The sequence below is a fragment of the Argiope bruennichi genome, chromosome 4, assembly GCF_947563725.1.
Source record: "Argiope bruennichi chromosome 4, qqArgBrue1.1, whole genome shotgun sequence".
Classification (NCBI taxonomy): domain Eukaryota; kingdom Metazoa; phylum Arthropoda; class Arachnida; order Araneae; family Araneidae; genus Argiope; species Argiope bruennichi.
The window spans coordinates 68,891,126-69,035,304 of NC_079154.1; the positions used below are offsets into that span (position 1 = coordinate 68,891,126).

The 144,179-nt window shown below is 27.8% G+C and overlaps 4 protein-coding genes across 5 annotated transcripts in view; 2 read left to right on the forward strand and 2 right to left on the reverse strand.

Annotated features, from left to right (window-relative positions):
- LOC129966520 (C-factor-like) overlaps positions 1–333 on the forward strand; it is a 5,175-nt gene extending 4,842 nt beyond the window's left edge. Inside the window, exon 5 of the mRNA XM_056080955.1 lies at positions 1–333. This exon is cut by the window's left edge and continues 25 nt beyond it. Coding sequence (XP_055936930.1) covers positions 1–200 — 200 coding nt within the window. The 3' untranslated portion in view covers positions 201–333.
- A 4,813-nt stretch (positions 334–5,146) lies between these two features.
- LOC129966175 (cell adhesion molecule-related/down-regulated by oncogenes-like) lies at positions 5,147–88,070 on the reverse strand. Of its 2 annotated transcripts, none has more exons than XR_008784263.1 (18): positions 87,737–88,070; positions 40,624–40,728; positions 27,602–27,910; positions 26,174–26,323; positions 25,342–25,485; positions 24,666–24,839; positions 24,398–24,505; positions 24,167–24,310; positions 23,203–23,349; positions 21,894–22,055; positions 20,583–20,792; positions 19,804–19,979; positions 17,951–18,170; positions 16,156–16,374; positions 14,989–15,134; positions 9,999–10,036; positions 8,904–8,963; positions 5,147–6,338 (listed from the first exon to the last, which is right to left on the reverse strand). XR_008784263.1 is itself a non-coding variant. In XM_056080575.1 (18 exons), exons 2-18 carry the CDS (start codon positions 40,688–40,690, stop codon positions 6,298–6,300), a joined length of 2,568 nt encoding a protein of 855 aa, XP_055936550.1. In that variant the 5' UTR covers positions 40,691–40,728; positions 87,737–88,070; the 3' UTR covers positions 5,148–6,297. The 2 variants fall into 2 exon arrangements, 1 of the variants encoding a protein (XP_055936550.1); XM_056080575.1 differs by having other exon boundaries at positions 5,148–6,338; positions 9,999–10,089.
- A 20,965-nt stretch (positions 88,071–109,035) lies between these two features.
- Positions 109,036–123,306, reverse strand: LOC129965962 (BUD13 homolog). Its single transcript, XM_056080272.1, has 7 exons — positions 123,109–123,306; positions 118,321–118,499; positions 116,989–117,549; positions 115,776–115,894; positions 115,336–115,490; positions 111,093–111,271; positions 109,036–109,251 (listed from the first exon to the last, which is right to left on the reverse strand). Exons 1-7 carry the CDS (start codon positions 123,213–123,215, stop codon positions 109,076–109,078), a joined length of 1,476 nt encoding a protein of 491 aa, XP_055936247.1. The 5' UTR covers positions 123,216–123,306; the 3' UTR covers positions 109,036–109,075.
- A 253-nt stretch (positions 123,307–123,559) lies between these two features.
- On the forward strand, positions 123,560–139,454 carry LOC129965820 (zygotic DNA replication licensing factor mcm3-like). Its single transcript, XM_056080028.1, has 18 exons — positions 123,560–123,726; positions 123,916–124,028; positions 125,173–125,295; positions 125,565–125,650; positions 126,422–126,552; positions 127,016–127,254; positions 127,520–127,622; positions 127,747–127,877; positions 128,391–128,545; positions 128,658–128,866; positions 129,602–129,691; positions 129,775–129,859; positions 130,921–131,047; positions 131,449–131,599; positions 134,100–134,320; positions 135,407–135,483; positions 138,318–138,414; positions 139,172–139,454. Exons 1-18 carry the CDS (start codon positions 123,655–123,657, stop codon positions 139,371–139,373), a joined length of 2,412 nt encoding a protein of 803 aa, XP_055936003.1. The 5' UTR covers positions 123,560–123,654; the 3' UTR covers positions 139,374–139,454.
- Positions 139,455–144,179: the final 4,725 nt, after the last annotated feature.

A 144,179-nucleotide genomic window follows, 5' to 3' on the forward strand; every position in this document is an offset into this window, starting at 1 on the left:
CAGCTGCAATGGAATTGAAAGCTTCAAACATATTTGTAATGGCACTACATCCTGGATGGGTGAAAACTGATATGGGTGGTGAGCAAGCTCCTCTTACTGCAGAAGCTAGTGTTAATGGAATGCTAACAGTTCTTTCCAAAGCGGATGAAAGCTACAGGGGGTGTTTGTTTACAAACAAAGGAAGAAAAATTCCCTGGTAGGAAGCCAATATTTAAAAAAATATGTATATGCTTTTTAACTTAATCATTTAATTTGTATATTCATTTTTTTTTAATAATAATGTTTTGTAAATGAATTACTTGCTGCTTTAATAAAATTCAAGTTGTCAGTGTTCTTTCTGCAAGTAAATTATTTGTGTGAATATTTTAGGAAGATTTGCCAACAGCAGTTTATTCTTTTTATGTCTTCGAATGTTTGTAAATTGTGTGAATTTTTATTCAACATATTAGATATATAAAAATTAGATTTCTTTGTAGAATTTAACGTCCTTGTTTATCTTTTGATCAAAAAAGGCTTTTTTAAGGTTTCAAAAAGAATTTTTTATTTTAGATTTGATATTTTTATATTCAGTATATTATATATAAAAAAGATAAATTTTTAACTAATTTTTTGCATTTTTAAAAAAATTATTCTTCCACAATTAATTTGGTTTATTCATGAAAGGATCAAAAATAAACATTACAGCATTAATTCAAAACTTCTAACCATAAAACTATTATTGTGGTTAAGTGTTTTTAACTAATATTTATTATTAAAATTATTTATCATTAAGTATATAATTATTTTTATATCATTAACCTATTTGTTCATTACTCATGAATATTACACAAGTCAGAGTTGAATTCTGATGCAATGGAAATAAAAGTTTTATTTACATTTGGGAAAACAAAATGGAGCATCTACCAAAGATAACATGTAATGTGTATACACTAAGGTATACAGTGAAAATTCTTTCTTAATTCAAATTTTGAATTCAATAAAAAATTTTCAGTATGGTCACATATCTATATAAATTTTTTTTAGTAAAATTGGAAAAATGTATAAATTTTCCAGAATGGATCTGAAGTTTGAATCTTTTTGTTAAAAATGTAGATTTTCAATTTAAAAAAAAATATTAATGGAAAGCAAAATTTTGTTTCCCAAGTACAGAAATGTAAAGTTAAGAATGTTAATTTACAGTAAAAAAAAAAATTTATATCTGTGCAATGAAAAATTTAGATAACCACGTTACCAGGAAAAGTATTGATTTTTTTTTAAAGATCTATTGTAGACAGTTTCATTTGCTCCTAGTCTACTTTCTTGCTACTATGCAAATAAAAATTATTTCAATATCAAAATATTCAGTAGACTCTTTTTTTTTTTTTTTTATGGAAGTAAACTTTTTTTTGGAATAAGAAAACTAAAACAAAATAAAATTTTTAATTAAAAATTATTTTGCTATAAAAATAGATTACAAATATTATTCAATGTTCAAGAATATTATAAATTTATCTTTATAGACTGCAAAATGTTTTCCTGCTTTAATTCCCAGACTATTCTAATTACAGATGTGAAATTATATTCTGTATTAAATATTAGGTTGATTTTCTATCCAGAAATCTTGATAGGGGAAAAAAAACCCATCTCATTATTTGAAATCTGAAATGTGTTAAGAAATAATTGTAAAATAAATCTTAAAAGTTTCTGTAATTTATTTTACAATTATTTTTACAACTTGTTGATGTGAATGATTTTTTTTTTCTTTTATATTGCTAAGATCTATTTCATCGAATAGTTCTTTTTGTTACTTTTACTCTTTTTTCATCACTATTGTAGATTGCCAATTAACAAGTTTTATATAGTTCCTGACCTAAAAATTAACTTATGGTAGTTTGAAGACACTTTCTTGCTTTTAAACTTTTTTGTTAAATTAAAAAATATGCACAAAAAGAAAATTTTGGAGTATATTATAAAAGCTTTTCTCTGTTGAGCTGATTGACAATATCTTAAGTTCATCTTCTAAGTACTTGAAACATTGTATTGTTTTATGAAACTGCTGTGAAACCTAAATATTCTTTGATAACATCTTATGGTAAGTTATTAGAGAGCATAAACTTTCATAAAAAAATTCACTTAGTTTTTCAATTGTGGGTTTGAATCCAATAGCAGAATGTATAAACATAAAATTTGATTTACCATTGTGAACCATTTCACATGAAAGATGTTTCCAAGATTTCTGCTTCCAAGCTCTTGGGGATATTCACCTATTAGTACAACATGGCATATAATTTATAGATATATTTGGTCAGCGCTCAACTAATCTATTTATTGCTGAACTACAATCTATTTGATTGTATTCAACAACTAAGAAACCTTCTAAAACATTTTTCTATTGTACCACTAAAGAAAGTAAGTCCGAAATCAGACAATCAAGGATAACCGTAACTTTCCTAAAAGAAAATTTGATTAATAAATCTCTGCTTGTTTTAGGATTTAAAGCATTTTCAAACAATGAAATTAGAGGCTTCAGTATTTGTTGTGGTACCAAACTAAAGGCTTTCCTCAGTACCTTTACTGTTCATAAATTTTAGTATTGATGATATTGTCTTTTTGGAGTTACATGTTCAAAATATATTGAACACTCAGAATAATGTGTGCTTTATCCAAAGATATGTGTTCTTCTAAATTAGGAATCGTGACCATTCATAATTTCTTTATTTTTTTGTTTCATATTTTTAACTAACAAAATTGAATGCAATTATTCTTGAGGTAGGATTGATTTAATATTTCATACTTTCATGATAAAATTTATCTATTCCCACTAACTGATTCTGGCATTATAAAATTTAAATCCTGTAAAAGAGCATACTGGTTATGGCTGTGTGGTAATATGCTCAATTAAAAGAAGAGATTTTTTGGCACCTGTCTCCAAGGTCACAGAGAAGTGACATGGCATACTTGAGTGTAATTATTAGTCATCTCACAAAATAAATTTTAAAGTTTAATTAAGGTTTTTATGCAGATTCTGAGATATCTAAATTTTACAAGTCAAATATACTATATATTTTTTTGTCAGTTAACATCCCAAAATTTATATTTTTGAACATTATGTATTTTTTTAATTTCATCTTGTAATCTTCAATATGCATTATATTTTGTTATGAATGATCCATTTATGTAATTTTTTTTCATAAGATTCTTTTTATTTTTTCCAATTTATTTAATTTTATTTCTCTTATTTTTATAAAAATAAGAAATTATGGGTCTAGTGAACACATTTTAATTTTCTTAGTTACAAGAAATTTTTAAATGCACTAAACTAGAAGAAAATGAAATAATCAACAACAAACCTTTATTTTGTGAAAATTTTAAATTTTCCATGACGCAGGTATAATTTTTTTTAACGCAGGTATAATATTAACATTCTAAATTTTATACTTCTGTATTTAAAAACAAAAATATGCTTTCAATTAATATTTTAAATCTACATTTTTGATAATAAATTAAAACTTAATGCTAGTTCTGGCAGGACTCATTTTTTTTTAACACTTTTCAATTGTTTATGACTGCCATATGAAACTAAGTGTCAGATGTATGTTTAGAAGTGAAATTATCACAGTTTTTTCATGAAAACACTCTGTGGCTGTAACCATCATTTGCTATTCACATTATTTTTTTTCTCTTCCCAGAGCAAATGACAGCTATAGCCATCATTTGCTTACACATCACCAAAAATCGGTTAGCTATAGCCGTCATTTGCGGCAACAATTTGCAACTCTGACTACAACATTTGTTGGTAAATATTTTACAGCAAAGATTAACATTCTACAGAATTTAAATACAATCAAATATAAATTATTTCAGCTAATCTATACGCCATATCTTGTTATTGTGATGAAAAATAACAGAGTGTATCAAAAATATTGAATTTCAAATGTTATAAGCTCACAACCTGCTAAATTACCTTATATAATTGGAAAGAAGGTAACGATAAATTTTATTAACTTGAAGAAGTCAGTTATTAATTTAAACATATTGGCAGCAAATGATTTATCATTTCATTTCTCTTAATTTGTTTAAGATCATGGTTGTACAATAGTTTTACCACCAAACGATCTGCCGAAGATCAAAACACATCCACATAAATGAAATAACACTAGATAAGTTCCAGTACACAAGGAAGGGGTTATTATTCTGTATAGCAATGCAAAATAATTCCTTGTGTGTCCTTTATTTCCTCCATAATTTAATGAAATAATGCTTTCAACATCCTGCTATATTTTGTTATCAGGGATGGGGGTGATAGATAAATGGATTTTCAATATAGGGGATGTTTAAATTGCATATAAATAGGCTGAACAGGGTTCATTTAATAGGAGGATTTAAGTATAGTTACTTGCATTTTTTTATATAAAAAAAACCTTCCCATTCTTAGAATTGCAAAAGTCCCATGAATCATTGTACTTTGTTTTTGGCTTCCTAATTTTTATGCAGAATTCATATGTTAATTTTAAAATCGGTTTATGATAAAAAGAATACAAAGAATGTATATGACAAGAAAATGTAGAGAAGACTAAAAGTGTGATTAACATTCTTGTATTTTAACCTTGAATTATTTTACATAAAATCCAACAAAAAGAATTCAGAATTTCAAATACAAAAATTTATTTACAAAAATAAGATGCAACATTTATATACAACAAAACAGAGATTTCTAATTGTTTTTAAAAGAAAAACAAATGCCACCAATAATAAAAAATCAACAAAGGATAAAGAAAATGAGTTTTAAGTGTTTATAAATATAGATAAACACATTTGCATTTTTCTCCTATTACTACTGCCACAGCACAATGACATTTTTATAATGACCTTGGCAACTTTGAACACATTAAATGAGATAGTTATTTTAAAATAGGAAGTGTAAAAATATTTTTGTAAACAGTGCTAAGTATAAAATATGAAGCATGGACGTATTTTTAATTGGAAAAGTTTCTTGCAGTATAAAGCCAAATGTAAAATCAAATTTCATAATAATCCAAACAATGATAATTTTACAGAAAACATAATATTTTTTAAAAAGTGATTTTAAATTATTCAGAAGAATTAAACTTTTTAAATGGTAAATTTTAATAATACTATTTGTAATATATATATATATATATATATATATATATATATATCATACTAACTTAAAATAACAACAACAATAATTTGCTTTCTCTTGCTTTTTTCAATTAAGATATTTTGAAATAGTGAAAAAATTAATGTTGATTAGATGCCAGTTGTATTTTTTAATGAAGTTGAATATGGCTGCTAAGCTGATGAGTAATATTTGGCACAATGCTAGAATAAATGAAATCAAAAGAGTAAAAGCTAAACATCTGAAAAATAGTTAAGAAAACAGAAAATGGAATATAATAAAATTCTTGATAGGATTAGAGTTCTCAGAGTTCCAGTTCAGATTGCTAGTAATAAAATAGAAAACAAATTTACTAGCAAAAGCACATAATTATATTATATCTCACTTTGTTTTCAAATGGACGGGTTTCACTTTACCTGCCATGTCTTATAATGATGACCATAAAAAATATTATATAGTAGCTAATATGTTTTATAAAAGGCTACATTAAAAAAATATCAAAATTAATATATGTTCATTACACTTACATTCATTTAGATTTTCTTGAAAAAAAAATTAATAATAACGAAATTTAAAAATTAAACTGATTCAAATACATATTAAAATTCTAAACATTATGCTTAGAAATTTTTTTTGGGAAGTCTATGTCGATTTCATAGAGAAATTGCAACATCAGAAAATAACATTCCGAAAAATGTTTAAGAGAATGATTTATCTCAAAACAAACTTGAGTCTAGAAAAATCAATTTTATGATTATTTTCCTCACAACTTTAAATTTCACTTGAAGTCAAAACCATAACCTTTAAAATGTACAACAAAATATTTTAATTTGGTATAATACCAAAAAATAGATATAATTGACGAAAAAAATTTTTGCTAATCTAAAACAACAGTGAATGAAAAAAAAAATACATGTAAGTTCTATTTACATATAGATGAATGAGTATAAAATATTCATACAAAAACATATATACAATGACATACATACAAACATTTGAGCTGCCAACTTTTATATGGTAATTGACACAAAGCTCCTAACAAACACATATCACTTTTTTTATGTACATATGAATTGTTCATCAAGGCAAGTCACTATCTATAAACAAATGCAACATTTCAATTCTTGTTCACTACTAGTAGATCAGTTTTGTATTTAAAGTGGCTAGATTCAAAATAATCATAGTTCTGTTGGCATATTAGCAGAGGATTCAGGATTGCCTACAAAGAAAGATATAAAATGTAAAAGGATTAAAATAATTTTTTAGCAATAAAAAAATAGTGTTTGTGTATATTATATATAAATTTTAAAGCCATAAAAGATTCTTACAGACATTTTAATCAAAATTACAGAGATAAATGCTTTAATATTAAAAGACAAACAACAACACTTTAGAAATTCTAAAAAATTCAAGTTTCCCAATGAAAAGAAATTGAAATTGAATGTCATCTATGTACAATAAATTTGTAAAATAGCTAAACTATCCATAAAGTCCAATTATTTATCAACAGAAATTAGTTACTTTGAGTTTTACTATAATTGTAATATTTCCACTTAATTATTATGTTATGTATTGGGATGTGACGAGCATCTATGAGATACATCTGCTAAAAATGCTGACTCTAATTATGAATTTTGTCAATTAAAAAATAAAATCTTTTTAAAGTGTCTGATGTGTATAAGCTTTCTACTATGGTGTTTCACATTCAAACAGAAACCATATTCTTATTTTTCATTTAAAAATTCCTTATTTTCTTATTATATTACAAGATTTACTGATAATTTATGTTAGCATTATATATATAGTAAAGTAACTTAATAAAGTTACTTAATACTTAAATTTCAAAAAGTGAAATAGTTAATTGTTGTTTTGATTGAATATATCATGCAACTGTTAAGTTCTTAAGCAAATTTATATTGGGTAAATTGATAATTATTTTATTATATACATATCTCTTTTGATATTTCTTATATATGTAGTTTGACAAATTCCATTCTAAGAAAGTTTTTAAAAATTATGCATTCCAATTTTTTTACAGTTGAAAAACATTAGAATAATTCATAAATATGCGCTTGCTTATAAAAATATATAAGGAATAAGAAAAAATGCCTAACGATAAATTGTTAATTAAAACTATCCTTTCAGTTGTTTGTTATTACTACATAATTTTTATACTAAATTATTGCAATTTTTTTAAATCCAAAGATATAAAGAAAACAAAGAATTGAAGATTTCTATTTAAATCATTTGAAAAAGAAATAGGAAAGGCATTAGCTTAATATAACAACATTCTTCAATGAAAATAAAATCACATTTCTATCATTTTACAATCTCTGTGATTGAATTTCAGAAACTGGGGGTCTTTAAGTCAAAAATTGTCAATAACTTGTGAGAGTCAAAAGCTGTTGAAGTTATGTTGCTTTATACTTTCTTGTGTACAAAATATACAAAGAGAAAAATATAATATTTTTTTAAAAAATTAGACCTTGGAAGTTTTGATTAATTTTCCTCTTAAATGCATTTTTGGAATTGTGTTTATTTGTTAATCAGTCTGTGAAATGGTAATTCAAAAGCGCTTTGAGTTAGATTACTAATATTGGACGAGTAACCAAAATTGCACATTGCAATTAAATTTTTGATGAATTAAAGGAAATCTGCATGTTTGGAAGAACAAATTATTAAATAAACATAAAAAGGAAGCTAGGTAAATAAAATTTGGTACACAATTTTATTATATGTAGATATATATCAAATTTTAAACTAAATCTATGAATGGTTGAGTGTCTGTTGATCTTTATATTCAAATGTATTTTTGAATTATAGTTCTTACATACTACTACTTAGATAAAAAGAAATTTAGTGTGTAAACATGTTACTAAAATTGCAGAGCTGCATCAAATTTTGTTTTCAATCAGGCAAGAAGAATATGTCAAAAATGTATGTCTATTTTCTTTAATTATACTGTATCATTGTCTAGGAAGATCAGAAAGGATAAGATGCTTGTGTTGTTATTCTTCTAATTTGTCAGATTTTATATTCAAAAGGAAATAAAAATTCAAACACCATGGGACTTACGGTGTGGCTCATGGTCTACAATTTTTATGTGGGAGGACGAGGGAGAGGGTAGTTTTTTTAGATAGTTTTATAGAAAAAAGTTTGCAGATTTTTTTTTTTTTTTTGAAACAAAAACACCTAGGTTAAAATGCAAATCCCTGAGGGAAGGGGGAAACTCAAAAATTCCTGAAAAACCTTTTAACCCCCTCCCTTAAGCCCCTGGTTATGTATGCTCAGCATATTCAAAACTAAGTAGCATTGTAGTATTTTATTCTCCATATAAAAATACTTTTTGGAGAAAATCATGAACCTCAAGTTACATAAGAGATTTAATTCAAATTAAATCCAGTCAATATTTACAATGAACAAGCAGGCTGCGAAAAGTGCCTAGTATTAAATAAAATTACTAAAATTAAGCCATAATTTTACGACATATTTAGAAATGATATTTTTTTATTGTGCAATATAAAATGCTGCTTTCTTTTATTTCGTGGTATTTTAAAAAATGAATCCAAGTCACAAAATAATATTTTATAGTAGATATAGGCAACACATACGCTTATGTTTAATATGGAAACCTATAAAAAAATCATTAATCATGATTCTTACTTTTGTAAACAAATAAATTATGTTTGCTTCATTCATTTTGCAAATAATACTCAAATAATTCATTTTGAAAATAATAATTAATGAAATGGATAAATTTTTCTAATTGAATTTCATCACTTACAAGGAGATATCACAGCAATAGCTTTGTTATTTTCATTCAAAGTAGATTCCCTTTCGGTATCTGAAAAATAAAATAAAGCAATGTATTTTGATAAATACAAATTCTGAAATGTGACTATCTTTTATTTCAGTAAATTAATACCATATAGTGCAGTTCAGTTCAAAAAATCTTTTTAATTGTCATTCTATTACTATTTTTACAGAAATGTAAGAAGCATAAAAAGTAACAAAATGAAGTAATGCACTAGTACATAATAAATACTATACTATTTTTAAGACCTTTTATGTTTAAAAGTATTTCGGATGTGCAGAGAAATTAAAAAGATTTATTAGAATACATTCATTACAAAAATAACAGAATGAGTGAATTGAATTATACGAGTTAAAGAGAAATAATTCATTATTGTAATGATATACAGACTGTCATTTTACTCCTGTCATCTTATTTATTTTGAAAATCTGCTTTTTTTTTAATCTAATTTAATTATTTGAGTTCTGTTCTATTAGAATCCTTTCTCTCTGCTTCTGGTGCATCTTTTCCATTTGGACTAGATTTTTCTATTTATATTGAATTTTGACAATTTTAAAGATGTTATTATACAAAGTTCTTTATTTAAGATCATACACTTATATGATGCCACTTCTAAGTTAATGCTGATTCTATAGTTTGAGGGGGGGGGGGGGGATCAGCCCGAAAGCACATATAGAATCTCAGTATAATCTTAAATGTCAAAAAAGGTTCAACATTAAATAACAATTTAAAAATAGTACTCTTAATTAATGATCATAAAAGTTTTAATCAATTATATAACAGCTTGTGGGTTTAGCAACATCTTTACAAATATATAGCAATAATAATTAAAATGTTCTTGCTATAATATGAAATGGAGTTAGAACACATATTTACAACTACTGAGTAAGCATATTTTGGCAAAATTTATGCTGTACTCTACAAAAAGTAACTAAAAACAATTTAAAGAATAATGAATACAATACACATATGAATATAAACAATGAAAACAATTAAAAACTGACAACTATTTACAGAAAGAATTTCTGATAACACATTTTAGCAGATTAAAAATTTTCTACTTACCAGTTAGTAATGGCTCCTCCTGAGGAGACTGATTGGCACTAAAAGTTTGAAGACGAATTATTTCATTATTGTTGGAAACAATATCTTGCAACTACAGAAGGAGCAAATCAAATTAGACTATTAAAATTTAAATGCATAATGTTAGTAAATATTCAAAATAAAAATTTAATGCCTTTAATTTTAATAAATAAAGAACAATAATATTAATCAACATAATAGTTTTTACTTATTTTGATCAAACAGACATTAAAAATATTTTATGTAATTTTGTTTTAGTTCAACACATTTACGTCAGTTTAAAAGAAGCTAACATCCTGCCATCATCTTCCTTTTTTTCTTGGCATCACTAATTTTTTAAAAATTTAAATATTGTCACACATTTTTCTTTCTTGCACAGTTAGCTTCACTGCAAAAAAAAAAAAAAAAGTTTTATTCAAAGGATAATGGCTGCCGAGTGAATAGCACCCCTATCCCATCTTGGAAGGTGATAAAAATGAAGATTCTCAAAAATATGAGAGCTATTAAGATTCAAGATTCGGCATTTATTTTAACAATATTTGATGCTTTATCACGAGAGCTGTAAAAAAGGGACAACAGGGGTGTTTGTGGGACCCCAAAAAATCCCCTGAAACTTTTACGGTCTTACTACCTACATTTTGGAGTTTCGAGAAGGGGGGGGGGGGAGAAATAAAAAATTACAATTATGAAGTATTGAATGACCTAATTATAAAAGTTCAATGAATTACTTTTTTTGCAAAATTAATAACCATAAATTTTCAAACATATAAACTACTACATTTTATGCAAATATTTTAAATTACCTAAATTAATTCTTTAAAAAAAAAATTATCTAATTTCTGCTGCTTTTTTTAATTTTCTGATGTTTGTGGGCTTGTCTTTTTTTTGTGGTGAACTTCATAATTGCAGGAAGGTTGACTTTTATTTTCCTCATTTACAGTTGAAGAAATTTCCTCGAGAACAGCACATGCAGAGGTAGAAGCAGTTTGCTTTTCTGCTAATGTAGAAGGTTTTTTCAGAGACTTTTATAGGTGACTCATCTGAAATACATGTTTTTAAGTCCTCTTGATATGTTTTCCAACTTCTGTTCATATTGAGTAAGAGATCTTTGTGAATTGGATCAGTCATTGGATTTTTTGAGCCATATTTTTCACATGAGGTTTCTTTAGAAGCCATTAAATCATATTTAATAGTCTGCACTGCATCTAGGGAATCAATCTTAAGAGAGGTTCTATAGTCAGTGACAAGTGTATCCATTAAGTTGAATGCACTTTCCACTAATGGGCCATGGAAGCAGCTAAGGCAGGCTTTGACCAATTTAGCCAATGTAGGATACTTATAATCATTTGTGAAATCATCTTTTAAATTAAAAACTTTAGACCAATATTTATCAATTGTACACTTGACTTGATTTCCACTTTCATCAGATGTGTAGAGCATTTCTTTGGTGATATCAATATCATTCTGGTATAACTTTATTTCAGCCTCTACTTTTGACTTTTCATAATCACTAAAAATATGGGACATAAAAGGAGATAATTTTTTAAAAGCTAATATTGTACTGGTTTTACCTCTTATCTCTGGATCTAATGCTGTAAAACTAATTAGATATGAATTTTTAAGGGGTAATTTCTGTTTCATATGCTGTGCTGTATTAGTATAAGCTTTCATCAGAGGAATTTGGAATTCTTTTGCTATTGGATGATTTTTTGATAATTTCTTCAGGAGAGTGGAAGCTTCTGCACCAGTAAATATTACTTTGCTAGGTAGATGGAATTCTGGATTTGTGACATCAACCTTTAATAAATCATCATAAGATGTGAACTCTATATTTTCTGGCTTCATAAAAAAAAGAGAAAAATTTTGCCATCAATTTATAAATACTGGAATGTATTAAATGAAGCATTGTTTTTTTTTTGTTTCAAATAATTTAATATATGTGTTGAACTCTGGTAATACTGCTGAATATAATGCCATATGCAATAAAGTTTTGTTTTGCATAACAAATAACCCATTTAGTATTCTTTTTATCCGAGCTAAAGCATCCTTTGTGAGTTGTTGGGAATGCAAGCAAGAATACACCCCTTCAACAATTTTTTTCTGAGCTGCAGAAATATTTCTTTTATTGTATACAGTTTCAACATAAGAAAAATAATCCCCTTTATCAGTTTTATCCAAGTAGTGAAAATAAAATGCAATAAGAGCATCCCACAGATCTTTGATTCTTTCTAAAACACATAAAATGTACACCCACCTATGGTCTGGTCTCTTCAAGGGCTTAAGTTTTTTAATGGCAAGGGATTCACAGATTTTGAAAAAATTCTCTTTTACTGCAGCTTTTCATATCAAAATAGATGTCATCAAACAAATCTTCTAAGTATCTATCAAAACATGAAGCAAATTTTTTTGCACAGTTATTAGCTGTGTGACATGTGTCACCATCAATATCTAATAAGTGGGGTGCTTTGTTTGATCGTAGTCTGGTTTCAACACCCTTTTTCTTTCCACGCATGGTGTTACATGAGTCCATTAATACACTAATTAAGTTTGCCCATGGAATATTAGTATCTTCAACAGTATTAACAACTGCTTTAAAAACAGCTTCTGAATTGCAAGATTCCATTTTTAGAGATGCAAAATGATGAACTACAACTTCATTTTGATTGATGTCATAAAACTGCACCAATATTGCCAGTATACTTTCTTGAGCATTGCTAGTACTTTCATCCAAATTTAGAGAAAATGGAGTCTCCTTTAAAGTTTTAATGATATTTTCCTTAATAGTTTTTGCGAGCCCATATTTCATCTTATAACATGCAGTAGTCCTGGACATTTAAAACGAGTTTAGTGCCGTCTGATTGCGCCTCAACTGTTTGCAGGGTTCAATTAAATTGGGAGCTACATTGACAGAAAGAGAATTCTCGGCGATAAAAGAAGTTATTAATACCTCTTGGCATGTTTTTCTTGTCACTATATCCAATGGCCGAGCATCAGTCTCCAGTAAGTCATCAGTATTTTTTGAATTAGCGTAATTACTTAAAGTCATTGAATGTCTAATGCGCTTTGAATATTTTATGTGCGTCACAGTTTTAGAATGATTTGTGAAAGCCTTGAATCCTTACCTACCATACTTCAGCAGTGAGTTACAAAAAACACAATATGCTTGTCCAGCAACATTTATTTTCTTGCACCATGTGCCAATGGTATCCCCATTACCATCTCTCCGTTCAATCCAATTCCACCTAAATGCATTCCGGACACCTTCTTCTAATTGTATAATATCACTTTTTATATCGAGAAATTTCACAGTGAAATTCTCTTGCGTACATAAATAAAAAAATATTTCAATAAACGAAACGAAAAATTTACACGTGCATCAATAAATGAAACGAAAATAATACACAGCGGAGAAAAAAAAGTTGCGAAGCGATCAATGACAAATAGCTAATACGGCGAAAAATCCCCCTTCTCTACTTATTGGCGCCACGCCAGGAGAGATAAGACCTTTGAACCCCCTTGCCGAAAAGAATCCAGAAGAGAATGTCCGAGAACCGGGGGAATGAGTCATAACTCGCAATAAGGAAAGAACAAAAAAGAAGTTTTTTCCCCCTTTTCACTGCCTTTGGAAAAAGAAAGGAAAAGTTTTCACCACACACACTGACCTTGCGTTTTCTGCTTTCAAAGCAAACAAAATTACCCAGATCAAAATAAATAATTCATTATTATTCCTACTTCCTTTTGAACGACGATCCCCGGAATTTCCGGGTATCGAAGTTCAAAATCCCCGGAATTCCGGGGTTTCCCCGGAGCACAAACACCCCTGGGACAAAGAGATGAATGCAGTCAGTCAAGTCAAGAAAATAGTTGAATGAAGCTTCTTTTTGGACTAATGATTTCTAATGAGTTCTCTCTAAACATTTTGTGTTGTTGCAGTTGTTTAATGGCAATTTGCTGCTTGTATGCTGCTGTTCTGTGAGCACTTTTGTTGTGTTTGCTACTGTTTATTTACACAAAATAAAGCATCATTATCTTTTATTTAGCTTGTTAGCCTTTTTCTTGGGACAGATTTTTCTATAACAATAAGTTTTATAATTTTATCTGTTTCATTCTCTCTTTTCAGCACACTGCAATGTGTTAAGATCTTGTACAAAATAGATTCCAAAAGTACAATAAACAGTTCCAGATGCAACATTTCTGTCCCATCCAAATTCAAATAAATTCAATTTAGAGTAATATAAGTTCCAATAATAAATCAACACTTATAAAAAAAATTGGATCATTTTATTGATTTTACATAAATTAGATTTTATGGATTAAGATTAACAGATTCATTTTGTACAATAAAAAAAAAGGGAAAAAAAAAACACATTATGTTGTTGTTTTTCAGATTTAATTGGGTAAGTAAAAGTAAAATTTGGATTTAAAAAGTTTTAGAACAATTTTTTCCCCCTTCCATATTTCAGATTTTTTTTTTAAAGGAAAGTTTTTAAAAGTGTGGAATATTAATTTTCAAACACTGGAAACATTTCTTTGGGACTATGACTTCGATTAATTTTTTTTAATTAATTGTAAAAAGATAAAAATCAATAAAAAGTTCATTTGATTAGTTACCAATTTTAAAAACAGGTAAATAAGTATGTGAAAAAAGATTCCTAATTTCCCTTGTATTTCACTCATTTTGATATTTTACACGTAAATTAACACATTTTAAACCTGATAGCTTTATTGAAGCAAGAAAATAAATAATTACATAAAATATCTTTGTATAAAAATAGAATTAAGGGGGAATTGTTACAATGTCACTAAATAATAATATCAATGTTGTCGGTTTTGTATTTTAAAAAAATAATTTAAATATTTTATTTGTTTATCAGTTTGAAAAATTGTATATTAATGAGCCAATGTTCTAACATTCTTTATTAAAACAATTTTAAAGAGATCTGGTTATTTTCAAAATAATAAAATGTCTTACTTCCTCCAACTTTTCAGCACTGTCTAAGTTCAAGTGAGAAAGAGGATTCACATTAATAGTGATTTTATTGTTAACAGGTATGTAACCATTTGCAGAAACATGTCCATTTCCCATTTTTAATTGATTTTCACATTCAGGGCTTTCATCTGTGAAAATAGAGAAAAAAATTAATGCATTTTAGATCAAAATTTTATATTGATTTATGTTAAATACAGATTAAAAACCAACTTAAGGATAAAAATTTTTAAATGAAATAAATGTGACAAAAAATTAATAAAAGGAGCATTTTACATAATTTTGATATTATTTTTACATTTCAATACATGGAAACAATAATGTCTTAAAATGATGCATTTAGCACAATATATGGAGTGCCCACTTCAATTGCTGGCCAATAGCCAACTTCCAAACCATTAGTGATCAAGTTTCATTTGGTAAAATGTATTAAATTAGAAAGAATTATATTTTATACTGTATTAGTCAATAAATAAACAACTGAAAATAATTCAACTTTAAAATTTTTAAATCTTTCTCCAGATCCTATTGGTCATATTAAGTAAGATGTCCATGGCATGCAAACATTTGAAGCAAAATAGTTCTGACTCTTCTGCAACCAAAGCTGACCAAGTTATGAAGCTTTAAATTTCATTTTTTTCATCAATTAATGATTGCCATCAGAAAATGGAATCTGTTGATTTGGACAATTTTCCTCAAAGAAGTTGATTAAAAAAAGTTTTAAACCAACTAAATTACTGGCATTCAAATCTGATTCAATTGTCAGTTTTGATTGCAGCAGAGTGGAATTCTTTAATGCACCAAAAGTATTTTTACTAAATTTGACAAATGGTATTAGAAATAGTTAAGATTTCATAATTTTACCAGCAGTACTTTATTAACAGAAAAACATAAAATACAATTTTTTATTTCATTTAAAGCCTAATTACATTTGGAATTGCATGTCTATTTTTAACAATTATCTATTGGATCACAATTAGTGGGCACTATAAATGATTTCATCAAAACAAAATTAGCACTCTATTAAGTAAATTATTGCTACATTCTTTTACAGTGTTTACATGAAAGTAAATGTTAAAAAGATATAAAAGAATAAACTGCATAAATATATATGTGATTCAAAAGCTAACAAAAAAAATATTAAATTCTCACCATGTTCTTCATTTCTACTATGTCTCTGACGAATGAATACAAATGCAATGCCTATAACTATCAATAATAAAATTCCAAGAACACATCCTAGAATTATAAACAATGTAGTATCTTCAATAGAATTTTTAGATGACACTGGTTCTGTTATTGACATATTAATGTCATCATCATGATGTGATTTGCTGTTGCGATTCCGAGTTCCGATTAAGCTTTCAGAAGCTGAAACAAAACAAAAGAAAGTATATATTACAAATTATAAAGGAATTAAACATGTATTGCATAATTTTTCTCGAATATCTACAAAAAGGATTTTATCTTTAAAGTATAATTTGTTTTAAAAATTAATTTTTGAATTGTTTTTCTTCTAAAATTTTCAAATATAATCAACAAAAACATCCTTTGTATTTTTAAAAGCATGGAGTTACAAGGACGTAAGAAACTGTAAAGCTGCACAAATTTTAAAAATTAAACATAATTAGCACTTTCTTATAGATAAAATTAAAATATATATAAACATAATAATGAAGTTGTTTGAAATAAATTATTTGAAATGATGAATGAAAATATGAATGTTACCAAATTTGAATACTAAAACAATATAATTTATATCTTCACTATGTAGAATAACATGCATTATTTGAACATTTGAAACATTATAGAAAACATATCATGTATGAACTAAACCAAAGCATCAAAAGCAATTTTATTAAAATAAATTCTTCTACAATAGATTCACCACTACAATCTAGATAGGTGATAGTATAAATGTATAAGATAAAGCAATTCCATAAAGAAAGTTGTTAAATAAATAATGGATTTCAAAGAAAAAAAAGTTTTTAACACCCAAGAGCTCTTAAAGTTTTCAATAAGAAGTCTCATAACTGAATATTTGAATTTTTCAAAGTTACCAAAAGTAAATTGGAAATAGCTATTCAAGTACATTAATAATCCTTACTGTCTTCTTTTCCTCTTTTATCTTCACTAATTACTACTTTTAAGTCTTGGTTTTAGACTTTTTATTGAGAAAGAAGAAAATAATTATTGTAGCTGAGTTTTATACTAGGATTTTACAGACTAAGACTTTTTTTTTCAGAACTAGATAAATAAAAATTGAAAACTAAAAAAGGAGAAGCTAAATCAGCTCATATTTAAAAAACAGAAAAAATATACGAAATTCTTCAATAATTCTTACATTATAAGCAAAGTAAAGGCTGTGACATAAAAAAAAAATCTAAAATTCTATTGCAGCTATTTTTTAATAAAAGTCACTTTTTCATTTTCTGCCTTTTCAGTTCTAGTATTTTAATAATAAAACGTTAATGCAAGCATATGCTATAAATAATAAACAAATGATGAAGATATATAGGTTCAAAAAATAAGAATTTGAAGCAATAAAAGTATCTCAATTTTTGTGTGATCATGATTTAAAGTTTTGTATGAAAAAAATACTTAAGGACTATTCCAAAATGTTTGATTTTTTAAAACCAATATTTAATACAAAAGTTCATTAACTAGGTCATCAGAAGAAGCAAAGGAAACTACCCTAGGATGAGAAAAGAATTGCCAGAAAAGAAAAATAGAAGTTCCATTAATTAGCATAGCAGAAAATACTTTTAAAGCTTCAAATAAAACAGTAGGGAAAGAAATCACCAAAACTATTTTTAAAAGCCACCAATAGTACATTCTCAAGAATTTTTAAATAAATTCAAATAAATATTATCTGAGTAACAACAAGTAATCTCACCTAAAAAAGTTTCGAATTACTGCAAAGTAGATTAAAAAATTTCAATCTTACCTTTCGTTTTGGTGGTATAAATGTTAGAGAATTCAGAAGTTCCCGCAATATTGAAACACTGCATTTTGATGTCGTATCCAGTATCAGGTAAAAGATGGGAAATTATATGAGATCTTGTATTAGCTCCCAGTACAGTAACCTTCAAATATTTGCCAGCAGTATGAGTTGCTCGATAATGAATGAAAAATCCCTCTACAGTGATTGAATCTATCTCCTTGTACTAAAGAAAGATATAAAATGCATAAGGAAAATGCACAACTTATAAGAAAAATATTTAAAAGTAGAATACAATAAAATTCCACAAAATATAATTTAAAAAATTATTTCAATAAAACTATACGATAGTTTTTTAATAAATCTATTTATCTATTATGAAGATCATGCCTTTAAAAGATAACAGCAAACAATAAAAACTTTTAGATATTAGTCTCAATAATTCAAAAATTAGATCAAAAGATGAAAAGAAAATAAGTTGATATTCTATTCTTCAAACTTTTATATTAAAACAATGAACATATATATGATCAGATTTAATATCATCCATTCTATTATTAGAGTTGTGACTGAAACTAGTGATGTTCCAACTGCTTCAGTATAGACTAACATCATCCTTCAGAGAATGCAAAATTGAATTTCACTTTTGACTTCAAAATAGTAATGGCATTTAAAAGGAAAACAGAACCGAATAATTACTGTGATACAAAATGAAATTTTTCAATATATTTTATCGTATCTAAAAGAGCTATTTATTATATGAAACAAAGTTATTTTTTATATGATAATGTTGAACATAACACAGGCGCTTTCAAAAATTAATAATGCCATTTAATCTTGTGAGAGAAAACATTATTAATATGAATTCAAAAGAGCAAACATATGAATTATTTAAAATAAACCTTTTAAAAACCATTTCATTAATTAAAAATTTAACTTAAAGTTGTAGAACATCTGAATTTCACAACGCAAAATAGTCAAATTACTATTTTATTTCAAATTTAAAATATATTCATGCTTTTCTTTTTTATTTTAACTAATTATATACAAGGAAAAATTTAGCATACAGTTTTTAAATATTGTTTTAAAATCCAGAAAAAATTTTAAGAAATGACATTTTTTTTACAATCAAATGTTTTTCAAGAAAGAACAAAGAAATGAAAAATTCAAAAATATATATTGGATTTGTAAAAAAAATTATAAAACTAGGAGTAATAATATATCGCAAAAATATTCTCTAATCTGCTAATTTAAAATATAATCTACAAATAACTCAAAAAAATTGTCAAGAATACTAATTGGGAAAAAAAAAAAAAAAAAAAAAAAAGACAGATCAAACATTTAAAACATATAAAGTATACTATAAATTTTGTAAAATTACAGAATTTTACAATTCTAACTATTTGAATTACTATTCAGCTTGTAATGGATTTTTATATCAAATTTACCATTGGACTGTGATCCGCTTATAAAGTTTTTAATTACATAATATTAAGTAGTTTATACAAATAATAAATATTTATTTGCTTTCAGAAATAATCTCAATCATAATTTTCACATTACAACTTGATTGGCAATATCATAGAAAAAAGGCCATTCTTTCAATTATTTTCTTTCGTCCAATCATTGCCATATTTATAAGTAATTTGAAAAAGATACAATTTTATTGCTGGAGTTTTCAGATGAATTATTGACAGTAAGAAAAGTTCCATACAACTGCAAAAACCATCTTAAGATAAACATTTAGAGATAATTTTATAAAATTTGTACAATCTACTTCAATTAAAGAATTTGCAGGTATCTGAAATGAATTAATTACTTACACCCCAATGAAGAACTATTTCAGATGTGTTACTTACATCCCAATGTAGGGCAATGGCAGAAGGGCTAACTGCTTCTGCAAATGTAATGATTGGTCCAATGGATGGCTTTTCAATAGGTGGATCTTTATGAAGGACAAACTTGACTGAAATAGGACCAGCTTTATTGTCATGATTAGAATACACAGCTGCTATTCGAAAGCGATATGCTCCACCTGTATATAGACATGGAAAAAAAATTTTCTAAATATCACATTCATACATTTAAAGAATACATATTAAATAAAATTAAAACACAGTTTTGTTGTGCTATTGTTATATGATCCAATGAAGAAATTTACAAAAATAAATATCTTAAGCAAAATGAATGTCATTATAGCATAGTTAACATATCTGTCAAATTTCTACAAGGCAAGAATAGTACAAATATTTTTTTTTTTTTTAATTATATATTCTGACAAAATTTTTACAATTTTTATTTACTACATTAAGAAAATGAAAGTAAGGATATTAATTTTAAAAGTATAAAAATTATGGTAAATACATGGTTAAGGAGCATATTTGTTGAACAGCCAAATACGGAAGAAGAAAAAAATGATAAACTATAGTATTATCAAGAGAATCCGAGTTCTCTGAGCCTGATACAGAAAAAATTTCTTATTAAAATTCATACTTTCGATTTTTTTAAACTAAGATAATAACAGATTATTGAAAAAAATGAAATGATTTTTTTAGAAAATCAATAGTAAAAAGAGTATTACTGCTCATACAGTACAAAAGTATTGAATTTCCACATTTATAGCAGTGTTTTTAATTACCTGTTCTTAAGTTAATAACAGCATAAGAATGAATATGTGCAGCTATATCTTCATCAATTGTCATCCAATCAGTCTTACGCTTACCAACTTCTTTGTATTGAACTTTAAAAAAATTGATAGGAAGACCTCCATGTCCAACACTCCATCTCACCATCACCGATGTATTTGACAAACGACTGATTTCAGGTTTAGATGGAGGAATCAATTTTACTGAAAAGAGAAAAACTAATTCATTCTTGCAGTTAATAAATGTAACAAACAAGTTAATGTTAAAATGATAAGGTTTGTTGACTGATTTGTTACATATTTGAGAAAATAATATGTTGCAATTTCAACAAAAATTTCCGAGTCAATATATTATTAAAGCATAGAGACATTATTATTTGACAAGTTTGTGAATCAAAATGGTACATTCTTTCATCAAAATAGTAAGATTTTTTCTATATTCTTTTATTAGAAATCATAACTATTTTTGTTTATCTAAATTAAAAATAAATTCATCTATATAATTTTATATTTATGCCATTGTTATTTTATAAAAAATATTGTTCAGAGGCCCAAAATAAATTCAATTCAATTGAAATGAAAGTAACAAAATGATTTTTTAATCTTTAACTCTATATATTTTCAACAGAGCAATATAAAAAGTTTATTTCATGGAACATTTCTGATATTGCTTAGTTGCCACATGCTAAATATTATCTCAAAATATATTTAAATTTAACTGATCATTCATTTAGTTTTATACAAGTCATGGCAATATTAATTAACAAGGAGGAAGAAAGGTTCCCACTTTTCCAAGGATTAATGGCACAAAATCAGGTTTTTAAATATGGTTACATGAAATCAGGAAAAGCTATTATGTTTTTAAAACATCTAAGATTGGAAAATAGAATAACAAGTGACAAGTAATAGAGCATATTACAAGTTTTCAAACAAATTTTCTACATTTTTAAATATTACTAATAAGGATTCTATGTTTTAACATTATAACACATATAAATAATCAATAAACAAATTGAAAATCAGTACTGCACACTACAGATATTGTAAATGAATGCACGACTGATTTTTATGAAGTATGCAGATTTAAATTTTAAAAATAAAAAAATAAATAAATAAAATGTCATAAAAAATTATTTTAAAAAATGCATTTAACACAGATATATTTTTAGTTATCAATAACAATTTTTAATAAGTTCAACATATTCAGCAATAAAAATAATTAAAAATTATCAATTGTTATAAATAACTGCACAAAAATGCATTACCAATATTCATTTAACTATTTAAAATAATAAATTTACATACCTCCTTTTGAATGTTTCTTCTTCTTAGAGCGTTTTTTGCCATGAAGCTTGGGAATAGATGTAGATTTCTCCTTACCATTTTCGAGCATATCACTCTCTTCTACATCTTGATCATGTGATGTAAATACTTCATCATGATTTGGAGCAAGAGTCGAGTCATAATCTAAAAGTAAAAGACATCAACATTAGTTTATAAATAAATAAAGCTCAAAGAATTAAATTTGAATAAATATAGACGAAAACATATTAATGCACAGTTTTAAAAAAAAAAGAGATAAAGGAAAATGAATACAAAATTTTTCACTAGTGTGAGATATAGAGTTGACTTTAGTGGATAATACTGGTAAAAGATCAGGGTTCAGACTCAGAAATGATTCCAAATTTCTAAACAGATAAACTTTTTAAATGCTTACAATAATTGCTTTTTAATCTTTAGATCTTCAATAACTATTGAAATGAAATAGATTTTTAATGCTATTTATTACCTTACATTTCATGAATTTTCCAGAAATTCTGTATAAGATATGCAAAAATAATAATAATAATAATAATAATCTAAAGATAATATTTGAAGAAAACATTGGAAAAAATTAAGAGTTTTGCTACATTTATTCTCAAACCTGAAACTATTATATTTTAATAGGCACAACAAAATACTTATAATATTCTGCCATTTTTAAAGTCATATTTAACTAAAAAAAATTTGTTTATAAAAATTATTAATTATTTATAATTGCATATATTTGAATTGGTGAAATCAAGCTTAAAAATCTAACATATATGCACTTAATTGTTAATTCAACAAAATTACATGATTTGTATTTCTGTTTGGATCAATTATTCAGGAAAGCATTGAAATGGTAAGTATAATTTTCAATTGAGAAAGTAGAAAGAATATGAATATACATAGTTTCATATTAATAAAATTATAAAAATTGTTTTATATATAATGGAAGCAATATGCCTTATGCCCAAATAAAATTTATTATGATCAATAATGAAGAATCACCAAGCTTGCAAAGAAAAATAAGCCCATTAAAATTGTCTTTTGGCATACACTTCAAGTTCAAAACATGCCTTAAAAAGTGTTAATTTTGTGAAAGATATGTTAAGTATATTGGATAATTAAACAAGGTGTATAGTGAGAAATTGCAGCAAAATTAATTTTTTAAGCACCTTAGTCAAAAGAAATTAAGAATATTTGTATATGCATGCAATCTTAAATATGCATATTATTAATTACACAAATAAATATTGTGTAAATATATTAATTATAAATAATGTGTAATATGTAATATTACTAATCTTACCTTCATAATCATTTTCATCATCAGAACTATTTCCAGAGGTCACTGTCACAACTGCTGAATCATAAGCTGTTCCCAGTGCATTAGTTGCAAAACACTGATACACGCCAGCATGCTTGACTCCAATATTGGGTACAATCAAATGGGATTCTAAAATTATGTAAATTAATTTTATGAAAAAAGTAACATTCTACAGACACATATAATACTAATGGATTCTCAATTTAAGATTTCTACCAGTGGTTAAGCTGAGAACATGGTTAAAGTTGTCATATTTTTAGAAAACAAATTTAAAATCAACAAAAATAACAACTGGTTCCATGAATATATACTTAAAGTTATAAAAATAAAGAAAATGTTTTGCCAACAATTTCAAATATACTGAAAAATGATTATTTAAATAGATTTTGCTTAGTTCTTAAAATACCACTGGTATAAAATATATTTTCTATTAAATATTAATAAATATAAAATTTAATTTGAGCCCTTTAAGACAGACCTGAAATAAATATATAAAAGTATATCTATGTCTTAATAGGCACAAAAAGAATTATTCTCCAATTATGTAGCACTTATTAGATAGTATGTATATAGCACTTTGTAATTAATAAATTCCCTAGATTAAAAATAACATCTAGCTGAAAATTCTTTACTTTCCAGTCATATTATATTCAGATTTTACTTCTAAAATAGAAAAAAAAACCTCTTTATACTTAACTGCACACTTAAAAGTCAAAAGGCAGGACAGAATAAATATCTGAATTTATTTGACAAAACATATTTTGTATTAATTTCCGATTAATTAATTAATTTTATTTTTTATATTAAAAATGCAATATTTATCCATATTATTTGCTTATTATAATATAATATATAATTTATTTTCCCATTCATCACAGTTCAAAATTAATCCCATTTTAGAAATTTTACTCATATCTTTATCAACAAAACTATCTATCCTACTTACTTTTTGCATCACTAATAATTTCTTTTCCATTATGCAGCCATTTCAAAATTGGCTTCGGATTTCCACGGACAGGGCAATTCAATGTTAAGTTATTTCCAGCTTCAAGATTAACATGCTTTAATGGTTTCAATATCTTAGGGGTTTCTGAAATTAAATGACATAATAAAATTAATAATTCAAATCAATTACTTAAACAGATAATTAAAAAGTATTCATTATGGCATTATGTACCTTGTATTTCTAAATCCAAACTCCTCACTTCTTTCCCACCGGAATTTTCTGCTTCACAATGGTAAGTGCCCTCATCCCCTTGCATCACACCAATTAAATGAAGATTTCCTACAGAAGAGAAGATTTAATAGTTTTCAAGATCTGTTATGTATTCAACCAAGACATGGATAGAGTACCTCAAAAACAGAACCAATCATATAAGTAGTAAAGTTATCATTATGAAAGTAAAGTATTTCATATTTCTCAATAATTAAATAAATGTCCTTACCACCAAACTGCTGAAAACGATCTTGGGGAAGATTTCCATGAAGTTTCTTCCAAGTAATAGTAGGAGTAGGATGGCCAACAGCAGCACATTCTAAAGTAATGTTTCTGCCCAAAGAAACTGAGACTTTATTACGAGGAGATTTGATGATTACAACAGGCTTAGGTTCACGAGGGTCTGTAAAAATAAACTATGTCACAACACTGGAAATCATTTAATTTCAGTATTATTACATTGATTACAATGATAATTCTTTTAATAGACGTGTCTCTGCTATTTTTGTTATTCTTGTAAAACATATAATTTTGTTTGTACAAGTTTAACCATGCATATTTACCATTAAAACCATGCATGTTAATTTTACATAGACTAAAGTTAGAATCAATAAATTAAGAGAAAGTAATTCTAATAATGGAGATTTTCTTTTCATCTAAAATCTATTTTTAAAATTACCAAAGTTTAGAACATGCATTAGAAAAGCCTTATTATTAGAAAAATTTAGAACAAGGCATTGAATAAAAACAATGCTGAATATAAGATGAAAAAGAATAAAACCCAAGCCAGTATAAAAATCTGACTTAGACAGAAGCAAACACTTATTATGTTTATTTAGCCATGTGATAATAATATATGACTTTAGATAAATTAAATCCATAGATATGATTATATAAACAATTACCTTTAACATGCAAAAATATTTTCTTTTCTGAGGTAACTTTTTCAGCTAAGAAAGGATTATAAGCTACACAAACATATTCACCAGCATCTTCATGAGTCACATTAAAAATCTGTAAATCTCCAGATAACATTATATGTTTTCGATCTGAAAAATAAAGCAAATAATTAGAATTAATCCTATTGAAAAAAAAAAAAAAAATGCACATTGTACTAAAATAAATACTTAGAAAATTTATACGATAAATTCAGTGCATCTTTTTAATATTAAAAGAAACATCAATGTTTACATATTGTATTACATGGTGGCTATAGTCATTTAATATACCAAAGAAAAATATATGTAAGAAATAAAATCGAGCAACAATAGATTAACTTTGTTAGTTTGATTAATTTCAATAATCATTCACACATTCACTCTTAAAAATTTCTAGTATGCCTAGTCAAATATTAAATAACTTCTCTTATAAAAAATTCAGGCATTACGAAACTAATATTTTTATATATCACAAATTTATTTAAAATATTAAAAAAATTAATAATATAACAAATCTGGATAACAAGTTTTCTCTCATATTCATAATAAATCATTATTTGCACAAAAAAAAAAAAAAACCTGTTTAAATTTGCCACATATTTTGAAACTGAACTTTGAAAAGTTACAAACTTTTGTTCATGAGTTTAGAATATATAGGATTTAAAATTACTTTGTAAAAATTATTATTTATATTAAAGAAACATATTATGAAATACCTAAAAATTATTTATACTAAAGAAACATATTATGAAATACCTAAAAATTATTTTTTATACTAAAGAAACATATTATGAAATACCTGTTGATCTGGCAATCACTGATGAATTGAATAGAAATTCAGTGATAACAGTAGGGATGCTATCAGGTGGATCACATGGAATCACAGCTGTATTGCCAGTGATGGCAGAAATATGGATATCAAGAGGAGATAGTGGAAATGGTCTTAAGGCTAAAAAGGATAAAATAACATAAATAGCTGTTACGTTTGAAGAAAAATCTAAAAAATGTACTAAACCATCAATACTTTTCATAAATTACATTTCTTATTATTCAATACTTATGACTTAAATTGTTGTCGAACATAAGTTTTAGGGTGAAATGATACTAGTTTACTAAAATGGCAGCTACTATATAGTGTAATAGTAACATAGGCAATCATATAGAAATTTTAGAAAAGATGATGAAGATGGAAGAAGAAGGTATGTTTAACTTAGTTACTAAAGAATTAGAAGGTTAGTTACTAAAGAATTCTATATGCATGTTAAGTGAAATGGCAATAAGGGAAAAGAATTAAATTATTTTGATTTTTAACAATTGAATTAGATCTCTACATTCAAAGCTACATAAATCCTGCAAGAAATAAAAAATATGTAAAATGACAACAATATTATATATAAAGGTAAAATCATGAAAATGACTACAGCATTTAAATATTTGTTAAAAATATGTTAAAATCAAAATTTAAAAAAATATATGGTATCTAAAAATGCTTTAAAATATGATGCAAGCATAAAATTAATATTTTATATAAAGCTTTATAAAATTAGTATGCAACATGGAACTAACAAAGGCAATTTATGCATATGGAGTAGAAAAGAATTTAATTAGTATTAACATACTGAATACAATTGAAGAGTTTTCCCATCAATAAATCTCTTCTAATATAATGTCAATGCCTCACTAATTTCAATGTTATCAGCTGATATCAATGCTATACAATGATGTATTTAAAGTTTTACTTGAACGAAAAATTGTAGTATATAGCCAATTTTATGCATTTATTTTGTACCCTTTTATTTTTATTGATATAACATTACTTGAAAAAGAGAATTTTAAGGTGAAATTTTCAAAAAAGTCTTTGCAATTATGTAAAGGTTATGGTTATAAGTTCTGTGTCCAGACTTATAAATCTAATTTTTCCTATTTCGAAACTGAAAGAACTAAGATCTGATAGTAAAAAGTACTGTGAAAGTGTAAAACATTGAACTTTCAAAATCGCCAACATGGCGCGCTCTTGCATCTGGAGTTGCTATCTCTTCTGAAAATGTTAGACAAACAGCTTATGACTATCGAAAAAATAAGTAGGTGATTCTGCACTTTATCCAAATTTTTATTTAAATCAAAGATAATCAGAAAAAAGAAAACTCTGTTATCGTTATTAGCTCAATAATAAAAATTAATTAATTAGTGAAATTTAAAATAGAACAACAGAAATCCATTTACTTACTTGCTAAAATCAATTTAGCAGGGGCACTGACTAGAACCTTTCCTTTATATCGAATTTCACATTGAAAGTACAGATCATTATGCAAATCAAAATGACTTGTTTCTCTGGAAATATTCTCCATCTTCCCCAAGAGAATTGTAAGCTTTTTACCAGAGACTTTTATCCATTTGTTTTGACTGACCGGATGTCCATTTTGCAGCCATCGGATTTCTGTTCCTGGAGGAGATGCTTCGCACCTGAACACAGCTCTTCCTTCACTCACTTTCACAAGTCGAGAAGTAGGTTCATTTATAAACTGTGGGTGGATATCTGCAAAAGAAATTTATAATCACTTGTTGTATTTGGAATTTCATGAAGTTCACATTTTTCAAGTCAGAAAAATTCTTCTGAGATAAAAATTACCTATTCTTTCACAACACGAATCGAAAATAAGCTTATAGAGATTAAAAAGTTGAAAATTTTATTAAGGTTTAATAAAGTGTATTAAAAACATGAAAAAAGAAAATAAATGGGCAAGACTTAAGAATAATAGTCGAATTTTCGCCAAACATGGCAAAAGCACGCCAACTTATAAAAATCTCACCAAAAGTCCACTATTTTGGACGGTTACAAGAAATGCAACAGCTTCTAGGATTTCAATAAAAATTTTTTAAAGGGACAGTAGCAAATGGTTGTCTCATCTGGATAACTATTTGCCTTTGCCCCATTGTGGTCACGTGATTTTCCTGAAGTAGGCGTTTCCTCCTATTGCGCGCAATAGTCGGCCTCGTGTGAACCCTACTATAGAATTGCATTTGGTAAAAAAGTCTCTCCAAAAAAAATTCAATTTTGGCGAACAAAAATTCAACTTTGTAATCTTAGGTCGGGCCAAGAAAACGCGCAACAAATGTTCATTTAATGTAGGCTTTTTTTTTTTTTTAAATCTCTGCAGAATTTTAAAAGTTAATAAAACTTCAGATTAAAAGAGAAGCTTTAATCAACACAAATTCAAAATGAAATCCACAGATCCGTGAATAGTCAATTATTCTAATGTACAATATAAGAAAATATACACTAATTTGTATAATGCAGCCACATCAAACTAATTTATAACGCAGAAAGCATTTTTTTAATAGCTAATTCATAACGCAGAATAATGCATCCTGTAGTGAAATCAACTAACAGAAATCAAGTTTCAGTTTATGCTATATGTTGAGAAAGTTCTCAGCAAAATGTAAGACATCGGGTCAATCAACAATGATAGTGTTAAGCCTAATCTATTTTTATCATAATAACAAAATACAATTAAACAACAAACTAAATTAAGAAATCGAAAACACAAGCGACAAAATAAACAAATAAAGTGTATTCATTACATCAACATGATGTTAATCCAACAAATGAATTGTAAAATTGTTACAACACATAATTTTTAAACAGTCCCCAAAAAGAAAGGAAGGGGGGAAAAAACCCCAGGGCTGGCCGAAATCCGAAACAAGACTCCATTAAATCAGTGAAATCTTGCACATATACTTACACGCGCAGACGAAACACAACAAGAACGTAACACTTTGGAGAAAGAAAAGAGGGAGGGCCGAGAGAGAGGGGGCTAATAGGAAACTTCGTTCAAACAAGCATTCTAATTTCCAATCGTAATCACAGCCCTGGTGGGGAGGCAGAAGTCGTTAGGGGCTCTACTGTAACCAGACAAACTAGACAATTCTGTCCGCATCATTTTCGATGGGTGCCATTTACAGGCCATTACAGAACCGAGATAATTTTAGACGACAATACACCAATATATTAATGGATGTTTCACGGAACAAGGGGACACTGCACTGATGTACATTAGTGAACAAATGAGAATAACGTCGATTTTTACTGATGGTTAATTTACAGAAGTGTCGTTACCATTTCAAACAGTGCAATACTATAAAATCCCTTTTATTTGATATGAGATGATGATCCAGGATCCAATAAAAATTAAAGCAGCATTAACAGCATCATTTGGAGTTTTAATGGACCTCTATTTTGACTAGGGTTAAGCTTATGGTTAATAATGCTTACGAACTAAATAAAATTGTGAATAATAGAAGCTCAACACACACGCATTGTACAAGCATTTGTAATTTAAATAAGTCCATGGCATGGAAATATTATATTGGAGGAATTCATGCTAATGTGATATGCTGTTTTACCAGGAACAGTTCAAACAGAGAAAATAGAAAAATAATGTTTTTATAATTTATCATGTCTTTAGCTTCTTATCATAATATGCCTACTACAGTTCGTTTCAGCAGACGACCACTTTTCGATGATTCTATCCCGCTAAGGAGTGAGACTTGGAATGATGAGCGCATATCCGGAATTCTACGTCACTCTTTGCCCTTGATTTCATTAAATACTTCTGGTTGTTATCCCCTCCCCTCATGTGTATGCGACAGCTGTGTCGTTTCAGACTGTACTATTTTAACTCAACATTGCGTATTGAATAATTATATGGCAAGTTTAAGTGGCAAGAAAGTTTTCAGAGTGTAACGCTAGAATATTTTTCATATGATATCAATAAATGTGACCGAAATTATCTACCATTTTTAATCTCAAACTGACATTAAAAAATTCAATAACAAATAAAAAAAATTGTTTTAAGAGACAAAATCATTATTATTTTAAAAGAAAAACTAATGAAAAAATTTTAAGTACAGAAATCTTCTAATTTTTTTTATCCCCATTTAATCTTTAGACTCATTAAAGTAAATAAAAATTGCTCTAAAGTATTTTATTGTGAAATATCTCTTTTTTTCGACAATATTTAGAGTCATCCGAAATATTATCCGCATAATACGAGTTCATCTTATTGTTAAATATAAACATCCTTCATTTTTTCTCTCGCCTAACATTTTAACTAAATAAACGCATCTTTAAGCATGCGCAAATGACGCGGCGGGTTTTAGAATCCCAAAATTAACAGTATGTCTTTCTTTTCCATAAATATATAAAAATCTCTTAAATATTTTCTACATTTCAGAGAAATTTTATTTTACTTTCATTACCATTATGTCCCATACAAAATGGTTTACCTTTCATTACAACATCATATAATTCATCATTTTCCTAAACTACAGATTCTTCAAAACTAAATTTGAATTGTGTGAAACTCATTCTTTCAATGATAAATTTGAAGAAACTCGGATAATTATTTTATGTTAATAAATTAAAGGATACAAGATTAAAAGAAAGATAGAGTAGAATTATCATGTAATACACAGTCACATAATAAAAATAGCTATCCATACCATCTGTACATATAACTTAAATGATGCACTGTACAACAATGCATATGCATCTAATATCACATATCATATGTTAGAATTTTGTTGTTTATATTTCTATCTTCTGCTTGAAAATGCTGCATTATATTTGCAAGATGAAAAGATCTATTAAAAGAAAATATTCATAGATCCTGGGTTATTAATTAAATGTATGGATTGTGAAAATTCGAAGGCAATGGTATTCTTTTTAAGCATAAAGTTTTAAGCACACTAATACACATATTTATTAAGAAGCAAATTATTTATTAGATGACTTTTTATTATAAACAAATTAACTACATATATTACCTATTCAAAATAGGACAATATAATTTAACATTATCCGTTCTCATATAGTGTTCAAACATAAATGATTCTATAGAAAATAACAAAAACATTAAACAAATTCGAATACGAACTAAGTTTATAACTAAATTTATAAGAACTAGAATTTTATTACCAAGGAGATAAATTATTCCCAATAACAAAGAATTTTTTTTACGGTTACAGATAATAATAGTAGGATGTGGAGCAGATTTAAAATTTGAATATGTACCGGTCATTAAATATTCATAACGTGATTTTTATGATTGTCCCTAGTTTTTAATGCTAAATTATCTCTCTTATTTCTTACCCTTCTCACACACATACGCATATTCCTTTTTCAAAAGTCTCGAAAGAAAATTAATATAAATTCCAGAAGAAACCAGAAATAGGGTTACTTGTGGTGCTATTTATTAATCACATGTTTATGTTAAAGAATTTCATGATAAAATTTTGAAATGCTACATGAATCTCATAATATTCAATTAAGTCAAAAGAGACTGGAAAAATTAATAAAAAAATAAAAAGAAAACTACAAAAGAAAATTATGGCATAGTTCGTAAGCTACGAATTAAGCAAAGAATGATAAAAATATTGAAAAACTATAAAACTTTCACAATTTCCTTTCCACTTAGCATAATACAACCTAATTAAAAGTCGGAATACGGACACGTTTGTGATAGTGTATGACAAGAGAAGAGAAACGAGATCATAATTAAAATCAAGCTTGCAAATTCAGAATAAATGTAAGTAAAATAGACACTTGTGAGGGATTATGAACATATTGCGATTGAGGTACAACTAATTAATTCATATATAAATAAAGGAGAGAATTAGACTAGATGCAAACCTCCACGTTGAAAAGAGGTTCCGAAAGGCAGTTTAAAGAACTTCGCGACAGCTTCAACTATCAAATTCATTTTCAGTTAACTAAATAAAAAAATATCCTTTCGGCAAGCTGGAAAGAAAATGCAAATTCCTTTACATCTAAATTATCTGGCAACATAAATTGTTGATGTTAGAAACAATCAAAATGAGGGCTTGAAAACCACATTTTACCCCTAACTTCCAAGATAATAGTTATCGAAAAATTTTATAAACAAAAAGTATTCGCTTTAATGAGGGGCTGATTTAGTTATTCGGATTTGTTTTTCTGTCTTCAATATTAAGAAAGTTACAGCGAAATGAAAATTAACACCTCCCCCACCATTTCCATCCCCTTGAGCAAGATGAGCCATTTACAAACTCGTCCGAGATTTGTACATTTCTAATAACAAATTCCAAGCCAGTTAAAATCTAAACAAAACTACTCTAGTTATCTTCTTTACAAGATAATATGGGCAAAACGCTAAACGCATATTATATTATACATAAACTTTTGAACGAAAGGTGGTTTGGGTTTCTAGGGATCATGATCGTAAAAGAATTGAAGAAATTTTCCCAACGTCTTTTAAAGAGAGCCATTGCAATAGGTAGTCTTCCTATAGGAATCTACCCAAAAGTTTAGGTCAGAAGGACTGGTATCGAGGCATTTATTTAGTCAGAGTCATTGAATCAATACCAGTGCATCTGAAATTCTTCAAGGCTAGAAGCAGAAATTTAACTATTATGAAGAACTATTTTATATTTAACTATTATTAATTATTATGAAAGAAATATCTTTGGAACCTGATCTTTCAATAAAGAGCATGGTAAGTTTAATTGTCAATGATTATTCACGTATTTCAGTAACTATTAATGTTATGTTAATGGACTTATTCAGGAGATAATACTATTTTCTATTCTGGGACAACTTCAAATGATTGCTATGCCAGTGATGGGAAATCACTCCTGAATTCCAACTACTTTCTTCTTACCCACTTTAGAAAACATATTAAGTATAAACTAAGAAGCTACTTTTATGTGTTTTCTTTTAATTCTTGACGATTTCTAAGCATAAGAAAAACGCCAAGACGCCAACTGTAAAAACTCTTTACTCAAATTGTACAAACCAATTTACTAAAAAAACTCTTTAAAAAGCAATTGCTTTCTAAATTAAACTTGGGATGACACTTCCCAAATTCTTTGGGTTAGTAAATTTTGTGCTTTATACAATAGTTGGAAAATGAATTCTTTATTGAGGATGATAGATCTCACAAACTGGCTCATTCAGAGTTTTTATAACATGGAAGGAGAATTTTCTTTCCATTTATAAATGTGTGAAACTAATCCCCCCCCCCAAAAAAAAATCACCAAATAACTTCAACATTATATAAAGTGAGCTCTGGAAAAAGAAACGAAATTTTATAAATTTCATAAAAATTCGAACTAGCTTTAAAACACCTTACAAATTATAGGAATTTTCATATACTAAAATTTTAACGCTATTTTCAACAGATTTATTAAATAGAATGCAGCACTCCAATCATGATTTCTTCTTTTAATTCAAACATAATAATTTTGAGTTGTTAAAAACTGAATTTCTTTGAACTCATGTTCAACTTTAAAAAAATGGGGGAAGGCATATTTCTCATTTATCATTTTTGAAAAGATTTTGACCCTTGATAGTTAAATTATATCTTTTGATTTAATTCTATAAAAATAAAGAGATATCGAATTATTAAGAGTCTTCTCTTTTATACGAACGTATCTGAAGCATTGCTGTGAAATATGCCCCAGTTAATGTCGTCAATACAATGTAAAAAAAAAAAAAAAAAAAGAATTAAAAATAAATCATAACATTAAATATTACTATCCACAAACGACTACAATTTGATGAAATTATAATGTGAAATATAGCGCCGTTAATTCAACTCAGCTTATATTTAGTTCAAATAATTAAGCACTTGAATTACCAATACAATAATACTGAACATTTCTGCCATTTTATTTATTTTTTGTTTGTTTGTGCATTTTTTAATTATTGTTGTAAACTTATTCATTTGTGTAAAGCAACAATAATAAATCAATGTTGTACTAGAATCGACACGTTAATGTCCCCCTACAAAAATATTTATCGCTTAACAGATAAACCTCGTATTCGATTTCTATATTATTCAGTTCCTGATATTTTTATTCTTAAAACTAAACTGGAAAAACAGCAATTTTGTATCTTTAAAAAAAAGTCTGTTACAGAAGTTCGTTATCAAAACATAGATTAAATAACTTGGCAAAATTATAAATGAAGCAAGAAAAATTAGACAATCATACAATTTAAATGCCTTCTTCCAAAACAACGTGAAAGAATTTTGTATAATTTTATCAATCTACATCACTAGGAGAATTAATACATTAATTTATTACCATGTTAGTAAATATCGAACATTTGAAAGTTAATTTATTTGCCCAAGTTTCCATTTTATGATTTTCTTAAAGTTTGATGATATTTAAGAGCATATAAAAATAGTAATTTCCACTTATGAATGACGGATGAAAGTTAATTTATATATATTTTTATGATTCTGCTGGTCATTTTCAAATGACCTGTAGAATTGCACCAATGACACAATTAATTAATGTACCAATATTCAGTTTAAAAATAAATTGTGAAATAATTTTCCAGAATATTATATAAATATATATATATATATATATATATATATAATATCAGCGGAATATTATATATTTCCGCTTCAAATGCTTTTTTTAAAAAATAATTTAGAAAATGGAGTGAAAATACGGTTAATAACAAACAATGGTTCTTTAAGTGAAAACGGAATTTTTTTTTTTAATGAAAATCTTCATCGATTATATCAACATTTAAAGTATTCATTTTTTTTTTTTTTTGGCCAATCCTTGTTTTATAAAGTTTTAGTAATAATATTTAATTAATTTTCTTTTTGAGTTTTGTTTCATTGAATGCAACGAAGAAAATAACATATATTCAATAAATAGGATGTTTTTTTTTTGTTTTTTTTTTTTTGCGAAAATCATTAGTTACATTTTTTTATACAACGAATCTTTAAAATCTAAAGACAATTAAAACATACATAGGCGCATTTTAGAAATAAAATTAAAATTATTGAATGCAAAAAATATTAATTATTACAATAGATTCATAACAGAAATTATGCAATATATAATAACAAAAAGCCATCAACAATTATATATAGCTATAGCGATAAAAAAAATGCCAAATTGCACTAATTTAATAAAGATATATCACATATCCAACAGCACAACTGTATATATATCAAACAGCACAAATATATAGTTTCCAGATCAGCAGAATGTGAGAGGGGGCAAAACCTCAGGGGCCAGAGATAAGGTGAGGGAGGCATTATTAGGGAAGTGTTGGTGTTTAGCGACTCACATGCCACAGGGTGCGGCTAGGTTCTAGGTAGCCCTGAATGTTCCATCCTTCTAGAGTGCCCCTAAGAAATACCACTCTAACAAGATTAAACTAGGTAGATAAAACAATCAATTCCACCCAAGGTTTTCTACAATTTTTTGAAATGAACGCATCTTTCAGATCTAGAAGACTAAATAAACAGAATGTATTGGCGCGTATGGCAAATGCAATTAATAAATAATTTTAAACACAACATAATTACTTCTTAGCGATGTTCCTTTTATTCAATTCACGAATATCAATGGAATTATTTATGAGCAATGAATCATTCTAATGCATTTAAAAGCAATTGCAATGAAGATTAATTAATTAAAATGTAACTTTATATTACAATAATAATGATCCATGCATGCGCATTATAATTAACATGGCCATATTTTCCCCCTTAAAACAGGACATGCATTAACTTTTAGATAATAACCTATCATTAAAAAAAAGCATATATCTTTTAGTAGTATTAGTACTATATATAGTATTCATTAAATAAAGAAGGGAGGGGGGAAACCCCCAGAAAGAACATATAAAATATTTGGTCTGAAATTTTTTTGAAGAACAAATTTGCTGAAATATATTTGGTGCTGGTTTCAAATAGCACTGAAATCCTCGCCAAGATTTATTTTGGTAAGATCAAGATTTATTATATTAAGATCTAAATTTTGACTGTGACTTTTCGTTTCGTATTCATAAAAGGAATGACCTTTCTTAAGTACATTAACGCTGGACAGATCGAATGTATTCAATAACGAGACGAAATCTCTTACGATTCAAATTATATGAATAATTCTATTCACAAATTTCGATTGAAACATTCCTGCGTAACCATTCTGTTCATGCGCTGTGATGTATTTAGAAATAAGTGAATAAGCAAATATTTCTGTATCTTGGTAACGAATTTTTTTTTTTTTAAATCCTGTAGTTTTTATATATTTTTCGAAATTACCTAAAGTTGTTTTCTTTCTGAAAAGAACACATTTTAGTGTCCCTCAACTGCACTTGGGTACAACAGAATGGACAAGAAAGAACGAGACGTTAGGAATAATCAAGAGAAGACTGTAGATCTATAAAGACTTATCAATCAGCAAGCTGATAATGATTTCCAAAAATTAATTCATCCTCACATACTACTTTAATCGATAAAACTTTCAAGTCATGTTCTTCTCCCTTCAGAATTAATTTTGGGCTCTTCTAGAATTGTTTTAAAAAGACTCATTTTAAAAGATCTGCATCTGAAATAAAGTTAACATGATATAATATGTTTCAAATATAAATAATCAGACAAAAAATGAAAATCTAGGCCATTTTAAGATTTAAGAATAAATTTGTTCTAAAAACAACAAAATAAATATTATCATTAAGGACATCCGACATTTTCTAGCTATTCTCATTTAAGAAATGCCTCTCATTTGCATCTTAAGTAAAGATAATGTCTGAATAAAAGCAAGAAAAAGGCCACTTTCATGGAAATTGTTCAGAAAATTATAATAAGATCTACTTTTTTTACCAATGTCAATAAAAATTCTACCTTTTTTTGAAGAGAAATTTAAATACGAAAGAAACTGCCGCCTGTTGCCTTAAACAGAAAAATTTTGAAAACAATCTTAATCATCCTTTTCACTTAAAAACCATCTCCCGCCCAACAGTTACTGATAATCTTAATGCACTATTGCGCTTAAGTTCTTTTTCACTCTCTTGTCAACTGGCAGTTAAAATAAAAAAAATAAAATAAAACTGTGATACCAGTCGTTATCTGCTGTTCCATAACTGACAGTCCCATAAATTCAATTATATGCTATGGAGGTTTTGTTTTGTTTTTCTTTTCTTTTTATAAGGCGCGCGAGAGAGATAGGGACGTAGGGGGGAAAAAAACACATATCGGGGGATATCGAATTCCATTTATATTTTTTTCCCTCCTGTTTGGGTGGATTGCAATATGACCTTGGTTTTTGAACTCAATCAGCGCCATATTTGAGACGGCGTTGAGAGCGAGATTATTAAGACGCTTTTTTTCCCTCTTGACAGTTGAACAAAAACAGAAAAAACAAACTCCGGTTGCTCGGCCTCTCATTTTTGAGTACATTCACGAACGCAAGGAGGAGGATTCTTTTTTTGTTTATTTTAACGCTAAGACGGAAAAAGCAGGAACTTTTACCTGGGAAATAAGTTATGAAGTGTTGAGATTACTTTTTCATCTCGGAACAAAGAAGTTGCTTGTTCCAGGATGTAACCTAAAACAACGTTCCTTTTAAAACTAATTTTACCGCAGGATATTCAATATATTTCACCGAAATGTAACTTCGAATAGTGCAAATACAATCCAACCACACTGATTTTTTTTTAATCACCAGAAATACTTTAAATAATCTTAAAAATCTTTTTTAAAGTATATTTAAGCAATTTTGAAAAGTTGTCTAAAAATAATTACATAAATAAATATGTAAAATAAATAAATATGTAACGTTCCACCATATCAATGCCATAATATTAGCTTATCAATCAAATAATATAATTTTTATAACAGATTTTTTTAAACCGGTCTTTATTTCAAAAAAAGAAAAAGAAAAAAAGAATTGGCTTAGAATAAGCAAATATCGAGTTTTTGCTTATTCTCAATACAAAATAAAATAGGAGCACAAATCTAAAGATAAGCAAAAATATTTATTATTTAAAAATAAACTGCATTTCATGCTACATAATCTTTTTCAAACAAAAATGTCTAAAACACCTTTAAAAAAAAAAAAGTTTGCCATTAACTATGTGCCATAAAAATCTATAAATTTTATAAATTAATAAATTACGTCCATTTTTTAAAATTATGTATGCGTTAGTTTATATTGTGATTGAGCATACTTTAATGATCTCTGCACATTAAACACAGTTTCTTTTGCAATCATGTATAAATCCTTTGATAAATAATATCAAACTTCCTTTATCAAAAACATCCCACTGCTTATTGACAACGCGCCACTCGATGATATGCAGAATAAATTTAAAAGCATTTACACTCTGTGTATGATAAAAATCCGTTTTATTGATATTTAAAATCTTACTCTTATCTTACCGTCGAGTCGTTTCGCAATTTCGGTATTCATTCATTACTGACAGTTAATTAAAAGCGTTGCAATTTCGATTATCGCTTGCAGAGACACATGGACGGATTTCCGATCATAGAGACTATGTAACGTATTTGTTTAGAGTCGCTGCGCTGGGACGCAGGCGGGTTAATTAAAAAATAGGCTAGTTGAGAAATAAATAAATTTATAAAAATTGCAAATTCTAAGATTTATAAAATATTAGGATGATACCAACACTTTTTCAAGTATAATTGGTCAGATCCCTATCTGTTACATTATGCTATTAAAAGTATTTAATGACATTGTGTATCTACTTCAGAAATCTATACTTATATATAAAGCTCAATGTGTGTGTATGTGTGTTGGCGCTCTACAGAAAAGACCATTTGACCTACAGCTACCAAATTTGGTACAAGTATACCTTGGAGGCCCAGAATGTGTACCTGGGGTCCCTTTTTTTGAATATTTAATTAGAATTTTAATTATTAATTAAAAACTAACTTTCCCACCAAAAATATCTTTTCATTTTCCCCACCGCCAAATGAGTAAGAGTTGAGTTTTTTTCCCCAACAGTAATGAAGCTAGGCTAAAGATTTTTCGGCTGATTATTTCAAACGATTCTGTTTATTTTCTTAATGTTTGGTGCATTTAAAATTAAACATTGTTAATTAATCGATCTTTCAGATTCATTCTGAAGTACTTTTGAATTAAAATAAAACAGAATAAAGGATATTAAAAATTTCTAATCTGCATAGCGTTACCCCAACTGGCGTAGAAAAACTCACGCATTTGCGTTAAAGAAACTGGCGTTGAAAATTCACGCATGCGCATTGTGTTCTGATTGTTGACATGTCAACCATTATCAACGGATGATTTAAATTATTTTTAGATTAGTTGCTTGCTTTTGTAATTAAAGTGTATTTATGTTAGTTATATATTTTTTGTATATGCTTATAGTTTTAAGTCCATCGTTTTTAAAGTAGTTTTTTTAACCTGTTTTCAACCGATTATTTTAAACGATTCGTTTTATTTTCTTAGTATTTGATGCATTTAAAATTAAACATTGTTAATTAATCGATCTGGTCATGATGAATCTGAGAAAATTTTGTTGACAAATTCTTGAAATATTATATAAATTAAGAAAGATTAGTGCCCATAAAGTTTAAACGCTCAGTGACTGTTTTCAGTAATCATATTGCAAAAAAATACTATGTTTCAGTAAAAAATATTATTATATTAATTGCAGATTAATCCTTTCCACTTTAAATTAAAGTATAAATTCTACGGGAGCTAACAGAAAATTAGAGAGATACAAATTACGTTATGACTGAAGGCGTTTATAATATTATGAGTGAATTATATGACTATCAAAATTTGAAGTTTTAAAATATTTTGATGAAGAAGCTATTAAAGTATGAAATGCATAAAATATTTAATTATTAAAATTTTAACGAACATTAAGATTGGCGAACCGGCTGGTCACAAAAGGCGGCTAGTATTGAATAAAACGTTGGTTCCGTACAGTCATTAGTCATAAAAAAAATATGAATAATAAATTAAAAAAAACACATGCATTTCCATAAAGTTACTAAAATAAGAATTTTAAAATGTTCAATCCATAAATATATGTTTAAAATGTTCTGAAATGAGAAATCAAATGAGATAAAAACTTTTTTTTAATGATAAAGCTCATAATGTGCACTGCCAAGAGCCACAGACAATCTAGTAAATTCTATGCATTCGTACTGTAATGCATAGAAATCTTGCAATTAATATAGCAATTTGGTTTATAAATACTTACACGCTAAACGACTCTTCATACTCTTATACTTCCATTTTTTTAAAGATTTTTAAAAATATTTAGTTATTCAATCGGCATATGAACATTATATTTTTAAAATCAATTTTATTTCCCCCAAAAGTGAAATAAAAACGAACTGCCGGCACAATAATATCTTAATTTGCAAACTTGGAATGTGACCAGAATTTTTATAAAAATGAACTTACTTGCATATGCTACATAAAAAATTGACAGCAGCACTGTCGTAGCAAACGATAAGCGCTTTATCCTCATTGCAAATTCTTATAAATTATCCATTAACAGCACAAAATCTGAAAAAGAAGGGAGGAAAATTAGAAAACAAATACTTAAAGACAAAAATACCTTCAAAAATTCAATTATTTGATTTTAAATGGATAATTCAAATTCACACACAAAAAAAAATTGAAAAATATGGTTTAGATCTAGTTTTTCTCTCTAGTGAATTAAAAAAAAAATTAAGGTAAAAATTTGCAATAAAATAGGAAAATCATTTTTGAGCTTTCTCTGTCCATGAAAGTTTTTTGAGCAATAATAACAATAATTTGTTAATTTTATTTTATTAATGTTAACCATACATACGAAAAACATGAATTTTAAAAAGAAAATAATCAAGGCAGCTCAGTTTAAAAAATACTGAAGAAACAAGAATCGCTTACCTCCCAAAACATGCAAAAAATAACTTCTTCTATAACTGTTTATTATACAAACACTGCTTTTACACCAAAAGAACACAAGACAGCTGTGCTACACTTTTGCAAAGAAAAAAGATCCAAAGTATTCTTTACGTTGAAAGGTAAAGGGTGAAAAAAGGGTTGTTAAAAAGAAAAGAAAAAAAAAAAATCACCCCCTTCCTTTCCTTTGGTTAAGACGGAAAGATGAAAGCATACTTTTCAACCCAAGTACAGTCACTTTCGCGCTATTCGCGGTAACAATCAAGAAAGGGGAGGATAAAGCGAACATTCTCAGAACAATAGATCTGACAGAGCACGACTGTCGCAATGATATACTTAAGCTGTGCAAAATCTTTTTTTTATTTTGAAGTGGGGTGGGGGGTTACTAAGTAGCTTATAAATCCCTCAAATCTTTCTTTCTTTCTTTATCCTATCTTGTTTTTCTAAATTGTACCATAGAAAATCTAGAAAAAATGGGATTGGGGACGTTTTATTAGTGATGATCTAGACTGAATGATACAAAAATTCCGAAGGCCGTAACTAATTTGATATGTAACGCTTTACAAATTAATTTGTCTATAACCAATCATATAGCAAATAATTTTGCGCCTCAAAATATTTTACCCGTTCAAGTTAATTTTTTAGGTATAAAATTTTCAATATTAATGAGATTAATGGATCAATGATACTTGGCAAAATGGAATACAACTCAATCCCGGATCTTGATTCTAACCAGAGCAAAGAAGCAAATCACAAAAAATGATAAGCAAATTAAACTAAGCAGTTGTAATAAAAATATTTGATATCTTGATAATAAATTTATAACTATCCCTAACTTCATGAAATTTTCATTGTTTGCGTTTATGCTTTATTACTAATGCAATCAATCTTTGATTTGTCTTTCTGCATTGATTTTAAAATTCCATATGTAGATTCCTATTATAAATGGGCATGAACTTGAGTTTTCTGAGATGCATTAGTATTAAACAATGAATGGCGGATTCAGGCATTTCGTGGCTTTTAGGCAGTGAGCATCAAGGCCCAATTTTTAATAAGCTGATCAATTTGGTTTCACATTAACTTTATTAAAATGTTAATGATTATTTTAGGCTAAACTTTTTGTAATTTCATGAAAATGTATGTATTTTTACTTATTAATTTACAATGGCTCATGAATGCGATGTTTCTAGCTTTGAACACATTTATATTTAAGCAGATATTTCGTGTTTATAAATGCTAAAATAAGTAAGTGAGTATAAATGGAACAGAACCTTGATCAATTATACTTAACAGAATTAATATCATTCTAAAGTTCAAAGAATTTGTATATTTTATAAATGCATGTAGAGGGACGAGACAATTTATAACTTCATTATGAGGTAAATGAAAATAATAAAAGAGTTTTAGGAACAGTTATTTAATTATTTTCTAAGTTCCACATCTCTACAAGACAAAACAAACACGAACACGAAAAATACACTCTCAAAATACAATCGAATAATGATCCCCAAGGAGGATCATGGGGAATAAACCTTGATGTCAATAAGGTAACGCCATCTGTTGCATCAAAAGAGAAGGTAGTAGAGTTATGTATAGTTATTTATTTGGCAATTGATATATTTTTTAAATAATTTACCTACGGGTCCCCTTAGCTCAGCAGCATTAAGCAGCTGCCTAGTCAGAAATCCGAAACTGTTGTTGTGATCTCTAGAAATATTTTTAAAAGTTTTCTAGTGTCTCCATAATTAAACCTTGATCAAAACTCTTTTTATTCAAATCAACCTTCTCAACATTAACCAATTCTTTGTTAATTAAATAAAAAAACAAAATTGCAATTTAAATTCCACATAGGTCTGATAAAAAGCTGTAAGACCATGAGATCAAATGCGATGCCAAAGGAGATATAAAGAGTCAAAATTCAAATTAAATTGAAATAAACGAATATATTTCGGATATTAAAATAATTAAGACAGTTCACATGGTATTAAAAATATATTACAAAAGATTTACGATATTACAACTAAACACTGTAATAAAAAATATCCCTAAATTTACAGATTAATAAATACTGATTAAAATTTTTAGGACTTTTGATACACGAATAGCAAGTGATCAAATTTTTTAACACCAAAACTTCTGCAATGCTATCTAATATTGAGCCTTTTATAAGTTACTAAATCAAGAGTCGGCAGCAATTAATAATAACCAACAAAGCTAAAAACATTCAAATAATGTTTAATCCTCCAAGTATTAATGTGGCAATTTCTGCGGGTTGAAAATCAATCTATTATCTGCAGCATTCCACGCTTTTCACCATCTAATACATTAATCTTTCAGTATTTAGAGCGTTTAATTGTATTATTCTGTTAATCTTTCAATTTAAAAGTATTTGAATTCTTTGCTAAATTTTGCATCTAAATAGTAATTTTTAAAAATCCATACTTACAAGGTTAAAAAAGAAATAAAAAAAAATATATTGAAATAATAATAGACCGATATTGAAACAAATGCAAAACTGGATTCGAAGGACATTTTTTTTTAATTAAATACAATTTCACATGCATGAAGCAAAAGAAAATCTTACAGTTGAAACTGTTTGAAAGACTATATAAAATATTTCAAATAGATAACATTATACTTTTAAAAGAAACACTTCAGTCTGACGCCAAGATGTCTGGTGCGCATAACTTGCAACCTGTACCCTGCAGAACTTTTCACAAATGCCATGACAGCGCCAAAAAGGTGCCACGTCGACTGACCATTATGTGTGTTCGCGAAATCCATGTGGTTTCAAACAAGTCATTTTGTAAGTAACACTATCATAGCAATTAGGAATGGTAAAATGTTACTTAGTACCTACAAAATATCCCACTAATTCGATTAAGGCGAGGAACATAAATATATATTGAATAAACTGTTGTTAGTTTTCACAAATATTAAAATATTTTTTCAAGGAATTAAAATGTATCTGAATGTAATCCATGGGAATGTTTAATCTCTAATTGATTTAATACAATAAATTTTCAGCGCTCTTCAACATGTTCAAAAAACTCATTTCCAAAGACTCAAAAACTATTTTTAAAAAAACTTTTTTTTTTACATAGCATTATTACGATGTTAGCTACTCCATGAAAAATTAAAAAGTTAAAACTAAAATTAGTTTAATAGAGAGAGAGAGAGAGTACAAGTTATTTTATAAAAATTAAAATTTCAATACTTAGCAAGCAATTTTCCATGTACATTGTCAAATAGGCCGTATTTTATTAAATTCGATAAAATGTAGCAACTCTTAAAAATAAAAAAGCGAACAAACTGTGGTTTGCCACTGTTAGTACCATAAAACTTGAATAATCTAAAAACTAACAAATAAATAACAGATTGAACACTTAACGAGAAGGCTACAGTATTTCAAATCTCCAGTATTATTAAATTTAAAAATGGCTTAAATTTGTTAAACACTAAAATAAAATGAAATATACAGCACTGAGTTTTATATTTCAATTAAAAAAATGGCTTTATATGTTGAGGAATAAAATTGCCAATCTTTAAATTGAGACACATCATGCGCACGTGATACGCATAAATTACGTCAATTTGATTTTAGAATTTATTGAATATTTCATAATGTGAATGCAACAAGGCGCCACAGCTCAAGTGTAAGGCAACATATGCAGTTAGATGTCAGACTGTAAGCGAAGTTATTTTTTATCATGAGAATAAATCGAATTCATTCAGCAAAAAATATCGATTCCAATCTAAAATTTCCATCTTAACATTCAGATTCGTTTGAAATCACTGGGAAAATGCCAACAATCAGAAAGATACAACAATGTCATATTATATTAAACTGTCGCCGGTCAAAGACCGCACAGCAAAATTACGCGAAACTTTGATGCAACGATTAGAACCACCAAATTCATACATCTTCCTGTGACGCATACAATTTTGAGCATATATTTAACCATTTATAGGACATAATTCCGGGGCATTGACAAACACAATTTTTTAGAGTTATATCATAATAAACTGATGATGCAAATACTAAAACATCAAAAGTTCATTGATTTGACTTCTTTAATTTATGAAATAAGGGGTGGTAAATATACTTACCAGAGATCGTTCAAAATGGTAAGCATATTTACCACAGAGCATTAAGGACAAAAAATATCATCGAATGTTCATTGGTAAGCATATTTACCAATGAATTGTAGGTAATTTAAAACAACTTTCTACAGTTTTTTTAGTTAGAAATCATAGAATTTAAATTCAGTAATGTCTTACAATAACGTTTGAAGCTCATTTTGCATTCATTAGGCAGGCTCATTTTGTATTTATTATGCAGCGGAATACTACATTGCATAAAAATAAAATTGTTGCAATCTGATGCAGTTTTATTAATAATATCTTAGCCACATTTTTCCTTAAAAAATAAATTAAAATTTGGTAAATAATAGTATTTAAATAACCAATACATCAAAATTGAAGCCAAAATATGCATAAAATCATTAGAAGGAAGATTCTGAATTTTAAGAAATTCCAACTGCATCAACAGTTTTTGTTCCTTTTTAAAACTGAATGTTGAATTTAAATTAAATAAACTCAATAACAAATAATGATAATTAAATATAAGAATATTTTAGACATAAGGAGCACAACACAGTAGTGTTTCATGTCTGAAAACTTTTTCAGGAGTAAAAATTTGATGACAAGGGCTGGAACTTACTGTCGCTACGAAAATCCTTACATCGTGATCGGGCAGTGGTAAGCATATTTACCATTTTTGAATTTAAATGATATTTAACTATAGACATAATGTATTGCAGAGCTATTAAGGTAGCTCAATTGAATTTTAAGCATCTGATTACCCCGTTCATCATTTTAGAATACTTATTTGAGCCTTCATAAAAAAAAATCTTTTACAGGTGGTAAGAATATATACCTAACTATAATGGGTTAAGTAACATATACAAGTGCTTTGTATCAACAAAATGTTTTTAAAACATGAACCTATGGAATAGCGAAGATGTGATGTAGCAACACAAAATTCCAAATATAAATCCCCCCCCCCCCTTCCCTCAAAAAAAAAAAAATAAATACAAAAAAATGCAAATCCGTGAACGCCAAGATTCGCCAAAGCCTCAGCACGGGCGCAGCAACTTCTCGTCTTTTAACTTGTTGAATTCCAAAGACGTCGAACGCGAACCCCATGATTTAAAAAGTGCAACGGCGTGGAATAAAAGACTCGACCCCTATACTTTTGGAAAGTTGACAGTTTCTCCTGCTCCCCCCTCCCTCCCCCCTTACATTTTTCTTTTTGAATTCGAAGCTTCCTTTATGCGTCGGGAAGCCTTTTTCACCAAACACTGCAGCAAACTTTCAACCCCCCTCCATCCCTCGACCAACAAATACCATCTGCAAGACGTTCAAAACATGCCATTAGATAAATGAAATATAGTTCCAAGGCTAAAGCTGGTTTTAAGGATCCATTGTGGAGAGATATAGAGAAGCATAATTTGCGCAAAGGAGTTCTCCAGCAGTAGCTATATTTGGAACGAACGCGCAATAATATTCGAGGATGCTTCAATAGAAAGATTATGAGGTGCATAACATTCCTATGGTTTGTGAACGAAATGAAGAATAGGAAAGGGGAGGGAAGGAGAAAATAGAATGAGGTTCCAAAATAATTCGTAAAAAAAAGAAAGAAAGAAAGAATTCGTGACTAAATTTATCTCTCGTCTGATCAAAGACGATAAAAGCTAGTGTAATTCCATTTGAAATGGAAAAGGAAAATTGGCCAGAAGGGGTACAAAAATAATTTCGCTGAAAAGAAATACAGGTAAAAGAAAATAAATAAATAATAATACCAAAAAAAAAAAACACCACCTGTAGGAAAAAGAAAGAAAGAAAAAAAAACATCGGATTCGTTTCTAAGCAATTCAACTATTGTTTGTCAATGGATTCTAAAACTCTCCGCGATTTGGGTTTAATTCGGCAATAAGGGTGAGAGGAAAGGAGGAGATGTTTACATTTAACAATAAAGTCATTTCCGGATATGGTGCACATTCTTCAGTGTGTCACCCCTTAGTGAGATAGAACCGTTGAAAAGTGGTCGCCGCAGAATATTGAATAACAATTACTGATATCAAGAAGAATGCCCAGAAAAATAAGTCATTACTAATCCCACTTCACTAACGTTTTTGTGTGACCTTTGTTCTTAATTATCTATTATTCCAGTTTTGATACTTTTAAAAAGAGGTACAAAGATTTATTGCTTCCAATTAAAAATTAAAAATGACAGTTCATTAAAATGAGCTGCTAAATAAACCTGGAATATTTATCCATAAACTGAAAATGAAATCTTCAAAGCTCATTCTAATATTTTACACCTCTATATTAATTCACGGCGCCTCATTCGGAAAAGACAATCATAAGTAGAACCTTATAAGTTAATATCTTCTTTTAAGGGATCAAAGAAAATATGAATGAATGCCGGATATTATTCTTCGAAATTAAGAAATAAATTATTAATATAGGATAAGATTATTCATTTTGTGTTATGAAAACAAATTTATATATAAATATAATTCTACCTTGCATATATTATGCAACAAATATTTTTAAAAGGAGAAAAAAAAAAAAACCGTATATAAATGAACACAGCTTCAATCTTTTTATAAATACAAATGTACTTAAAAAATGTGTATAATAATAATAAAAAAAAATCAATCACACAATTGTGTTTTACCCCAACATTCGCAACTAAATATTTGATAGTAAAATAAGTTACAATAATAATCAGAGTCGAATTTTCTACTAAGCAGCTATTTAGGACGTCGATTCGAGATAAGCCACAGACAGTTCGATTAAAAAATATTAGCTTAGAAGCCAAATAAATAGATTTGTAATAAAGAATACAAATTCCATGATTCTACTAATTATAAAATGGGAGGGAAGTAGGTTACATTAGATTTCGGATAAATCGCAGATTTATTCTGCAAATTGTCAGGCTAAGTTATTTTAAATGTCATAAATTCTGTTGATTGCATGTAGAAACTTTTCTTATGGAGGCAATTCCATAAATCATCGTACAATTAAAAATGTAGACATCAGGGGTCATCTAATTTCCAAATTTCGCGATATTGTAACTTTACTTTTTTATTCATCTAGTAAACTACACAATTTTCTTCTTTAGCTTTCAACAATCGAAGAAAATCACGTGATTACATATTTGATGAAAACTATAGGATAACAATGTCATGCTATTGTTGAAAATGAGCAAAATAGTCACAAAATCAGGAAAATTTTGCAAGATATTTAAATTTCTATTATTAAAAAAGATAATTTTTTAAATTTTGAAACGATGAAAAATATATTTTTATGCAACTATGTTTTCATAAATTATCGCAGAAAAACGCCAAAATGCTGCTTAATTTTTAATTAATTAAAAAATTTTAAAAACCACTCCGAGTTGCATATTGCCACCCTCCAAAATATATATGTGCGAAAATATATAGCTGTAGGTAAAGCGGTTTGATGTGTACAGCACTAACACACATACAGAAAGAGAGAGATAGTGAGAAATTCGTGTTTATTATTAGTACAGATCATAAAAAGAAACAAACGCATACATGGTTCCCCCCCCCCTTCAGTAAAAAAAATTTTTAAAAAAATCAGGCGATGAATTCTTTCAATAAGATCGTATATTTTTCCTCACAATTATTATAGATAAGATTTCGATTTTCAGCAAATATTAATATTTATTTGTTTAGATCCATGGTCAGGCAAAAATAAAAAATAAAAAAGTAATCAGAAGGCAGGAAAAAGTAACCGTGGGAAAACATTCAGAACTTATGTAGCAGCAGATGTGAAATTAGCAGAGACAGTTCTTATTTAAGGCGAATGTAGACACAAGCATGGGAAAAGAAAAACCCAGGGAAATCAGAAGTTTAAATACAAGTGAGCAGAAAATTAATTTAAGAACATAAATAAATTGAAATACTACATATATTTTCATAAAATTACAAAAAAAGGTGAAATAAATCATTAACATGTTGATAAAATAAAAAAAATTTTGATAAAAGATAATGCCTCATAATGTGTGCTGCTTAGAATTAAGAAAATATTTAAATTCAAAAATTGATAAAAATTTAAATTAGAATGATAACTGTGGAAAAATGAACATTTTAAAGTTAATATATTTATTTAAAAAACATGCCAACACAAATAACAATAAATAAATGAATTTTGTTCCATTATAACAAAACTTGTAAAATATAAAAGAATAGAATTAATTTTTTATCACTTATCTAAATATAACACAAGTTCGGAACAAAACAGAATGCATTTCATAAAATATTGAATTGTGTCTAACACAAAATACCAAGAAGTAAAATACAAATGATAAATTTAACAATAAAATAAATATTTTTTTAAAAAATGTTTTTGAAATATTAACAATATTGTCGAATTATAACATGGAAAAAATTATTCAATCTCAATTATGATAAAATTCGATTCCGAAAAAAAAAAAAAAAACCGCTAAAAGAAGCATTTCTGCGGAAATGTATCATGCCTGCATAACAATTTACATAGAAAAAGAACTCTAATTACACACTATCAATACAATAACAAAGCAGCAAAACTAATTGATCATTACTTTAGAAAACAGTCTATTTACAATCAAATTCATAATAATACATAAAGCATATTAAATTTAAAATCATGCTAAATAAACTTTTCTTAAAATATTACTGCATAAAAAACAATCTTTAACTTTATCCGTATCAATAACATCCCAGCAGATTAGAAATCAAATTTTGCTTCCTAGTAACGGACTTTTTATAACTGTATAAACGATTTCTGAACAATTTCAAATTGAGTCTAATGCTAATATGTATAATAATTACTTACAATTTGATTATTAGTAATAAACAACCTAATTTAAGCGAGAAATCCTCTCGGCGAAGTCACAAGTCGTATAGTCACCTGCGTCTACAATTACACAAAATCATCTGTTTCTTGCCATGATGTCTTTTTTTTTTTTTTTTTTCCCACTTGAAGAAATTCCAGGTGTGTGTGTGTGTATGTCTTTTTCATTGTCCCATCCTCTTGTATTCTTTCGCGGAAAGCGGGGTGGAAGGTGGTTCCCTTATCAGGGCATTTGCTTCAACACTTGCTATGGGGAGTCCCATGAAAATCACAAAAGGACATAACTCGCCCTCAAAAGTAAAAGCTGTCACTATTTTCTCTTCAAAGGAAAAACTAAGGACCCTTTTAGCAAAAGGGGACAATTCTTCCCATGACCAAGGAAACCATTGTTTGGTCCTGACGTATTCCCAGGGCTGTCGAAACTTTAAGGGCGAACAGGACTGTGTCACAATGAGAGCGGAAAAGAATTTTCAGAAGTTGGGTGGCGATTTTTCCTACGTCTTCAGCAAGACATCGAATTTACACCCATTAGTAGTAAAACGTCTCTTTGTCAATGAAAGCTCAAGAATATTTTTACAAAGCAGATTACGAGGTAAAAAAGTAATTACCTTTAGAATTTCTTCAAACTGCATTGACCACATAAATAGTGATTGGATATAGTTAAATGTCTCTGAAGTCAACAAGTTATAATGAATTTTTGGAAAGAAAATTTCAGACAAAGACCGAATTTTCTGACCGGCAATAAAACAAGAAAATAAGCAAAAGCAAGTATTGCTTCTATTACCACAATTTATCAACTGAATATATTTGATAGAAAAAAAATGCATATCTCATTTCTTTCAATACAAATAATGAAACAGAGCATTTTTTTAATGATCAATTTTGTTTCAAGGGAAAGATAAGACTTTAACATTTTATTTTATATTTCACCATATTCTTAACATTCTTTTTTTGATGTGGAAAAAAATGAGCAACTAATTGAGCCTGTTTAGATCCGAAATGTTCTTGGCATTTTGCCATGAGAAGAAGCATAACGAAACGCTATAATTACCTTGATTTGTTGATAAAAATCAAGAGTACCATTGACCGCTGGCGCATGTTTTACTATACGTAACAACCTCATTAATTTCTTTATCGTAGTGTTTACGTGCATTTATTTGCGTAGTGTGTTTCCTCTTGAAAACAGCGAAAAATAGGAGCAAAATTTCTTTACTGCTTCTAATAATCTAGAGCTTTTGGAGAATTAAAAAAAAATTATAAGAAACCGACCTGTAATGCTAAATAATTGGAAATTAGGTTCTAACAAGAGGAGATTAAAAATATTTCTACGGTTAATTTTTGCAAGAAAAAATAATTTTTTAATCTTAATTAAAATTAATTAAAAATAAGTAGTATTTTAACTTAAAAACCATTAAAAATAGCTTTCAAGTCCAAAATTTAATAATTTTTATTAACTAATTACTAAATTACTGGAAATTAATTTAAAAGGACTCAATATAAGTTATACTGAAATTATCATTACACAGTGGGACAACAGATAATGCAAGAGTAACTAAGGAATTTCGTATTCTTCATCATAAATTGTGGAGAGAAAAAAAAATCCAGTCCGCTCCATAACAAAATATTTTAGTGGGAATCGAAAGAGCTCTTCAACCCTAGTAATAGCTCTTAAGCAATGCCATTTCTCTCTCAACTTCCAAAACTAGACTTTTTTAAATCGATTTTACGAGTAATTCAAACTCTACATCAACAGCTTTAGAGTTACAAATATTACGCCAAATGAATATAACAAAACATTTAACAGAGGACCAGCTGATCTTCAAGAAAGGTGTTTTCGGTAAAGGCATATAAAACAATTCAAAATTTAAATTTAAAAGTAACTTAAGATGAAGTAAAAATAATTTTGAAAACTAATGCTATCCAAATACTCTAATGTGAAGTTTTCCAGTACTAATTGGATAACAAAGTTATCTAGTAACACTCTAATGCAAAGTTACTTAGTTCAAGTACACGGCCCTAATAAATCTGACGAAGAAAAACATAAAATTGTCCGTGAAATTCTTTGGGGGGGGGGGGACAGACTTCCAAGTCTCCGAAGCAGTCAAGCCCAAAAACAACTGCCAACCTGGCCTATTTTATATTCTGACTTCACTTCCAATGCTGTCATTAAATTTAGATCAATATAGTACTAGAATTTTTTTTAGTAGCATTTTCAAAAAATATTGAGAGTATGCATTTGGAGTTGATTTCCTATTGCATACATGCATCGAATTATTTGTATCAAAACTAAATTTGAAAAACTAATGCTGTCCAAATACTCTAATATAAAGTTACCCGATACTAACTGAATAACAAAGTTATCCGGTAATACTCTAATGCAATGTTACTTAGTTCAAATACTCGGCTCTTTACATCTTATGAAGAAAAACATAAAATTGTCCGTGAAATTCTGGTAAAAAAAAAAAAAAAAAAGAGAGAGAGAGAGAGAGAGAGAGAGACTTCCGAGTCTCCGAAGTAGTCAAATCCGAAAACAACTGCCTACCTCGCCTATTTGAAATTCTGACTTTGCTTTTAATGCTGTGGCAAACATTCCATCACCTTTCTTACTTGGTAAGACATCACATGCTCAAATTTTTGTATTTTTAAAAGTCTATCAAATTTCATACACTCATTTAAAATTGTTTGTTTTTAAGTACTCTTGTACACTATCCTTTTTATTATTATTATTATTGTATATTGATATGATTTAAACCCTAGTTTGGCGCAGCATAGTCAAAACCATGGCTCTTGCGCCAGAAAAATCCAAATCTAATGCTGTCATTAAATTTAGATCAATGCAGCACTAGAATTTTTTCTGTAGCATTTTCAAAAAGTATTGGACGTATGTATTTGGAGTCGATTTTCTATCGCATACCAGTGTCGAATTATTGCCTTTAATAATCACTGGTTGTCAATAAAGCTGATAAAATAATTATAATGACTATACATTCATGGTAAACTTGAAAAATTTTAGCCAATATCTGGCTGCATTGCACCGCACCAGACAAAACTAACGCGTCCTCTAAAAAAAGGAAGGGAAAGGGGGTGGGGGATCTCCTTCCAAGCACTGTAATTTTAAGAATTTCCTCTTCCAATGAGGTAAAGAAACCGCAAAATTTATCGACTGAAAAGAAGAAAAAAATATATCCTCAAATTATTCATTTCCCCCACTCCCAAAAAAAAACTTTTTTCAAAGAAGTAAATTTTTTTGTAAGTAGGGGGAGGACGAAAGATGAAGACGAATCCAATAAATAACACAAGGGGGAAAAAAAAACTCGACTGTTGTGGAAAGAAGGAATGTTCAACAGAGGGAACAGGTCTATTGAGTCACGGCTAGCTGTGTCTGTGTATTGCGTGCGAGCTCCCTCACTGAAACCGGATCTCTACAATACCGCCAGCACCCATCTGTCTCATTTTTTTCTCATTTAGCAAGAAGCTGGCCACTCCTATGATATAATCCACGGCCCTATTCCTCTTATTATTATTTTATTTTATTTTTAATCTTTCGTACTTATCTCTTTTTCTTCTAAAAACACCTGGTATTTGGTTGATGGCTATATTCGCCAGTGTTGAGAGGGGAAATGCGACGGAATAATATTTCACGTTCGAAAAAATTGGAAGCGCTTTTTCTCTTTCGGGTTGTCTAAATAAGAGATGAAGGACCACGTTCTTGAAAAATGACTCGGAATATTTGCGCTGACTGAAATCAAACACGTGCAAGGATCGGAAACTTTCATCGGGTTTCGGTGGGTCAGATAATTATACCGATGCTTATACTATGATAGTTTTTTTTAATTTTAGATTCAGCCTTCGATTATTTTTTTAAACAAGACAAAATAATGAAAGTATAGGTATTTAAAAGTGTTCAAGATTATCATATAATGTGAGTGCTTAAAGTATCATGTGCGTGCTAAATGCTATTGATTTAAAGCAATGACTTTTAGCATCACAATATTTATATCATAAGGTACCAATTTATGTAGAAAAATATAGAACAAATTTATTATTTTTGCCACCAGGTGTGAAAATGATGCTGCAAACTGAATTTGGGCAATAAAAACACGCACAGAAACGGTTTTATTTTAAAGACTAATGTTTGGTGCACAATTTCGCACAAAATATTTTTTAACAGTTACGTTTATTTATTTATTTATTTTTTTGCAAAACAAAAATTGTTGAATAAGAATTATATTATTTCCCACCCAACCCATCTATCTTAATCCTTGTTGTTTTTGGTTGCGAAATTATTTAATTCCTTAATCTTATCTAGATACCTTGTGTCAACTTATTGCTTCTCAAATTTATAATCTAACATTAAATCATTCGAAGATGCCATAATTCGGGACACTCAAAATCTACACTTATTTCAAACGTTTCAAGTATTCTATGGATTCTTAATCGAATCAATAAGACAGCACATGAGCCAATGTGGACAGCACATATGGTGTTATCTAATTAGACAATAAAGAAAATAAAATCGTTAAAGGAGTAAAATCGACTTGCAACAGGGTTAGTTTAACGGTGTTAAGTAGTCGTACAATACTACAAATAAAACAGATCGATAGAGGTGTTTCATGTGAGTCCAATTTCAGAACAACCATCGTAGAATAAGTTTAAATAAAACACATTTTATAAAGTAAATCGAGAAATAAATAAAATTATTAAGAAAAAGGTCTATATTACCACCAACAAGTGAACGGCAAATTCAGCACAATATTAAAAAAATGAATTAAAACAGCTTATAATTTGTTTATGGATTAAAATGCGCATTAAATTTTAGGAAATTGCGATTTTATCTTAGTTTTTACACCAATTTTAATGCCCAAAATTAGTATTTCAGTCTTAGGTGACGAAAACGAGCACTATCCATCTCTTTTATAAATCGATTCCCCCATTATTTAAATAGAATGTATATGAAATGATACGATGGAACCTCATTGAATGAGAATAATTCATTCACGAATTTTAATCGTTAAGTGAAACAATTTTTCTTATAAAATTAAACAATGCGTTAAATTCGGGGCAAAAATACTCAAACAAATTTGTAATAATAAATTATTATTTATAATGTATGCTTTTTTATACAAGAAAATTACCTGAAGCCGTTTGTCTTCGGCTACGTTTGATATTTGATGAAAATGAGACACCATTATCGTTATATGAATTTGTAGCGCTCATAGTTACTCCTTAATCAGGATGATGCTTCTCAATATAAGATACAATAACTTCCCATGCTCTTTCCATCTCCCTTATTTCAATGAAAGCCTGTTACTCTGTTGCGCTTTTTATTTGTTCCACTTCTAAGCAAATCTCCACAGTAACTTATTGCTACGGCACAGAATGCAGCTCCATAATCTCTTCGGTAATTCTGCCTATGTTCTTCCATTAATTTATGAATATAGTAGCTATCCACCTCTAGCTCCATAATCTTACTTAAGAGACAAATTCTCGTCGATTAAGGCTCCACGGGCACATACTAAAATTCTTTGGAGTCGCATTCTACAACGCTGTCAGCCCAAAATTTCTACCATACAGAAATAAGGGTTTTCTTCAAACAAGCATTAAACACAAATTGATACAAACAAATCCTGCAAGTAGCATCCGGCGAAACATTACTTTATCTCACTTACATTAATACTACACACTTTTTTATTGTTTGACAACGGATTATAAAACCCTCCGCGCTTTTGCGCATGCGTTAGGATGGGTTTAATTTGTCAAAATAGGGATGAGAGGGAAGAAGGGGGAGATGTTGGCATTTAACAATAAAATAAAATCGGATTATTCGCGGACTGAATTAAAATAATACTGTCAAAAACGACACGATACTCACATATACGTGAACAAAAAAGTATCTAATAGAGCGAAAATCAAGGTCAAAGAATGAAGCAGAATTCCGGAAATGCACTCATCCTTTCGCGTCTCTCCCCTTGGTGAGATAGAATCGTCGAAAAGTGATCGTCTCAGAATATTGAAACGAACAGTACATCTTATTTTGCTTGCTATGCGAGAATCGTTCGTTAAGCGAGGTCTGGCTGTACTTGCTTTTTAATTCAGCTCTAAATGCATGTATTTTTATCATAATCATCTTAGAATTTATTTCACTCGCTTCTATTTTTTATTATGTTATGCCTAGTAATAACCAATCTTTTCAAGTTAATAATAATATGATTAAGATTTGTCTGATATAATTAAGAAACTATCAGACAGAATTTCTTTCTGAAATAAATAAAAATAAAAAAAAAGAGTGCCCCCCCCCCTCTAATTTCTCGCATATTTAGACAATCTGGTACCTTCTTTTCTGATTTCTTATCCTCTTCTGCATCTTTTGAACATGACAAAAGATGCAGAAGTCCTCTAAAGTCACGGCAGTTCGCAAAAATGAGTACCCCCATCCCGTAGTAATATGTGTATGGAGCGATCTGTACTTCGCCTGAATAGGCATTTTAAAGAGTATGCCTGCATGTACATTTTAAACACCTTCCTAACCACAGAAAGGATCCAAATCTTGATACGGATCTTCAGTTCTGGATACAAGACCGACCCCTGACTGTCCTAAACCCAGTGGCATTTTAACTTTAACCCTTCCTCACTTACCGCCAGATAAACCAGGTGAATTCACTAGAATTGGCCAATGGAACTACTAGGTAAAAATGTAAATCAAAAGTCCGGTAAGAGTATTTTTTCCCCTTGCTGTTTTACTATAGAAAAATCATTATATCTTAAAAATTTTATGCTTATCTTGTATGCTATATCTTAATAGTTATGTTCAACATATTGTTTTGCTATTAACCATATATTTCAATTGAACGGAAAATGAAAGACTTTAGAGTCTAAGAGCTACTAAAGACTCCACCCTCACCAAACCAATTCACTCGCCCACACGATTGGTATTGCGTACAAGACTGCATTTTAAATTTGATTTCATTAAATCGGTTCGTTTTTGAGTTACATACAAGAGAATACAGATCAACAAATGGTCTCCTTATCCTTGACAGATATAAATCAAAATTTAGTTATGATACAGCCATATATAGAATTTCAATATTCTTCCCTTTTTTTTTTTTTTTTTGAATTACGGCATTTGCATGCATACGTACAAATAGGCAGACTTCAATTTGACGGATTTCTGAATTTCAATAAAAATTTACAAACTTGGTGTTAAAAAAACATTTTATCGTTCAACTCATTTTCGAGTTTTCATATTCACGAACGAACCTGACTAAATCCCAAAATGGCGTCTTTCAGACTCCGGAAGATCTGCAACGTGGAAAGCCGTTGAAATCTTTGTAGTCATTTTTTTTTTTTTTATTTCACGATTGTAACATTTCCTTTTAGCATATTTCACGTATGTAAAAGTAGAAATGTTTCAATTGAAAAATACCTGCATTTAAAATAGATATTAAAATTCAAAGCAAGTATGTTCAGTTCTCCTTCACATTCAAATTAGTAGTCATAAAACGAAATTAACTGAGATAATTCCTTGACAACGGAGAGAAAGTTATGTGGCAATAAATTGTAAAGAACAAAAAATGTTGATAAAACTATCAAAGAGGGGCTTATTAAGCTGTATTTACTACTCTACATATAAAGGTTAAGATAATAAACAAAGTTGTGACAGGTGGTATAAATTGTATCTATCACAAATGATATAAAAACAGAAACTTTTACTAACTACTAGCGCCACCTAGGTCAGGTTAAGAGTTCAACTATAACGTGTTCCCAAGAAATTTTTTGTACTGAATGCAAATTGTTTTGTCTGCGTCTGTGTCTGCATTACCTCACTATGGTCATACAAAAAGTGTAGCTAGCAGAAAGAAGTGGATGTCTGTAACGACTCTTAATATCATGACTGGTTCTACAAAGTATGAATGGAATAAAAAAATACAACTATATCTTTGAAGAGAGAGAAGATCCTGATTTTCACTTTTTTCACAAAATGTAAATAATATAATCGTTATTTTTTTTTTTTTTTTTTTTTTTTTTTTGCGTTTTTCACATTTTAGGCTTTTCCGAATCCGAAAAAGACAGATCTACTGGTGGGTGGGTGGAGTTCTTGGAACTTCGAACATGGAGGGAAAAAGAATGGTTTAACATGGACATTACTTAGCAATATGGTTGTGATTTATTAAATTTAGGAATTCATAGAAAGCATTGAAACTCAGTTAAAAAATGAAAAACAAAAGAAAAAGAAATGAATTTTACTTGATGGAATTAATTGACAAGGAGCAGGTCACAAAGTCATGTTGGTATGGAAAAAAGTGCAAGTTGGCGGTGGTCTATTCGCACAAGAATTGTCGGTATGTCCTAATATTCTTGAGATGCTTGCGATCGTATTTTGAAAAACAGATTTTTGGAATTATGTCTGTCTTCTGGGAACATGCTTGCACAAAGATGGATAGAGCTAGAGTAATGAAATTTGGTTCATAGTCTTAACGCCAAACTCATAAATTTTTATCAAAAATGTCGAAATTTTGGGAAGAGAAGTCTGTCTAGCTGACCGTATGCATGTGATAATTCGGAAATGCAAAGAGCCTATAGGGATGAAATTTGCAACAGACTTTTGAAAACTGTTGACGCCTATTAAATTTTGACTTTAATTTATCAAAAGAGTGCCTATTGGTTTATATAGTTATGTGCAGGGGAAACTCAATGTATGAAGTTTGATTTTCGAAACTACAAATCTGTGTCAAATTTTAAATTATCCAATCGGTTATAAGGAACGCGGTTAAAATGCATACTCAGTTTTCTTCATTATATTATGAAGCATAAAACGCGCTATATTGCGTCACTATTCAAGAAAGTCGGGAGAGGGAGACGTTTACATTTGTGGACTACCATGACCTTCGAGGATTTGCCGCTTCTCTCTTTACACCGCCTACACTATGATATACCTTCAAAGGATGCAGATGAGGATAGAAGGAAAATCGTAAAGAACGCACAAAATTGTCTAATATACAAGAAAATCGAAAGGAGCACATTTGCGCACTTTATTTTAACAGGTGTATTAACAGAATGAATCTTTTCTTATAAAAATTATATAGTGTTATAATGTATAAGCTATAAAAGATATACTTTAGAATCCTCTTTTCCAACCCCCAACCCCGAACTTAATTCTACAAAGGACCACTTTTTTCTAGTAATGGATCATTAAAATATTTTCGGAATTGAGATTAATTTAAAAAATGACTCAAACTCATTGATATAATTAATTTGATTTGCTAATGACCTGATTAATTAATAAATTAAGACATTTCATTATGCTATTACACATGAAAATCAATCATTCAGAGTTTTGTTCAATTTAAAACTTTGATGAGAAGACAACCTACATAATTACAAACAAAAACTGATAAATTTAATGGTGTCTTACTTTAACGGTCTCAAAAAAAGCTGAACAGACTTATAAAGGGCCCTAAATAACATCTCAAATAGTATAGGAATTGATTAAGTCTAAATCTGGCACTGCTGATTTGACGATTGTTACTCTAATTTCTCTTTGGAATGAACGTTCTACAGAAATAATGGCAAAATTTTTCACTTTAATAACTTATACATGATACCTTACAATAATTTAAATATGCTCCATGATATTTTTACAAGTACCATTTAAAATCAGAATACATATACTTATATATATATATATATATATATATATATATATATATATATATATATATATATATATATATATATATATATATATATATATATATATATATATATATATATATATATATATATATATATATATATATATATATATAGTTAATAATTATTAATAAAAAATCATGTCAATAATAAAGCAACAATATTTTAGACAAGCTCATAATGTATCTACACAGTTTGAAAATTCAAATCACAGAAAGAGGAAAATCAAAAAGGAGGATTTAATATCTACTTATATTATATTTCATTATACATTTTAGAGAATAAATTTAAGAAAACTGGAACTGAACGTAACTCTAGTTTTTATAGAAGATAAATGAAAGCAAAGTTTAAAAAGAAAAACTGAAGAAAAGGGCAGAATAATCGATGTAACTTTTCAAAACATTCTATAAATATAGAAGTACCAAGTTTCCGTTAAATATAAACTACATTACATGGATCAAAAGAAGCAGATATAAAAAAAAAAAAAAGGAAAGGGGAGAAAAAACCGAGTAAGGAACAAAAGGCTTTTCTTTAAAAAATCAATTAAACAATATATAAATATAATAATCAAGCATTTTGTTTTGTTCCCCTTTGGCTTTACACAACTTTGCTACATTAATGTAACAAACAAAATTGGTGTATAAATCCAATTATTTGGATTTAAAAAATTAAACACCCATAACAAACTGGCAAAATAATATAAACTCGTTTCACATTCAACTGTGAGAACTTGATAAAAAAAAAGGGGGTAAACCACACCAGCCAGTTTTTTTTTTTTTTTTTCATTTTTTAACAAAAAGTAAACAATATATCAAAATACCAAAAAGAAAATAATACTTCGAAATTCTTTCGTAATACAAAAAAAATATTACAAAAAGAGCATTTATCAACGTTATTAAATTAAAAAGGCCATAGAATAAAATTCTACTGAGACTAAATAAATAAAACCTACTAAAATTTCCTTTAGACTGAAGTAGCTTTTCAATTATTTTATTTTCAGACAACTTGTTTTGTCTTTCGGCCATAAATTCACTGAAAACCTCTTAAGACTGAAAAAAAAAAATCTGAACGTAATTTTTCAATATACAGAAACAAAATTTAAATCGGACAACTTTCAAAACTGCTCTTAATCAACATATCATGATGGATTTTTACACCTACCCTTAAAAAAATTCGGATCTTTAGAAACAGTTTCAGAAACTATAAAAATTCGAAATAAAATTCAACAAAATCAAGACGTTCACACACGCAGAAACAACACACAACAAAATCAAAACGGTTAAATTTGAAGTTTGCCAGCTAGAAACCTGTGCAACTAATACTGTGCTGTATAAACCAAACTGCGCAAAACAGCAAAGGTGGTGACCCGCACATTAAAGCTACAGAAAAAGTTGAAATGATTTTTAAAATTTGTCATACTGAGAACTCAATGATCAACGAATCATTGGAGGATTATCTACATAAATCAGCAAATAGGAGATACTGATCATTTCAGTATCCTGAGATGTCCATTTTCCGACGATTCTCTCGCTAATGGGTGAGACGCGGAAAAATGTGCTTTTACTTTGTAGTTAAATACAAACATTTTCACCTTTCATCTTTCCTCACACTCCTATTTTATCGAATTAACAATAAAGCGAGGAGGGTTTTAGAATCAGTTGTTAAACAATACACAGGTTGGGGCTACAAACTGAGCTGTTCTAAAAAGCATCAAAATTTGTTCTGCGCATAGCTTAATACATACGCTTTTCCTTTTTGAAAAAAGAGCATGACTGCATTTTGAATAGTCCTGGTTTCGAGTTGGTAAAAGTCATGCTCCTCGCGCACTTTCACTAAAGCCTTCGGATTCCCCCCGCCCCTCTGCGTTTTTTTCGGTCGCTATTTTCCATAATACATAGGCAGACATACTTCTGATTTCATAAACGTTTTTTTTTTAATAATAAGAAGCCACTTACCTAAAAAAAAAAAAAAAAAAAAGCCGATAATTTTCTAAAATGCGAAGCAAGTAAGTGTAATTAAAAATTTTGGATTATTTAGAAATAGAACTGTTTTTTAATAATATTTCAGTCATATTTTTTGCTTTGATTTTTTTTTTTTAGAAACTTTTTTCTGAACTAACAAACCATTCTTTCTTAAAACTTTAGTTTAGTCAGATAAGCTTCGCGTTTTGAAGGCAAACCGAAGGCTATTTCGGGAGGAATCTCGGTATGTTGATCCGCGGCCAGATGACGATATAGCTTGCCTCAAACACAAAATGAAATGTAACTAAAGACATGTCAAAGTAAATAAGCATGGATAATTACTAACCATATTAATTACTAGCCACCTTTGAAAGCAGATGATCCGCCAGAATAAAATTATATGTAATTTCAAATTAATATCTTGTGCATAAATTGATGTTCGATTCTTTTAACAAATTGTTTTTAACATTCAAACTGAAATAGAACATAAATCCTTCTTTGCAGTATTTGGAGGAGGATGGAAATTTCCAACATTACATTTAGTGAACCAAAAATTGTACTCAAAACAGGTGTACTGTAAATCGGTTGTTGCTGGCAACTATTTTCACGATTACTGCGTAATATAAAACGCAGCTATAAAAAAAAAAAAAAAAAAAAAAAAAATTAAATTAAATTAAATTAAATTTTATAATTATTACAGCAGGTTTGAACTTGTCATTCCGCTGTTTGTTGTGGTAGGAAGAAACGTGCGATTTCTTGAATATTTTATTATAACTAATCTGAGATTTTTTTAGCTAACAAAAGCGATAATGAGCGGTGAAATTGAGAAGAGAGGGACATTGAAAATTATGTACTGAGCTTAACATGTAAATTTGCATGATGATGAATACTTATTTCCATCACACTGTTTTTTAATTATTTTATATTATATATTTATACTAGGATTTTTTGAAACATTTTCCCTTTAATCTAGAGCATGAATTATATCACCCTGATTTATTTAACACACATACACACAAAATCACGCAAGGAAGGGTGTTAAAACTAAGTTATTTTAAAAGCCTGACATTTGTTCTGCTTATTGTTCACATAAATCATCTTTATAGAATCACATCCCATGATATCCTAGGGTCATTAAAAACGTAATTACCCGGGTAAGTAATGTACCTTCTAACAACGCACTATCGACTGCGATATGGTAACTTCACTTTCTTATTCATCATATAAGCTAGCCAGATAATAACCAGGATAAATTGGTATAATGTAAGTGAAAATTTATTGAATTTTGTAACTGCGTAAAAGTCATCTTTGAGTAATTATATTTTCAGAAGTCATTGCAGAAAACATCACCCCCCCCCCACAATTGTTTTATATACATAGAATTTGGTGCTCCAGGAGGGTCTACGAAGTAAAGCATCAACACAAATAAACACAATCCTTTCTAAATAATACAAATTAATAATGAAACTTTTGGCTTAAATAAGATAAAATGTCAGAAGGGATAAAAATAATAAATATTGTAAATAAATTCAGCAATATAAAAAATAAATATAGAGAGTTGAATAAACAGTCTAAAAAATGATAGCCAAGAAAACAAAAACCGAATTAGTGATCATGAAGTATTGGCTTTCCATTTTTGAAATACTTTAATAACAGAGAAGCACTTTAAATAAATGCTGTGCTCATTTTTAAACAGAATAAATGAATAGTAAAATGCTAATTCAATAGCACAAACTCCAATAATTGTAAGGGAAAAAACAAACAAACATTGTTACGTTGTAACAATGTTTAAGTAATCATTACAAATTCCAATTCTTCCACAAAAAAAATGTTTTGTTAGATAAGCCTTTAAAAAAGCTGGTCATATTCAACTCACAAATCGAGTGTTAAAAAAAAATAAAAATGTCAGGTTACATTTCAGTCACCTTAAAAATACGAATCGGTAATTTCATATACCTGATACTTAGCAGAATTATAAAAAACAAATCTTTGAAGCAGAAACAACAAATAAATCTAAGAAAGAAAAAAAAAATCACAAAACAACTTGATATTTTGATCCAACTAGTATTTCGTTCACAGAAATTTTATTTTCCCATGAGACCAGTTATTCGAAAATACGCGCATAAATAATGGAACAAAGAAAACTTGATCAAAGGTATAAAAAAAAAAAAAAAAACGTGATTGCTACACAATCTCCTTTTGTGCGAGAAGGAAAATTCCCAATATCCGAAAACTTGATTACAAACACCAATCTCCGCCTAATAACAGGCCGCAGAAATTCTTCCGCCACACACCAGAGACCAGCTTTGGTTCCGATCATTACCGATTCTTCTTTTCATTTGGCCTGGAATTTAAATATATCTCTCTCGCGACAAAAATTAGTTATTCTGTTGGATTCGAAGAATAGGGGCGGCCTGTGTCAAACGGCAAGGCCAAAATGGTTTTTTTCCTCGGTCACCTTTTGTCATTCCCTAGAGAATTGATAACGCGTGAACTCAACAAACAATACATCTTTTTAAAAAGTGTTGGTAATTCGTATGTAATGAAGGTGGATGTGGTTACACATTAAAATGTAATAAACAAGGAAATTAATATCCTGCCTCATACACTGAAGGATATCAAGATATATTCCTTGGCTGTATTTTTTTATCATATTCAAAAAACACTCTATCTCTGTTTTCAGGAGAATCCAATCTTCTTCAAAACAGAAACCGACGTAAAACTGGAGATTTGACTCTTAAGTCGTGTAAAGGACATTACTAGAATGGGTATGAATGGACAGTAAATAAGACTTGCAAACTCCCGGCCCAATATAAATTTTATAGAAAATTCTGTTTGATTTAAAAATGAAATATATACAGGTAATTTTATATAGAGAAATATATAAGAAAATTTCTAAATTACTATATATATAATATGAAAATCGGATACTTCTGAGAGGGACAGCTTTGCATGTTCTCATCAGCAAGATTATCGACAGAGCATTAAAAACTCATTGATACACAATGAAGTTTCATAGCAGCATATGCAAACACAAATTAAAATCGCCCAGTTCGATTTTAAATTTGTCAAAAGTCTATAAGTCTTTCTGCGCTTTCTTCTACATAACCTTGATCTGTGTATGAACTTAAATCGTCATCTTTTCTCTGTAGAAGTTGCATTATTCATCGACTGAAAGCGAGTTACATGGCGGGGAACAGAAAATATATTAATCAAATCTGCTCCATTACATATTATATAGTATATAATGTAATACAGCTAAATTTCGAATTGTCAACATTCCGTTATTTTGATATTGCCGGTTTAGAGAGACTTTTCGGTACCAATCATCGACTAGGACATACACCGTATGAGGAAGTTATTTTTCTTTATTTATCATAAGAATTTCTGTCTGTGACCTTAAATTTAACCATTATTATGAGATCTTTAAAAGAATTATTATTTTTTTTAAAAATCTATACAAGTAATTGCTCTGTTTTAACAGTGCCTGCATGAATTGAGAACACAAAAATGAAACACAAAATAATAATCCAATCTTATTTTAATGACCCAACAGGCCGTCTCCAACGTGTGAAACTAAGTTCTTAAAACAAATAAATCATATAAATATAAAAGTCTCGTAACGTAAATACAATAAAACTGATTTCTAGGGGGAGGACTAATGACAGCTGCTATTAATGCTGTTATTTACATAAACAACACAACATGTACATAAGCAATAATAACGCCAATCTTTTACATAATTGGGGTGAAACAAATACAAGCTAATTTTGAAATCAGTTTTAACTAATGAAGTCAATTACTAAAGTATATGATTAATTCTACTACAAACAAATTAGGAACGATACACAAAAATTAAAGACCTCATTAACTTTTAACCTACGTAGATTTTCCAGAATTTTGTCTTTTCGTTACTAGTATTCTCATATTTCAGTGCAGATGTTCTCAAAACAAAACAAAGTCTCAGAACGCTGTAAAAACCAAAATTTCAACAGATTTGCTTCTTCCTCAGCCGTTACAAAAAACATCGCCCCAACATCAAAAGAACTCAAGTCATTAATAAAATAAACACAAAGTATATATCCTGCATTTTCTGTACCAGCAAGACATGGGCGGGATCATTGAGAAGGTGTCAATCAAGTGCATCCTACGTACGGTTCACCCCTTTCTATAAGGTCTGGAGCAAAAAGAAAGCAATAAAAAGGTCTAATTACACTCATGTCTGTTCAGCCCCGTCCGACACCCGTGGGCGTGCGAAACGCGTACCTGCAAATTTCACGACATTCATTCTTCAAGGCCTTCTCGAAAAACTAGTCACGCGTATTGGGGACAAGATGGCAAGTCGCTTGCTTGGACAAGATTTGGACTAAGTCTCAAATCGAGACGAAAGATATAAAGTAGTGTATGAAAAAGTGATACAAACCCAAATGAATTATAAATCATCTTAGCTTTTAAAGCCGGGATGAGCAAATTCAGGTCCATTTAGTTACATTTTAACCGACCTGCTAAAGATTTTCAATTCACAGCATAATAATTTAAATTAATAAATGCATATAATAAAGGATTTATACAAATTCATCGAATAAGTGCTATTCAATTTTTAAAAATTATATTTCTGAGTCCTTACTGATTTTAATAATAAATTAATATATTGAGCGTTGATTGGGATGAACAAACTATTGAAACTTTAACTAATAAATTAACTATCGAAAACCTTCCAGAAAACTTTTCTTCAGTATCCAAGAGAATGAAGCAATAGGCAACGTAACGAATAGTTATAGCAAAAATTAATTTTAGTACATATCGAATCAGTTGGTTAAAAGTTATGTGGTATAAACATCTTAACGCAGAATAGTAAAAATATATTAAATATTACAGCTCGACAAAATCATCCTCCCCCCCCCCCTCTCCTTAAAAAATATCTATCGCTTGCTAACTTTTTTAATTTACCTGTTAACAGTTTCGACCTCTTTGGAAAATGTGTATCTAAATTATATTTACTCCTACTAATTACTCTAAAACTCTAATTTATTCTAAATTATTTAGTACTCCTGACGAATAAACTCGTCATAACGCAAAATGTTGTATGAAGAGTATACTCGTCAAAAACAGTTAAATGGTTAAAAACTTCTCCGTGCCAAAAAAAAACAGACTGCCCCAAAATATTTGTAATAAGCACAGAAAGTTAATTATTTCATATTACAAATAATTTTTGAAACACGACAAAAAATATAAACATTAAGAAAGGCAATTAAAATGAGCGTTTACAGAACAGTACAGGAATTTAATTTCCCATTTAAAACGAGAGCATTTCACAAAGCATTAAAAAGAAGCAGTCAAATTCTAAATAACAGAAAAATCTCACAGTTTTTCAAGTTAAGGAAACATTTTTCAAGACCAAAAAGATAGATTACATTTTATAAATGTCTTTTCCATTCTTTGACTATTTGAAATAAATTTACAAAACAAATCTTGGCCGCTTTCATGTTGTTTGTTACCGGAATATTGTGCATGCGCATTGTAAACAGATTTCAGTTAATAAAAAAAATCATTAATGTCATGAAATCTTCATAAAACGATTTATTTTGCTTCATAGCATTTGTAAGCAAAATTAGAAGAAAATCTATTCAATAGTTTGGGTTCCTATAAAGAGTACCAAAAAAATTAGTGTTTCAATTTTATTAATATAAATAATATTGGTTCAACATCCGCTCCTCATCGCTTCTAAAAATGTATAATTCTGTTTTACAGCATGCGAAAATAAGAAACTCTCAAGCTCAGGAAATTCAAAAATAACTCACGTCCTTCCTGTGTAAGTTCGAAACTAACGATTAAACAAAAGTACCATTTACAATTTAACTTAATTCTAAATAAATGAAAAACATCATCTTAAAAAATTAATCTAAATGAAAAATAAAAATTTAGCTTCACATAAAACATGAAATGGCTACTAATTACATAATTTATCCTTAAAAGTACCAAAGCATTAGCTCATATATTCTCAATGGAAGAATTGAAGAACCAGATCCACGAAAGTCAAAAATCCTTCAATTGTTTGAGGCAATTATTTGATGCAATTAATTGATATGAGTAATGGCAGGGAATTGCTCGCTGTGATAGGCTGATTGTTTAGGGTTTTCTTTCAAGCCCGGAAAATCTACCAGGAAGTTAATCTGTTCACATATGCAATAGCTAAATCAGACTTTTACTTCAGGTGACTTAGACACTTCTTTATCATGAGTTTTTAACTCTTAGACTCGGCTATTAACGCTATATCAAATAGAATTAAACAGAGTCGGATTAAACTCTATAGGGGCCCACAGACAAACCGGGGTTAGGTTCTCCTGCTCCTACCCTTATTCCAACTACCAAAACCAGATGCTCTTTATCACTTTCATTTTATCTCTATAATATCAGCTTTTAAATAAATACTAAGACAAACAGAAATAACGATGACAAAATGGTAAAAATATTATAGCTCCTCCCCCCAAAAATGCAATCCAAGCACTTTAATACAAAATTATTCTAGAGCTTGACTTTAATTTAATTGACTAATTAGCAAAAAAAGGGGGGAAAGGGCATGCTAATTTACAAGCTTTAAAAATTAAAACAAAAATTCTAAGAATAATATTCTGAAGTTTAAATGATACTTGATTTTAATTTGAATAAGTTTGACTTGACGGACAAATTTAATGAAAGCATAAAATGGAATTACCTTAAAAATACAGCAAACCATTTCAAAGTCTCAGGTTACGTTGCTTGGTAACTTTATGTTAGTTGATAACCAAGCTTTGGGATTTGTCAAAAATAACTTAAAAGTAAAAAATGAGCAAATATGAGATTTTATTCAAGCTGATATTAAGAGTTAAAAAAAAAAAAAAAAAAAAAAAAAAACGGTCTTAGGATTAAACCAGGACGTTTGATCACTTTAAATATATCTTCTTAAATATTAAGAGAAAAAAAAATACAAAATCGCCAACTTTTTTTTTTTAACAATTCCACTCAGTTTAAAAATTTACACAAATTGCGATAAGATTCCTAAACATTAAAAAAAATCACAAAATTAATTAAATACGAACTTATGCTCACCACAAAAAATTAATAACCCAACAGAAACCTACTTCTTTATTAACAAACATAACGAAAAATGTCTCTTTCCTTTTAACCAAACTGACAAGGTTTCACGCACACAGAAACTCCACTACATCAATTTCAGACGTCTTTCTTCCGCCAAAACAATGCCAACAAGAAAAAGACACCAAAGCAAAATCTCCGAGTGGACAAGAGATATAATAGACTCTTAATACAACGGCCTAAACTTCATTAACTGCCGATCATTACTCAAGATAAAAGAAAGAGAAGAGCAAAGAGACATCTTTGCAAGTTAATTACATCAGTTGTGACGGGCACTCTCTCCAATTAAATGCCCTTATCACATTCGTCACGTGGATGCACGGCCAATTACAGCAGCAACTGCCACTGTCGGACGCAGAAGGGGTCAGAAGAGGCGACTCTGCAACTAATTGCACACGTTACCAAACATCGTGCTTGAAAACGATCAAGAACAATTTAACATCGATCTGTGATTTATTAACAATGGTTAAAACTGGTCTGGCCAGTTTCAACAAACGTTTTCTCACGAAGATGTGGATGAAGAGATTTGAGCCCTTTGGGATCGTGCCAGAAGAAATATTACAATCTTTTATTTCGGCAGTGAGATGCAAGAATCACAAATTTTATTCATTTATAATCAGACATAATTAGCAGTTACATTAAAGAGCGTTTTAAATCAAATTTTATAGCAATTTCTGATCCTTTTCTTTAGATATTCTAGTTGCCAAATATTGGAGAGTCATCACCAAGAACTATTTTTCTTGCTAAATGGACTAAAATTCGATTGCTTTAAAGAAGAAATTTTACTCTGTCTTCTCAGAAAACACCGATCAAAGGATAGGCTGGATATGAAGTGATGACAGTTAACTGCATATCATCGATTAATACGAAAATATTCAATATAAATATCTCCTTGCCAATGGAATTTGGACAATTCATCAACATATTTTGCATCCATTTTTGTTTAAATTATAAATACCGCCACTTTTGCTCGTAAAAAACAAAATATTTATAGGAAATTTGATAGAAACGAAAATATTCACCGGGAAATTCAAATTCTGTTTTTTTAACCCTTTCTTGATTTATTTTTTTTCAGAGATAAGCTTATAAAGAATAAAAAGTCCTACGCCAAAAAGTTCCTTTCTTTTAACAGGAAAATAAATTTTTCAATAAACATTTGTTTTACTAATACTAATCACACCTGTAATATAATTAAATAAATTAAGCATTAAGTGAAATTAAACTACAGTACACTCCCGATTATCCGCGGAATTGGGTGGCGCGGCCGCCGCGGATAACAAAAATCGCGGATAATCCGAAAAAAGCTAAAAACGGGTATAGCAAAAAAGAAAGCAGCCATTCCAACTTTGAAAAATCGTTTTATGTACAATAAAACGTAAAATAAACAGCAGGAAATGTTTAACTAACGCTTAATATTTTAGTATATCACTCAAAACTAACCTAAATTGCATTTTGTTAATGAAAACAGAAAAGTGCTTTGTATTTACGAGAGCCGTCAAGGATACACAGAAAAATTAATACATATGTACTGTTTTAATACTGTAATGTATTATGTAATTACAAAAGCATAACTGTAAAACTGCACCTTTTTGAAAAAATCAGTCAAAAAAAAAAAAAAAACCTTTGTGTGGCAGGCGCGGATAACCCGCCCGCGGATAATCGGGAGTCTACTGTATGTTATATAAACTAATAAATATTTTCTCGTATTAAGGCATAAAAGAAAGGTGTTTCAAATACAAATAAAAAAATTAATATATATCCAAATGTTATAAAAAATAAGACTGCTCTACAACAAAAACAAATTTCTGAAACCAATCTTACAACTTTGTGAAACTTGCGACAATTTACTGCATTTGGAAGAACAATTCAAAGATTTTGCTCGCACCAAAGCTATGGTATGACATGGGACTCTGAAACGAAGGTTTTTTTCATAGAGAAAAATTCAATTATTCTTGAGCTCATTAATTCTCCACCTTCATTTTCCAGATATAAAAACTTAGTTCAGATAATCCAAACAAATTAAGAATTCATTTTCCTAGTTTGGGAGAGAAAAAAAAATTCTCACGGAACCATCGAGTTTTAATTTTTAATGAATATCACATATTCAGGAATTACTAATCAGTTAAGTAGGTAAAACAAACCGTTTTGTTTATTTCCAGGGAATTATTTACATTTAATAAGCAAAGAGATATCAAATACTCCTGCAAAGCCAATCAAATGCCATCTAAGATCATTCTGTTCCCGAATTTTTCTTCATTTAAATTATAATCAAGTTAGCAAGGTACATTCTTGAATATATGAGATTCCATTAAAGGAAAAACGATCTTAATGTTTCAGAATTATATTATAAAAATTTACTGAAAACTACATTGTTGTTCGAATTCCGTAACGTGGTACGTCAAAGAAGTAAACTTTGCGTAATTCTTGATTTATGTTCATAAAAATCTTCTGAACTTTAAATTGTGTAAGGAAAATCAATTCTTTATTAGGGAACAGATTCAGCTCCGTCTAAATAAATATATCAGTTTTAAAATGTTAGTCATCAATAATATTTTTATTGTTTAGAGTTAATATTGCATTCTTACTTTTCTAATTTCGTGAAAGAATCAGATTAATTACAAATAAAAATAGTTAACCTTTTCTAAAAAAAAACTATCCTCTTATATTTTGGCGATATTTAAAAGGCGTAAAAAAAATCCAATTTATCATGAATGGCTTTAAAGTAACAATTACTGTATTTATGAAATAATCTGAAAAATTTCAGTACGACTCAGATTTGGGGCAATCACCAGCTTAGAAGCTATTAACAAAATAATTCTTTCCTTTATATCAAATTCACTTCTCTAAAAAAATTAAATAATTAAAATAAAGATTAGATAAGAGAATTTATAATAGACTAAAATTCCTATAGAAGGTTAAAAAAATGACAAAATGCACCAATTATTGTTATTAAACATTATCATGTTTCTTACTTTTATTTCTTTATAATATTAAATATTTTAATTAATTAATATTAATTAAATATATATTATTTTAATATTAAATATATTAAATATTTTAATATTTAATATTAAAATAATTCTATTTTAATTTTATGCATCAATAAACATCGTATAGAAAATAAATTAATATCAAAATTACATTTAAAAAAAACAATTAAAAACAGCTACAATTTCTTTTACCCAAAGAATCCTCAACCTTCTTTGATATTAAGCATATATTTATATAAGAAAACATCGGGTATAAATTAAAATTTATTGAATTAAAATTAGCTTATTTATAAACAATGATTAGTTTGTTTAATTACAAACAAGTAATAATAAAATGGAAAATATTAGCATATAAAATATATTTATAATGATTACAAGTACATGATCTTACATTATTTTAAGACATATAAAATTATTTACATTATTTAAGACATATAAAATATATTTAACCGGCCGAAATATACAAGTACACATATCTGTGATATTTTTTTGAGGGTTCCAAAAACATTTCAACACCATGTGATCTCAAAAGAATCAATTCGTCTGTATGTCTAAAAGAACTAAAGATCAATTATTTTTGTTATCTTTCTGAATGGTATCACCGAAATTAAATTGGAATTTATTGTTCAATTATCTTCTTCTAATCAACAGGAAAAATTATCCAGCAAATAGGCTTAATTAAAAGATTTCATATATTATCAACAAATATCTAAAGCAATGCAATTAAATTTAAATTTTAAATCACTGAAAAGCAAATTTAGTTTAGTATCTTATAATAAATCTCGGTAATTATAAAAAAATAATAATAACTGGTCATTTAATATCAGATAACATCTGAAGCAATCTAAAAATGAAAAAATTAATTTTCTCTTAACTAATTCATTTTTCTTTTGAAATTTCAATTATTGCACCCTTTTAAAAATATTATATTTATTAGCAGAGATGCCTTTTCTTTTACGGCATAAAACAATTAAGATTTTCTTAGTCACAGAACTGATAACAGCTAAAATCACGGACTACATAAATTTCCATGATTAGAGCAAAAACATTATCATTGAAATTTTCAAAGTTTGTTTTTTATTGGCAGAAAACTTTAGTAAAGGCAGGAAAATACCTTCTTCAAATGAATTTATATAAAACAAAAAGTATTTTTAAAAAATGATCTAGGGGGCATGAAAAATATCTCCTTGTCTCTTCCTCTCATATAAATAATACGTGGATTACGCAAATCTGACAAATGAATAAAATCAATTTATGGTCATAAACAATAAAAAACTTCACATTCCTTATTCGATATCTATATTAAATAGAGAAATGCACATTTTTCCATGTTCTAATTAACTACAATTGAATTTAATATTTCAATATTCCGTAATAAAATAAGATTAGCATTAAGTATTGCATTCATAAATTTTCATTGAGATTATATTTCCATTAAAAGAACTGTTCCATAATACAAAAGCAATTACAAAAATTTCGTAAGAACAAAGCCGAAATCGTTTTTATAGATTACTTTCATATCGTTTCAGTTAATTAAAACAATATTAAAATAGTTGCAAAATTTTTTTTCTTTCAAGACATAATTAGCATAAGAAAACCACAATAAAATTTTTAGCTCGATAGAAAAAAAAAATAATAATAATCGCAAGTTTTAGTAAAAGGAAAAGCGGGTTCCAGCAAGGGGAAAAAATTGCATAACTTGGAAGGGATCCCAAAGAATAAAATCTTGACATCATCATCTTCAGACTGGCAGCTGCAAAATCTTTTATACCTCCAGACAAGGTTGTCTACTAATAATTAAATATAAAGCAAAAAAAAAAAATTCGAGGAAATGATTCGACCTTTTAAACCTGCCACGATGCTCAGAAAGAAAAAGTTTCAAAATATTTGAACGACTTATTCAGTACAGAGACAAATAACTTAGGACTTCAATCCTCTAGAATCAATATTAATTTGGAATATTTTTTGTTTGTTATTTATGGACATTAGCGTCCTGAATCCAATAGCATGGAATGACTTCATAAGAATTTAGGTCATCGGCCAGTCTTTTTCGATCACTAAAAACAAAATGGGTTTAGTTGTCATAAAAATATTATTTCGTAAAGCAAACACTTCGAAGTTAAATGAATCTGTACATCTCAATAGCATCAATTCATCCTTTTTTTAAAAAAAAATATTTTATTTTAAATAAAAACATTTCTCAACAATCTTCTAACAGAACAGTTTCTAGGTAAAGTTTGAAAAGCAATTAAGCCAACTCTTCCATGCTTTTTTATATTTGATACTGCATCTTATTCGCTTCTTAAGAATAAATTGTTTTTTCGGACATGAAATTTCACTCTATGAGATATTTTTAGGATGTGGCATTTCATTCAATGAGAGATTTTTAGGATGCATCAATTCACTCAGTGATACAATATTTTCGAACATAGACAGTTTTAATATTTCCTGATTTCGAACATTTAATCAGCACAACAAACTTATTCATACAACTCTATTACATAAAAATATAGAAAAAAAAATGGGCAGTTTCATTATGTATTTGGAATCTCTGAACAAACAAATTATTATCTTCTATATGTTACATATTTTCATTTAAAGACTGCTAAAATGAATCTGCATAGCCTTGCCAACTGACAGGTATGGCAGAACGGTTGCATATTTGTATCAGATGTGCACAAACATGGGGATTTTTATTTGTATTAGTACGTTTATTAAAAAAATAAAAGCGCATGAATACATGGTATCAACATCTTCATCTACAGAATACAATGTAATAATCCAACTATTCTACAAGTCTTGTTCAACAAGACTTGTAAAAACCAGAGAATCTGTCCTACGAGCAAGTCATCTTGCGGTTTCACCTTCCACTGACTCATCTACACAGGAAAGCTCTTCCGCGGTGAATGTTGGTTACACTTCAATAGACAGAAGCTCAACCAAAATTCAACAACCCTTGCTTCTTCAAAATTATATAAATGGTTTAATGCTTAGGGAACATTGCGGCAAAATCTCATAGAGGGTTGTTTCACCACTGCATAAAAAAAGATCGCTTCATCGAATGATAATTATTATTTTTTTAAAAACTGCTTTTGCCATTTTCTACAACGATAATTACAAACCAAATGTCAAAATATTACTGAATTTTCAATTAAAGATCTGACCGCCAGAATTCCTTTCTGAAAAATTTGAAGTATTTTCAAGACTTTGTTTATAGACTAAGAATCATACACAAAATCTGTCCCCTACACTCCGTACAACTTTATAATACAAGTTGATAACAAAAAATAGAAATAACCAGATTGATGAATTTATTATATTTGATTAAAATTTATTTTTAAATAATTAATATAAAAGAGTTTGTTCTGGTTTTATTAATTCATGACACATGGTCTTTCAAGTAATTAAAAACAGAAACCAAAATTTATACAATCCGTGCATGCATTTCACCTTCTCCAGCGAGGTATAATTTCAACTCCTTCAGTTGGTCAAATCATCCGCATGGCCAGTGAAAATTTTTGCTGACAGGCAGTGGTCCGTCACTTCTAAAGTTTAAAATATGTAACACAAAAGAAATATGAATTTTGTTATTGTTTTTGTATGAATTTTGTATTGTTTTGAATTTTGTTATTCAATATTTCAATTACTGCCAATACGTAATACTTCCTCTATCCCATAATAATAATAGCAGCTGATGAATTCAATTTGTCTCCTAATAATAGCAGCAAAGGAAAGTAAATATAGAATGCAACATTTAATATAAAAAAATTAAATTAAAAAATAAATATTACATTTATTATATTAAAAATATTATAATTTTTTATTATGAGTGTTCAGATAGTTTCCGGATTTTTCAATAACTTCGTTACTGTATAAACTTGTAAGTAGGATCTCTTGGTTACGAAGCTTTGCTTTTTAATTTTTACTTTCACGTATAAGTAGTACAAAAATTCGAACTCGAGATTTTGTTGAATCTCCACGTTTCACACCTTCCCGATCTAAAAACATTTTTGAAAAATATCTGTCTATCTGTCAATGAGAAAGATAACTCAAAAATGATTTGAACTAGATGGCTGAAATGTGTTATACGGTTTGTACACCAAATTTGCATAATATTTTGAGTAAATCTATTCAGAGAAAGTTTACCTGTCCAGCTGTTCGAATATAAGTTAGCACAATAAATACAAAATGGAAAGAGCTGGACAGCTAAGAATCGACACACAGATTCAACGTTTATAGTGTAAACATAGGTCAAATTTTGCGCCAAATCCAACAACAGGTTGACCGTCTGTCGGTCTTAGAAATAAATAAATGCGATAATTCAAAAACACGGTGACTTAAATATATCAAATTTGATATCAGAATTTGTTACTACAAGTTCAGTTTTGTATCAAATTTTTGTTTTAATCGATTGAGAAAAACATATCTAAAATACAAATTCGATTTTCGGATATAATCAGCGCATGTCAGGGAGTAATTGCCAAATAAGAAGAATCACACAATAGATTCAGCCAAAATTCTAATTTCATGTAAAAGTCAATGTTTCGTAACTACTGTACGCCAGTGCCACGTAAGGCGTTCTCTGGTATGACAAATTTATTAGAGAGTATAAACAATTGATTATACTCTCTAATAGATTTGTCTCTAATAGATACAAATCTATTAGAGAAAGTTTTGGGGAGACATTCCCGCTGTTTTTTTCTGTAAGAAATTATTGGACGGATTTTCCTTTAAAAAAAAAGAAAGATAAGAAATTTGATTGATGTAAATTTGGAAAATATGGCGTGAGTTGGTGATTTTATAATGTCTTTTCTCCTAAAAAGAATATATCCCAAGCATTTGTATTTACATCCACTGTCTTATTTTTTCAAGGAATTGACATTAGCATAAAATTCACCTTGATCATTATTTTTGGAAGCACGTTTCCAAATGCTTGATATGATCATTCTGTAGAACTTAATTTTTTTTCCCCCTCATCTTACTTTCACAATGGGTTGATACTCATCTTACATAAAATTACTAATTTCGATCAGTGGAAAAAATCAGAAAGAATTGTTATAATTCGTAATAAATAAATTCTTAAAAATTGAAAGTTGTGTTAAAACAAATGACAGAGAACATTGATTTGATTGAAGGTTTCGCAATTTTGTGCAACAACAAAACTTAGAGCGGCATTCGGCAATAATTTATGCTTAAATATTCACTTGTTACTATGGTAAGCAAGTAGATAGTTTAAAGCATATTTTTAAACTTAAATGTGTAATCTGTTACTGAATTTTGGGACATTTTTAAACATTATGTATTTAGAAGGAAAAAAAATCCGCTGATTTATTTAACAATTTCTTAGAACTATTTCGCCAAGCCGGGAATAATCGCCACTTCATTACGCATCATTCGACGTCTTACAGCCGAAGGAATCTAGTTTCATCCCAATAAAAAATTTCAGAACAAAATTAAGGAACAAGAAATCGATGACGCCATTACTCATTTTTCGCGTCACGCCTCCCTTATTAATCACATCTTTAAAAGCCAAGCGGTTCCTTTCAGAGCAAGATGAAGGGAGAAAAATAAGAACGTAATATTGCCGACCCACCCGACCTTACGAGTATTGCCAGTTTCCTTTTCCATCTAATTTAGCCGCTGTTCGTTTTCGATGCCAATTAAAATCAAGCTTTCTATCCATCTCTGGCGACCGGGGAAAAAAATGCGGGGGTATTTTTTTCTTATGAGCAGGGGCTGAAAATGTGGAACACGGTCTACACATCATCTGCAGGGATTGCATCCTGTCAAAAGAATTTCCTGTCTCCACCCAGAATACAGTTCTTGACTAAAAAAAATTAAAGCAAGGAGAGGGGGGGGGGAGCCGTCATATTTTCCCCTCCATCAGCAATGATAAAGAATTTTCTTTAAAAGAAATTGTTTGATAAGAATGCAGGTATGCAATCGCGTCAGCCTGTCAAAAACGTGGGGAACAGTGACGTGTGGCTTTGTGGGCCAGATGCTACCGCAAGGCTCCAGATGCCTATTAAGATTTTCATTTGATGCTTACATGAACTTCCTATTTCTCGGCTGGACCGCAGAAAAAATAACCAAACATTACTCAGCAACAAAAGGAAGTGGATACAAAACCAGAAAACTTCCTTTGTATCTCATCACTTACTCATTTCCAATATAAACTTTACTATACTCGATTACTACAAGACTAATAGCAAAAATGTTAATATTTCAGTAAATTTTATTTAGGAAAATGTCACAAGGCTGAAGCAGATAGTTTTTAAATACACATCATAAATAATTAAAATCTCGAATCCTCCCCTCAATAAATTATCAACCTAAATATATAATTAATAGTTAAGAAGAAATAATGCTAACAGAACTAAATAGAAAATCCTCTTATGATTCCTGAAATGTGGAATTTACAATTTACTCTATTTGAAAAATTACTGAAATATCTCACTTAAATTACAAAATTACTTAATACCACAGAAACGCTGTAGAATCACTAATTATTTGTTCGGTATGATATTTCTTTCAAAATTTCAAACAAGCGTTCTCCTAGCATGAATTGATAAAAACATAAATATTTAAAAATACCATTTCTTCCGTTATTTGGAAAATTTGCATATGGTAAGAATTCTCTTGCAAAGAAAATTCAACAATGGTTGAACAAAACCATTCCTATATATGACCGTATCTTTATAACTAACCATTAGAAATCTGAAATAAAACTAACACTAAAAGAAGAAAAAGAAATTAAAACTAATTGCAGGAACAGCGATGGACTGGATTTGAAAATATTGGTTGCCAGTGATAATAGGGCTCCACTCACACCTACAATGCAATCTTTAGTTTTTAAAGTAAAAAGTTTAAAAAATGCATGAACTGAAACAGAAAGATGTGAGTATACTTTCTGTAGTATTAAATTTTTATTATTCAATTCTCAGTATTTTTTACATAAAAAAATATTATAAATTTCTTTTTAGTATATTTCTTTTTGCATTGCGTTGGCGTTCTATTTCATAAAGTTTTCCCATCTATCAAATAACGTTTACCCCAAATGATACCCAAACAACTAATCTAATATAACAGTAACTTCTGTCACGTTGTAAGATTCTTAAAATTCTGCTTACTAATATATAAAAAGATATTACAAGATTACTGATTACAGTATACACGCACTATATATACGTATATTATCGGAATTTAAACCAGTGGCAGTGGCCACTCCGAAACTTTTTCGCATATTCTCCAATTTAGATCTTATTCCACTCCTTTCCAGCATAAAACTGAGAATCTTGGATGGCCACGAATGTCTTGCAGGTATGGTGAACAATAGTTGCGAAATATAGATCCTTGGTATGAGTCTAGAATTTTTACTGAATCGATTGTGCGAATATGTATTTTGGACATCTTTTTACCGATCGATTAAAGCCAAACTTTAACACAGAACCCTAGTTATAATACTGAATTTTCATTGATTTAAATCAATGAAATACTGAATTTTCACTGATTTAAATAAATACGTTTTTAAGTTATTGAGTTTACTTGCATGTGTAATATAGACAGGCAGATGGTTAACCATTTGAACGATTTTGTTCAAAATTTGATAAGAATCCACATTTTAAATCATACATTAGCGTCCAAATGTTATCCATCTAACTCTTTAAGGTTTTGTAGTTATTATGAGGCCATTATTTATTAATTATGTATTTATTATCTGGCCATTTGTGCTCAAATGGCCAGATTTCCTCTAAATGGATTTCGTTCAAAACTTGATAAAAAATCTACAAATTTGATCTAAAATCCATATCTCAAATTTCAAACGTTCAGTCCAGATATTTTTGTTTTTTTTTTAGTTATTGTGTTTACATCAAACATAATGTCAAAAATGTGTTTTACGAAAAATGTGAAACGAGAATTGAATTCGAATTTCTTGACGAATTACAATGCTTTCTCTCTATATATTTCGTATACGAGAAAAGAAAAAAAAAATCTAATTTTTATGATTGAAACTATTGGAAATTTTTTGGTGTTGTATAACATAAAATTATTTTGCGAATTTTTAGTCAATTTCTCCACAAAGTTTAAGAAAAATATTTCTTAACCAAATATTAATAATCCATAACGTCAGAAGCGAATTGCACATTCCACTTCATATCGGATTTCAAACTAATTCAAACTTAAAATGTTGTATTGTAATATAATATATAAACCATAAGTAAACAAGTATTAAATTGCAAAATAAACATAAAATATCTTAATTCATTAATATTTAAAGTTACGTTTAAATATTAATTTTTAAAAGTTAGAAGCTAAAGTTAATTATCATTATTAATTGTTTATTAATAAACAATTAATAATCATAACTAATTGGTTATCATTATTAATTATTTATTGGTTATTATTCACTAGTTTCCATAATCATTTGGCATGTAGCCCCTCAAACATATGACAAAGAATACATTCTAAAGTTTACTAAATTTCTGACGCAGACGATGTTTAGAAATCTTTTAGATATAAGAATAAGGTGTTGGAATTGTTAATACATGATCATATTGGGGAGTAATTTCGTCAAAACGATTTGTCAACTTTTCCCATAAGTTTTCAAAATGTATTCTGAAGCAACTGAGATTTAAAAGACTTCATTCAAAACTTCATATATGATATAATCTAATATAAACTTAGATTTGATTGCAGTGCTTTTTAATATTCGTATAGAAGACAAGCTATCTGCGGAGATTTTGTTTTGTCGCCGTTCATCGAAGATACCCTGTCTGCAGAAATTAATATTGCTACACACTATCGCATTGCTAATTTCTATCCAGGGAACTTTTGAGTCAGGATGTAAATCCTAAGGGCACGCATTGTCTTAACTATAATGCGCCAATTTACAATCGGGCAAGCTGGCTAGTCCGGTCTTTCTCAATAATAAAGTGCAAACTTGATTTTTATCTCAATTCTATGACACATACTCATTCTCAGAAAAAGTCGGCAGATGCCCAAGATTATCCAGCTCGGTCCCCCCTTCACCCTTTCTAACCTTTTTATACGTCTGGGAAACGCGCTAATCACTATTTTCCAATCTGTCAGCAACATTTTTTTTTTTTTTTGCAACTTTTCAGAGGGGGGAGGACTTGTACCTGCAAGTAGCATAGCTAACTCAAGTGGCTTAAAAAAATACAAGCCCAAACACAAAGAAAAGCAGAAAATAAAATGACAGTCAAATCACACAATAGCCATTGTCCAAATAATAGTGATAAAGCTACCTATCACTACGGTATTAGCTTTACTGTAATTGTAGGTAGTGAAGAGTAAAAAAAAAAAAACAGTTAGATTCTAAGATTTAAAATAATGGTAGTGTGATGTTTTTACATTCCGGTTTCACCTGCTTTTGGTTTAAGTCTTTAATAGTTATTCAAATCACCATGAGTGTAAGAAAAATTCATTAAAACTTCATTCCACTGTAAGACTCACTATTAAAAATTTTACCACATCAAAGCTAAAGGAAAGTTAAAGGAAAAACAAAACCGTAAAGTCAATGGCAGTAGCGAAAGAAAAATTCAAAAGTTCATTGAATACTGCGATGCAAAAAAGGGAGGAAGGTATCAAATGTGAAGACAAAAACTGACAGTTGATGAAGAAGCGTCGAAAAATAACAACTAAAAAAATCAGCGTAAAGAAGATGAAGACAGAATTCAAATGACAGTTGCGATTGCTAAGAACACCGACGAACTAAAGAGAATATTACCCTCTATTTCTTGGACTCGATCCTAAAATGACGATGCCAAGAATAACAAGAATGAAAACTCGTTATTTTTTTATTTAAATTTTAAATTCCAAAATAAAAACATTAACAATACAACGAACAGCTCGAGTGAAACTAAACACGTAATTCTTTTAACTAAACATTAGTTCCGATGTTATATGTTTTAATTCTCTGAGGTTTTTTTTTTTTTTTTCATTAAACTTATCACAATCTAATTATAAAAAATATATTTACAATTCGTAATATTAAAAAGATGAAAACACTATAATATGTTAAAATTTAAATTCTGCAAGAATAAAATAGATGCTTGAAAAATCAATATATTCATAATATATATATATATATTACCCATTTATTTATTATTAAAAAATTTATCCTAACATATCACTTTCTGCTCATAATTTGTGGCAATGTGAGATTAAATTATTAAATAAATGCATTAGTTTACTGAAAATCAATTTTCGGATCTTCGAAAGTTTTTTTAACTAAATGTGCAAAACAATAAGGATAAGGCGAATTCATATCTTAGACATAAAAAATATATGACTGATAAATGATAATGATTTTGATTGATAATCAAAAATAATATATGATTTCGATTAAAAAATAAACAAATAAAGATTAAAAAAATATGAGAACAAATGAAAATTTCACAACGCATGAATTTCTTAATGTTGACCAAGACATTTTTCACAATTAAAATGAACAAGTAACAGCTAGTTAATTCTAGCTGTTCTAGCTCTAAAATTCAAACAAGAGATTATAGTTTTAAACAACTAAAAAATGATTTTCACAGTGACATTACATTTGAATAAAGATGTGACAGATAGCAGAAGATAACCAATTCTATTCAGGACGTAAATTTTCATTTCCACAAAAAATAGCAGCAATATCCACCACCAATTAAAGTAACAAAAAGACATAAAAGGTTCTTTAGCTGTAGAAAAATTAACATAATAGTTATAGAGAATTACATTATTTAAATATTAAGGTGCCAAGAAAAAACACATTTAGTGAATGCATTTCCTAAATTTCTCTTTATGTCATATTTTGATCACTGTTGGCCTTTTCTTTAAAAATAGTACAGTTACTACAAAAGAAATTTTTCAAAGCTTTTTCTTCTCTATTGATTGTAATAGATGTTCAGTAAAATTCTTAACATCAAATGAACAATAACTAAATTTCTTAAAAACTTAAAAACAGAGGAAAAAATAAACAATTCCCTCAGAAGTTAAAAAATATTACCTCTCTTCCGTTGCTTTAAAAATGTTACAATAGCATTTTTCTCTGTCTATTACAAATTCCACAAGGGATATGTAACAATTTTGGTCAGTTACCTAAAAACTAATACATATAACTATTTAAAAAGCACGTTACAAATACATTAACAAATTAGTGATATTTATTTTAATTCTTTTATAAATAATTCTAATATAAATAAACAATTAATATCCCATATAAATGTATAACTGTCTGGAGTCATATTATGATCCCTGTAATTATTCATTGCTTTTATCTTTCACAATCTATTTTATTAACTAGGTCCAACTTTTTTTACGCTGTAGCAGGGGTATAGCAAGGGTAACAGGTGCTCAGGACATAATATAGGTCGAACTTTGTTTATGCTGCAGCAATGGTGCAGCATAAAGTATTAACCCTCAAGTAACAGGCACTTGAGGAATAATATAATTTTTTATCCTCAATTTTTCATCAAGAGTGTAAAATAGATCATGCCTGAGGCATGCATTATTTCTTGCCCATTCACGATATTTCATTTAAAAAAAAGATATAAATGTAGTAAAATTTTTTGAACCTTATAAGATTGGTACCTGGGTATTCATCCCCTTATCCCCAGATAGCCATGCCACTGTGCTCGAGACATTATTACGACAGTATTTATGGTTTATTCATTATAAAGATCACACTCGAAAAAAAAAAATTTTTAATGCATATTTATATTCGAAAAATTTACAAATTCTGTCATTACAATTATAATCACAAGAGCTGATATTTCTTTTTTTTTACATTGACTTTGAGAATATATTTTAAAATATCTCAATCAATAATTTCATTCTACATCCTTGAACAGTATGATCAAAAGAATTCACTGTCAGCAAGTTATATTTTCACTGTATATTTACAATTTATTTTTTCAAAAAATCTTAAATATGATCCAACAAATAATCAAATTTTTAAAAAAATTGGTTAAAATTTCATCATTATTTACTACTAAAAATAAAAATTTCTTCAGACCATTTTTTTTTTTTTTTTGAAGGATATCAAATCATAAGAGTATAAATATTTACAAAGAAAAGTTTTTAATCATGATATTTTAAAAATTGTTAATAAAGTTTATGTTAAAAAATTATCTATTTTCTTCATTAAAACCCAATTACCTTTTTCCATTAAAAATTTATATTACAAGCGAGACAAAAAATGATGTCATCATTCAAATTAACTGAAAATAACAACAATATCTGTATTTTGCAAAAGGGGAAACATTTGTGGAACATGACATCCGTAGTAGAAACATACAATTCAAGACAATAAAGAAAAATTGTTTATTGCTTTACAGATAAACAAAAAATGAAAATATATATATATAAGAAAGAAGATTAAAAAATACTACTTATTATTAAATCAGAATCAATTTATAACTGTGAGTAACATAAGAATGAAATCAAAAGTACTATGCTCTATATTGTATCAACATATATTAGATTATACAGATTAAGTGATCAGACATTCCAATAGCTGGAACAAGCTCAGCCATTCACTTGCAGTCTTGAATTAAATCTCGAAATGGTCCCCCCAAAACTTTTTCAATTACTCTCAAAGAAAGATGTTCTCTCCTTTTCAGAAAATGAAGGGGAGAATACCTTGAAAATTATGCATGGAGAGTGGGGAAATCAGAACTTCAGCAGAACAGAAAGACCATGAGTGCTCATACATTTATTTTCTGAGCACCAAATATGAGAGTTATGTATTATATAGTATAGTAAGAAAAATCAACGATTGTGTAATAATTGCATGGCATTTGTGAAATTATGAAATACCAATCTTTGGCATGAATCTAGAAACTGACCTTTGGCAATTAATTATTAACATACATTTGAGTATTAGTTTTCATACCAAATATAAAAAAAAATAAATAAAATGTTAATTTTTCTATTTTCTGTTTTATTCAAATAAAATTTGGCAATTATAATTGCCAAGTCTTCTTTCTAGTATTCATACTGAATCTCAGGTGTGATCTTTGGCAATTAATCACTGGCATGTGGATAATATGCAAGTTACAGAAAATCAAGTATGAACTTTGAACACCTTCCTCCCAACCCATTCAAAATAAAATTTGACACCAAGCTACAGTTGTAGTCATAAGATCATATACTTATTGCATTTGTTTTTGTTTATGTGAAGTCATGTTTTTAAATGTTTACAGGCATGCGAAAATACAGACAAACTGATGGCCAATCCCTTGACAGGTTTCCAAATTTAATAAGATCCTACATTTTAAATGTGTAATCTGCATAACAAATTTTATTTATCTAGCTTTTTACATCTTCCAATTATCGTGTTCTCTTTTACTCTGACAGACACTCTAAATGGATTTTATTCAAAATAATAGAAATCTACAAATTTGGCCTAAGGTTCATATATCAAATTTCATCCATCTAAGTCTAAATATTTTTGAACTAATGAATTAACAAATAGACAGGCATAAATCCAAAAATGTTCATTTTAGATTTAGGGCGATTTGAAAGGTTGAGATTCTGCAAAATCCAGAGGTCAATTTTTTTCAAGAGAAAATAAAGAATGTCCAGGATTTAAACACATTTCTTTTCACTTGTAAACAAATGATTCTAATTAAATGCTTATCACTATAATGAATAATTGTTTAATATCCAACCATTATTTATTATGCAAGTTTTTATCAATGATTTTTTTTTTTCAAATAAAATTAACAAAAATTATTTAGACCAATATTTCCATAATAGGATTTCAAAGAGAAGCAAATTGTCGTTTAAGTTTGACAATCAGAGATATCACCTATTCATCCCAGAATGCGAATACTTCTATAGCTAATAAAAAAATATTTAATAGAATTTAACTTTTAAAACAATGAAGAAAAATAAAATCTGAAGTAACAATTTATGCAGCATAAAACTAATAATTAAGGTAAGAAAATAGAGAAAACCTATTACTATATAAGAAATAAAATATAAATTAATCTGCTATATCTCCCACCCACCCCTTCTTTCCAAAAGTGACCAAACCAACTGGATTAGACAAGACAGTCTTAGTGTCTATGTACCAATTTGGAAATATGTTCATGTTTTGTTCAAGTTTTCAATAAAAGATTTGAGAGTCCATTATTTTTACTAATAAATAATCAAGAATAAAAAAAATTAATCACTATAGATTTTGGAATTTCTGAAGAATGCCCTTCCCAACATTTAGAATGCATAGAACATGATTATTATATTTTAACAAATAATATTTCAGTTATCTTCTGCATGCATAAATTTATAATCATTGGTTAAGTGGTCAGACATCTCAAAATACATGAATGTGTAAATGGCGAAAAAATTATGAAAATGAGCAGAATATTCCAAGATTATTAACTTTTCAACGATAAATCTCGGGGAACTTTAATATCACAGTGTTGTCTAAAAATTCACGAAAGAGATAAGAAGGATAATATTAAAAAAATTAATTAGAAGTATCATACAAAAGTTTTATGGATGAATATTTATAATGGATAGTACATTAATACAAAGAAATAATAAATAGATAATATATATTGAAAAGACACTGAAATGTTTTGTTTACATTTTTTAAAAAAATGTTTGGCAAGTTTTATTAGCATTCTTAAAAGCACTAACACTCCACCTTGGAGATAATTTGTGTATAAATTGGATAAAATGTCTCATGATCAGCAGATTAATCCAGTTGCACCTTTCAAGCATGGATATTGCCATGGAAACTAGCTATACTGAATGTTCCTCTGTAGTAAACAACTCTGATGAATATTGATAAAAAAGTAAGACTTTCAAAATTGCATTAGAATGATATTATACATAATTATTTTATATAACTAACATAGAAAGGATATTTTAAAAAATTAAAATGTACTCATTAATGTACAGTAATGGGTTAATATTAAGGGATTTTAAAAACTTATTAAAATATAATGTATACTGAACAAATAAGGATTCGTTTAACTGTTTTAGGAAATGTATCTTTATTATTTGTAACAAAATCTGAAAATGGAGAAAAATATCCTTTTTTTACTGTAGTATCAAAAAAAACAATAAAGTGAGAACAAATATAAAAGTTATATCTTCTTTCTATTAATGAAGAAACATATTTATAAAAAAATGAGTTAATATCTACATACCTTAAAGACAAGTATCAATTATCTCTAACTACTATTTAGTTAACAAAAAAAAGTGAAAATCAATAGTAGAAAATGAAAGTAGAAATGAATTTATAAAGAATAATTATATATTATAAATTAATGTATAAAAGTTATTTTAAATGAACACAGAAATAAGCATTTTCAATTACTTTATTTTTAAGCAATCAAAATTATTATTAATGAAATACAATAGCCTAAAAATAGAATAATCATTTAAAAATCATCAAAAACAGAAGAAAAATCTAGTAGAATAATCATTTTTAAGAATATAATTAATTTTGGGGAACACTGGCATTCAAATTATTTAATTTGATATTCCATTACAATCATAATCAAACAAACGGCACCTAAATAAAACAGATAAAAATAAATGATATTCAAAAAATCTAATCTCCGCAATTTATACTCGCTTTGCTAATCTTTCGAAATTTAACATTTCTCAACTACTAGAAGAATACTAGTTAAATGAAATGTAAGTAAACAATGAAAATAATTGGTAATTATTACAATTTGTTACAGTCTTAAAATTTTAACTGCCTTTTGTACAATTGTCAAAAAATAATTATTATAATTAATCTTTATTTATGGTAAAATTCCGTTCAGAATCCGTCACTTGTTTACCAAATATTGACAGGCAAATATTTCTGTTACCAATTAATAAACAAAAATAAATACTTCTACACAAATTAATTTCTTCATATCATGAAAGTTCATTCATAAAAAGAATATCACTTACCAAAAAAGAAAATATAATGAACCGCAACAAAAAGTTGAGAGTTAATGTATCCCTTTAAAAACACAACAAAGATGTAGCTGCCGTCTCAAACTTCTACACACAGAAAATGTCTAATAACTTAACAAAAATTATCCCTGTGAAGTTTTTAAAGAAGTAAGTCCAGGACTAAGCGATGACATTTCATAAAACCAACAACAGTTAACAAGAAATTCCAAGCGCTCCACTATTTTCGTTTGTTGCAGACTTCTAAAAGGACGCTGGCTCTCCAACAAGTCTCCCTAACAAACTGCTACAATCCAGTCACCCGACTTCAGACCTTTTCTTCTCACGTGCACTAAATGTAGCCCTCAGGGTTTCTTTTTCCCCCTCACGTCCATCAACATTGGAGAATTTCAGGGTTGCCGGTAGAAAAGGCGGGTTCTGGAAGAAATTAGAATCCGCTCTTCGCCAACTTTACACGACATTGTCGCCTTCACGCTACATTTCAATTTTCTTCATGCACGGTTGGTTCTTAATTTTTCTTGAGAGCGCCGATGTTTTCTTAAATTTTTTTACCGTGATAAGCTACTTCTCTTCTAATCAAATGTTTCGCCTATCATAATTTTATTAAGAAAGAAATACAATGTAAATGTTGGGAGTTGTATTTTGTTCAAGGTTTCACTTAAATAAATATTTGAACTGGAATTTATACAAGTTACATGTATATGTTAAAAGTTCATATTAAATGCGATATATTCCATCACAGAACAATTTAAATTAAGTGTATTTTCATCTGAATAAGATATTGAGGCTTTTTTCACCTTTTATCCTGAGAATGTTGCCTTTTGATTGTGTTATATGAAGAGATTTTTAAATATCAAATAACTTCAATAAAGAATTGGAAAATATCTAGGGTAAGAAATGAATGCAAATTCTTCACATTGTTACTGTTGTAAACATCTCTTTTCTGAACTAATACAAAGTCAAAAGCTATGAATAAATCGTCACAGCCAGGGACATCGCTATAAGGCAAATGGCGTCTGAGATAAAATATTTTGTCCCCTGTCATCGTTAGTGTTTTATGAAAGTATGATATTATTATTCTTTCCTTTCGCCGTATTTCACTATAAAAAGTATCATAAACACATTAATATTTTCTCTACAAGGCATTCTTTAAAAAAAAGCTGGTCCCCGAGGCAATGTTTGCACCTTCGCCTGCCAGGAGACGGGTCAGTTGAGATTTTCTTAATGACTTATGGCATAACATATTCAATTTACGTAAAAATACATTGCTTAAAATTTAAGTGAAAAGAATTAAAACATTATAAGCATTGTGACGGCATGGAAGTCACTAAAAAATTATGAAATCTAACCCGATTTTCTCTCTCTCTCTCTCTCTCTCTCTCTCTCTCTCTCTCTCTCTCTCTTTTTGTTCAAATCCATAAAAAAAATTCTGCACTCCGACAGAGTAGAAATAATTAATTTGCAGTTTCCTAGATTTAAAATAAATATTAAACTATCAGAACTACAAATTTCAACTATTTGCTATTTCAATTTTTGCTATGCATTATATAGTCACTGATTTGATGTCCTTCGATTCCGAATAACACTGAATCCATTCATTTTCGTATTTTGATAAGAATTTTTGTGAAAGTATAATTAATTATTTTCTTTGATAGGAAAAATGACTCATACTTTGATATTTTGATTTTGATTTTTTACTCAGAAATAATCCTCAACAAGCGATTAAAAAAACTTTATGTTTATTGGGTATCCCGTTTTATATTTGTCCCCGAGACTTCAATTCAAAAAACGCTGTTACATGCTAAAAGATAGAGATCTAATCCACCTAACCACCTAACAGTATCCAACTCTTCTTCAAAAGGCTCAAGGGATAATCACCTATTGATAATACATTTCACGGTTTGAAGGGAAAATTCATCCCAATTTCTTAAAAGGAGGGGTGATTTGTAATGCCTGCCAGTTACGTAGGAGAGGTATAACCCAAGGATTAAAGTAGGATTAAGATATTCAGTACCATTTTAGAAGCATACATTTCTATTGAAATTGTATTGCAAACGCTTGTGTTATATTGCTCTTCATTACTCTAAAAGGTCAAAAGCTTTGCTTTCTTTATTTTGCTTTTTTTAACTTTTCATCTCGAAGTATTGGAATTGTGCATCATTCCCTTTTTTTCCTTCTTAAAATTAAAACTCGCACCGTGAAATTCGCATGTACTTCTCACACTTTGTTTGTAAACCTGTATTACATTTTGATCACGATCTATTATGAGATTTACGCAATTTATCGAAATGTATACTCGATTTCTTCTTTGGGCTAAAAACAGTGGCGGATTCAGATTTTTTGCGACCCTAAGTAAAGCACATGCCTCTTTTTTTTAATGAATAGGTCTATTTTGTTTTACATTTTTAACTGTCATCATATTAAGGATTCATTTTAAGTTAATTTTTATTTGAGACACTTTATGATGATGTTTATGTTATTACTTATTTATTAAGACTGATGAATGCATAGCATCACCTTTTCACACAATGTTATTTAAGCAGACATTCGGTGCTTATAAGTATCGTAATAATATAAATACTCATAAGTAGTAAGTAATAGTAATAATATAAGTATCATAATAAAATAAAGAGTTCAATAAAATAAATAAGGACTTGATCAATTATATTTGTATTTTATAACTAAAAAAATCTTTATTTAGGAAGTAGGCTAATAGCATTTTTTAATCAATCGACCTGCAGCTTCTTTCAGCCAAGCGGCACTAGCTACAGCCTAAATGGCCTAGTTGGAATTCTGTCATTGGATATTGAACTCTCAAACCAAATTATCAAAATTTGAAAAAAAGTGAATACTTATAAAGATTGTTTCAACAAGTTTTTTGTTATTTGATTGAATGAAAATAATACTTGTATAAATTTCGATTTATCACCGTTTCATCCAAAGAAATATTTCAAGCATTGATAGAATTTTTCATTTGCATACGAAAAGATACTCATCTGCAAAAATATTGCATCTGCAACACTTGATGCATTTTTTTTTATTATTATCTTCGTATGCCATTTACAGTCCACATATAGAAATTGGTTTCATTCAGTTTTTTATTAGTTTCAATTACAGTTACCTTCAAAGAAGGGAAATTATGTTATGATTAATTTGTATAATAATCATTTATTTGTGAGTATTTACGTTCGTATTTTGCTTACTTCTCGGGAAGTTTGAGAAGGCTCTAAATTTCATCCCTAGGGTTCTCCAATTAACTGAATTTATATCTTAAATGGTAAGATATATCTAGAAACAAGTTTATTAAAATGTAATGAAAATCTTAATCTCTAGTCTGAAATATTTTAGGCTTGATTCATCCATTTTTATTTTATTTTTAAAATTTAACCTTAATTATTCAGTAGCGATAACATGCATGCGAAAGAATGCGTTAAATATCTTAACAAAACGTGTACGTGTAAATCCATTCACTAAAGTTATGAACAGCATTTTTTTAAAACATACTTAAAAACTTATTTAATAAAAATTAAAAGAAAAATTGTACAGAAATGGAATTTTTAGCATTGAAAAGCTACATTTTTTAATTCTAATGTGATATAAAAATGCTTTTTTGTGCGATAATACCCTCAAAATAAATGAGCAAAAAGATTAACGTTTGAATTGATTTTTTTTTTTTATTTATTTAAAGTTAGAATAAAAGTTTTGACAAACTCTTTCATAATGAATATATATTACCCCAAAAGTGATTATTGTCTAATTTGATGGTTTCTACCATGCATGTCTTATGATGAAATTCTCAAACAGTATGCATATTAGTAAATTTAACCGACAATATAGATTTCGGTTTTTTTCTACAGACTGATTCAGAAAGCAATGTTGTTATTCGGTTCACCCATCTAGGGGGGAGGGGGAAACCATTATTAAGGAGTTTCAAATTGTAAGTATGTGAAAAAAGGGTATTAATGAAAATAGTAAGTGTTCATTGGTGTGTGGAAAGAAAAGTAGAACACTTTGATCTATAAACAAACTTTTTGTGGACTATATGAAAAACAATTCACTAATTACTTCCAAAAAATATCTCAGAATCATAATGAACAATTGCTAATATTATTCTATAATCCAGCAACCGCATGCAAAAAAAAAAAAAAAAAAAATGCACAAGGATATGGCAAATGATTTTTAATGAATTTTCTAGCTCTCGATAAATGTCGTCAGTCGATGCTAGTTTGGATCTCAACTTCTCAAAATTACTTCTACATAGTCAAATTATCAAAAGTTATTATTAAGCACCTGCTAATTACCATTCTTTATCGATATCTCTATTTCATTATTAGGTACAGTTTAATATAATGTTCATTAATTAAATGGTATGGTCACAGAGAAGGAGATCTCTGTGGGTATGGTATATTAAAAATTAAACGTTTTATTAAATTTTCACAAAATACTTTTTGTCGCCACATATTTTTTTTAAGTATTTAGATAGCTTATCTTAATTACAAGTGGAAATCACTACCCATTTTTTTATTTCACGTGAAATATTAAATAATAACCAATACAATTAAAAGAACAATTCAAAATGAGCTGAAGAGATGCGATGATACTTTTTATCCAGCTGAAATTCATAATAGACATTTAATTACCATTATTATTAAAAATTATTTCTTGGAATTGTATAAAGAGAAAAATATCCTTGGTAATTAAAGTGAAGTCATTGAAAAAATTCCATTTATCCTAACACTGAAAGTCTCCCAATAATATTCCAAATAATAGTGACTATCAATTTAACAACTTTGAAGAGATGATGTCTATCAATACTTTTGTAGAAATCAAATCTTGCCTGTTCAAATAATGTCTTTAGCTCAATAATTGAAGCTGATTGTTTTCTTTAAACAGTTTAATGCAAAACTCAAGAAATATATACCAAAATATGATTTGATTAATGAACAATAGATTTTTAAAAGCATTGTGAAGTAGCTAATTAAAATTGTACAGTTAAATCACACTCTCGCTTAATAGAAATTGAATATGACTTTTAATATCTAGCTCTAAAGGAGAATTTCTTCTCCTACTTAGTAGAGGAATATCTATTCTGTGATCCAGTACTAAGAATTTTTTTCGTTTTATTGTTTGAATTGTTTTCGTTCCACTTTAGTGTTACTGGCGCTGTAAGTGAACTTAAAAACCATTGGATACAATGAAATCGTAGAATTGATCCTTTGTTTGAATTTTAAAATAGCACGAAAATTCTTTTCTTCGAATCGACTGAAATAAATATGTTTTTTTTTCTTTTTATATATATATATATAAATTTATTTCTTTGGTTACTAGGCTATTAACATTTTTTTTATTCCGCTGTCTGCGACAGCTCTGCTACCTAGTCTGTCTAATTGGATATCTGCCAAGGTGCGATAACAGTTGCCTCTATAATCAAATGTTTAGAAAGATTTCATCAAAATGCCATTTCTTTCATAACTACAAATCATTTTCCTCTTAGTTTCATTAAAATGAAATTTTGCTATACGTTAATCGAATTCCGAATATTTGTATTCAAATAATCAAAACTTAAGTGGTGTTTATAGTGAAAGAAATGCAATTATTTGCATTTATTGTTGATCCGGTGAATCATACAGTAAATTTTCGATTATTCGGCCTAATTTGAAACCACCGACATTGCTCTGTTTAAAACTTTCTCATAAAACTTATGAAGATGTTATTCCCCTTCCTCCGTAAAAAAAAAAAAAAAAAAAATGTAGATTTTGTATAAAGTTACGAATATCCTGCATGACGTTGACGAACACTATTTATGAAATATAAAACTTTAGCATGAATCAATAGTGCAAATATATATTTTCGGTACTTTTTTTCTTTCCATTTGGAACCAAAATTTGATAAGGAACTACATTTGTAATCATACAATCGCATACTAATCATATACAATTTCACTGATTTAAATCATTGCGTTTATGCGTTGCTGTCTTAACACGCATGCGAAAATATATATTAATATATATGGATAACCCTTTCAAAAATTTGCATCAAAATTTGATAAGAACCCACATTTAAGATGCTAAATGTGCGTCCCAGATGTTATCCATCCATTTTACAGCTCATTTCAAATTCATTAGTATTTTAAAAGCCAGACAGTTAGATCCCTCAGAATGGATTTCATTCAAAATTTGATAGAAATTTGGCAATTTTACTTAAGGTCCGTATACCAAATTTCATCCGTTTAACGCTTAAAGTTTCTGAGTTATCGTGTTCACAATCAGACAGGCATAATACCAGTAATATGTTTTTGGAACTCAGGAAGTCTAAAATGTAGAGCCTCGTCAAAATTTGAGTAAGAATTTTTTGACGATTACAGTTTCTATACAACTTCATATACTAGAAAATAAAAAGAAAAACTCTTCATAGTAAAATAAGAAATAATTCATTTTGCCAAGAATTTGGCCTTTTTCAAAAACTAGTTCTCGATTTTGATTCTCTCAGCCTAGTTCTAGGCACTAGTGCAATTATTTTTAAATAAACAGTAATAAATTTAACTAATTTTTTAAAAACTAAACTTACGTTTTATGTTAATATTTTGCTTATTTTAAATTTGTATGTATTCATTCTGTTCAGTGCATCTGATCTTATATTTCGTGCAAAAATTTCCTTTACCAAATTGTTGTTCTTTTAGACACTAAGACTTTTATTTGTTTCCAGCTTAGCACATCATAAAAATTAGAGGCTGTCAGTATTTCTATTATTGAGTTTCCCTTCCTTATAGTACATTTTTAAAACATTCAATAACTAACAAGTATTTAAGTTGCGCTTTGGACTAAGAGATCAGAAAGTATTACTTAAAACGGATTTGGAACAAACAGAATGTTTTGGTCTCTAGTCTATCCAACATTTTTTTTTTTTTTCTTTTTTCGCCTTTCTTTCTTCCTTTTTTTAAAAATTTGAATTTCCCTTTTGTGACATTAAGCCGGATATGTGAGTCTACTGTACTTATTCTACACATTAGTATGTATTGTATTCCGCAATACACCCTGAAATTGAAGTTCTTCTTTCGTCGTACAAGTAATTGAGCGAATTCATTTCGATATGACAAATGCCAACTGCACCTCACCATTTTAATTGAGAAATCTATCTCGTATCTTGTAAGAGGGAAAATATTGTGACTTGACTTAACGTAACACCATAACACAATATGCTGTTGCATTAAGTCAAGTCACAATGACATGCGCAGTTGCATTTGTCTTATGACTATGACAATGAAATCACACGAAACGAGTGCATAATTGCATTAAGAAGCTGGAGGAGGTAAAGTTTTCGTACTGAATATTTGATTTTAATTTCCGATAAATTTATAAAAGTGAGTGAGGACTACTTTAATATTTAAATTATAAAAGTGAAAATAGTCTGATTAATAAAAAAAAGCATTTTTTTCCCATTCAGATAATTTTTTTCTCAGTTGTGTTAATAATCTATACTTATATAAAGCTCAATGTGTGTGTGTGTGTTGGCGCTCTACAGGCCAGACCGTTTGACCTACAGCTACCAAATTTGGTACATGTATACCTTAGAGGTCGGGAATGTGCACTTGGTGTCCCTTTTTTTGAATTTTTAATTATAATTTTAATTATTAATTAAAAACTAACTTTCCCGCCAAAAAAATCATTTCATTTCCCCACTGCCAAATGAGTAAGGCTTCATTTTTCCCACGCTAAAAAGGATAGGCTTAAGAAATTTTCGGCAGATTATTTCAAAGGATTCTGTTTATTTTCTTAAGGTTTGATGCATTTAAAGTTAAACATTGTTAATTAATCGATCTTTCAGATTCCTTCTGAAGTACTTTTGAATTAAAATAAAACAGAATAAAGGAAATTAACAATTTCTAATCTGCATAGCGTTACCCCAACTAGCGTAGAAAATTCACGCATTTGCGTTACCATAATTGGCGTTGAAAATTCACGCATGCGCATTGTGTTCTGATTGTTGACAACGGATACGGTTTTGAAGGCTTAATATGTTTTCGACAGATTATTTTAAACGATTCTATTTATTTTTTAGTGTTTGATGCATTTAAAACTAAACATTATTAATTAATCGATCTGTTCATGATGAATCTGAGAAAATTTTGTTGACAAATTCTTGAGATATTACATAAATTAAGAAAGATATTTTTAGTGTCCATAAAGTTTAAACGCTCAGTGACTCTGTTATCAGTAATCATATTATAAAAAATGCTTTGTTTCAGTAAAAAATATTATTATATTAATTGCAGATTAATTCTTTCCACTTTAATTTAAAGCATAAATTCTAAGGGAGCTAACAGAAAATTAGAGAGATACATATTACGTTATGACTGAAGGCCTTTATAATATTATGAGTGAAGTATATGACTATCAAAATTTGAAGTTTTAAAATATTTTGATGAAGAATCTATTAAAGTAGGAATTGCGTAAAATATTTAATTATTAAAATTTAAACGAACATTAAGATTGGCGAACCGGCTGGTCTCCAAAGGCGGCTAGTATTCACATAATTCAGCTGTCTATTTTTCTGGCCAATCTTGTTTAAGGTATCCACCTACGTAAAAATCCCATTTTTGACAGAAAAAAGATCACAATTTTTTCAATGCTGTATCTGAAATCCCGTTCTTTCACCTTCTCAAAGTCAGTTTCATTTTATGTCTACGATAATTATAAATGAAATTCGAGACGTTTTAATAAAACTTAACAGCAGAAAATGGAACTGTAAACAGTATTATAAATATATTTTTTTAATTTTTTTATTTAGGTTATTTAAAATTTATTCTTTTTCCTATTTCATATTTTTTACCGTAAACTAAATATTATTTTGGAGTATTTTTAGTAAAGATTTCTATGTTTTTGATGGCATTGTTGTAAATTTAATTAATCCTGATTCTTTTAAGTATCTTGATTTTTCGATTGATATTATGATTTCAATTCTTAGGGTCATAAATCGTACTTACTATGATTTCAGTCATAACGGAAAGCACTTAAATCGTACTTACGTCAAACATTATTTGATAGGGATATTTCCAGATAAATTAACTTGTATTTTCTAGTTAAATGACAGAGGAAATATTAAAAAGCATCTGGTGCCCTATGCATAACTGATCACAATAAATACTCACCAGAAACAAGAAAGCAATAAAGAAAAGAAATTCCAAAATTGAAAATTAAAAAAACATTAAAAATTGCTATCAATGCTCGCTTTTTTGATAAAATGAACCAACAAATTTAGAAAGTTTTGAGGAAAAATCCCTTTTTTTTTATCTCATTGAAAATTAAAAACAAACTTTAAACTCTTTTTTCACGAAATGTGGTTTTTAAAAACATTTCACATTTCGAGTACTTATATTGAAATACTTTTAAAAATATCAGTTTGAAGTTCGGTATACGTACCAAACTTTGTTTATAATACTATCTAGAAAATGAACCAAAATTTAAATGCAATGATTAACCATTGTTATTCACCTTTTAAACCTTGAGAAAAGATCAATTTTTTACAAAAATTTACGATCTTACACTAAAATTTTTGAATTTTGAGTTACACTTGATCTTTTGCTTCAGTCCCAGTCAATACATCAATGATTACATATATCGAAGAACAATTCTGGTAATTTGTTTTTGATTAAGAATTTCTGTAAAAATGTCAAATTTGAGAAAAAAAAAATTCTAGATTTTATTTCAAATGTTTAAAATAATAATGAAATTATAAAATATTTTTGTAATCTAAATTAATTTTTTGTATAACTATCATTCGAAAAAATATTGCTTCAAACATCATTATTGTTTAAAGACTTACGAACTTGGTCGGATATTTTTAAAAGTTTAACTGACTGAAACTCCAATTTGTTTTTGTGCGCGCTGTTCTGTTTGTAGATTAAATTTCTTGCTTTCTACATCTAGGATAACAGGGGACAACAGCCTTTGTTTCTATAAATGCCTACCTCCTACTTCTTTTTCTTCTTTCAAGTATTTTAAAAATTTGACATATTTATCATCTCAAAAAAACAAACATGATGAGGTAAGCAATTTTAAGGTAAGCAATCGACACAATTTGTTTATTATCTATTCGTAAACATGGTGAACAATTTAATTAAATTTTGCTAATTTAATTAAATGCTAGAAAACAATTGCAGTCGGCAAAGAAAATGCTCCAATATTTTTAAATCGAAGCTTAATACCTTTAAAAATATTCTTCACCTTAAAAACAGCTCAAAAATTCTTATATTAAAAAAAAAATTCTTATTTTATGTTCGTAAATAACGTCTCAAGTGAGGGTGTTCCTCAGCTTTCATTTTTGAAGAAAGGGAAAGAACACTGCCATTGTATGCCTCAGAAAAATATTCTCTCTCCCCCAGCGGAGAAAGGTAAAGCTTTGAAAAATTAAGGTGAGCGTAAAAATACCGCCTATATTTCATAGCTTTTTCACCGGTCTTTCAAGTTCGGAAGTCGTCCTATCTTGGCGAATTTATCTCATCATTCCATGCGTCATGATAAATCGCCAAATGTGGTAGAAGCTTTATTTTTCTTATCTGTTAATAAGTGATGCTTGAGATGGGGAGGGGGCATCTATGTGGAAAAGATACAAATTATGCTAGCGATAAGGTGAAAAATCCAATATTATCTTAGGAATTACTTAAAGCATAAAACCTTCAGTTTCGGTTTGTATTTTTATTGTCAGTGAACTGAAAAACATGCGCTTTCAACTTCTAATATATTAATGAAAAAATTTCAATTTTAGATTAGGTTTTACCGCACATTTAACAATGATTTTTTAAAAAATAATAATAATAATAATAATATACAAATTTAAAAAAATACTGTAAATAAAAACATAAAAATCCCCACAATCAATTAAAGTTAGTGGTGGGTGTTTTTTTTTTTTTAAATTTTTGTCATGTAATGTTCCAAATTTTTAGTTTATAATTAGCTTTTAAGAATATTGCTTTCTTTAATGAGACGGAAAATACATGTTCACTCTATACAAACAACAGGAAATGCACTTGTCGATCCAGTCTGCATTTGCAGCCGATGTGCTAAGCGAGGGCAAGCTACGCTTATGGCTGTAAGGTGCACATTCACGTTCTCAAAAATATATCTGTGCCAAATTTGGTACCTCTAGGTCAAGCGCTGTATCCTGAAAAGTGGTGATACACAAACACACACATTTTCTGCTATATTATTAGTAGATATTGAAAGCATATTAGTAGATACATCAGTCCAATTGTTATACAACAACGATTAAAATATGAGGATATGAAAAAAAAAAAAAAAAAAAATGCTTGGTTTAATCACCAACTGAACAGGCTAGAGGGTCTAAAGTCTTATTAAATTTTCATTGCAAAAAGTCATTTTTAGAATTATATTTACCAAATAATCTAAACAAAACTGAAAAGCAGCAACTTCAATTTTACGATTGTATCTTAATTCAGTTTTAGATAAGTGTGCAGAATATTTTTTTTTATTTTAAAAATTCTTAACCAAGTTAAAAATAAAGTTAAAATTGTATGTTAAATTTCTTAAATATTTTCAAAGAATAATTCCTATTTTGCAGATATGAATATTAACGATTCAAAAATACATATAGTCTGTTACATAAAGGAAACCAGAACAAAAATAAACTGAACATTTTCGCATCATAAAATGATTTATAAATCACAAGCAAACCACTACTAAATTATAAGAATAACTAACTGCTTGGCAGATTTACCTAATATAGAAGAGAATGAATGAGCTATTTGGGTGGAAAATGTTACCCTTATATCATGTTTTTTTTTTAAAAAAAATTATTAATTAATAATATCGGCACAAATGCATTGCTATATCAGAGAAATGGGTTTAAGATTCTTCGAAGAAAAAACTTTTTTCTTTTTTTCTTTTTAATTTAGATATTCTGAATCCATACAGATCTTATTGAGATTCGCCGAAACAAAATAATAACAATAATAAACAAATAAATAAAAATTCTAAATTAAATGAACAAAGACAGTCATAGAGTCAGCAATATACAAAAATCACTACAGTCATAATTAGGACTATTAATTAAATTAAATCAATAAATAAGAAGGGATAGTTAAACGTTTACTGGATATTATTTGGATATTAAATCCTTATCTGGATAATTAAATTTTTATTAACCAGTTTTATTAATATACGCTTGTCGGAAGAAGAATTATTCTAACATTCATCAGATTTCTGATGAATACGATGTTTATAAATAGTATTTTTGATAAATAAATAAGGAACTGGAACATTTTTAATACTTGGCCATATTCGAAGGCTAAGTCGATATTCGATGGCTAAGTCGATATTCGATGGCTATCATCAAAATGGCAATCGTCAGCAACTCTACAGATTTTCAGATGCACTTTGATACAGATGAGATTGACAAGATTTTGGATTCAAAATTTTATTTTTGACATATATACTTAATACATATTTGGATTCGCTTGCTGTAATTTTGAATATCCATACAGAAAATAAACTCTGTAAGAATAATCTTTTTTTTTAACCACGTTTTCTCAAGATCTATCCTGTCGCAAATTGGTTGTTAAGGTAAATAAAAGTCGTGATAACTATGTATGTATATTCCAATCTCTTATTAAACAGGCGGGCCCATTTCATCGATACTTTGCACACTTATTCTTAGGGTAAGAGAAAGAATACCAAAAATAATTAAACATTCAATTAATCAGAAATGTAATCGAAATCTTGGAGATTTTTGGAGCAAATTATCTTTTAAGAAATATTTAATGTCATCTTAAAATTTAACATTTTATATTTTCAGTGTTACTAAATTCATTTCTATGCATTTTTTTTTTCTATATTTTTATAAAAATTGTATTAAAATTTAATGCAGTTGATTTTGAAATATAGTAAAAGTAAGATTCTCATCTACTTTACCATTGTTTTTTTAATTCTTTTTAGAAATTTTTTGAATAGTTTAAAGTAGAGAACAAGGCCAAGGGTTGTCTATCAAATGCTGCGATGTAATAAAAGGATTATATATATTAGAATAATTTATATATATAAGTTTTTATATTAAAATATTATAAATAAAAATACTTTAATTAAAAGCAACCTCCGTATAATAGTTAATTAGTAATAAATTGACATGGAAAACTTTAGTCCAAAATCAGCCCGCTGTTTTAATTCTTTCTACAACAACATATTTTAATCAGCGAGCGCCAGTAAACGTATGAAGCAAAGAAAAGAAATGAAAGAGTTTCTTCTTTCACAAATGAACTTATAGTCGTTAAATTATATAATTGTTTTTTTTTCTACTTTGTTTTCCCGTACATGAAGTAAAAAAAAAAAAAAAGTATTCCTCAAGAATTTGACGAATTCCTATGTTTCAAACCACTTTGAGTACGAAAAAACATGAGTTTGAAATTATATTTTCTTGTCTGTGAACACGATAGCTTTAAAAATGCTTTGAGCTAGACGAATGAAATCTACATCTTTAAATATCAAAACTAAACGAAATTATAACTCATAACAATAAAGGCCAATTTCAAGATATGCAAAGTGCCATTACTGCAGTGTTTCTCCAGTGTTATATTAAGGGATTGACGGTTGGTATAAGTATCAAAAAGCGAAGATTTTCAAGGATAAGGTGGCCAGACTCCCACAACATATAATAGACATAATAAAACCTTCTTTTAAGTCAGTCAAATAATTATTGTGCAAGTTCTTGCATAAAAAAATATGTTACGGAATTCCAAAATAGCACTTTGTAGAATTAAAATCAACTGGGATAAGATTAGATACAAAATTCAGTTGTAAATTAGCAGGGAAAATGCACATTTATAAACATTTTCGCCCCTAATTTACTCGTATTTCAAACATTTGGATAATTTCATAGATCATTATTCCCTGCAACTTGTGCGCAATTTCCTGCTCACTTATACAGATTCGGAAGGATGCAAGACCACACATGCATATGTGGGGAAATAGGCTCAGTTTAACACTATATGACAGAAGGAGTCGAACTCACAGAAATTAGAGGAAGACTCATTATGGATAGTAATTTTAACACAATATTACAATATCCTGGAAATTTAAAAATGTTAAAAGAAATGACGGAAAAGATTTCTAGCCTTTTATAAAAAACCAACAGTTTGAAGATTCTTTGACCTTTTGTTGGCCGTTGTTCTCTTATCCAAATGTTGGTTAGTTAAATAATATATCAACCAGTCACAATAATACTTCTTTATACGGCTTAGTTCTGTGGTAATGGGGTGACTAGCTATAATAATAATAATAATAACAATAATAAACTTGAGTGCAAAGAAAATTACGATTGCGGCATTACAATTTGCTGAACATTATTAGCCGCTTTGGTCAAATAACGTTAAAATTTACTTCAAATTCCCTTATTTCTCAAAAAATATTATATTTATAAAAAAATTACATCATTTTCGAGGTTATGATTATTAATGTATCTAATTTTTTTATTCATCTTGATTTGTAAATTCATCTCAATGATCTAAAATACATCTAAAAGAAGTAAAAAGTCATTAAAAATCCAATTTTACAAAAATTTTTGCATCGAACGTAATCGATTTTAAGAGGTATTTTATTTTTAAAAAACCTATAATTGAAACATTTGTTTGATCAATTGAAAGTATTTCGAGTTTTTGCAAAGCACACAAGAACTCATTTCCATATTTTACTTACTTCTTTACTTTTCTTTTTTTTTCGGCAAGATTTATTTGATTTTAAACCATTCAAAGATACTGCACAGTTATTTATTTATAAAATGTTACTTTATTGATACTGTTATGTTATTGAAATGTCACATTATTGATATGGGTATATTTTTGAATTTATTTCTGACATTGATTTAGAAAAATTAAAGACTAATTTGATTTACAAATAATTCTGTAAATTAAAGCAATTTTTATAGTCAAAATAGATCGCTCAGAAATAAAACTGATGTGAATAAAAAGCTTTTATTTTTGATTTAAATTACTGTAATTTTTTTTAATGATATGGATAAGAATAAGATATATATCCAGCTAGTCGCCAAGCACGACAAAATAACATCAATTTTCCAAAATCTTATCAAAAGTCTGCCATTATGGATGGTACAAGAAATAATACCAAACCATTGCCATTTCAGAATTATAATAAAAAATTGTTAGGAACACATTTGGCAAAAAATCGCCCCCCCCCCCCACTTAAAAAATATTCAACTTTCGCGAACGGCCATTAATCTTAAGCCAGAGCATAATATGATTCAAAATCATTGATCGCTATTAAATTAAAAATCTGATTAAAATTTAGCAAAACCTTGCTTTAAAATGCCTCTATGTACCAGGTTTGGTTGCTCTAAGCTCAGCGCCTGCCTTATTGAACGTTTTAAACAATTTTGTCATGCGTATCACTTTATGCCTGCCCAATATATAAATAGCAAGCTCATAAGCACTATAGTTGAAGAATACTCAAACTACATCACAAACTTTCAACAAAAATGAAAGAAAAAATACGAAGGAAAATTGCAGCCTGAATTATTTTAACCGAATACAAATAAACTTATGACAATAGTTAAATTTATTTATTTTGTTATCATCCAAAACCGGAAAAGCAGCTGAGTGAGAAAATAAGTTTTTGAAAATGCTTTCTCATTTATTATCAAGGTTGCGGAACAGAACACTGGAAACGGATAAAAGTCCCATCCATTTAGGTTTTCTTTGTCGGCATTCCCTTTGGCGTTTATGATGGCAACGGAACAAATTAAGTACTCGCCATTTGGCATCGAATCAGCGAACAACGGTGAAAAGGACTTTTAATGAATGTTTTGTAAAAGCGTTGCCGGGGCAATTTGCAAAGACAGTATAAAAACACTATAACTTTCCACTTGGTACTTCTTTTTTTTTATAGTTTCAGTTCTTTTTCTGTATATAAATCTTACAAAGCTTCTCACCTATTTTTTTGCACTTAGGTGCTCATCACTGGTCAAATATATTAAAGTATAGCATGACTTTAGAAGAATGAAATTTATAGATTATATGAACTGGCTGTTCTACCTTTGTTATGAATTTGATATGACTAAGTACTTTAATAACAAATAGTTCATAGTATCTGACCAACTAATGGAAGTTTATTTTGTCAAGCGAAATACAAATATGAATCATATGCCATCCAGGAATTGAGGAAGTCACACTAGAAAATAATCGGTCTTCTTATATAGGTGGTGAGCTAAGCTTCCGCCTCAAATGTTGTATAGATGTATTAGGTCGCTTTGACTAACAAAAGACATCAAATGTCCATGGAATTTTATCAATATGTTGCAACAAGTTAGAAATGCCACCTTTACTTTTGTGCACTGTAGTCTGCACTTTAACAGATGGCAACAAATTACAATGTATTTTTATTGACATCTGATTATCTTAAAGTTATTATGTGAGTAGTTTAAAAAATGCATTGAGCTGAAGTATTTGTAGAGGCAATGCAATGCACTCTAATAAATATTTGCATTTTATAGCGCATATTTATTAAAAGAATTTAAAAAGTAACAAATTTAACAAAAAATTTCTACGAAACTATCTAAATAAAAAAAATCGTCATCATAAAATAATCAAATTAAAAAAAAATTGTAGAAAAAACGTAACTTTGCTTTAATTTTTTTTTTCTTCTGACAAAAAAAAAAAAAAAAAAAAAAAAAAATTCAAATATCAGAATGATAAGATGAGAAACATTAAGGACTATTCTTCAATGGAAAAGGTAATTTTGGATAAATAAGATTTTTATCGATGCAATTAAGAACATTTTTATTCTTTATTACCAAGATAAATTTATTTTTATCTACAAATTATGTTATTTTTGTATAACAGTTTAAAAGAAAGTGAAGGGTGGGACATCGTCTAATTATTTTATAAACAAGATTTTGAATGGAAGGTTCTATCTACAGGCCTATATATAAATATATATATATTTATTACTATAGTCATTATATCTGGAAAACATGAATTTAATCTTTTGCTAAATATCCTGGATTATCCATGATAGCCCGATTTTCGATTCTTCGCCTCTTTTAAGAAAATTGTACTGTCTAAAATAGAATTCTATATTTGAATTAAATGTCCTACTTAGATCATATTTTTGCTTAATATTAGAAAATTGGAATATTTTTTAAAAAGTTATCAGCTATTTTAATTTTTTCAAAATTAATTTTGGAAGAATTTTTTTTAAAAACTTTATTATACACTAGCTGCCATTAGAAATTACTTGATTCCCCTGGAACCCTGATCGGTTAAATTTCAGTTAAATATCTTTTGATGCATAATTCAATGTTCATGATTTTTCCAACAAAGCATTTTTAAGTATCAAAATTTGGCAAAAATTAATACAGTGTTAATTAAATAGCTTTACACCCACTCTGTTAATTGCATTTATAAATCTTCCTAATGGAATCATGTCCTTTACATCACAGTTACATTAAAAATATGATTGTCTGGGTAATCTACGAATTTCACGTTGCCTTTTGCTATAAAGTAATTTCATTTTATAATTCTTTATCTGAGTTGCGTATTTCTAATCAAGAAAGATTCTGCTTATTACACATAGGCAGAATCTTTCTTGATTAGTTTTAAAGAAGAAAGAAGATGAGAGGAATAAATAGTTGATAAAATAATGAAAACGATTTGAATTTGCTTAAAGCAATGTAATTTATTATGGAAAATTTTTTTGAAAATATATTTACAAATTGTAAACATTAAAAAAAATTGCTTGTTAACTAAATCAGTATCATAAAAAAGACATTTTTAAAATGCCTTAAAAATCAGTTTTGTGTAATAATATTTTTGGATAGCGGAAAAACATTAAAATCTCGCTAACTTAATTAATTAAGTAAGCAAATTAAGTTTCTAATTAATACATAAAAAACAACTCTGAAAAGTGCATTTTTATTCTTCAATGTACATTTCTACCAAATTTAATAGCTCCAGCTCAAATGGTCTGTGCTTATAGCGTCCTTCCCTCGACATATACATTCTTTTCTTTTATTAATAGAAATAAAGAATGAATAGAATCTTCTTTAAATGCCAAATGTAGAAAGAATCCACCTGGAAAAAAACTAATCGAAGCAATAGTAGAATATTTCGTTTATATTTCTTTAAATAGATATTTTTTCGATCTTTTCTTATTTTCTTTTCTTTATTTATTTTAGATTTTTTTTACCAAGACATTTTTTCTATCTGGTATTCCAGATTATATACTCGCCGCCCTAAAGAATCTCTTATTGAAGTTTAGAAAACTCTGCCGCTTTATTTAAATTAGACGGGAAATGTAGCAAAAATTTGTTGCTCCTTATTTTTTTCATAAAAGAAAATGAATGTTCTTTTTAATGTATGACCTGAGAAATCCAGGGTCGAAACATAAAGTTATATATAAAAGAACATTTTTCTTCGCACTTTTATTATTTTCATTTTCCTGGTCACGCATAAATTTTATTATAATATGCGCTATTATTTACAGTCTTCAAAAGAGCGAACCGAAGTTCGTCATCTCAGAACACAAAATTCCTCTGTTTTTCACTCAGTGCCATACCTCAAAAGAAGAAATATATTTGAATCTGATTCTCGAAAAAGAGAGAGAGAGGAAAAAAAAGAAAAAAAAAAAAAAAAAAAGAAAAAGAGCGAGAAAGAAAAAGCGACAGAGAAAAGACCGACATCTCGGATCCGCGTCAGTCTTCTTATAAAAAGCATCTCACCTATGCCGAATAGGACGACAGCACTTTTAGCATCAAGATTTACGATAACGAGACAAAAAGGAAAAGGAACACAACAACAGAAAAAAAAAAAAAAAAAAAAGGCAAAGTGGTGCACACAACCTCCCATGGTGACGGAGACGACGCGGAAACGAGGCCTTAAAAAGCTTCCTAAAAAGACCATTATCTGGCAAAAACCGTAATGGCCTCCTAACTCACAACTTCCCCTCTTGTGGCAAACCTCACCTGTTCTTGCCGCTGACCAATTATTCACGGTTCAGGTAGACACCCCCAGGTTCATAATGAGTGATGCGTCTCTTCGACTCCCCCCACACTTTTGGCAAGGTGAGTTCTGCTCGCTTAACGATAGCTTGTACCCATCGCTGGCTCGGTTTAAGAATTAGGAGGCTACAAATCGTTGACAAGTGTGGCGTAATTAAATATAGGTATCGTTTGTTTTCCCTCGAGTCAAAACTTTTTTTTCGCCCTCTAAGAAACGATTTTTTTCCCCAGTTGCTTTTCTTTTGTCACCTCTTGCTGAGAATTTTTTTTTTCTTCTAAAACTTCAGTAACTTTTTAAATAACAAGCCCTCTTTCGGATCATTTTTCTCTAGAAGGTAAAATGTACATGGAATTTTACAAATTGTTCAGTAATGAATTCATTATGCATTCTTATCTATACTAGTAATAAAGGAGAGTGTATGTCTGTACAGACAGAATAGAGCTATAGATATAGAGCTAAGAAATTTTGTTCAAAGATATTTTGGAAAATGTTATAGTACCCAGGAGACATTTTTCTGATGTTTTATTCAGAAAAATAATTAACTAAAGAAAATTTGAAATTCTTACATGATAATTTACGAAATGCTATATCACAAAAAAGAGTTTTGCACCCTAAATTTAATTTTTATTCCATGTCCTTACAATGATACAAATTTAGTTGCTGTATAATTCTACCCTCTTGTTTTAATATATTTTTAAGATTATGTTTTTAGATATAATAAAATTAGACAGATGCGTCTTTAGTAAATGGTCCCTGAATCACAGTAACAGATATAAATATTTTGCAGCTCTAGCCATGCATATTATTATATTAACGAAGCAGATGTTCGGTTTTATACATATTTTAATAACTAAATAAAAAATATATATATATAGGAGCCCAATAGTTATATTTGCTAAAGAATTCATACTATCTTAATATTTTATTATTCATACAGTAAATAGTTTTTTAATCGAACTGCTTGTGGCCTCCATTCAAGGGAGAAATCTACCATTAATAAAACATCCAATTCAAATCGAGTAGTCTCGACATCAAATGAAATTCATATCGTTTTCATTATTATTATAAACATTTTATCCTGGTTGCTTCCTCCTCTCACACTATTGGTGATAACTAAAGTATGAAGATTTGGCACATTTTTTTATAGAGTAAGATGTAGTAATTACATTTAAAGTTAAATTTCGAAGGTAAGAACAGAAATTTTTTTTTAATACTTTGTATGTATCTAAATACCACAATTCTTTCCAGTAATATAATTGAATCTATGATATAATATATTATCTCTCTTTTAACTTGAAATTTTCCTTTCTTATTACAATGTACTAAATATTTTATAGAACCAAAAAATAAATAAATAAAAATCATAGAAAATATTCAAAAATTTTTTTACAATTTCTTATTACAGATCAAATTTCAATGTTGAGTGATTTCAGTTATTATCCTTATATATTTTGTGAACAATTCAGCAAGCAAATTATTGAATTAATTGAAATTTAATCATTTCATGTTTCAGATTAAAGTTTAAATTTTAGGTGAGATGACAGAGGGAAGGGAAAAAAAAAAAAAAAAAAAGACAGATGAATAACACAATGAAAGAAAAAAAAAAGAAAACAGCCTTTCAAATAGCATAAATTACATGGCTATCAAAATTTGGGATTGAATTGTTTTCAACCTTTTCATCATATTAGATTTTTAGAAGTATTATAAATGTGCTATTGTTTAATAACCATGGCACCCTCTGAAAATGGCAGAACATCTATATGCTCCTTGCTCACAAATCACTATGCCTTTGAAAATCTCATAAAAAGTTTCAAGGTATTAAGTTTCATATAAAAAGGAATGATTATTTTACAACTTTTAAAATGCAACAATGTAAAAATTAAATCATAATTTTCAGGCTTGAAATAATTCAAAATTTCTCTCTTTCCTTACTCTCTTTAAAGATATACTTATAATTTAAATATTTCATTAAATCAATATAAATTTTACTATATTCACTTATGATAATAATAATTTAATGGAATATTATTCATGAAATTACAAACAATCCTATGTATATTTAAACAGATATTAGTGTTTTCACACCTTCTCTCATTAATTAAAATGATTGACAATCAATTAATTTTATAAGACAATTCAAACTATCATCATCTTTGATTGTGCACTTTTCAAGTGAAATTTCAGCTTTATGTTGGTTAAAATACATAAGACTCATAATAATAAATACAAAATTTTGTTATATTTGAAATCAAATTTTATTAAAATAAAATTTTTATTTTTTTTTTACATTATGTACAGTTATATTTCTGAGCAGATAATTACATATCTTGTACACTCCATAAATATGCCTCTTCTTGTACAGCTTTAGAATTAGTCATTTTTTCAAAATATTTCCGTTCAAAACCATTTGAACGATCAACTCCATCCCATCTGTAGCCAGGCTTTATACCAAAGCGATTTGGAGGTGGAGGGGGGCCTTTGTATTCAGGAAATGCTAAAAAGTAAATAAAATGGACATATTGTATTTGAAAATAGATTACACAAATTACTTCATATTCAGTGCATCATATTTTATAAATACAAAATTCCAGTTAATTATGTAATTATTCTCAAATAATCTGTCTCAATTTATATCAAACAAATATAATCATTTTATACAATTTTTCATGCCTTTATTTAATTCTAAATCGTTTTAGGGTTATTTTTTGCATTTATTTATGAATTCAGGAGAACATAGATAATTTCAACATTTTCGATTCAATTTCATTGATAATTCAAACACATCTCTGATACCTAGAATTTCCTTTAAAAATAGTTATTGTCTGTTATTCAGATTATTTAGGTTAATTTTTAGCCCAAACTAAAAACTGTAAAAAACTATTTCTATTTCTGAATAGTTAATAAAATAAATCCATGTTTGTATCCTCTGTGACTGTAAATAAATAACATTTTAAGATAATTAATTAAAAAAAACTTTACTCCAGTGCAATGTATTCAATAAAAAGAAAATAAAAATGTGAATTTTCAAAAAACTTTGAACGTTTTAGATATAGGTGAATTGTACTGAATATTTAAAGTGTATTTTTTAATAATTATTTCAATTTTTTACTAAAATTGAAATAATTATTACTATTTAATTATTACTCTTAAAAAGGATTATCACTTTATGTTTTAAAATTAATTTCTGTTTATTCATAAATTAAATATTATTCTCTATAAAACTAATAAGTAAGAAAAAAAATAGATCTTTATTGGTTCTTTACATTTAAAAATTAACCCCAGCTTTGTCGTATTTATTTTAAAATCAACTTAAAAAACTTTTTGGATAAATTAAATTTTTATTATTATGTAATTTATTTTTATGTAACTTTTTAAAACTTTTTTCTTAACGACTGGAAATAAGTAACATTTCTATTTAGAAAACTTCTTTAAATGATGTAAAAAAATTTTTATGGTATTTAAGTCAGTATATATACATCTGAAAAGCTAATGATGTCTCAATATTTTTACAATCTCCATATACTATCAACCATATTTAATAAAATATTCTTATATATGCTAACACTCAAAACAAAACAAAAAAAAAACCCCTTCTATTATCAAAACTGGCCAAGTTATAAAGCCTTGAATTTCATTAATTCAGAACAATTAACAATCTCCTTAAAAAAATGGGGGGGGGGGTCAAGTGATTCGATAACGTTCCTTGATGCTACTATTGAAATCCTCTAAAACAGTAACACTAAAACTTTATAACTTGGCCAATTTTGATTGCAGAAAAGTGGACCAAATTTTCTTAAAATGTTGTTGTGTCAAAAACTAAATATGATAGATAAGATTAGGAGACTGTATGAAAATTTAGATATCATCATTTTCCCAAAAATATATTTATTGACTAAAACAACACAATATATAATCATTTAGAAAAACTCTCTAAGAAATATATATCTGTACCTAATGGATAAGAATTTAGCTGGCAAGGAATTTCATTTGCATTCCAAATTCACTGTTGGCTTTATTTTTCTGTCCATGATATGATAGTAGGTAGTGCCATATGAGAACAAAAATATAGGTATAACAATTTTTTAATGATTCGATAATGGTACCATAAGAAAGGCACACTGTCTTGGAAAGTTTGAGGGTTATTATTATTGTAAATAAAGTACAATCTTGTATTGCCATTTGTTATTACTCTATAGAGTTGAAACTAAAACATTTGGTAGGCTTATTTTATTACTTTTAGTTTCAGTATATTCAAGGCACCTCATATCCATATCATGTAAAAGGGTGTACTAGATAGGTAACAAGTTGGTTAATAATATTGATTATATTCCATACCAGAACTGATTTCTTTTTTCTTTTTCTTCTTAATATATTCAGCCATAGGATCATCATCATGGATCTGAGCCTTAAGTTGCTCTTCTAAATCTTCATCACCATGGTACCTGGCAAGAGGCTTCATACTCTCATAAAGATCGTCAGATAATTTCTGTTGCTGGCTTTCACTCTGTTCGATTCTGTTAATAAAATTTACTTTAAAAAACAGATGAATGAAATCATTTCATTTTAAATGTTAATATTAAACAGCATAAAAGTATATTTGAAATGCTGAAAGTCTCTTTTAAAAATATATATATCAGTTTTTCATAAAGTTTTAGTATTAGAAGAATTTTATCCATAGATTGCTAATGAAAAATGAAATGTAATAATATAGAAAAGTAAAATACACTTGTGAAAATATAAATAGTGTGGTATTTTTAGCAAAGAATCAGATCTAATAGCACTTACAACCAATAATTTTATCTCTTTACTATAGATAAATAATATGAACAAATTGGTTGTTCCCATCCCACCTTAGGCATATAGAATAATAATTAAATGATCTGGATGCTGTGACAGCAATGGTAGGAAGTATGGTTGGATCTTAAGGACCAACATCAGAAACAGTACAATTCAATAGGTGGTATGTCTGATCATTAGTAGGAAATGGCCAACCCTGCACAGATGCTATACCCACACTGTTATTAAAAGAACCAACCACCACACTAGAAGCTTCTTATCCTCATATCTGAGGTATTCCCAGGCTACTTTTTAGTAATTTTTTTATAGCTTTCATACAATTATTTTTCACAGAAAATATTTTAATTTAAAGGCAAAACTAATACAAGAAATTTTTTTTAAAAAAATTGGTTAATACATGTAACAAAATTTTTAAATGATAAAATAAAATTCTAAATTAAATATATACAACAAAATCGATAGCAAAAAAAGTAAGCAGAATATCATAAAATCAGTTTTTAATAAACTTTTACTTATGAGAGAAGAGAAAGTTATCTAATTTTGATGAAAAATATTAAAGGATATAATCATTATAGATAATATTTTAATTTTTATAGTAGTATTATAGTATTTTATGTTAATGAGAGCTACTTAACTTTTCAGTTCTTTAAGTGAAGCAGAATAAAGGGGTAAAAAATGAGAGATAATCTAGTGAGATTATTTTGTTCATAATCATGAGGGGAAAATATGAAGTATTTAGTTATTAAATGAAATGCTTGACATTGTAAGGGATGGAAATATTTTCATCTTTAATATTTTAAATGTAAAAATTTACACAAAATAATATAATGCACAAAATCACTCATCATCAGCAAAACTTAAAAAGTTATTGAAAAAAGTTATTTTTCTACTTTTTGTTCAACAAATGTAAGATTTTACCCTTGAATGTAGATTTCTATAATCTACAAATGAATTCATTTTAATTTCATTTATATAGATAATTCATGATATTCAAGAGGAAGGTTTGTAAAAAAAAAAAAAAAAAAAGATTTTTACATACAGAGTATGAGAAGAAAAAAAAAAGGAATATTAGTTTTATTTATATAGAATGTTTAGTTTCCTACATGTATCTCATACAAAAAAGCTTAGCTGCACACACATATAATGAAAAAAAGTAAAAATCACATATTTTATTAATTGCCATAAACTTTTGTATTGCTTCAAAATATGTGAGAGTAAAGTTTGAAAAAATAAAACCTATACAATAGTTTGTATTTCGATTATATCAAGATGACATTCCATCAGATTAATCTTTTTTTTTCTGAAAAAAATTAACAAACATTAATTTATATAAAATACATTTTTATCTCTTTTTCCCACAATCCAATTTATTAACAATTAAATTTTTTTGATAACTAAAATTGTGGATATAAAGATCATTTGAAAGAAAATGCTTGATAGGTCACTATCAATAGTCCTAACAATTGGACGAGGAGAGGAAAAAGAAGGGAGAAAAAATGACTATTAGGAATGACTTTTTGGAAAATAGAATATAGTGAGAGAAATAAATTATGAGTGACCAAAGACAATTATAAATTATTCTGCTTACATGAGAAACATTAGCAGATATAATTGAATACACTGAACAACTTTCTTTAACAATTTATTTCCCTGAGAAATATAGGGATAAAATGTCTCCTCTAACCTTAAATATGTCTAACCAGCCAGATCAAACAAGTCTAACAAATCATTCATTCAACCACACAAATATTTTAAAAGAAAATTACAGCTTTATTATAGAGGACATTAATTATTAAGGATTGATACTTTTTAATCCTATAATGCTGATTTAGACAATCAGATATTTTCATGTAAAGATGGAACCAATTTCATTGTTAAAAGCTCAATACCAAACCCTAAATATATTATAGCAATTGTTTTCTTTAACAAGTTTCTATAATTTACTTTATCATTAATTCATCAGTCCATCAGTTATTCTACCAGTAAAAATATTAGAGCCTCCAAAGTATTATCCAGGAGATACACAATGGATAAATGATTATACACTGTGGGATTATATTGGGATTTATGAATTTTTTTTATGAATATTTCCAGAAGTCAGAGGGTATTTAAGGGACAGACCAGAATCAATAAAGAGGAAAATAATAATAATAACAATAATAATAATTATATATATATATATATTGCAAAGAAAGTAGATATTAATTTGAAACTTGCCATGATGCCTTTCCTTGATTTGGGTAAAGCTTTAATGGATTTACATAAATAAAGCACATATGTTTGAAAAAATATAAAATTTTAAAAAATTGCAATTTTTCTCAATTTCTTGTTTATAAAACACAAAGTTTTCAATTAAGTAATACAAAATTTATGATATATATTACAAAATATTATTAAAGCATTATATTGAAATCTGAGAAAAATTCTATAAAAATTCAAGGAAATTGGGGCATATCAGTAAATAAATTTTAAATATGCATGTTTGAACTATATTATATCTTTCTTCTCCTGATTTCAAAGCCAGATATATAAGACAAATTATGTTTCATTCAAATACAATTAAGATTCAGAAACTGATGTTGCAGCGGGCTAAATTTTACTATCCCTTAAAAAAAAAAAAAAAAAAAAACTAAATTATGAGAAGTATTTTTCAGAAATTGATATTCTTTAAACTTGAATTTTTGAATAGTTATCAGGAGATTAGAAAAAAGTTAGAAATATACTAATAAATAAAGTATATAACATAAATCACGTTAAAAATAAATGAAGTAATTTAGGCATCACAGTAAATTCAGCATAAAAAAAAATAATAAAATTATTATGCTGTCCATTATTATTTGTTCAAATATTAAATTCTTAATATTATATAATATCATTCACAATATAATTGAAGGCATTTAGATGTATTGATTGCAAATATAAGCTTGAACCACGTCTTGCTGGAATGAGAGTTGCAAGGAAAGCTATAAGCTAGTTTTTGGAAGGTTTCTGGAAGTAGTATACATTATTCTTTAAAAAGAAAGGTGGCTAATTTTTTTACTGATGTGAGCCTTTGTAATTGGAACTGGAACACAAATTTGATGTTCCAATTCATCATATAGATATTTTATAGGATTGAGATCCAGACTTTGAGCAAATCAGCCTACTTCATCACCATCAATATCAGCAAACCAGCTCATGCTTTGTGAACAGGAGCAAGATCATATTGAAATGAAAACTGACCCCTTCCTAGTAATTGGCATGAATTAGAATGTTGAATATGAGTAAGACCATAAAACTCCACATCAATAAGAGAGTTTATTTTAAAAGTATAATGTTCTAGATATTACTCTTATTATTTTTTTCTTTTTCTTCTTTTCTTTTGCACAGAGTCTGCCAAATAAGTTACGGATATTAAAGAATTAAAGGTTACTATGAAAGATAATGTTTGGAACAGTGCAAATGTCATGTCTAAGAACACTTGGGGAGAATAAGAATAATTCTTTGATAATCTCTCAAGTACAGGAAGCAGGAAACATATTGAAATCTAATGAAATATGTGATCTTATTAAAAACATTATAAAGTATATACAATAGATGCAGAAAAACAAAATGTTTTTGTGTAAAAAATTTTATAATCAGGACAAGACTTTGAGTTCATGCAGTGTATGGTATTGAGCGAATACCAGTCTTATATGCCACTAAGATTTTAAAATCTCTAATTTAAAATTTCTAAATGTATATACAGCATAAATGAAATTATGCAAAATAAAAATGTCTAAAAGCCATGTTCATTACTCACCCCTTGCCCCAATGAGCATATTTCTGTAATAATTCTGTTTGCTTTTTCTCTTTCTCTAATTTTTCAAGAATTTCCCCTTCAAAATTCCGCTTTTTGCCAGACTTCTTGTCTCTGACAATGGTCTCAGCATTTCGTCCAGACAATTCTTCATTCAACTGAAATTTATTAAAATTTATAAAACTACAGAATAAAAAAGAGAATATTAAATTAAAAGATTAGCACAGGAACAGCATTTTAATACTAAAAAAAAACAATTATGAAAACATTTAAATGGCAAATTCAAGTAATTATTCACAATCTTTACCAAAAATTAAAATCAAAGAGGTAAAAATCAATTGACACAAAGAAATCAATCAGAATTCACACTAATAGCAATAAATATAGAATTTACAAAATTTATGTAAAATTATGAAATTTCAAGATTTTAGAATTCTTCCTACTTGACTGATGTGTTTCTTCTCTCTTTCTCGTAACTCTTGTGTTTCTTTTCTAAGAGTGGTAGCATTTTGTAACCCAGCTTTCAATCCAGACAATGTTTCTGTAGGACGGCTTCTTGCACCTGAAGGATATACAAATACCTTCAAATTTTTTATTACAACAATGTACTGTTTACACCTTGTTTCAACATAGCCTTAATTCATTTGCAGCATTTTAGTGATAAGATACTTCATTTATAAGATGAAAGAAATAAAGTCTTGGTTGTTTGTTATTTCTAATGGTGAAATGAGATCGTCCAGTGATTTTCTGAGAGTAAGGATAACTCTGTTGGAGTATGTAAACTATGTAAACAATATCATCAGTAAGGAATTATTTATAATTGATTATTTAATAAAAGATCACTTATCTGATGTTCATTTAAATGAAGCTGAAAAGAAAAATGAAGAAGTTGCTCTATTTTTCTTTAAAAATATCTCACATGTTTGCCTTCGCTTTTTGGTATGTTGTGCAGTTGGAATGCATGAATTTAGCCATTACATAATTCAATTTGTAAGGCAGATATTTCTTGCAATGTTCTATATAAGTACTGTATTATATATACATGGTACTATTTTTTTTTTTCAATGACGTGCTTCCCCCCCTCAAAAATTGAGAATTAAAACAAAAATAAATTTTTGCATATATTAACTAAGCATTCTTATTTTGAATAATTTATGAAGACTAGATGGAACATCCAATGTAATAATCTGATAATATTATGAGAGTGTCAACATTATACTTGCAAAATAGAATAGCAAATAAGTCATTACTAGATATTTATTTTATTTAATACTGTTAATTATTAAAAATAATTTTATAATAAATCTCATTTTCCTTTATGTCTTCAAAATAATAAACAATGCAGTTAAATATTGTAAAAGTCAATAATTTTTGAAACAACATTTTTCCAATAAACATTTTTGATAATTTTAAATACTTTTCTGCTGCATTAATTAAAATTATATGTAAGTATGCATGTATATATATAAACATATGAGCATACACACAAATATACATAATTCTAATATGAAATTATTTCTGATTTCCATTCAAATAAATTTTACAGATTTTTGAAAACAATAATCACTGCTGTTAACATTATATAATTCAGAATGAAATTTGAACTCAGAATATTAAGATATATCAATTCAATTTTGTACAATGTAACTAATATACCTTTGTCACTTCTTGAAATATCTCTTTCCCTTGGAGGTGACAGATCACTATCTGAATCTTTTTCTTGTTTTATATTTCTTTGAAATGGTCTAATCCTTTCAGGAGAAAGATCACTATCTGAATCACACTTTTTATGCTTATCATTAGTAGGTTCTTTAGTTCTTTTGTACCGATGTTCTTTAATGTTCTGTACTTTCCTAGGAGGACTAAGATCACTGTCAGAATCATGTCTTCTTTTTTCTTGTGAATTTGATCTATTTCTACGTGGAGGAGAGATATCACTATCGGAATCATGCCTTCCTTTTACTAGTGAATTTGCCTTATTTCTATGTGGAGGAGAGATATCACTATCAGAATCATGCCGCCCTTTTCTTTCTTTAGATGCTATGGAAGTTTTATGTGAAGGAGAGAGGTCACTATCTGAATCATGCCGCATTCGAGAAGATTGGTTTTGACTTTTTCGAGGTGGTGAATAGTCATTATCAGAATCATGCCTCCTACATTTTTTTGATTCTGATGAGGTATATTTATTGTCTTCAGAGTGAAATTCTCCATTTTTATCTGAAATTAAATATAATTTAATGAATCATAAAGAAACTAAATAAAAAAGAAACAGAACAGCAAGAATGATTTCTTAGAAAACAAACATCAAAGATAATTTAACTGGAATGCTGAAAAATACATGAAAACATAGTACCCTTTTCAAAATAAATTAAATCATCAGAGAAAAAGAATCAAGGATTATTTTAAGGAACTTATTATACTGAAATACTTTCCCACAAAGTAATAAGAAATTAAATTTATTTTAAAGAAATTCAAGAGTATAAGATTAAGAGTATATCATTTACAAATATTATTACATTTTTCAAATTTTTAATTTTTTAGTAAATTGAGCAATTGCAGCCATTAACACAAATTAAAAAGTGCTTAAGTGCCAGTTACAAAAAAAGTTTTTTTTTTCCCCTTTACAAAATTCAACTGGTACAATGCTTGTTTATTTTGCATTTAAGTACTAACTTTGAATGCTTACTTAGTATACATTTAGAAATAACATTTTGAAAAATTAGAACATTAAACTAAATGAGAAGGATAATGCATTTTTAGAAATAAAATTATCGGATAGTAACAATATGGGAGCAATAAGTAAAACAGAGAGAGTTAATATGTTCATTTCCTATTTATTTATTGTATAAGTAGGATTTTCTTCATTTCTTTTTTACAGAATTAGCAGAAATAGTCTCAGTAACTTCAATAACTGCAACAATAAAAGATATAAAATTCAAGATGAAATATATAAAGGATTTATAAAACAAGCAATTGGAAGAAACATACTAGGTGAAGAATCCAATCTTTTCCACTTTGAAGGCTCATATATTTCTTTTATTTTAACTTCTTCTGGCCTTTCATCTATTACTTCTGCAACTACAGGAGCTTCTTCTTCTTCTTCCACAATTTCTTCTCCACCAAATTTAATGGCTTTAATATCGATATTTTCATCTAGGATTTTTACTCTACAAAAATTAACTTTTTTTACTTGTCTATAAAATTATACTGAAAAAAATTATAAAATTTTCATAAATATCAGTCAGATATATACAATTAAAAAAAAAGCTTAATTAGCTATTTTTTACTTTCTCAAATATGCAGTATAGAGATATTATAGTCAAAACATTTAATATGAAATTATAATTAAAACATTTGAATTCGAGATTTTGGGGAATCTCCACATTATTAAAGAACATGTAAGAAAGTTTTAGGGAGACCACTTCTGCTCATTCCATATATTGCTGACTAAATGAAAAAATAAACCATTCATTAAATAATTTTTAAAAAAATTTCACCATAATCAGAATAGAAATAATATAATTTTTTTTTCCTTTATTGCAAAACAAACAAAAAAAATTCAGATAATAGATTATTACTAATTTCTACACTGATTTTTTAAAAAAAGAATATGGATTGCAGAAAAATGTATCATTTCACTGCTACAGAAAAATAGTTGACATTATGCTCTCGATGTCTTTGAATTTAATAAATGAGAAATATCATTTTCATGCATTCAAATTTTCACATATATTGCAAAAATTCAGCAATAAACCACTATTTTATATTTCTTATATTCTTTATTTAAGGGTTCAGCACTTTTTGAAAGTCATTTTTCACAAATAAAATAGAGAATTGGGAATATTAAATGCGTTTTCTAATATTAATGAAACTCTTCTTCATTTTCACTGAATATAATGCAAAATATTGCCCTCACAAGGAGAGGGCATGGGGTTGAAATCTGAGATCGGGATCAGATTTAGTATAATGATGGTATACATTTAGAATGTTCTTTCATGAAAATATTAAAACACAATGGCCAATCAATTTCGAGAAAATGGTCCTCAAACTTTTGGTAAAGCTTATATACTGATAACTTGACTCCTGTTTCGATGACATGGTTGTCTAGGTAACCTAAGTAGGTTGTCTAGGTCTTGTATGTGTAAGGTCAGAGTTCGAATCTGGCTAGGAATTTTTTTTCTTTTTTAATAACTTTTATTCAATTAAAAATTTATTATCAAAATACATAATAATAAAATTAAAATTTAATTAACTATTTACATATAGCTTTAATTAATATGCTACTTATTTTTATGCAAGGATAAATATTTATTATTTTAATACTTAAATTGTAATTTAATATTTAAAAAATAGTAATAAATATGACAAAAATAGTGATAATTATTAATTATAAATACTCACTTCGTAAAAAAAAAATTATTCAATATTTCTAAAAAAATATCTTATATACATTTACTTTCTATTATATACAAGAACCAGAATGATAACTATAGTAAAAACATTTTAAACAAATATATTTCAACATCTTGCACAACTGATAAATGATGATTGTCCACAAGAGCAAGGTTTCTTTAAAAGATCTATGGGGAAACAAACTTTATTTACATTTAAAAATATCTCTCTTTCATCAGAAAGTTGGGCAGTGTATGATATATACCTTATCATCTTATTAAAATTTGATGATGACAATTGATTGAATTTTTACACTATCTTCACAAGAATTTATTTCTTGCTCATATTCAATTAAATAAAAATTTTGTATACGCTTAATATGCTTTGAACCACCTGCCTACACATTCAATAAATTAATACCTGTTCTCTACTATTTTTTTTTATTACTGCAGTTGGAGATGTTTGATTTCATATTTAACAAATATCAGCTGCTCTCTTCAATTTTTGATATAAATACAGCTTTGTTGAGTTAGAATTGATAATTTATTATTATTAAAATCCAAAAATTTGAGAATTAATTGTTTGAAAATGATGCAAGCAAGTTAAATTATCTGTAGCCATTAATGTTACGTTTTTAATTATTTTTCCTTTAAACATTAAGTTTTAAAAGAATAAATATTTATATTTATAAGTATTCATATATAAATACTTGCATAAAAATAAGTAGCACATTAATTAAAACTATCTGTAAATAGTTAATTTTATTTTGTTTAAAAAATGCATCTGTATTTATAATTTTTTTCATTTAAAATTTTAATTTTATTATTATGTATTTCAATAATAAATATTTATTTTGGATGAAAAAAATTAAAAACATATTAATTAATAGCATTTGTAAATTTTTAATTGAATAAAAGTTATTAAAAAAGAAAAAAAAATTCCAAGACAGATTCGAACTCTGACCTTACGCATAGAAGACGGTTATCTAGACAACCATGCCATCGGGATTATCGGAACAGGTGTCAAGTTATCAATATATAAGCTTTACCAAAAGTTTGAGGTCCATTTTCTTGAAATTGACTAGCCATATTGTTTTAATATTTTCATGAATGAACATTCTAAATGTATACTATCATTATACTAAATCTCATCCTGATCTCAGATTTCAACCCCGTCCTTCCCCTTGTCAGCATTATATGATGGTTTTCAAAATATTAACACTCAGAAATGATTATAGTTAACTTTAAAAATTTTACATCATGATCAAAATGAAAGACAGCATGTTCCTTTTAGATAGGTAAAACACTTTAGTCATCTTCAATTGCATATTTCTAAGTGCACAAAGGAAAACTCAATAACAAAAACTATTTTCTAATTGTCTTTCTAATCTCCTTCCAGCAGGATAAATGTAATAAAATATATATCAGGATTTAATTTTTTAAAATATTGATGATATCTACTCTTTAAAAAAAGTAATAAAAATATTATTATGAATGAAACTACTCAATTTTTTCAATACCAGTAAGATTAAATTAATCTGTATTATCAACTTATACAATCTCTAATTAACATGATTTAAATTTTTTTCTTTGATTTAATGTTTTAAACTGCTCAATATCAAATTACTTGAAATGCCCATAGTGAATATAAAGAAAAATTTTGTTCTCACAAACAAAATGTATGATAAACTTAGTATGAAATTTATGAATGTACATTAAGGTAAGTATCCCCGGTAAAAGGTTTATTTACTTATTTTTGTCCAAAGAGATGAAGGGTGAAAAATACTTGGAACTTCCAGAAACTGATGGTTTGCATAAGATTTGGCAACATCATTAGATTTATAACCTCATCTTATTTTTGCATTCATTAATTAATGTAAGCTGCATTTTAAAAATAACTTCTAATGAATGAACACCCCAAAGAAGATAAGCTATTAATTTTTAAATCATTCAAAGCCTTTTCTTTGAATTATTTTTCAAAGAATTATTTTTTTGAGTTGTCATCGGATTTCAGTAAATGGTTATATATCACTTACCATAATGATATCGCTGAATAATATTCAGAACAGTTTATATAAATACTGGTCAGGAATTAAATAAAAAAAATTTGGGGGAAGTAAGACTATCTCTCTAAAATAATTTTTGAATCAGAAATATAATCCCTTTTCATAAATTTACAATATGTAATTATTTATAAATATATGCAAATAATAAATTGCTTAAATACATTTTCTCATAAGAATTAAAAACACAAAATATAAACTTTACAACATATTTCTTTTTCATATTTTTGTTTACAATATATGATATAGCATACATATGGAAGCATAAAATTGGATTTTTCTGTTTTATATAAAATTTTTATCATTCGTGTGAAAGAAACAGTGCTGAAATATAAATCTGATGTATAATCAACTAAAATCGACATTTATCAAACAGAGTGTAACTCAGTCATTAGTTGAAGAGATCTAATTGCTTTAGTAGTAAATATTTGCTTTAGCATATTATGTAAAACAAATAGCTTGTAATCTAATTTCATTCAATGATTTTGAATTTTAAAAATTTTGAAGCAGAACAGCAAAAAATAATTTATTTAAATCAGCAATGAAAGTAATTACTTTTATATCACTTTTTTTTCTACTTACGATAAATATAAATAAATCCTGGAAAAATATCATGGAATAGATATATTTTAAACTGAGAGATTTATCTAAATGGTGAGAAAAGATATTGTAAAATTCAATAAGGAGATGAGAAAATAGCAAGACAAAACTAAAAAGTCCTCTCCTCAAAAAATAAAAAGTCAATATTAGAAAAATTATAATTTATTACTATTGAACTACATAGCCCAAAAGGGTTTTTGTGATATATGCTCTTTAAAACTGAAGAAAATGCTTTCATGCATTCTATAGAACAATTTTCCAAGTTTTTGTTCAAAGAAAAAGAGGGAGGATGCTATAGGGTATTTGAGAATTTGACGAAAACAGAACATGATTTAGGTCACATCAGGGATGAAATTTTCTTTCAAGCAATAAACATTTAAGATAAATTTAGAGAGGGACATCATATCTGCGGTTCTGTTACAGCTAAATATGATTAAAAAAAAATGCAAGAACTCACAGCTGTTTTGCTTATAACGATATAAATGTAATGATTTCTTTAAAAGAATGTTTGAATAGTAACTTTCAATGAGTGAACCTAATTTTTCATTTCTTCATATTAGATATATATTATGCACTTTCAATACGGCACGATTTCGGACTCTAATAGAATACTATTACAACCTTACCCCGTTAAATTGAAAAAGAAACAATGAAAAAATAGGCAGGAGAAAGATTCCTTTTAGATTCACAGAATTATGTAGAATGTTAATAAATATACTTACTTTGGTACGAGTGGGTTTGAGAGAATTTTCTTAGGCTTCTTCTTTTTCTTTTTCCCATCTTCTAAATATCTCTTTAAATATTCAGTTTTTGATTTTTCAGTTGTCATTATTGTTAGTATAAAAGAATTATTTTTACTAGAAATTGCGATATACACAAATTTGAAAAGTAAAAACAAAAATTTGTTTATTTAGTTTTGGTTAACAGTCATGGTTCACGTTAAATAAATTTTGGCGTGAAATTTTTCGCTTAAACTACTATTATCTGAGGAATCGCACTGAAGAAATCGTAATGAGGACGTGAATATTTATTTTTTATTTACTTTAAAGTATTTCTTCGTTTATTTTATATGTTATCAATGAATACGAAAGAAAAAGAAAAGCATTTCTCTGAGTTTACCCATTATCAGCTTGAAATCAACTCAACAATCACGATAAAATTATTTGGCGGGATTCTTCTGCTTCAGCTTTTGCTTGGTATTGTTTTGCCGGGAACTTAAGAACTGCGATCTTTAAAGAAATTCGCATAAAAAGTTTAATATTGAAATAATGGCTGAAATTGATGTCGATCAGAGATTAAGAGATGTTCAAAAGGAGTACTTGGATTTTCTGGATGATGATGTAATTATTTTCTTCCTTTTTCTTATTTAATTTTATCTTAAAATTTTCTAATATTCACGCTGATTTGTGTCTCATTATTTCTTATTACTAACTTGTCTTTGAAATGAAAATTTAGTATAAACAACCTATAAATACTGCATATTATCAAAGATAATTCAACAATAGTTGATGACTTTTTAATATTTTTAGGATGATCAAGGAATATACAGCGATGCTGTAAAAGATATGATTAACCGTAAAGGAAGAAGACTGGTTATTAATATTAATGATTTGAGACGAAAAAATCCTATCCGCTGTCAATAGTGAGCATGTTTGATTTTTATATACTATTATTAAAAGTTATAGTTTGATATGAGTTTCTGTTAAATAATAATAATAATAAAAAAAAGATATTGCATTTCATTATTACATACATATTTATAATCATGGACTTGCAGTTTTTAGAAGAACTATAATTATTTTTCACTAATATTATATGCTTATGTTCAGTCTCTAAATTAATTAAGTTTGTAAAATTTGCTGACTGTTCTCTTCAACTTAATGTTTCTTTTTTTCTTTCCAAGATCATACATTTTAAATAAATTATGAATAAGTTTTTGTTTAATATTTTTTTATTACTTATGAAGGTATTCAAAAAGTAGATACATATAAATATGCATATATAATAGATCTGAATATATATATATATATATAAATAGATATTTTTATTATTAAAAGTTATATGAATTGTTGCAACTGTGCCTTATTTATTGTATCAGCTATATAATTCATAATGAATGTATTCTGTAAATTTCATAATGAATATTTTATTTTATGTAACAGTCATTAGAAATGTATATTATTATATGCTAATAATTAATTTAAATATTTTATTTATTAAATTTTAAGTTGAGAGATTGCATATAAATATGTTTTGTTAAATATTTTAATTTTTTTTTCTTCCCCGGTTGCATGAAAGTTTTCAGAATTAATTTTTATGTCAAAATAAATTTTGTGAATTAATTTATTTCAACTCCCATGTTTTTCTTCATCATGATGATGAAAAATTCAATGTAGAATTACATTTCATGGCAATTAGAATGAGAACCTTAAAGAGAAAGAAAAAAGAATTAGAACAAGGGAAAAGTTTGTGCCTTATAAATGTATTAAATAAAACTGTTTCAAATTTACTTATACTTCATGATATATCTAAAACTTTAATGGAAAATAATCAAGTTTCTGGCTTTCATAGAAATATTTTATATGTTTATAATGTATATTTTGACAAAGAGTTGGATCTAGTTTAGGTTTGTTGTCAGATTAGATTGGTTATTTGTTATTGGATTTGTTTAGGATATTAAAATCTGGTAGTTAACTTCAACTGATAAAATACAAAATTAGAAATAATATAATTGAATTACTTTAAAATCATTTTAAAACATTTCTAAATATTTTATGTTTTTTCAGCCTGCTGACAGCATCCTTTGAAGAATTGGTAGCTTTTCAGAGAGCATTAAAAGAATTTGTCAGTGCAGCAGATCCACAGTACTCCAAAGAAATAGAAGAATTTTTCATTGCTTTAGAAGGAAGGTATGATTTTTATTTTAAGATTCAGTAAATTTTTTATTCATAAAAAAATCTGATGTGTTTTATTAAGTCTAATGAATAATAATTATTGATTTTAAATTTCTAGATCTGCATTATTTATGTTTCATTTTTTCTTATTGAAATACAACATTAAAAATTTATATATATATTTTTTGTTATATAAAAATTTATAACACTATTAACTGACTTTTCAAAACTCAAAATGCTAAATATGGTCTATAGAAACTGATTAGAGTTTTAAACATTTTCAGTTTCGGCTCAAGGCATGTCACTCCTAGAACTTTGGTATCAAGTTATTTGGGTAACGTTGTATGTGTTGAAGGAATTGTAACAAAATGTAAGTTTTTTTTTTAAATTAAGAAATATTGGAAATATATTCATCTGTATTTATTAAAATAAATTCAGTTGCTATCAAATTATAAAAACCCTCAAAAAGGTTATTAAATTTATATTATTTATTCATTTGATTCTTATGTTGCAAATTATCTTCTATTTTTTAAACACTTTTCTTATATTTGCATCCAATAATTTTTATGAGTTATATATTTGTGGGAGTAAATTGAGATTTTTATAAGATAATCTATACATATTGTCTCATCAATTTTAAGCTTAAAAAATTAGCACCTAAATAACATATTGTACATTCATTTTTTAAAAACTTGATATGGAGCTCAATTTAATTTCTCTTAATTTTCTGTAAGCTTTTCATTGCTGCTTTAAATTTGCGTAGCAACTCTTTAAAAGAACTGCATAATAACTGGTATAAGAAATGTAAATTGATGTTTAATTTCTAATTTAGATATTTGCAGTCATATATAGATGATCTTTTTTTGTGTTTAAGAATAAATATTAAATGTTGCACAATTAAATATAATTTAGAATTTTGTTTTTATCTGCATATAAACTACTACTAATATTTAATTTATTTTATACTCTCATTAATGATTAGCTCATTATTATACTCGCAGATGTTTATTTTATTTAACAATTATGTGTTTTGACTTTTTTTTTTTGTAGAACCTTTAGCTTGAAAATTAATTTTTTCCCTCATGCATTATCCTAAATTATTTGTTCTTTAATAATATTTATGTAAAAATTGTTTTTATAGGTTCAATTGTACGTCCAAAAGTTGTGAGAAGTGTCCATTATTGCCCAGCAACATCAAAAACTATGGAAAGAAGATATGCTGATCTTACTACTTATGACGCTTATCCAAGTAGCTCAGTATATCCTACAAAGGTACTTTTCTCTCATTCATTATCTTTTAATAAGTTAATTTTGTAATTAATTATTAAATACTTTTTATAGAGGACTTAAATTTTTTTTAATTTGAATTGAAATTCTTTTTTGAGAAATCTAGAATATCAGGAATTAAAACTGAAAATTATAATATTATGCTGCTAATTTTAAACCGTCAAAAAGGATCCTCATTTATCATGTTTATATATTTTACAAAATCTCTTTTAAGAAAAATAGTGAAAATGTCTTGAAAAATTTGTTTTACTTTGCAATGTGATATTTACAAGTTTTCTTTGTTGTCCCTTAATAATTTTGCATTATATTTAAAACTTAGTAGCTATCAGTTTTTGGTATTCATTTTAGCTCTGACTTTATATGACATGGAGGTTTTAAAATAATTCTTAATACTTTTTATTATATAAATATTTTACACACATATATTTGAATTATGATTTTTTTACAGGATGAAGACGGTAATTTACTGGAAACTGAATATGGATTATCTGTGTACAAAAATCATCAAACATTTTCTATACAAGAAATGCCGGAAAAAGCTCCTGCTGGTCAACTTCCTCGCAATGTAGATATCATTGCGGACAATGATTTAGTCGACACTTGTAAACCTGGTGACAGAGTACAAGTTGTTGGAATGTATCGTTGCTTACCTGGAAAAAAGCAAGGTTATACTACTGGAACATTTAGGTATTTTACAAAATGCATTATGATGTAGAAGTTTCATAGATATGCAAATTCAAATCTATATTAATTATTTTTTTAATTAATTTTTGTATTCATTGAAAATGTTAAATTATGTTGTATTTAGAAAATCTTAAAATTTTTTATTTCAACATTTTATTTTAAATTGATTTTTAAAAAAATGAAATATCTAGAAATAAGCCATTAGTAGATCTACCATTTCTAATGTTTTTTAATAATATGTAAAGGTTTATTTCATAAATTTTTTTAGGACAGTTCTTATTGCAAATAATGTTCAGTTACTTAGTAAGGAAGTGTCACCTCAAATTTCTATGGATGATGTTAAAAAATGCAAGAAATTTTCTAAGCAGAAGGTGAATTTTTGTCTTTGTATTTACTTAATATTACTGCATTTATCTATTTTTATTTTAATTTTTCTCTACTTGGTGCTAAAAGTATGATCTAGAATTAGGAATAACTCAATTTTTCTCTCTCTAGGATGTGTTTGAAATTTTGGCTCATTCATTAGCACCTTCTATTCATGGGAACGAATATATCAAAAAGGCAATCCTTTGTCTTTTACTTGGTGGAGTTGAAAAAGTTCTTCCCAATGGAACACGATTAAGAGGGTAAGAAAAGAAACTAATTTGGATTTCTTGATATTTACCGACATTGTATAAAAGGAATTTTGTTTACTAAGTTTAATCTGATTATGATATTTTGAACTTTTCACCAGTAATCAAGTTCCAAATGTAAAAAGTAAAATTTGATAAAATTAGAATTAATTATAATTTTTTTAAGTTCTAGTTTATTAATAATTTTATTATGATTTTATATTTCTTTTCATAAAATGATTTTGTAGGACTAATAAAGGATCTCATTGCAGAAGTAACTTTGAATATTAAACTTAGCTACTGTATGTTATTCATAACCAATGAATTTTTAAATAAATATTACAATGAATTTATGAAGTCTTAATTTTTTTAAATACATTTTTCAAGTTTGCCTTACTTTAAATTGTTGGTATAATTTCTATGTGTGAATTTTAACTATTGAAATTATATCAATTTGTAAGCTAACTATGACATATATATGCCTATTAATTTATTATATATTTGTTGAGTTGTTTTTAATTGTTTCAGTGATATCAACATTTTATTACTTGGAGATCCTTCTGTAGCCAAATCTCAACTATTGAGATATGTTCTTCACACAGCACCAAGAGCTATACCTACCACTGGTAGAGGCTCATCTGGTGTTGGTTTGACAGCTGCAGTGACCACAGATCAGGAAACTGGTAATATTACAAAAAATTATTAGAAAAATACGTGTTAGTTTTAGACTTGGGACAAAACTCTATTTTGCCTACTTTAAGGAAATTTATATTTATAAATAAATTATTAACACAGGTGACAGAAGATTGGAAGCTGGTGCCATGGTTTTGGCTGATCGAGGCGTTGTGTGTATTGATGAATTCGATAAAATGTCAGATATTGATCGAACAGCTATCCATGAAGTTATGGAGCAAGGAAGAGTTACTATTGCTAAAGCTGGTATCCAAGCTAAATTAAATGCTCGTTGTAGTGTTCTAGCAGCTGCTAATCCTGTATATGGAAAGGTAATTAATTTAGGCTTACTTTGTAACCTATTATTTAAATATTTAAAGAATTGATTGATATATTATTTTCTGATATATGAAATCAGGGAAAAAATATTGATATCTGTTTCAGCATGTTATTTATGAAATAGAATAAAATTATTTTTTAAAAGTTGTTTACATAAAAAATATTTTTATAATTATTTTCCATTATAAAAATATTTTGAAATTTAATTTGAAGTAAAATCAAAATAAAATTTTCCTTTAATTCTGTTTTAATTGTTTCCTAGTTTTATTTTCTTTCAGTGCATAGTAACATTCATACATTTGGTAGCTTGATATAAAATGTGCATCTGTTTGAAAATTTGAATATGTTTTACACATTCTGATTGATTCTTATATAATATTATTTTGATACTATCAAGGAAAGCAATCATAAAAACAGTTAAATAAAAATGAAATTTCTAAAATTATAATCAGTTTACCTTATGCTTGTTTTTTATTACCATTTGGTTACAAATCTTGAACTGTTATATCCTTTTCACACCTATATGCCTGAACTGTTATCATGCACATATAATTGCCTTGTTTTCAAACAAAATCATTTATGTATTACATCTAAACTGTTATTATTTATATGCAATTTTTCATTTTGAATGATATACTAAATATTTTCTTTTTGTTATTTTTAAGTAACATTTGTGCTGCCATAGAACGTGATTGACTAATTTAAGTATCTTGTTTGTTTGTTTTTAGTATGACCAGTACAAAACTCCAATGGAAAATATCGGCCTGCAAGATTCACTTCTATCTCGTTTCGATTTATTGTTCATTATGTTAGATAAAGTAGGTTATATTATTTATCTTTATTTTTCTATATGAAGAAATTTTATTGTATGTAGCTAAAAGTTTTTCTATTATAATTATAGATGGATCCTGAAAGTGATCGAGAAATTGCCGATCATGTAGTGAGGATGCATAGGTATCGAAAACCAGGAGAGATGGATGGTGAACGTATGTGAAATTAATAAACTGTTTTTTAATATTAACTTAATTTTGATTTTTAGGAATTATGTGAATAATATATATAAATATACTTGGAATAAATCTTTTTTGTGGGTACATTTGTTAAATGTTTAAATTTAGTTCATTTTGGTTTCAGTTTTTTCTTTCCTATTGCATCTTGTTTATCTGGGAATTTTCTGGTGTCATTTCTAAAATAGATTGGTTCTACAAATTAGGCTTAATCCTCCACTTCTTCAAAGATTTTTCCCCACGAACTATTAATCCTTTACTTTGGTCTTTAAAAGACCAATTTTATTGGTGTGAAATGGGAAATTCATTAGTAATAAGATTGGCTAAGTGAAAATCAAAGCATGAGCTTTGCTTGAAAATTATTAGATTGCTTGCGTAAATTTTTTATTCAAAAGTTATTAAATTAAATTAATATACTATATATTTCCAAGGAAGGAGGTACAGAATTTTGACACATATTGTCCTAAATGTATTTATTAAATTTTTTAAGCATTGTTTAATTTTTAGCAATATAGGAGTTTTTTAATTGCTTGTTAAGTCATTCTTAAGATTCTGCTTAAAAATGAACACTTAATTAACCTTCTTTAACTTTAAAAAAAAAAATGCAGAATGTGTGTTGTTAAAATTGCTTTTGATTAAATGATTTATGATGAAATTTGTTACAAATAAAAAAAATTGCCATATACAATTTAAGTTTTTTTTTCCCCCCTGATTTTTGTAAAAGTTGTAGAGGAATACCAAAGACAAAAAAGAACTTTTCTCATGCTTTAATTTTAGTTACTATGAGTATCTTTTGCTAAATGGTTTGTTATTTGAAAGGAACAGACATATATATTTCTCATTAAAAGTATTTATTTTAAATTTTAAAAAAGCATTTAGCTGACATGCATCTTGAACAGTTAAAAATTGGAATAAATGTTGTTAGAAACTCATTCTAATTGACTTCTAAAGTGTTATCTAATGAAGGAATTGTTCACTTGGAATTGAGATATTGTAATTATCTTGTTTCAGAATATTTCTGATAAAATGTTTTTTTATAGCTTTACCCATTCATACATCTGCTGACTTTCTTGCAACCAAGGATCCTGATGCTGAAGAGGAACAAGAAGAAAATACACCAATTTATGAAAAATTTGATGCTCTTCTACATGGATCTCGATCAAAAATGTATGATTCATATGTTTAATATAATTTATAGTTAAAGGTCATTTTACCTTACATCTTAAGTCTGTTAAATGCAGTGTGGCTATACAATTTTTTTTACAAATCTTTGTGAATTAAATATGTATTAATTAGCATTAAAATATTCTCTATTATAAATTTTATTTTGTTTATTTAATTTGTAAGAAATTTTGCTATTTTTGTAAATATAGATAATTTTATCTTGTTTTCAGCTTTTTATCTTATATTTTAATTTGTATGACAAAAAATTGAAAGCACTTAGAGCAAAAGAAATATAACAAGTTGCTATGCACTTTTCTGCTTTTTTTTTTTGTATAAAAAATAAGTTGAAGTCTTTTGAAGTATGCTTTTGTTTTATATTATTTTGTTTATTTTTTCCTTTGTAGGGAAAAAATTGTCAGTATGGAATTTATGAAGAAATATATACACTTAGCTAAGACAGTGAAGCCTACATTAACACCTGAAGCTTGTGAGCTTTTATCAGAAGAATATGCTAAGCTTCGTGCATTTGATACACAAAATTCTGACATTGCCAGAGTAAGTTTTTTTATTTGATTAGAGATAATGTTTAGTAAAATGATCCAAGTTTTACAATTTCTGATTTTGAACTGCTGAAGAATATTGTCAACGCTTAAACTAATTTTGCGCAATTATTTTTCTTGTTTGACTAATTTTTTAAAAACTTTAAAACTGCCAAATTTTTATCTTAAAATACAAGTTTTTAAATTGAGTATGGAAGATTCAAAATATATTTTGTACCGAAGAACTTTTTCAGAATTTAATTTTCACTGATTTTCAAATAATTATTACAACATGAATTTATGAATTTATTGTTATTATTTCAAAATTGAAAATGTGCTTTTATACCATAAATAATTAATAATAGCTTTAATTATGATTTCCTCTTTTTTTAAAGTTAGTTTTGCCATTGTCAAATTACTGTTTTTCATGCTAGTGGATCTATTTCTGTAATATAAATCAGTAATATTCAGCTTTGTGCCTTCATACTTTCAAGATGTATGCAATTATTTTAAAAGAAAAACACTGAATTAGAGTTGCCATGGCACTGGAAAAATTGCAAAAATATGAATTTAAAAATCATTAATACTATCGGGAATATTCAGGGAATTTTGAAATTTTATTTTAAAAACTGAGAGAGTTCAGAAAAGTTTTAATTTCTTAGGTTATTTTTTTTTTCCATCTAAAAAATGCTGATCTCTTTAAAGATTGCAAGAATAAAAGATCATCATCAAAGCTTTAAAAAAATAAACACCATTCTTGATTAGTGAACTGCAGAAGCTTGCCTCTTCTTTTGCATGGGTCAGTCCAATTTTTAAGACAAAAAAAAAAAAGTGACTGCAATTGCTTGTATGCTAATGGAGCCACTGAAACTGAAAAAAGACACTTTTTTTTTTTTGTAAAGCATGAAGAGGCATCTTGTTAAAATCCATGATTATTATAAAACAGTGTAGTATTAAGTGAATGGTTGATTTGCTTCATCTTTATTTCAGTTTAATTTTCATTGCATATTCAGAACATACACAGATCTAATTTGAAATTTTCGTAAAGGATCTAAAAAGTGAATACAAAGAACATTTTAATTCATTTAATGAAGAAATTTGTTAAATGATTTCTATTCTAATATTTTGAAGTTCTAAGAATTTTCTGATTTAGGCAGCGGTAAAAATAATTCTTTCATATAGCAATGTGACAGGTGGATTTAATATCAACAAGGATATGCTTGTTAAAACTGAGAGAAAGTTCTTAAATTGGTATTTCTAGTAATAACCATAATACCATAAATAGCAATATGAAGCTATAGACTTTTATAGAGATGTCTTAAATATTTCAATTTGAAGAGTTCTACTAGAGTAAGAAAAATTAATCCACGTGAAATATAAAAATTGGAAAAAACAAAAAAGTTCAATGAAAAAAAAAAAAAAAAAAAAAATTCCAACTAACACAAAAACGTTTTGCAAAATAAATTGTTGCAAAAGAGGGGGAGGGGAACCCAATAAAATCGATGACTGAAAAATCTGCAGAAATTGATCAAATACATTAATTTTGTTATAATAACATTAAATGGTTTGTATAATGATAGCAAATATGTTATTTAGTGTTTTATTTCACCAGAGTCCTTAATTTCATGTGATTTTAAATCTGAGAAAATGAGCAAGTGATCAGTATTGTTAATACATTTCCTCTTACGCTGCTGATACATACCGGGAAAATTCAGGAAATTGTTTTTCTAGATTTCAGTAGCAACCCTGTGAATTTAAATCATATATTTTCTACTATTAATTTCTTTTGATTCTTCATTTATAAATTGGACGTTTCCTTATGATTCTGTTATTATTATTATTTTCAATAATCTCCTGGAAGTACTGCTTGTATGCTTTGAATTAGTAAGCATTTAATTTTCAAGATTTGTCAATAACCCTTAATAATTAATATTTGACCTTAAAGCTTAGGTACAGATAATGTTTTTAGTTCATTGAGAATATCCAGTTTTATGCCTTTTTAACAGCTTTTGCAGGAAATACATTTCATTTCTTAAGTGAAAAGAAATAATAATTAACAGGATTTGATATCTAAATTGTGTCAAAGCAGTTTATACCATTGTAGAATTCATTTATTGCCTGGCTGATTATAGTATGGTTGATGGAAAATGATTGGAAAAGTTTTTTCCTATATTTTGACTGACTGCAAGAAATGAACTTTTTTCTTTGCATGAAAAGGACCGGGTAATTTGGTAAAGAGCAAAGATAATCTGGGATAGGGCATCTTGATATATTATTTATAAAAATGAAATGAATTAAAATATAAATATTTGTTAAATTTGCATTATTTTATAATAATTACACAAATGTGCATTTTAAGATTGAAATTGAAAAATCTTCCAAATTGAAATACTAATGCAAAAATTTAGAATTTTTTTTTTATATATCTGTATTTTTATTTTTTAGAAAGAAATACTAATGCAAATCCAGTTTGAAATTTATTGTATTGATATTTTGTTGATTTAACTAAATTTCAGACTCAACCTGTCACTGCTCGATCTTTGGAAACATTAATTCGTCTATCAACAGCTCATGCCAAGGCTCGTATGTCTAATACTGTTAATCTTCGAGATGCCCAGGCTGCTATTGATTTGGTACAGTTTGCTTACTTTAAGAAAGTTATGGAAAAGGAGAAGAAAAGAAGGCGTCCAGAAGAGGAGTCTAGTGATGAAGAAGCTGAGGAAGCACCTAAGAAAAAGTAAAACACATTTATTTCGGTTAAAAGTTATTGAGTTTAGGTTGATTATATTAACATCTACTTTTATATCTACTTGGAGATGGGCCTTGTAATTTGAAACATGGTGAGATGATAGTGAGGTAGCTCCTTTCCAAATTTCTACAACAGTAGGTGCAATTTTAAGGCCCATAATTGTAATTAATAAGAATTAATTAATTATTGCCGAAAGTTTTAAATATACTACAAATTCATTTTTAATGCAATAAAAGCCTACAATTCTTCTAGTAAAATGAAATTTTATACAGTTACTCAAGCTAATAAACAGAGAAATAAAAGATGGATGATATATCATTGAGTGTATTAAAAGTTTATAAGTGCTGAATGAATGAAACAATATTAATTAATATTACAAACAATAATAATATGAAACAAAATTAGGCCAAACAGTTTAAGAAATTGCAACAAATTTTAAAAGATAGTATTTGATAATTGCATGTGCATATTAAAATTTTTCTTTTAATCAAAAAAGTGAAAATAAATGAATAGAAAACAATTTGACATTAATATTAATATATGTGCAAAAATAATGTAAGTGATTAAATTGTGAAACAAATGTAATATTTTGGTAATTAAAAAAAAGAAAAGAAAATGGTAAAAATTGCTTAAATTAACTCTGAAAAAAATGGTCAAAACCAGAGAAATAGTGTAAAAATAAAATTGATGTCACTATAAAACTAATTTTTTTAAATTTTGGGATTGTATAAAAATATTCTTTGAAGTTCTGACAAAGAGATATATAATTTTTCAACACCTTTAGAGAGTTGTAGAAACATTTTAATGGCACAGTTAATCCTTTTGGATGTTATGAAACATGTGTGCTAAATTTTGTTTTAAATCAATCTTATATAATTGTCATTGACAATGAATGATATTTATACAAATGTATTGCTATTATAATTTTTTAATGATTTTTTTTTCATCTTGCCGTAATTTGTTGTTAAGAAGTTTACCTCTAATCTTTACAATTACTAATTAAATTATTATATTATAAAAACATTTTTTTTTAATATTTTTTCTAAGTTTCTAAAAGTTTAATTTGATTTACAGGAAAGCTTCTCAGCCAAGATCGCAACCTGGAGAAGAAGGTTATGATCCTTATGATTTTGAAGAAGACTCCTCTACCGGTATGAGGACTTTCTTGACTGTTTTTAACTATTTATATATTATTTTATGGCATTTTTTTAAAAATTGATATGGCTCAAATTATAATGTGGCAGCAGAACCAGAAAGTCAGGGAAATTCTCAAAAATATTTAAAATGGATGGAAAATTGCCGACAAGAGCATTTCATGCTAAGTAATTGGTGATTACATATTATCATTTCTCCAAATCTGAAGCCTGCTGTCTCTCAAACGATAATAGCAGTAGTAACTTAGGGTGAGTTTCAAGAGTACACTGACTTAAATTTCATTATGATAGGACGAACAATAAGCTGATGAAAGTGGGTAACAAAATCCCAGGAAACTTGTAAAGATCGTTTTTTTTATCTCTTTTTATTCATTACTTTTCTCTTTTTGCTTATTACTGTAATGGCTCTTCCTTAAGGAATTTAAAAAGTATATCTTTTAAAAGAAGATATTTGTAAGTTGAAAAGTTTATGTTGCCTGCTGGCAATTGATTCTCACTACTCATTACGGTCACTTCAGAAAGACTCAAAATTATTTTCTAAGTGTTTAATGATAGAGAAATCACAAAATGTATTCAAATAAAATAGGATAAAATGGCACATTTCTTATCTTTGAAAAAACTCCTTTCTTTAAAGAAAAATGTCAAGTAGGAATGGCTTTTATATGATTGAATTTGAGGAATCTGAATTAAATTTTTCAAAAGCAATGAATGGACTTGAATGTCAAATTTTGGTGTTTGAGTACAAAGTTAAATCAAGATATCTGAATTCAGTTTTTCTAGATTGTAGTTGCTCTTAAAATTTATTTTACAGTATTTGAAGAAGCAATTAAACTTTTGAGCTTGAAATTAATACATGGCCTAAATGGTAGTTTCAAATTCTTTAAAGAGCCAACATCATGTATTAAAGAATATCCTAAAGATCCAGAAATCTTTAACTTGGCCTCTTGTAGAAATGCATTTTGTGAAAAATGGGACAAAATAATTTCATAAAAGCTGTATATTACACATTAAAGATTTTCCAGATTAAAGAACTCCTTATATGCTATACACTAACTCAAAATTCCACAAAAGTTCTATGTTATTCAGATAGTTGGAAAATCCTTTTGTGGCTGCATAGTGTTTAAACATCCTCTCACATTTAAAAGTTTTATTGAGTACAAGTGGTGGAAAGGGACCTTCTACAGATAGAGTCATGCCACTATTAATGCACATATTTCTTGATTCCCCCCTGCAAAATTGTCGGGTTTTTTTTTCACTCTTAAAAATAAATTTGAAAATTTCGTAACTGAACTCTAAATTGATATGCCATATTATGAAAAGTATAAAGAAAAGAAATGTAAGTAAGTAAAAATATGAAAAGCAAAAGCAGCTCTTTTTAATTTTTTTTTTTTTAAATTTTGAACTAGTTTAAAAAGAAATTTAAAAAAATTGAGAAAGAAACATCAAGCCTTAAATTTGCAATAATAATAATAATAATTTAAAGTAGTCTGGATGTTTTAAACCAAATGGTTTTAATAATTAGTCTTTTAATTTTGAAATTAATAATTAGTCTTTTAATTTTGAAATTAATAATTAGTATTTGTAATTGCATTTTAATTGTAATAAGCAAGCATTAGTTACTTGTTACATGATTTATCATTTATAATTTATTATCTTATGCCTAGCATTATTTGTAATAATAAATGAAATTAAAAAAAATATTCATTTATAAAATCCTAGTTTTTGATTAGAACAATTAATTTCTTTTGAAAAGAAAAAAAGAAAATTATTGAAGTATTATTTTGTCAATTGCTCTAATTTAAATCTTTGTTAAAATATGTATTTTTAGGTGCATATATTTTACGTTATTTTTAGATTTATGCTGTAATACATTTTGGTACTCATGCAAAGAGCATTAATTAGTTATTGAACTACTTTAAAGTTTTTTCGAATACCACTATAACTTTTACAGTTACCATACTTGAATTGCAAGAGCAGTTTTAATGTTTCTTTGAATTATTTTGCAATTTTAGGAATAAAGTATTTTGTTAAAATTTCTGTTTTTTTTTTACTTATAAGAAATATAAAATATCATTTAAAAGATTTTTTTTTAATATTCATTCCATTTTTAAAAAAAATTTATTTTGTAATTTTTTTCATATTAAATAACTGATATAAGTGCTTATATTGCAAATATACAATGACTCAGAGTTGGGAGAAAGCATATATATATATATATAATTAATAACTATAAATAAAGGACATGTAAATTTGATCTGGGAAAATATTTTCACAATCTCTGTAGTCATCCTGAATTAACTAAACAAATCATTTGAATTTTTAGATTAGAAGTTTTTTTAAATTGAAAAATTATTGTGTAAAGTTTTATGTATAAAGATCTTTATATGAAATTAAATAATTATGGCTTATTTAGTTTTGATAAGTTTTAAGTTTAGTTTGAGTATGATATTTCCTTAGAACCATTCAATAAAAGAATGCCTTATAAACTTAGAAACATGCGCATATATCCATTCAAAATTTTACTTCTGTGTGCGACAACAAGTAATTTTTCAGCAAATAAAGATAATTTGACAGTTTTTTTTAATCATTCTGCTTTGATTAAGCTTTGAATCAAATAATTTAATTAAAAAATTGCTTTTGATGGAAAATAAAAATTTTCATTTCATTCCAATGACATGATTAGGATTTCTATATTTCAGAACTAAGTTTGCTTTTTTTAAGGGAGGGGGAAATTGATATTTTGAAATGACACTGTCTAACCAATGTTTTAAAGGATATCATATTTTGGTTTTCAAATTATTTATTTATTTATTATTATTATTATTTTGTAGGTCCACGTTCTGGATCTTCTCGAGGAGATACCTCTTCTCAATCAATGTCTGCATCTACTTCAAAAATAGGTGATGTTACAATGATGGAAATATCCAGGTAAGTTAAAGAATTCTTTGTGCTGTAAATTTGAATTGTGTCAGAAGAATTTTTATAGCATGATCTAAATTTTTTGAATAATTTTGATCAAAAAATATTATATCTTAAAAATTTATTATTATTATTATTAATTAAAATTATTTAGTAGACTAATTATTATTAAGAATTAAAGTAAATTTTCATTGAATTTTGATAAATTTTGTTATTTAAATAAGAAATTATTTCAAAATAGGATATTATTGTATATTTTTTTTATCCATATGAAATCTCAACAGTATTCCAAACTTTTAATGGATAAAAATAAATCTGGTCATGGTTAAAATGGTACGGTAACATTTAAAATTGAAATTATTTAAAAGATAAATATACAGCATTAATCAATTTTTTTTATGAATATTGGTAATCAGGAAATATTTATCTATGAGGGTTTTTGATTCTATAGAATCAACAAATTTATTGGATAGCGATGTGTTCAGTTGAGGATACCATTTATATTAAATGTTTCGAGGGTATAGAAAATCAGTTAAAAGCTTATTTATTTTTTGTGTGAATGTCATGAAGATTCTTATATTTATTTTATTTTATTTATACAATTAAAAATTAAGAGTTTTTATATTGAAGTGTTTTACCCATTCATTCATGCTGTTTTTCTGATTGTAAAATAATCTTGAAATCAAATAAGTTTTACTTAGTGTTAAATTAATATAAATTGAAATGAGATTAATAAAAATTAAAAGAGTACTTCAAATATTTTCAGGCTAAAAGAGTTCCGAGGAATCATATCTAAACTTTTCAAAGAGCGCCATGCTCAGTCAGTACCTCTGCCAGAACTGAACACTTATGTTTCTGAACATCAACCAGAAACACCATTTACTCCTGAAGAAATTAATTCTGCCCTTGATGCAATGACTGAGGCAAATCAATTGATGGTGGCCAATGATATTGTCTTCCTTATTTAAGTTGACAAAATTAAAAAGATTTTACATTTCACTTCTAATTTTTTTAATATACTCTGTTTCATTTAAAAACAAATGTAAATATATTCCTCTCAATGTTTTTGTATATTTATAAATGAATATGTTTGAAATAAAATGTCTTGTAAAGACTGCATTGTATGTTTATTTTTGTTCTCATTAATTATGCTATCTTAAAGCAGTTTCAAAGAAATGAATTCTCTAGGATTTTTTTTTTTTTTCTCTTTCTCTTGGCTGGTAAAGAATTTTATTTGGCACAAACACACTAAGTTTGAAGTGTGGTGGTGGTGGTCACCATACCATGATATTTAACCCGTATCGTGGCAAGATTGCTTTTTTGAAGAAAAGCAAAAAAATGTATATAGGTAGCTTCTTTACGCTATAAAAAATATCAAAAAATAAATTAAAAAAATTGTGTAATAAAACTAAGTTAAATTTTTTTTTTATAATGGTAGTACATTTTTATAAAGTTGTATGTATGGTATACTATACAAAATGAACATAAGGGTTAAAGTGGGGGGGGGTAAGTTGTATTGTTTTCATTCTTTTCTTATTATGTAAATGTTTATGGAATTTTGATTATATCTGAACAAGTAGTATGTGGTTATTTTGCTAATTTTCATAAGAATGAAGTATTATTAATTAGTACTAATAATTAAGTACTGATTTTCTCTGAATATAGGAGATAATGAAATGTATTCCCACTTCCATATATTGATAGTGTTATTTTTAATTTGCATGATGAGTAACATTTAACCCTATACTAGAGAATCATGGTTAAGAATATGAAACTTTTATGCCCAAATATAACATTTTTTGCCAAAACTGAAGTTTATTCTTACTAAATCTTTAATTCGCTGAATTTCCATAAAAAAATCGATTATTCTAATTCCAATCAATCCATTATTTTAGCTGTAGTTAATGAATTGCAATTAAAATATTTTAAAAGTATATAGACTAAGTTTTTCATCTTCCTAATGAGAAGTGCCTGGTAATATTCTTAATTTCGCCTGCAAAAAAGAAACCAATATGCTAATTACCTTAAAATTGGAAAATAATCACAAATTACTCATTACAATTATAAATCAAACCCAAAACTAACTGGAATTATTAGATCTCTGGCATCACAATTAAGTATTGAAAAAAATTAATTTTGAATCTTATTTATATTTTTAATTTTAAAATTTTATTTAATTTATTAACTTTATATTTTTAAATGCATGTTCTGACTTTCATGGATAAATCTTTATTTCAGCTCATCATAAATCGAATTTGAAATTGGTCATTTAAGAAAGAATGCAGATATTCTCTTGTAGCTGATTTAATTATTCATATATGATTTAATTGAAATAAAACTCCAGTAACTCGTTGGTTTTTAAATATTTTTTAATATCTATATTAAATCAAATTTGTTGTAGCTTTTAATCTTTGTCACTATTTTTTCGCTTCTTTTCTTCAGTTTTAAAGTCTTCAACCCTGATGGATGATTCTTAAAAATTGAAGATTAATTGAATGATTGAAATGATTTTGTAAATCAACCTTTTTGTTAAGTTTATGAAGATTATAGCAATATCGTCATATATCAGTTGAATTCTTTTAACCTTATCCTCCTCTGCCATTGAAAGCCACTTTTTTATCAAAGACATTCTGTTTGCAATAGACCAACTTGAGTTTCAACAGTGAGAAATCATATCAATAACTGATGAATTTTAGAACTCTTCATTATAATTTTGTGGAATTTCTTCGAAAATGATATGGTCTCATATTTCCTTTTCAACTCTTTGAAACTCTCAAGATACCAAGTTGTGGATATTTCTGTATCTTGAAACATATGATCATTCATCTTGAAACATCCGTCAAAATTTAGAAATTGTTTGAAGAGTAAGGACAATGGTGGCCTGGTTTTAAGGTCTCGACTTTGGAACCGGAGGGCTTCAGGTTCGAGACCCGATCCCACCGAAAAACCGTCGCATAAGCAGACCTGGTGCACATTAAATTCGTTGGGGTCAAACGTCTGGTGTGGTGTGGAAGATTGAGGAGGGGGTGCCAGCTCAGGTGTCATTTGACCACGGTTCAAAATTACGAGGTCCTTCCCAAAATAACCCTAGTGTTGCATTAAAACGGGAAGTTAATATAACTAAACTAAACTAATGGTAGAAGAGTAATACCACAGAATTCTTATATTCTGTCCGAATTAAAATTGACTAAATAATCAAATAATTTTTATTCCTTTATCCGAATTCCTGAAGAGCTAACAGCTTTTCGCGATATGCAGCATCTTTGATGCAAAGAAATGAGTTAAACTGTCTGTGATTATGTAACGATGTGCGAACTAAAACTATAAAACCACATTTGTTTGATATACCAGCTGGTGTAGTTTCCTCAGAACTTTCTTAAATACTCTGTAATAAGAGTATCATCCTCCGCATTAAATTGTACACTTTCAATAAGCAAATCTACAAAATTTGTTGTAATTCCATGTACCAAATTTTAATTGTCTAGTTCAAAACGTTTTTCAGTTATCTTATTCATAGAGAGACTAACAGACACAAAATGCCAACAATGTGTTTTTTGAATTCGGAGATATCTGAAATGTGGCGATTCATCAAAATATTCATTTCAAATTTATTGACAAAAACAATATTTTCTTTTTATGCACTTCATTACAAGAAAGAAAGGAGGCCTGTCTCACATTAAATTTCGGAAGGGGTATGGCTTGTTAAATGTTAAACGTCAGGTTAATGACTTCCCTTTTCTGTTTCTCTGTTAGAATTTTTGCATTTTAAAATCTACTACTACTAAAATACGTTACGATGGTTACCAAAACGTATAAACGTCCCTACTCAAATGTATCATCATCAGTAGTTCGTCAACGGATTCTGAGACGACCACATTTCGACGACTCCATCTCATTAAGGGGTGAGATGCGGAACGATGAGTGTATTTCCGGTATTCCCTTTGATCTTGGATTTCCCCTATTAGATACTAGTAAATGTAAACATCTGCTTTCATCTTTCTTTTCATCCCTATTTTGACGGATTTACCCTATCCTAACGCATGCACAAAAGCGCGGAGTGTTTTACAATCCGTTGCTGAACAGTACCACGAAGGTCGTGACAGTACACGGTTGTTCAAATCCTAAACAGTATTTCGAAGATATTAGTTAAATTCAGCCACTGCGAACTATTCAAATTGATAATTTGCTCTTACTTCATCAAAAAAAGCTCATAAATATGTTATGGTATTATGACTCATAAACGTACTCTTGATTCCCTTTTAAAATGATGTTAATGCTTAAAGTAAATAAGCAATAAAATTATATAACAAAAAGAAACAATGATTATGAAATTATTGTAAAGTAACACATTAAAGCTACGTTCATTTAGTTTAGATATATTGACGATTGTTAGGAGGCAACATGAGGGCGGTTTTGGAATAACCATAATTTCGAATCGTGGTCAAAATACGAATATATCTGATTTTTTCTTCTTCCAGATTTCCACGTTCGAGCTAACATTAATAAGACGCAATATTACAGTTTCAGAAAATGTACCTTGAATTGAATAAATCTCTCCTGAAGATGTTGTTTCAAACCTCAAAAAAGTCACGTATCATATCACAATAAATAATTATCGAAACAGCAAATATTTATTTTCCTTAGGAGATATTCTTAGCATCGAAGCACTCTCTCTCTCTCTGGTCCAAAAATCGGAAGGAAGATGTTGTTTTGGCCAGTCTAATTAGCAAATCAATTATAACAACAGGACTTTTGAATCGTTTTAACCTCGAAAATAATTCCCTTTGTCATGAGTATAGTAGCATTAATGATATTGAGCACATAATTCTTTCATGCAAAAAGTATACTTATTATAAAAACAAGCTGTGGACTTTTCTATAATTAGATAAACAAGATAACATTTCCTCCAAAAATTGGAAAAAAATAACTGCAAACAAAATCAGTCTTCAAGTTTCTCTTCAAATAATGAAGCACTTCAGTATGTACTAACTTGATTGATCACTTTCTGTTGTGGCCTCTACAGAGCTCTTTTACCTAATCAGCACTCTCTGCCGTGCGAACTCTGCGCTTTATTGCATTTCTTCATTTGGGCTTAAGAAACCTGAATATAGACCGAATCGCATCAACTAACTGAGTTAAATTTCAATTTGCTGGGGTTTGAATGTGTGCGCTCTTGTGTTTGTTGATGAAATCTCTTACTCTCTACATATGAAATCAAGAGAGCCATTGTTGCTATAAATCTCTATTTCTTACTTCTTTCAAGTTCAAGCGGCATCATTATTTCTAGTACTAAAAAACAACATGTATCAGCAAAGAAAAAGTTATAACATAACCTTTTGTTTGCTGACATGTGTTGTTAATACGTTTGTCATGAAAAAAGATGTTATGTGCCCTGGATATGTTCTTCTACTAAATCAAGGTTCTGATCATTTTTTCCGCTTGAAACTGTCTTATTTAAAGGTTTAATAGAAACAATGGCTATTCTATAGTTAAGAGTATACTATAAAAATGTTCTTTTGCTGAGCCATGTCTATTTTTTAAATATTATTTAATACCATTCAGCTATTTTATTGAATTTAATAAAAAAAAAGGCACTTATTAATAAAAGGTGAAGGATTGGTGATTTGTTGGGGAAAATTTCATTGACGAAAATACGATTTTCTTCTGTAAACTTTGTATAAGCAACGGCAACGTCGTCATGTTTCGGAGTTCCACGGTGTGACAAAGTGGTCACGAGCACCTCCACATCATAATTTGGAATAGCAATTATAATT

Bases quoted from the DNA above. Each gene is read 5' to 3' on its own strand.
- LOC129965820 (XM_056080028.1), top strand. From the start codon at position 123,655: ATGGCTGAAATTGATGTCGATCAGAGATTAAGAGATGTTCAAAAGGAG. The intron at 124,029-125,172 runs GTGAGCATGTTT...ATGTTTTTTCAG, and splicing joins AATCCTATCCGCTGTCAATA to CCTGCTGACAGCATCCTTTG. The intron at 125,296-125,564 runs GTATGATTTTTA...AAACATTTTCAG, and splicing joins TTCATTGCTTTAGAAGGAAG to TTTCGGCTCAAGGCATGTCA.
- LOC129966175 (XM_056080575.1), bottom strand. From the start codon at position 40,690: ATGAGGATAAAGCGCTTATCGTTTGCTACGACAGTGCTGCTGTCAATT. The intron at 27,911-40,623 runs GTAAGTTCATTT...TTTCTTTTGCAG, and splicing joins TTTTTATGTAGCATATGCAA to ATATCCACCCACAGTTTATA. The intron at 10,090-14,988 runs GTAAGACATTTT...CTCCTTCTGTAG, and splicing joins GTGCTGAAAAGTTGGAGGAA to TTGCAAGATATTGTTTCCAA.
- LOC129965962 (XM_056080272.1), bottom strand. From the start codon at position 123,215: ATGACAACTGAAAAATCAAAAACTGAATATTTAAAGAGATATTTAGAA. The intron at 118,500-123,108 runs GTAAGTATATTT...TAATTTTTGTAG, and splicing joins TCAAACCCACTCGTACCAAA to AGTAAAAATCCTAGATGAAA. The intron at 109,252-111,092 runs GTATGGAATATA...TTTACTTTTTAG, and splicing joins GAAAAAAGAAATCAGTTCTG to CATTTCCTGAATACAAAGGC.